The 113,589-nt window shown below is 43.0% G+C and overlaps 3 protein-coding genes and 1 pseudogene across 4 annotated transcripts; 2 read left to right on the top strand and 2 right to left on the bottom strand.

Annotated features, from left to right (window-relative positions):
- The first annotated feature begins 1,760 nt into the window (after positions 1–1,760).
- Positions 1,761–62,663, top strand: HERC5 (HECT and RLD domain containing E3 ubiquitin protein ligase 5). 2 transcript variants are annotated; one of them, XM_051819569.2, is made up of 23 exons: positions 1,763–2,174; positions 4,193–4,313; positions 5,305–5,381; positions 7,347–7,568; positions 9,357–9,448; positions 9,668–9,798; positions 12,212–12,357; positions 16,963–17,039; positions 19,513–19,616; positions 20,411–20,470; positions 21,533–21,626; positions 25,554–25,743; positions 28,229–28,383; positions 36,014–36,127; positions 37,165–37,275; positions 39,436–39,606; positions 44,474–44,617; positions 45,200–45,366; positions 53,032–53,098; positions 54,134–54,204; positions 59,423–59,606; positions 59,694–59,796; positions 62,389–62,663. In XM_051819569.2, the coding sequence occupies exons 1-23, from the start codon at positions 1,880–1,882 to the stop codon at positions 62,592–62,594; spliced, it is 3,102 nt and encodes a 1,033-aa protein (XP_051675529.2). In that variant the 5' UTR covers positions 1,763–1,879; the 3' UTR covers positions 62,595–62,663. The 2 variants fall into 2 exon arrangements, 1 of the variants encoding a protein (XP_051675529.2); XR_011378349.1 differs by lacking the exon at positions 54,134–54,204 and having other exon boundaries at positions 1,761–2,174.
- On the top strand, positions 42,092–43,183 carry LOC100340082 (biorientation of chromosomes in cell division protein 1 pseudogene; annotated as a pseudogene).
- Positions 62,664–76,259: 13,596 nt separating the features above from the next.
- On the bottom strand, positions 76,260–77,039 carry PIGY (phosphatidylinositol glycan anchor biosynthesis class Y). The gene has a single exon (XM_008267613.4). It carries the CDS (start codon positions 77,037–77,039, stop codon positions 76,824–76,826), a length of 216 nt encoding a protein of 71 aa, XP_008265835.1. The 3' UTR covers positions 76,260–76,823.
- On the bottom strand, positions 76,260–79,143 carry PYURF (PIGY upstream open reading frame). The gene is made up of 2 exons (XM_002717003.5): positions 78,815–79,143; positions 76,260–77,270 (listed from the first exon to the last, which is right to left on the bottom strand). The coding sequence occupies exons 1-2, from the start codon at positions 79,000–79,002 to the stop codon at positions 77,129–77,131; spliced, it is 330 nt and encodes a 109-aa protein (XP_002717049.1). The 5' UTR covers positions 79,003–79,143; the 3' UTR covers positions 76,260–77,128.
- Between the last annotated feature and the right edge of the window lie 34,446 nt (positions 79,144–113,589).

Genomic DNA, 113,589 nt, shown 5'->3' with positions numbered 1-113,589 from the left:
ATATTATATCTTTCTTTTGGGGACTGGCTTCAAATAAATCAATAAAAAAAATAAAGACACCCATATCCCATACAAGAGTCCCTAGGTTTCAATTCTCTCTCTCCCTCTTTGTATGTATGTATGTATCTGCCTTGCAATTAAGTAAAACAAAATAAATAAAAAAACACAAAGATCTAAAACCATAAAACTTCCGGAACAAACAAGAACATCTAACTTTGTGTTCAAGAAAGATTTAAATAGACCCAAAAAATAAAGGCAAGAACTACACAAAAGAGAAAAATGGATCAACTACATCAAAACTAAAAAGTTTCAGTTCTCCAAAAGGTAATTAATAAAATGAAAAGGCAAGCCACAGAGTGGTAGTAAAACATTTCAGTTACGTATTTAGGGACCAGCATTGTGGCACAGCAGGAAAAGCTGCCGCCTGGGACGCCTGCATCTCATATGGTCACTGGTTCCTGTCCTGGCTGCTCCACTTCAATCCAGCTCCCTGCTAACATACCTGGGAAAGCAGCTCAAAATGGCCTAAGCGCTTGTGCCCCTGCACCTAAGTGGGAGCCCCGGACAAAGCTCCTGGCTCCTGGCTTCAGCCTGGTCCAGCACTGGCTGTTGTGGCCATTTGGGGGGTAATCAGAGGATGGAAGATTCTCTCTCCACCTCCCTACCCCAACTCTGATTTAAATAAATAAATATTTTTAAAAAATCTAATAAAGGACATGGTGTAAAACAACACGTAAAGAATGCTTAGACGATGTCAAGCCATCAAATTCATAAATGGGCAGAAGACGTCACACACTTCACCCAAGAGGAGATATGGCAAATTAGCACATGAGAAAAGATGCTGAACAGCATTCGTCATTAAGCGAATGCAAATTAAAATCAAAAGGACACTACTACAACTGCTAAAACGAAAAAAGCCTGGCAATAGCCACCATGGGCAAAAATACAGTGAGGGACAGATACTCTCCCGACTTCCTGGAGAGAAGGTAACCGGGCACAGCGCTTTGGAAAAGTCTGGCGATACATTTCACTTCCCACACGACCCAGCAATTCCACTTTTGGGCATGCGCCCCCACCCTCACCCCCGCAAAAACTAAAAGGAAAAAAAAAGAAAAGAAAAAAAACAAAAAACACTTGTCTATCCGGAGATATGTGCATCAATATTCACAGCGGCTCCGCTCTTTGCGGCCAAAAGCCGGAAGGGAATGGATGAATACGCTGTGGTTCACGCACACAATGGAACCCCACGCAGCAGTCACGAGCAGGGGCCTGCAGACGAAACGGGAGGGGGGAGCGCAAAAAACCACGGAGGCATGCTTCGATTTGCATGGAATTCCGGAAAAAGGCCAAACTCTGGAAAGCGCTGTTTCCCAGGCACCCAAATGCGCCGAGGGACCCCGGGCGTCATTTCGCCGCTTTCTGCGCGGCGCGACGCTCAGCCTACTTCAGAGTCCAAGTTCCCAGCCCGGCGCCGGATTCCCCAGAAATCCCGCCAAGTCGGCCTGCGTGCGGGCGCCCCCCAGCGGAGGCGCGGGGATTCCCGAAAGCCACCGGCGCCGGGGGCCGCCGTCGCCGTCCTGACGGCTCGCCAGATCAGCTGGCAGCCACCTGTTTTCCTGGGCCGCCTCCAAGGCCGCCCTCGCTTCATTTGAGTTTCCCTTTCCTTTTCCGAGACGATTCGACGCTCTTCAAAAAAAAAAAAATTCTGTTTCGTTTTCCTTTCGGCCCTGCCGGCCCCGCCCCCAAACGGCACGCGGCGGGCAGGGGCGGAGTAGCGCAGGCTGCGGTTCCTCGACGCCACGGCGCTCGGCGCGCTGCGGTCCCGCGGCGCAACGCTTGAGGGCTTCGGACGGCTTGTCGTCGTCTGCGCACCGCGGCGATGGAGCGCAAGCCTCCGAGGGGGTCGCGGGGCCGCGCGCGCCCACCGCCCCGGGCGACCCCGGGGACCCGGCCCGTGCCGGCCCGACCCGCCGCGTCCCGCTCCAAAGAGCAGTCGGGCACGCCGCTCTGGCTCTTCCCCGGCGCTGCGGGGCTCCGCAGCGCGCTGCTCCGGAGGTTCGAGGCGACGCGCCAGATCTGCTGCACGGAGGGGCGCCTGGCGGTGCTGGAGCGCGGCGGGGCCGGCGTCGAGGTCCACCCGCTGCCGGCCAAGAGCGACGGCGCCAGGAAGCCCAGTGAGTGGGGCCGGGGCAGCGCCGCTCGCCGTCCCGCCGCGGGCTGGGCGGCCGGGGGATGCGTCTCTGCGCGGGGGCCCGAGCGGTGGTCCACGCGGGAAGGGGGACGGTGCGGGGGCCGCAGACGCGCGCCGGGCTCTGGGGCTTTCCCGCGGCCGCGGTGCCGCGGGGTGCCGGCGCCTGACAGGACCGTCCGGTCTGCGAGCCGAGCGGCAGCCTCCTCCGCACCGCGGCCCCGACACTCGGCCTCTGCTCCCGGGGGTGGTCCCCCGATTCTTTGTGGGGCGTCCCTTCCCCGCCGCGGTGAGCCGAACCTCCGGAGTCGGGCAGGTTCTGGGGCGCGGCTTCTCCAGAGCGGGGAAGGGGTGCGGGGCCCGCCCTCACGACTTTAAAATGTGCGGTGAGGAAAACGGCCTTTCACTGTTTGGCTTGAACTTGAGCGAAGTCAGCGATCCTTGCACTTTCCTGGTGGTTATTTAGACTTTTTTTTTGGGGGGGTCTCAGTGTGTGGAAAACTGCCTGTTTTCTTTGCGTGGCTTCGTAAAAAACAAACAGACAAACAACTCAATCTTTGTTTGAAAGAGGTGTTTCAGTATTGAAGAATTGCTCTTGCCTGTCGTGTATGTTGTAGTATTTTTCTCAACTTGGCCTTTCGTGGGTGTAATTTTTTGCTGTGCCCAATTTAAACATTTTTAGAGGCTATCAAATTTGTATTTTAAAGAGTCTTGGTGTTTTTTTTTTTTTTTTTTGGCTTACTTTCAAAAACTATCCACACTCCACGATTTTTTAAAAATGCACTTATCTTTATAGTAAACTTTTAAGTTTTAGCGTCTTTTTTTTTTTTTTTTTTAAGATTGATTTGAAAGGCAGAATTAGAGGAGAGGCAGAGAGAGATCTTCCCTCCTGTAGTAACTTTAAGGTTTTATTTTTGAAGTTAAAATTTTGGGCATATTTGGAACTTATTTTGATTTATGAAGAGGAGTGAATTTAGAATTGTTTTCCCAAATGCTAGGTGTCCCAGCATCATTTCTTGACTGCCCCTCTTTTCCACTGGTATGAAATGCTGTTTCAACAAACATTAGTTTGTGTGGCCATTCATCATTACCAAGCTGTTCTGGTTCCACTTCTCAGCTTGTAGAAAGGGTTAAAAGGCACTGATGCCAACAAAAATTCTTGCAGCAGCATTCTCTTCATTTATTTATTTTTAAGATTTTATTTGAAAGGCAGAGTTACAGAGAGAGAGAGAGAGGTCTTTCCTCTGCTGTTTCACTCTCCAGATGACCACAAGGGCCGGAGCTGGGTGGATCTGAAGCTGGGAGCCAGGAGCTTCTTTTGGGTCTCCCATTGCCGGTGCAGGGGCCCAAGCTCTTGAGCCATCCTCCGGTGCTTTCCCAGGCCATAGCAGAGAGCTGCACTGGAAGAGGAGCAGCTGGGATGCCGGTGACAAAGGCAGAGGCTTAGCCTACTATGCCACAGTGCCAGCCTCAGCAGCATCTCCTTTAAAAGTAGTGCCCCAAACACAGTCTTTCCTGTTAGGAATTTAGCCTTTGGCTTCTTAGGAAGCAGTTGGAAAGTATTTATTATTGTTTTGCTTTTGGAGAGAATTTGCTTTTGGAGAGAATTCTCAGATACATGCAGTATATTTTGAAATGAACTGTGTTGTCTTAAAGTCTTACTGACCTTTTAAGGTCTTACAGTCTCTCAAATTTAGTTTCTCTGTCTCAGCTTACAAAACGGAAATCAAAAAGCAAGTGTTTATTTGGTCATTTCAAGAGACTGTTCCATTTAAATCAAAGTGTGAATCAGTGCCTTCCCAAATTAAAAAAAAAATCTATTGGCAAGACAATTGTCATTCCCAATTTGTTTCATGTACTTGAATTTCTTAAAAGTTCATGTTAAGTTAAAGGTTGTGTGCTTGAAGTTCTTATCTAGTGTTTCAAATGTATTATAACAAAACGAGAAATGAAAGCAGATGATAATTAAAGTAATAATGGTTCCTGGTTTGATTTGCTCCACAGAGTGCATTAAGTTAGGAAAAAAAATGAAGATCCATTCCATGGCCCAAGGCGCGGAGCACGTGCTGGTTCTATCCTCAGATGGAAAACCATTTGAGTACAACTATAGCATAGAACATGCAAAGTAAGGGATCGTTTTTTCTCATTAAAAATGGCTTTGATTCACTCAAAGAGCAGTAGTGATTTTTGTAGGAAAACAGTGCTATATGTGATTCTTGTCGCCTGCTTTATATAGTACAATTAACATCTTTGGTAAATGCTGAATTCTCAACTGACTGGTGAAGTCCATCAGTATGCCTCAAATCATAATGTCTCCTAGGGCACGTATCTTGTGTGTTATTTTGGCATTTAAAAGATGATTGATTGGTCCTCCTAGCCACAAATTAGACTTGAACATTCATTAACTTGTTTGATCCTCACAGTGATCCTAAAGGCTATATTTCCAAAAATAAAAATGTTCAGCCTAGAAAAAAATGTATTATCATAGAATGATTTGTATAACTTTTTTCCTTGTATATTTTATTTAAAGATTTATTTTATTTATTTGAAAGAGTTACAGAGATAAGTAGAGACAGAGAGGTCTACCATCTGCTGGTTCACTCCCCAAATGGCCACAATGGCTAGAGCTGAGCAGATCCGAAACCAGGAGCCTCTTCAGGTCTCCCACATGGGTGTAGGGGCCCAAGGACTTGGGCCATCCTCTGCTGCTTTCCCAGGCACATTAGCAGGGAGCTGGATAGGAAATGGAGCAACCAGGACTCGAACTGATGCCCACATGGGATGCCGCCGCCGCCGGCCAGGACTTTAACTCTCTGTGCCACAGTGCTGGACCCTAGAACTTATTTTAATGTTTTATTTATTCCTGCATCATAAAATTATTTGCGTAAGAGTATTTCAGAGACATTTTATTGCAATTATATAATGCTCATTATTTTCCAAAACTGCTAATTAAAACATATGGTATTTTTTATAATTTTAGATGTACTGAATATTAAGCAATATGTTTGAAGCTTTCTTTTGAGCTTCTCTCCTACTTGAATGCAGTTAATAATTCTAACACCCATGTTGTAACTTTCACTACAGTGATTGAGATAAAATATATTTTCTTTTATCAGGTTTCAAAGCATTTTGCAAGAAAAAACTATAATTCAGATCACATGTGGAGATTACCATTCTCTTGCACTGTCAAAAGGTACTTTGGTGGTATATTAACTGTCTTATAGAAGAAGTAAACATTTGAACATGTGGAACAGTAGAAATGTATGTACTTTACTTGGTAACCAGACAGAAATACTGTGTTGAATCTGGTATGGTCAGAGTACTATTCTTATAGGTGTTCTTATACTATTCTTATAGGTGTTCTTATACTATTCTTATAGGTATAGTCTGGTCCAGGCCTACACCAATCCTTTCCCAGCACCTTCTTCCCTTGTCCTAGCATTCATTCCTCTAGCTCCAGTGGCAGTAGCTCAGGATCCCCCGATTCTCCTGGAGTGGCTGGGTTGCAGAATTCAATCTAGATCCTCCATGGGGTGGAGCCATCACTGCTGCCTCCCAGGGTGTGCATTTAGCAGGAAGCTGGAGTTAGAGGCACAGTTAGGGCTCAAACCCAGGCTCTCCAATATGGGATGCAAGCATCCCAAGCAGCATGTTAAGGGCATCTGAGCTGCTGTGCCTAATGCATGGCCTGTGTTTAACCATTTTAATTCCAGGATTTTCCTCCTCAGCCCTTCATTATTTCCTGTCTCCTGTCACGCATCACAATCGTAGGAACTGTAAGCAGTGAATATGGATTATTTTCTACAGGAATAAGTGAGGCGTGGAAATAATAGAGGGAAATGCAGGGTCAAATGTGTTTTAAAAAATACATAGGACAGATGTAGACATGGCTGCAAACCGAATGGAGGCTGACATTTAAGGAAAGTAAATAAGCAGGTATTTGACCTGCACTGAAAGCTCTGTTGAAGTTTAAGAGTATGAACTTGTACTGAAAAAAAAAAAAAAAGGTCAATTGGTTTTGTCCATTTGTGAATAGTTCCTTCACGTTGAGGGGCAAGTTCCGGTTATGAAGATGAAACAGATGCATCTCACCTTCAGGCAGCCTGGAGTGTCGTGTTATGTGTGTGCGCGTGTGTGCACACCCGGAGTAGGGGTGTCCAGGGTTCATCACCAGTGGAGCACGGCCCAGGAAAGAATGAGGTGGAGCTGGTCATGTTCACCGTCAGCTTCCTCATCGCTGGTAGCGCATGCTCATTCTGTTGCAAGGACAGCCGCTGCCTGCCATTAGATCCTGCCGTCTCTTGCAACGAGGGGCTCAGTGAGAGCTATCTCCCTGATGTTTTCCAGAGTCCATGAAACACTGTCAACTCCAGTAAATAAAAAATATGCTCATATATATAATTAAATAAACAGCTGACTCTTCCAAGATGCTGCGCTATAATTTCAAGTGAATGTTTTTGAATGCTTATGTTCATATTCTTGAAAGGTAGAGAGAGTGAGAGAGAGAGAGATCTGTCTGCTGTTTATTGCACAAATGGCAATAAAAATACAATACAATCCAAGGCTAGATCAGGCCAAAGCCAGGAGGGTGGAACTCTAACCAGGTCTCCTACGTGGGAAGAAGGAGCCCAGGTACTTGAGCCATCAGCTGTTGCTCCCCTGGTACATTAGCAGGAAGCTGGATCCGAAATGGAGCAGCCAGGACTCCAGCTCACACTCAAAGTATGGGATGTAGGTGTCCCACGCAGCGGCTTAATCTGCTGTACCACAACAGCTGTCACTTAAGGTGTTTGAACATTTGGAATCTTCAGGTACATGAAAGGGAGAGAAGAAAACAGTAGTTCTAGGTTTTGTTTTCTCAGAGGTTTGTTTTTCATAGCCCCATACAGTGGGTTTTATAAAGTAAGAATTTCTTGACTCTGAAATGTTCAAGTAGCTTCATTCTATATTTTGAGGTAAAAGATTAGAAAATTTAACTATTATTGCTATAGCACAGATTCTTGTAGTTTTTTCTGAGTCAGACAAATGGGATCTGAGAATCCTGTCAACATGAGTGTAAGAGATTGGTATTATACTTTGTAGAGCATACTTCAAGCCTGGGGTAATGTCTGCTGCCTTCTACATTGAATAAGACAGCATTCTCTTTGTTTTTGTCAAGGTGGCGAGCTTTTTGCCTGGGGACAGAACTCGCATGGCCAGCTCGGAATTGGAGTGATGTGTCCCTCCGTCCCCACACCACAGATTGTGGAGCACCTCGCAGGAGTCCCCCTGGTTCAGATCTCTGCAGGAGAAGCCCACAGCATGACCTTATCCATGTCTGGAAACGTTTACTCCTGGGGAAAAAACGATTTGGGACAACTAGGCCTGGGCCACACCGAGAGTATGGAACATGTTTTCAAGTTTGATTTATCAGCAGATATACTGATGCACACACATGCACACACACATATATGTACTGATGGCACTGTTCTTCTGTGTCCTGAGGGCAGAGTTGGTCCGGGAGACATGGGCAATATGGACGTTGTTAGTGTGAGGTAGACCTGTTTCAAGGCTGTGTGGGAGGTGGGAAAACATTTTGCCTGAGGGTCACAGTGCCTGGGTTCTTGATACTTTCTTTTTTCTTTTTCTTTCTTTTCTTTTTTTTTTTTTTTGTAAGATTTATTTATTTGAAAAAGTAACTGGGGGGTGGGGAGGGAGAGAGATAGAGCGAGAGCGATCGAAGGCTTCCATCTGCTGGTTCACTCCCCAGCCAGGTCTGGGCCAGGCTAAAGCCAGGAGCAAGGAACTCCATCTGGGTTTCCCAGCAGGGGCCCAAGCACTGGACTTTTATACACTGTGTTCTTGGGCACACTAGCAGGGAGCTGGATCTGAAGTGGATCTGTTACTTGAACCAGGGCTCTGACGTGGGATGCCAGAGTCACAAGGAGCAGCTTAACCTGGCCCCTGTTTCCCACTTTGCAGTTTAGTAACTGCAGACCCTTGCTAGTTTCTTAACTTTTCTCAATACCTTAGTTTGTTTTTCTGTGACATGGTTAAGTTTGAATGAGATGACCTCCAAAGTGCCTTTGCACTTAAAGCATATTAATGTAATTCTACTATTACAAAAGGATATAAAAACCTTTCTTATTTAGAAAGCTTCCATATCCTGATCCCATTCTATAAGGTGTTTATTTATTTATTTATATATTCGAAGGGCAGAGTTAGGAGCAGAGACACAGAAGGACATCTTCCATCCTCTGGTTCACTCCTTAAATGGCCACAGCAGCTGGGGTTGGGACAGGGCCAGGCAGAAGCCAGGAACTTCTTTTGGGTCTTCCACTCCGGTGCAGGGTCCCAAGGACTTGGGCTGTCTGTTGCTGCTTTCCCAGGTGTGTTAGCAGGGAGCTGGATTGGAAGTAGAGCAGCCAGATCTTGAACCAGTGCCCATATGGGATGCTAGTGCCATAGGCAGAAGCTTAACCTGCTACACCACAGTGCCGGCCCCCATTAGGTCTTAGTTATATCTTTAACATACACACAAAAGACGGGTGGTTCCCATTATTGAACTCTACCTCCTCAGAGCAGATGGTAAGGTTTCTCATGGCCCCAGACAGTATCCTGGGGTTCACAAGTGCAGTGCACTCTGCTGCTTTCCCCAGCTGTGGGAGCTCATTCTGTGTCCCTCTGGGTCATTGGTCCAACTCCACGTGCCTCCTTGACACAGACCCATACTAACTATACAGTGACTCCATGCTAGAAAAATACTCAGGGGAGAAAAAAAAAAAGGAAAGGGCTTCGACTGGAAAACTGTAAAGGAAAAAAGAGGTACAAGGCAAGGATACCATGGAAGAAGATTTTAAAGGAAAGGAACGCCGTGTTTATGAGTAGCCACTCCATATGGAATTAAAAATAGCCATAATTCAGGCTGGGATAGACAGAAGACAGGGCACTGAGATACAGCTTGGCCTTTTCACAGGGGGTGCCCCTCATGACACCCTTTTGGTCTCTGCCCCAACCTCACCTTTCGGCCTAGCACCTGGGCCTGAATAAGCCCACGCTGGGCTTTTTCTCTCTGAATGAGATGGAACTGTCGCTGCTGCAGTCACTTAGCGGAAGCAGGTGCAGTAGCTCCAGGCAGGGTGGATTCAGCGTTTCTCTGGTCACTGCAGCTGTTCTTTCCCTTGTGTAGATAAAGACTCTCCTTGCCTTATTGAAGCACTGGACAATCAGAAGGTTGAGTTTGTGGCTTGCGGTGGCTCCCACACTGCCTTGCTCACACAGGTGGGTGTGCCCTGGTCTCTTCGTGACCCTACTTGTTCCAGAACACTCGGTATGGGCAGTTAGTACTTCCCAGGGAAGTCAGCCATCACTTCCCACCCACAGGGCTGTTCCCGGTAACTTGGGAGCTTCCCTTTGACGCTGCTTGGATTGATTCTTCGCTCATGCCAAGCATCAGTATTGTACTTCTCTAGCATCTGATACGAAGTTCCCTTTCCTTAGGACGGGCAGCTGTTTACTTTTGGTGCTGGAAAATATGGGCAACTTGGTCACAAATCAAAGCGGAATGAGCTAAAGCCCCGTTTGGTCACTGCGCTTGTAGCGAATAGAGTGACCCAGATAGCATGCGGAAGGTAAGTTGTCAAGGACTAAGGGAAATGCATAAAATCACTGCAACATACTTAGTTAATTTAATTGTTTCCTCAGATACTTTTCTCAGATAAAAGTATCAAACCTGTTCAAATAGGTGAAAATGCTGAATTTATATTACTAGATAATCATAATAAATCTTGTATATACATTGTTTTCTTTGATTTTTTTAGAAAACTTTTATTAAATAAATATAAATTTCGAAAGTACAACTTTCGGATTATAGCGGTTTTCCCTCCCATAACCACCCTCCCACCCACAAACCATCCCATTTCTTTGATTTTTAAGAAAATATATTTAAATTTTTAAATTTTTTATTTAAAGGTAGAGAAAGAAATAGAGAGAGAGCATCCATCTGTTGTTTTACTTTATTCCCCAAATGCCCACAATGCTGGGACTGGGCCAGAGCTGAACTCAGGAGCTGGGAACACAGTCCAGGTCTAACACTTGGGCGGCTGGAGCCAGGTATCCAACGCAGGTTCTCTAATATGGCTGTGGCTCCTGATTTCAGCTTCCTGCTAATGCAGAGCCTGCAAGGCAGTGGTCGTAGCTCAAGTGATTGGGTTCCTGCTGACTGAAGTCCTCTGGTTTAGGTTGCCTGTATCTTAACTAGTGTCATAACCACTAGGGTAAATACCCACCCCTGAGTTTTTTGTTTTTGTTTTATGTAATCAAATGCAGTTGACTTTCTGTTGCATGTGCATTGAAATACCTGTGTTAACAATTCAGATGCACATACATCTTTAAGGAAAAATGAAAGACTATTGTTTTTGAGGGAAGAATAAGCACTGATCACAAAGACTTACTTATGTAATCACCCTCTGTCAGGGCTGCTTGAGGCCAGCATACTTTCTAGTTGCCATAATTATTTCAGAGTGGTCTGCTCTGGTCACAGTGACGTATAAGACAATCAGTGGTGGTTTAAGTAGAAGAGTTCTGAGGAGTTTGAGTTTCCACATATTTTTTTTTTTTTTTTAATGAAGGCAAAAATTCTTGCTCAGATTTCTTGGTCTGATAGTTTTCATTGGTCTCAGATCCATCAGTCCCATTCTTGCCTTTGGATATTGGGACTTGGTGAAGTTTTTTTTCCCTTGGTAAACATAAGCAAATTCTGACTTTATCTGAATATTAGGTTCATTTGTAAGTTTCTTGAAACTTTACTCCAAAAAATAGTGTACATATTTTTGGTTTATAGACATTTCTTTATAATCTTGGCGTCAAATTGTATAAATGGTTGATATTAAGATAGATCAAATTACTAGAATATGATTCTCTTAACCAAAGAATATTGTCTCTTCAATATTGAGACCTCATTTGATATCTCACAGCTGGAGAGATGTTCTCACCACTGTGGAGTCTTCATGGCATACGTTCCTCTGAGTGGCATGTTTTCCAGGCGAAGGAGCTGAGGTGGAGATACTTAGTGTATACCAGGGTAGTGCCCTGCTAGCATCAGAGAGCTCACTGGGAAGACTCACAGAACCTTCTGAAAGCTGTTGCACTCACAGTCAAACTTACTGCAGGAAAAGCATATAAATTAGTGCCAAAGGAGGAAATATGTAAGACAGGGATCAGGAAAGGTTGAAACTGAGTTTCCTGTTGTCAGCTCCCTTTGGAGCAGCTGGATGGCATTAGCATCTTCTGTCCTGATATATGGCAATACTCACAGTATTGCCAGCCAGCAACACTCACCCAAGTCTACAGTTTCTACTGGGGTTTCTTTGTGTAAGCACGACTGATTGAATCATTGCTCATGTAATCACGCTGCGTCTGTCCTCTCCCCCCTATAGTGGGACTTACACCATAAGCCCAAGGAGCTCTCTGTGAGTCACAACCAGGTGTGCTCTCAGGGTCCCATCATGAAAAACAAGGACTCCTCTGCCACTTGGGAAATTCTGGAGGTTTAGAGTTTACCTTTCAGTTCCTGGGGTCAAAGACCAGCTTCTGTTTGGGCAAGGCCACTTTCCTTGCTGCACACCAGTGTAAGGGGAGAGAGGAAGTGAGTGCAGTGAAGGGCTTCAGGAAATAGAAGGGGAGTTCAGAGGAGGTCAGTGGCTAATTCAGTCTTCAAGGTTGGGGGAGAGGGGTAGGGGCTCAGGAATGGTTGCTAAGAGGAGGTGACTCAAGCCAAGGAGTAGGAGGCGAGGGGAAGTGTTTGTTCTCTGTAGATGGGATAGCATTTGCTAAGGTGTGACACTGGGGACTGCAGTAGACTCGGGGTGGCTCTAAAGTCTTCTCAGCCACATAGTAGTTTCTTGGTTTTCCAGATGGTGGTGAGCCTGTGGGTGAGAGTTGGGTAACAAGCTTCATTCTTATTGGGCAATCTGACCTATATTGCTAAATATTCTCACTGCGGAAGATAATTAGTAATTGACTATATGTGCTTGTATTTCATAGGTGGCACACACTCGCCTACATCCTTGGCTTGGGAAAGGTCTTTTCCTTTGGCTGTGGAAAAGAAGGACAACTAGGGAGCCATGGGACACAGAACCAGCTGGCACCACTCCCCGTGAGGTTGTCATCAAAGGAGGAACTCAAATTTGGTAAATTGCATAGGCACACAGGATTTAGCATATAATACCTTGTTAGAGAAAGTGTGTGTGACTGTGAAGGGAGTTTCTCTAAACACTGGTTTCATTTTTTTTTTATCTGTAAACAATTTAAAAGATTCAAGATAATCTATCAAGCCAAAATAAACATTACTTTTCCATTACTCCTCCAGAATAGGATTATTGTGAATTTGAATGGTAACAAAAAAATAGATTCTGTGCATTCAGAAGTGTATGCAGCTTTGATGCCATTTTGCAAGGCACTTATTAATTTCATGGTGGTTGGTTTTCTGTGTGGTTAAGTTGACCCACAGTTGTGTAAAACTCACAAGAGCAGCTGTCTCATACCAGCTACTGTGGCTAGCTGCTCAGCACTTACCGTGTTTTCTTAATCCTTGTTAACGGTTCTGGGAGATGTGGTCTGTCACTCCCATTTTACTGGAGGATACAGAGACCTGGGGAGACAAAGAGGTGGGGATGTGGTTCGGCATAATTTTTTTTAAAGATTTATTTATTTATTTGAAAGGCACAGTTAAAGAGAGAGAAGGAGAGGCAGAGAGAAAAAGATCTTGGCGCTCAGCCCTCTGCCTCTATGCTGAGTCGCCCGCCTGGTCTGGCCAGGTGTCATCTCTCCACCCAACCATGTAACCTCGTTCCCCCCCCGCCCCAGTCCGAACGACTGGGCACCCTCCCAGGTCCTGTCTGGAGAGGTGCCCATCCATCCTTATGGATGTCCCTTCCCTAATAAACCTTGTTATTTTACCTCCCACAAAAAAAAAAAAAAAAAAAAAAAAAAAAAAAAAAAAAAAAAGGAAAAGAAAAAGAAAAAGGTCTTCCATCTGCTGTTCAATGCCCAAATGGCTGCAATGGCTAGGGCTGGGCCAGACTAAAGCCAGGAGCTAGGAACTACTTTTGCGTCTCATTTGTGTGCAGGGGCCCAAGCATTTGAGACATCTCCTGCTACTTTCCCAGGCACATTAGCAGAGAGCTGGATCAGAAGTGGAGCAGCCGGGACTGGAACCGGTGTCCATATGGGATACCAGCATTGCAGGTGGCAGTTTAACCAGCAGTGCCACAGTGCCTGGCCTTTGGCTGGAATTTGAACTATGCTCTGTGTGACCTCAGCCTGGGTGCTCTCAAACACTACTATAAAAGTGCTGTGGAGTATTTTTGCTACTTGTTTCTGAAAGCCTAGTGGTGACCTGAAATAATAGAATCCTCTCATTTCTGGGGAAAGGAGCTATAATTCTTTTGAAGAGTTACATGGGTTTGAGGCACTTGTTTATGTTCTTCACAGCCAGCAATCATGGGGGCAATCTTGATATCGTGGTTTTTAGTAATGGAGGCTGACTTAAACTAGACAACAGTTAATTCATTAAATATTTGTGCTTTCTGTGCAGACATTGATATCATGTATATAAATTAAACTGATGATGCATGTCAACTTTATCAATCACCTGCATTTGCCAATTAGACTTTACATTGAAGTATTTATAGTTCTATTTAATTGATGGGAAATTTGCTGAATATTTTTGTACTAACAAAGATAAAGAGACAATGTTTAAGAGGAACCTGAAATTTAAACAGAATGTGAATGCTTGTGCCAAACGACTTTTTTTCTTGAACTTTTTTTTTCAATTGACAAATTTTTTCTTTGAATCTGAATTTGTGTGTTCTTTCTAGATTCTAAAAGTAACACAGTTTTTTTTTGATAAAACTTAGGAAATGTAGATATATGCATAGGCTACAAAAGTGAACATTATCTCATTGATTATAAAAATCAATTTAATATTTTATTAAAAATTTATATTTCTTTGAAAACTGATTTGAACAAAATTGCATTTTTATGGTGCACATTGTTTTTATTTTCTTTTTTGTGATTACAAGATAATATTTAAGTTCATTTAGACTTTAAGCCATTTTCTCTCAGCAGTTTGTGCACAGGAATAATTTTATGCAGATTGCAATGCAAATAATTATACATTACATTTTTTGTACTCCATTAGTTACCACAGATCAGGGAAAACATATTGTCTTTTTGTGACTGGCTTTTTTCACTAAATATAATGGTTTCCAGCTGCATCTATTTTGTTGGAAAAGACAAGATTTCATTCTTTTTTTACGGCTCAGTATTATTCCATAGTTTATATATACCACATTTTATTTATCCAGCTATTGGTTGATGGGCATATGGATTGATTTCATATCTTAGCTATTGTGAATTGAGCTGCAATAAACATGGGGTACAGAGAACTCTTTAATAATGCTGATTTCATTTAGTTTGGGTAAATTCCCTGGAGTGAGATTGCTAGGTCATGTGGTAGATTTATTTTCTGCTTTCTGAGGTATCTCCATAGTTTCTGCCCTAGTCACTATATTGGTTTCCATCCCCACCAGGAGGTGGATTAGGGAACTTTTTTCCCCACATCCTCACCAGTATTTATTTATTTATTTTAGATTTCTGTATGAAAACCATTCTAACTGGGATGAGATGAAACCTCATTGTGATTTTGATTTTGATTTTCCTAATGGCTAGTGATCCTGAGAATTTTTTCATGTGTCTGTTGGAGATTTAAATTTCCTATTTTGAAAAATGCCTGTTGAAGTCCTTTGCCCATTTCTTTGCTGTATTGTTTGCTTTGCTGTTGTTGAGTTTCTTGAGCTCTTTATAGATTCTCAATATTAATCCTTTATCAGTTTCATAGTTTGCAAATATTTTCTCTCATTCTGTCTGTTGCCTCTTCACTTTTCTGTGTTTTTTTTTCTGCAGTGCAGAAGCTTCTTAGCTTGATGTAATCTCATTACCTATGTTTGCTTCAATTGCCTGTGCTTCTGGAGTCTTTTCCAAGAAGTCTTTGCTTATGCCAATGTCTTACAGAGTTTCCCCAGTGTTATCTAGTAATTTGATGGTATCGGGTCATATATTTAGGTCTTTGATCCATTTTGATTTGATTTTTGTATAAGATGTAAGGCAGGGGTCTTGTTTCATACTTCTACATGCAGAGATCCAGTTTTTCCAGCAGAGTTTGTTGAAGAGACTGTTCTTTCTCCATGGACTGATTTTAGCTCCTTTGTCAAAGATTATTTGGTTGTATATGTGTGAATTGATTTCTGGGGGTTCTGTTCCATTGGTCTACATGTCTATTTCTGTGCCAGTACCAGGCTATTTTGTTTGTAATTGCCCTATAGAATGTCTTGACGTCTGGTATTGTGATGCCTCCAGTTTTCTTTTTGTTACATAAGGTTGCTTTAGCTATTTGGTGTCTCTTGTGTTTCTTATGAATTTTTGTATCTTTTTTTTCTAGATTTGAGAAGAATGTCATTGGTACTTTGATTGGGATATCTTTAATCTTTAAATTGCTTTCGGTAGCATGGACATTTTATGATATTAATTCTTCTAATCCACAAACATGGAGGATTTTTCCATGTTTTGTGTCTTCTGTTGGGCACCGGTTCTAGTCCCGGCTGCTCCTCTTCCTATCCAGCTCTTTGCTGTGGCCTGGGAAAGCAGTAGAAGATGGTCCAAGTCCTTGGGCCCCTGCACCTGTGTGGGACACCAGGGGATATTCCTGGCTCCTGGCTTCGGATTGGCGTAGCTCCGGCCACTGCGGCCATTGGGGAGTGAACCAGTGGACAGAATACCTTTCTTTCTTTCTTTTTTTTTTCTTTCTTTTTTTTTTCTTTCTTTTTTTTTGACAGGCAGAGTTAGACAGTGAGAGAGAGACAGAGAGAGAGAGATCTTCCTTCCGTTGGTTCACCCCCCAAATGGCTGCCACGGCCATTTGTATAAAGTGCTGAGTGCTGCACCGATCCAGAGCTAGGAGCCAGGCGCTTCCTCCTGGTCTCCCATGCAGGTACAGGGCCCAAGCACTTTGGCCATCCCCTGCTGCCTTTCTGGGCCACAGCAGAGAGCTGGACTGGAAGAAGAGCAACCGGGACAGAACCAGTGCCCCGACCAGGACTAGAACCTAGGGTGCTGGCGCTGCAGGCGGAGGATTAGCCTAGTGAGCCATGGTGCCGGCTGGAAGACCTTTTCTCTGTCTCTTCCTCTCACTGTCCGTAACTCTGTCTCTCAAATAAATAAATAAAAATCTTTAAAAAAATTTATTCCAAGATATTTAAGTTTTTTTGTAGCTATTGTGAATGGAACTGATCTTACAAATTCTTTCTCAGCCACAGCATTGTCTGTGTATAAAGGTTATTGATTTTTGTTTGTTGATTTTATTTCCTGCAACTTTACCAAACTCTCTTTTGAGTTCCAGTAGTGTCTTAGTAGAGTCTTTCAGTTCTTCTATATATAGAATCATGTTATCTGCAAACAGGGATAATTTGACTTCTTCCTTCCCAATTTGTATCCTTTTGATTTCTTTTTCTTGCCTAGTGTCTCTGACTAAAACTTGCAGGACTATATTGAATAGTGATGTTGAAAGTGGGCATCCATGCCTGGTTTTGGATCTTAGTGGAAATGCTTCCAACTTTTCCCCATTCAGTATGATGCTGGCTGTGGATTTGTCATATATTGCCTTGATTGTGTTGAGCAGTGTTCCTTCTATACCTAATTGTCAAGTGACTTTCTATACTCTTAATTTTCCCTTTCAGAAAGCAGAACCTCAGAAAAGGAGTTAATAATGATTGCTGGAGGGAATCAAAGCATTTTGCTCTGGATGGACAAAAAGGTAAAAACAGATCTCTAGATGTTCTGTAAAGTGTTACTTTTGTATTTGAGAGAGAGCTCTCATGTGCTGGTTTACTTTCCAAGTGCCTGCAAGGATTAGGGTTGTGTTGTCTGAAAACTGGGAGTAAGGAACTCAGTCAGGTCTCCTACACGGGTGGCTGGAGCCCAGTGACTTGAGACATCACAGCTGCCTGCCGGGTCTGCATCAACAGGCAGCAGTGGGCAGGAGCTGGAGGACAGCAAACCCAGCCATTCTGTTATGAGACACAGATAGATAACCCAGCATTCGAAGTGCTAGCCAAACACCCACCCCTGGCTTTGTATTTTAAGCAAAATAAGGGATTCTAGCATCAAGATTTGCTGAATTCCAAAATCATCAGATTACCAAGATGACTTTTTTCGGAATAGCCAGCCATTTTTAACCCTTTGTTATCTAAGCTATGTATTTTCCCACAGAATCAGTAGACTTGTCCCTGGTGAATGTAGGGTCAGTCTGGTTTCTTTAAGATTCCACTTACCTTTTGGGGGTCTCCTTGCCAGTGGCACTTGGTCAATGTCCTAGCATGCTGACAGGTTGATAGATTTTAAAAATGACTTTGCCAACAAGTGCAGTACTAATAAAGACTTACAAATGCTCAATCTGTAAATCCCCTGCCCTGTTCCACCAAGGGGAATCAAGCTCTTCCCACCTGGGCACAGCCGTGGGAGGATCATGCCCTCGGGCCTCTCTGATGTTCAGTGTAATCTGCTCGTGCTTGTATAAAGTGCCGAGTGCTGGGGCATTCAGAGCAAGGTGCTTTGAGACCAAGCCTCCTTGATTAAGAAATTGGAAACCAGGCAAAATGATTGGCTGCTCCTTGGGAGAGGCTTATTTTATGATTGACCCAGAGCTGTATTATACATATTTAAAAATTAGTATTACCCGCTGTTCTTAGAATAAACCTAAAAGCTGGATTACCATGTTTTAAAAAATTTGTAGCTGATAAATAAAATATGAACATACTTACAGGATACCATGTGCTGTGTTGATACAGGTGTTCACTTCGGGGTAAATGTTGAGTATTTCTTCAAATGTTTATCATTTTTTTTTTAGTTAAAGATTTCAGAATCCTCTCTTCCAGCTTTATATTTTATACATACACACAGAGTACATAATTGTATCACCCTATTGTGCGATAGGACACCAGAACTTCTTAACCCTGTCTTATTACAACTTTACCCATTAATCAGCATTTCCCCTCCCCTCACTTTCCCCTGCTCTCCCCAGCCTCTGGTAACCACCACTCTTGTATGAGAATAACTTTTTCAGATTATGTATGTGAGTAAGATCATGTAGTATTTATCTTTTTGGCCTTGGGCTTAGTTCATGTAACGTGGCCTCCATGTTGTTGCAGATGACAAGATTTCCCCTTTTTATGGCTGCATAGTGTTCCCATCATATATATGGACCATATTTTCTCTTTCTATTCATCACTTGATGAACTCCCAGGTTGTTTTATTTCTTGCTGTTTAATGAACGTGGAAGTTAAAATGTCTCTGACAGACTGACTTCATTTTCTTTAGCTATGTACCGAGTAATGGGATCACTGAATCATGTGGTACTTTGATGTTTAATTTCTGGGGGGAACTTCCATACTATTTTCCACGATGACTATCCTAATTTACATTCCCTCAAGCAGTGTACCAGGATTCTTTTTTTTCTGTGTCCTCACTAGCATCTATTGTCTTTTGGGTTTTTGATAATAGATTAACTAGAGTGAGATAGTGCTTCATCACTTCCCTGATGATGAGTGACTTTGAGCATCTTTTCATGTACCTGTTGGTCTATTCAGATCTGTTGCCTGTATGTTAATTGGATTCTTTGCTCCTGTGCTAGTGAGTTGAATTCTTCTAATAGCCTGATTATTAACCATTTGCGCGTTGCATAGTTCACAAGTATTTTCCCCCACTTTCTGGGTTGTCCACTCCATTTTCTTTCTGAAGTCTCACATGCCAGTTTATAAAATTCTTGTCCAATCCATTGTCTTGAAGTGCTGCCTCTGTGTTTTCTAATAGGTTCTTGTCACATATTTTGATCTTTAATCTATTTTGAATTGCTTTTTGTATGTGATGAAAGATAGGGGCCTAGTCTGATTATTTTACATGTGGATATCAAATTTTTCCACCACCATTTATTGAAGAGACTGTCATTTCTCCAGTGTGCATTCTTAGCACCTTTGTTAGACTTCAGTTGGCCATCAATGTGAATTTACTTCAGTGAGTTCCCTGCCTTCTGATATTTTCTTTTTACTTGTCAGCACCTCTTCAGTTTGAGGAACACTCCAGCGTATCTTCTAGGACATGTCTGGAGGTGATAAATTCTCTCAGCTTTTGTTTGGGAGTGTCTGTCTCTCCTCGTCTGAAGGTTAACTTCTGACCAGGCACCCATTTCTGTACTTCTAGATTACTGTTTTTTACTTTATCCTTGTTCACAGAATTCCTATGTTAATCTGAGAAGGAAAATTCCTACATTGAATGAAAGCACCATTAAGAGATGGATTGCTGATGTGGGGACCAAGCAATGGCAGAACACAAAAAGGTATGTGCGTCCTGCATGTCTGACTGTGCTTAGGTATTTGCAGACAGGAACTGCTGAAACTGCTTCTACACAGATTGGAGGTGGGGAGGTTCTGTGGCCCACCAGTGTGCTTGCTAAGATTGTGAGAAGCAGAACCAGCAGGAGTTGGGTATTTCTGTCTGCTGATCGGCTGATAGATCTGTCGATAGAGAGATTAATTTACTTTAATGAGTGGGATCCTTTGATGTGAGGGCTGGACCCCAGTGTTTGTGTGTTTCCTATTCACAGATGAACAGTTGGAGCAGTCTGCTTCAAGCCTTGCAGTTTTCTACCCTGTGTAAAGATCATGCTTACTCTTACAAACATCATCTTTCAGAAAAATTTTCATATAGGGCCTCTAATGTTGGAAAAATTGTTGTACAAAACAGTTGCACGAATAATTTTCAGAGCATAAAACTACATATACCCCCTTCATTTAATTTCTGATCATTTATTTTGTTTCCACTTCAGTGGAACAGAAATAAATAGGGCTTGCACTGTTGGGTGGCATGAGAGTTATTTTGTTTGTCCAAGAAAATAGTGACCCTAAACCAAGTTTTTTCCTATTTCACCGAGGCTTTTCTAAGTATATATCTTTTTATTTTCCATGTTTGCCACTGAGATTTTGTTATATCACAGAAGAACTTGCAAGAAAATAATGGAAACAAATAGAAGACAAGTTTGAGGACAAGTTTAAGATGTTTATTTATCATGTCTCATGCGGTAAGGAGACATACTGAGGATTTGGTTTAACCACTGTATTTTTCCTAATGTAGGGAAATTCGAGAGATATTTACGTCTTCTGCTTGCCTGACTGGAAGTTTTTTAAGACAAAGGTAAAATATATAATAAAATCATCTTACACATATATGGAAGAATATATAAGATGATTAAAGGGTAAAGTAATTATCTCTTTTTAAGATTACTTTTTAAACAAAAGCATAGATTTATTTGCTGTACAAAATGTCAAAACTACAGACACAAACAAAAAGAAAATGAAATTTACCCATAATCTACCACTTACGAGTGAATATCCTTTTTCTATGCAAACATACTCTTTTACAAAAGAGGGATCATACTGGGTTTTCCACACCTTAATTGATTTACTCAGTTGTTTAATGCTAGATACTGAAGATTCTTAAAAATTTTTGAGTATTAGAAAAAGCAACTTTGTACTTCTTTTCCTAAATATTTGTGTATTTCTTTAAGACAATTTCTTCATGTTTTTAGATGCTATTATTTTATAGACTGTATGTATATTTAGACAGTGAATGCACTAAATTCAGCATAAATGTAAATCAAGGGTTAAGCTATTTATCTGTTCCAGTGATCATTTTCTGTTGGAAAGCTAAGAATTTATGGTGCTGAAGCCTTTCTTTGGTCCTCACCTTTCAGTTCATGTGACTGGAAGAAATAGTCATATTATTTCAGAAACAATAAAAACTTCTGTCATTTTTCTGTGTCTGTTTTTTACACTGGAAAATAAATACTTAGTGATTATCTATTTAATATTCGACAATACTTGAGTTAAAATCTTATAGTATTATAGTTGATACAGCCTTGATAGTTTCTGCCATCTTAGAAATAATTGTATGTTTGCTGTTGCATTTTCAATTGTACCTGTACTCAGACAAACTATTATAGTTATTTTTTATTTATTTGAAAGGTGGAGAAACAGAGACAGCTAGCCAGAGTTCTTCTGTCTGCTGGCTCACTTCCCAAATGCCTGCAACAGCTAGGGCTGGGCCAGGCTTAGGAAGTTGAGGAAAAAGTCCTTTTATTGAAATGTGATTATAGAAGAGATATTGCCTCTAGGTAGATAATCCAATGGAGTGCTTCCTCTTGAAGTGTCCTTTTCAGTTTACTTATCCATTTATGTGTTTCTCTTCATTTTACAGAAAGGCTGCAGAGCCCAAGTCTGTTCACGTGGACTTAAATATAGCAAGAAATGCCTTTAAGGAGTTGACCCAGAAGGACTGGATCACTAACACGGTGGTATCCCTCAGATTGCTACTTGAGGAATAAAATATACTGGACTGTCTCTTAAAAGAACCCAAAATTGGCCGGCGCCACGGCTCACTAGGCTAATCCTCCGCCTAGCGGCGCCGGCACACCGGGTTCAAGTCCCGGTTGGGGCACCAGATTCTGTCCCGGTTGCCCCTCTTCCAGGCCAGCCCTCTGCTGTGGCCAGGGAGTGCAGTGGAGGATGGCCCAGGTGCTTGGGCGCTGCACCCCATGGGAGACCAGGAAAAGCACCTGGCTCCTGGCTCCTGCCATCGGATCAGCGTGGTACGCCGGCCGCAGCGCGGCGGCCATTGGAGGGTGAACCAATGGCAAAGGAAGACCTTTCTCTCTGTCTCTCTCTCTCACTGTCCACTCTGCCTGTCAAAAAAAAAAAAAAAAAAAAAAAAACCAAAATTTCAGAAGAAATATCATGTTTAAAATATTTGGAGGCACTGTCGGGTATCTGGATTAAGTTAAACTTAGCATTCAGGGGTGCACCCATTTAGGGTGAATGAGTTGGTATAGTGGTCAGTCAGGTTACAAATTGTGTAAATGTTGCATCTGTACAAACACACACACTAACATGCCCATACATTCCTGGGAAGGTATCTTTTCAACTCAGGACTTAGGAAGATGGTTAAGAATTTGTTGAGATTGTCATATTAGAATAAGAACATTTTATACGCGGTTCTTTTAAGTATACAGAAATGAGAATGTGAACATCTCCCTCACTAAGGACGATTTTGCATCCTTTTCCTCTATGCTTTGTTGTATCACACATCTTCCTTTTCTGTAGGTTCTAGAATCTTCTTTGTGGAACTGTTGCTTCCTGTTTCAATAGCGTTATTACTCTCTTTAGTGTTTTCTACACTTGTAGATACCCCAAATGTGCCTTCTCTGTGACTTTAGTCTTCTTGATGCAGCCTCTCTAATTTATTTCTTCTTCTTCTTCCTCTTCCTCTTCCCCTTCTTCCCCTTCTTCCCCTTCTTCCCCTTCCCCCCCTTCCCCCCCTTCCCCTCCTCCTCCTCCTCCTCCTCCTCCTCATTCTTCTTGTTTGTTCTTCTTGTTCTTGTTCTTCTTCTTTTTTGGCAGGCAGAGTTAATGAGAGAGAGACAGAGAGAAAGGTCCTCCTTCCATTGGTTCACCCTCCAAATGGCCACTATGGCCAGGGCGCTAGTGGAGGGCAGTGAAGGACTAGCCTTAGGATGTCTTCTATTTGTTTGCATTATTTTCTTGCCTTCTTGCCAGTTCTTCTGTGATATAACAAAATCTCAGTGGCAAACATGGGAAATAAAAAGCTCTTAAAAAGCCAGGAGCCAGGTGCTTCTTCCTGGTCTCCCATGTGCGTGCAGGGGCCCAAGGACTGGGCCATCCTCCACTGCCTTCCTGGGCCACAGCAGAGAGCTGGACAGGAAGAGGAGCAACCAGGACTAGAACCTGGCGCCCATGTGGGATGCTGGCACCACAAGGGGGAGGATTAACCTAGTGAGCCACAGCGCTGGCCCCTGCTCCTTCCTTCTTGTCCCTGCACAACACCCACACTCCTCAGTCTGTCCCTCTGTTTCTCTGTCATTTTCTTATATCTTCTTCCCGGCTTCCCTGCCTACAGTGTTGGTTTGTCTACCATAGTCAGCATTCTCTATTTGAGCTCGTATTTTTTCTTTCACATGCCTTTTCTCTTAGATGGCAATGGAAAGTAGAATTCTGCTGCTTCTGATAGAATTGTGGCCTGGTGAGGGATTTCAGACAAATGGATCCCTTATTATGTGCTCCTGTCAGGACCTGGGAGCACTCAGCAGTGCTATGACACTGAGCAAAGATGGGTCATGTGGACTCTTTATCAGTGTTTGTTGCTGCTCACTTTTATTTAAAATCTTGCCCTTGAGGAGCTTAGCTCTGTGTAAGAGTCTGAGCCTTGCCACTGTGAATGCAGCCATCAGGTGGTCACCAGAAATGTGCAGCCATTTCCACCTCTTAAGGGAAGGGTTAGGACCAGTTCATCACTACAGGCCCTCTTGCTTACTGATTATGTATCAATTGGGCCAGAGAAATAACCTGTAGTGTACAAGTGTTAGTATCATGGGGCATTCTTCCCCTCCATTGCTTCAGTGGGAAATGAGATCAGATCTGTGATGTTTCTATCTGAGTCCACATGTGGACTCACGGGCTTTCAGCACTTGTTCACTTACTCGGCAAGCATTTCAGCAGTGCCCCATGCTAGGCCCTGGAGTGATGACTGGTGATGACAGACGTGCCCCCTGTCCTTCTGAAGCTTGTCGTGTAGTTGGGGGGCGCAGACACAGACATGCTGGTGTCACAAGACCCGTGTGTCTCACACCCCGTTGTCTTTCCTAATGCTGAGCTTAGCATGTGTGCAGTGAGTGCGTAATTGCATAATTGTTGCTGTGGAGGGCAGTGAAGGACTAGCCTTAGGATGCCAAGCACAAGCTGCCCAGAGTTTCCTGGCTGTCCACAGGGAAAGGGCATTCCACGGAGCCAGGAAATTGTCATCAAGGCATGCAGGGTGAAACACCAGAACTGGCTTGGGTGGATTGCTGTCATGCTGAAGGGTTTGGAGTAGGTGGCGTGTGGTTCCAGGCTGAGGTTCATGGTGAGACAGGAGGTGGGAAGAGTGCCACTGGATGTTGACTGAGGAGAAGTGTCAGGAGTTGTGTGTGACTTCATGAACTGAGCCTCATAGGACGAGGCCAGGATCACAGTTTAACATAAAAGTAGTAATTATGAGAGTTTGTTTATTTAGAGATAGAGTAACAGCACATCCAGAGGAGATTCCCCTTTAGCTGTGTGACCTTGAGCAATTGCTTAATTTCTCTGAGGCTCAAATTTCTCATCTATAAAATGAGATTGTTAAGAATATTTATAATATCTGTAAACCATTTAGCACAGTGTTTGGCAAATGCCAAGTACTCCATAAATATTACCTGATCTTGATAGTGGATTTTTAAGCAAATTGGTTACTGCAATCTGAGCAGGCATTATGAAAATTCAGAATTCAGTCTGAACTTTTCCTAAACAGTTGATTCTGAATTAAGGAAACTACAAGGAGATTAGAAGGCCTAGAAATAAGAATTTGTGATGGACACAGGTATTTCTGAGAGGGTATTAGGAAATCATGTTGGGTTTTGTTGTTGAGGTTGTTGCTTTTTGTTGGGTTTTTGGTTTTTATTCCATTTGGCTTTTCTGGGGTTATTATCTTCCTATTAAAAAAAATGAGGTGGGATAGTTTAACCCAGAGGGTACAATATAGTGCTTACTTAGTGGAGAGAGCTGCCTGTTTATTCTAAATCCATTGTTCATCCAGTGTGAGTCTTTCTTTCTTTCTTTTTTTTTTTTTTAAGATGTAGTTTATTTATTTGAAAGATGCAATTACGCAGAGAGAGCTTCCTTCTGCTGGTTCACTCCCCAAATGACTGTAATGGCCAGGGCTGTGCCAGACTGAAGCCAGGAGCCAGGAGCTGCTTCTGGGTCTCCCACATGGGTGCAGGGGCCCAAGCGCTTGGGTCATTCTCTGCTGCTTTCCCAGGTTGCACTAGCAGGGAGCTGGATCAGAAGTGGAGTAGGCAGGACTTGAACCAGCACCTGTATGGAATGTCGGCATTGTAGGTGGTGGTTTTATGTGCCGTGCCACAATGCTGGCCTCCAGTGTGAGTCTTATATGTGGGATTTCTTCTGGCTCTCCTTCCTGCCCCTCAGAGTTGAGTTGAATTATCACATGAGTATGCCTCTGGTACTTTGGAGGCCAGGTGAGATGTCAACATAGGTTTTAGAAAAATGGGTTATTCTTATTTCATAGTGGAATGAAACTCTGGCTTCTGTGCCTTGCTTCAGTACAATAAGTGGAACCGGTTCTTGCTGAGTTTTGAATGCCTTTCCCTAATCCTTCCTGACCACAGATAACCACTTGTCTCCGTGATAATTTGCTCAAGAACCTTCCAGTTCATTCTCCACACCAAGAAGCCTTAGAAGTTTTCTTCCTTCTCCCAGAATGTCCTGTGATGCATGCTTGTAACAACTGGGAGAGCCTGGTGCTTCCATTTGCAGATGCTATTTATAGATTGAGCGACCAGTCTTCAATGGTTCTGGGTAAGCTTGATGATTTACTTTTGTAAAGACTGTGCCCATCTAATCAGTGGGAAATAACATCTAGCAAAGTTATAGTAAAGCTGAGGTAATTATAAATGTTTTCTTTTGGGGGAGGTCTATAATTTTAGACTCCTCTAAAGATTATATAATGTAATAATTATATATAATATAATAATTACTGTGGTGATAGAAAATAAATTATTCTAGTACCTTCTTAGAGTTCTTGGAATGATGCACCTGCATTGTTTGGCCATGAGGTCCTGTGTCCCCAGCTTTCCATTATGAAAAATTTAACAAATAAAAGTTGAAAGAATAGTGCAAGAATTACCTGTGTGCTCTCTTCCCTAGAGTCAGCATCAGTAGACTATCAGACTTTGTCTCTTTATGTATGGATTGTATTTCATTTTGATTGAACTATTTGAAAGTAAGTTATGGACCCAATATTTCACCATTCACCTTAGAATATGGAATATTCTATTACCATGACATCATTCTCATATCTAATGAGATTAGCCAGAAATTGTAATAGTCTAATACTGAAACCATATTCAGATTTCTCCAGCTTTCCTAAAAAATTGTATAGATTAAAAGAATTATTTATGATTTAAGAGGCATAGGACAGCAGAGCTCCTGTGTATTGGTGTACCCGCAAATGCCCACAGTGGCCAGTCCAGATCTCTCACATGGGTCGCAGGAATCTAGCTATTTGAGTCATTACTGCTACTTCTCAAGGTCTACATTAGTGGGAAACTAGAGTCATAAGCTAGACCCAGAAATCAAACCCAGTCTGGTTTGGGATGCAGGCATTGGCCACCAGGATAAATGGCCCCCCTTTTTTTTTTTTTTTTGGTAAGAATTCAGGTAAATTATATTAGATTCCCACATCCAGACTGTCTGGTTATTTCTTCCTCTGTATTTCCAGTTCACTAGAAATTAAGTCTAGGGGACAGTATAGATTCTGGTGGGGATTTTAATATTTGTAGTGTGCTTAACTTAAGGAAGTCCATTCTTTGTTTTATTAAATCTGGATAACTTTGTTAAAGCGTATAAAGCTACTATGGAGTTTTATAAGTATTGTTTATTTGAGAGACAGAGAAAGCTCCCAGCCTCTAGTGTACTCCCAAAATAGCTGGGGCTGACAAGGGGGCAGAGCCAGGAGCTGGGATAGCAATCTAGGCCTGCCATGTAGGTGGCAGAAGCCCAATTACATGAGCCATCACTGATACCTCCCACCATCTGCATTTGTAGAAACTTGGAGTCATGAGCTGGATTCTGGGATCAAACCCAGGCACTCTGATGTGGGCACCTTTCCTGCTAGGTTTAACATTCACACGCAATTGGTTTGTTTTTCAAAATGCTGAAAGATTTTTTTTTAATAGTTAAAAACTTGGGGGCCGGCGCTGCGGCTCAATAGGCTAATCCTCCGCCTTGTGGCACCGGCACACCGGGGCCTAGTCCCAGTCAGGGCACCGGATTCTGTCCCGGTTGCCCCTCTTCCAGGCCAGCTCTCTGCTGTGGCCAGGGAGTGCAGTGGAGGATGGCCCAAGTCCTTGGGCCCTGCACTCCATGGGAGACCAGGAGAAGCACCTGGCTCCTGCCATCGGATCAGCGTGGTATGCCAGCCGCAGCGCGGCGGCCATTGGAGGGTAAACCAACAGCAAAGGAAGACCTTTCTCTCTGTCTCTCTCTCTCACTGTCCACTCTGCCTGTCAAAAAAAAAAAAAAAACAAAAAAAAAACAAAAAAAAAAACAAAACCACAAAACACAAAACAAAACAAAAAAAACTTGAGGTCAGCAGGTTAAGCTGCTGTCCGCAACATCAGAATTCCATGAGTGCCGGTTCAAGTCCTAGCTGCTCTACTTTCCCATCTAGCACCCTGCTAATGTACCTGGGAAAACAGTGGAAAATGGCTCAAGTGCTTGGACCACCACTACCCATGTGGGAGACACAGATGAAGTTTCAGGCTTCTGGCTTGGACCTGGCCCAGCCCCAGCCATTGTGGCCATTTGGGGAGTGAACTAGTGGATAGAAGATCAGTCTGTCTGTTTTTCGTCTCCTCCTCCTCCTCCTTTTCCCTCTCCCCCTCTGTCTGTCTCCCTCTATCACTCTGCCTTGCAAATAAATAAATAGAACTTTAAAAATAGTAGTTAAAAACTCAGTTTATATAACCAATTATTAATCTAGTTTTTAATATATTATGCTACTTCATGTAGGGAAAGAACATGATCAATTTGATTTTGTGTGTGTTTTTCCACTGATTAATTAGATCTGTTTCTATGTTCTGTCAAGGAATTTTCCCAGGGGATTAAAATCTTAACTTTCAATGGGAGCTGTATTTATTCACTGAAAATGTATGGTTTTGTAATTGTAATACATAGTAAACTGTGTTATGGAGTGTACAGTGAAATATTGACCACTTTTAACCTTTAAGATTCCAAGACTAAAAATGCAGACAGTCATATTTACCTTTTTGATCTTCCTCAGAGGAGTACTGGGCAACTCTGGAAGAATCTGCTTTCAGGCGAATAGTCCAGATGGCCAAAAGCAGCATTGTCTCTCAGCTGCGTTACTGGTCCGAGAGTACTGAGAATAACTATCACATTAAAGTTCTCCTGGAAATGATGAAAAAGCTACACAGGGTAAGGGCTCCTCTAGCTACCTCTGCATCTTGGTATTTGGCAATAAACATTCTCTTGCTTTGAGTTGGCCTGAATCTTAAGCAGACTGATAGAAAACAAAGTTTATATTGCTATTTTATATTTATTTGAAAGACATAGTTACAGAAAGAGAGAAGGAGAGACAGAGAGAGATCTTGTGTCTGTTGGTTCACTCCCCATATGGCCAGGAATAGACCAGGCTGAAACCAGGAACCCAGAACTTCATCCAGGTCTGCCACATGGCTTGGGCCGTCTTCTGCTGATTTCCCAGGCCATTAGCAGGGAGCTGGATCAGAAGTAGAGCAACTGGGACACAAACAGGTGTGCCACTGGCTCAGGCAGCGGCTTTACCCATTATGCTATAACACCAGCCCCTATATTACTGTTTTTTAAATGTTGTTTTTTGTGAGTTGTATGATACATGTAAATGAATACATACATAATATTTATGTACAGTTTGAATAAAAATAATATTAGTGTACCTACCATCCATGTTATAAACAAAACATTTCCAGTGTTTAAGAAGTGCCTGTGAATCTCTCACTGATTATGCCATACCTCTACCTCCCAGAGGTAGCTGTAATCCTGGATTTGGGGGTAATCATGCTCTTATTATTTTATGATTGTATGCCTGGACACTCTGTTGTTCTGTTATTCTATTTTTGAAGTTTATTTGAATGTAATGTATGTGTACTCAGCAGTTTTATAGGTTTATCTAGTTTAACCATGTGCCCATCTTCCTTTCCACTCTGCATCACAGACCATTGTATGAATGTGCCATAATTGATTTGCCTGTGCCAGTATTCATGCACATGTTTGTTGTTTGTAGTCCGTGGTTGGTTTGGTTTGGGAGTTAGGACATTCCTCTCTGGAAAAAAAGCATGCTCCTGAAACACTCTGGTAGCATTTCTTCTGGTCTTCCTGTGTTAGGAATGGGGTTTTGGTTTTCTTTTTTTTTTTTTTCCTGGAATATTTATTTATTTTATTGATTTAAAAGGCAGAGTAACAGAGAGAGAGAGAGAGAGAGAGAGAGAAAGAGAGAGAGAGAGGAACAGACAGACATCTTCCATATGCTGGTTCACTCCCTAAGTGGCTACAACAGCAAGATCTGAGCCAAGCCAAAGCCAAGAGCCTGGAACTCCACCTAGGTTTCTCATTTGGGTGGCAGCATCTGAGCCATCTTCACTACCTATCCAGGAACTGGAGCAGGGAGTTGGATTGGAAGCAGACAGAACTCAGATTGTCACTCTGATGTTTGATGCAGGTGTGCAAGGTGACTTAACCCACTGTGCCATAATGCTGGTCCCCTGGATTTGGTTTTCATATCTGATTCTGGGATTGATAAATTGAGGCTGGGTGTGTGTTCCTTATGGTGTGCCAGTCCCTCTTCTGAAATGGCTGGGCCAGGTTCAGTTCCCTCCTGGAGATGATGAGAATTTCTGCTGCTCTGCATCTGATTTGAAAATTCCAAAAGTATTTTCAGTATGAAATGGTGCTGAATTATGGCTTCGTTGTATTTCCCTGTTCTAATGCCCCAGAGCATCTTGCATGTATATAATTGTAGCATTTGTTTCCTCTTCTATGAAGTGCCTATCCTTGACTATTGTTCACTTTACTTAGATGTTTGACTCGTTTTAGTGACTGTAGTTCTTTTCATAGCTTGTTTTTCACTCTTTGGTGTTTTCTGATGAAATCATATTTTTTTACCCAAAGATTTACTTTATTTATTTGAAAGAGTTACAGAGAGAGGTAGAGATAGAAAGAGAGAGATATCTTCCATCCACTGGTTCACTCCCCAAATGCTGCAACAGTTGGAGCTGAGCCGATCCGAAGCCAGCAGCCAGGAGCTTCTTTCGGGTCTCCCACGTGGGTACAGGGGCCCAAACATGTGGGCCATCCTCTTCTGCTTTCCCAGGTAGCATTAGCAGGGAATCAGATCAGAAGTGGAGCAGCTAGAACTCGAACTGGTGCCCATATGGGATACCAGCGCTGCAGGCCAGGGTTTAACCCACTGCACCACAGTGCTGGCCCCTGAAATCATATTTTTAATTTTAATGTACATAAATTTATCAGTCTGTCCATTTATTTTTTTTACTCCTGTGTTCCAGTTACAAACTTTTTTCACATCAGGGTTTTTAATGATTACTGCATGTTAGGGATCAGCAGTTTTTTCTGAAAAGAACCAGATCATAACTGCTTTCTACTTTGTGAGGTGTATGCTTTCTGTCTGTGTTCCAGTAAGACTTTGAAAAATAGCTGAGAGCTGGATTTGGTCCCTAAAACTACCCTTGGTAGTCTTCTAGGAGGATGGCCAGAGAAAGAAAACAGAGGCCCATGTAGCACGTTAGAATCTGTAATAGATTAGATATAGAAAGCTAGCTAACAAACCGCTCAGGAAGATAAAGTATACTGTGTCCCCCTGCCTTGACAAATGCACCTGCATGGTGATGGGCAAGGCTAGGGTCGAGTTCAGAAGTCTCAGGCTCCTTAAAGTTCTGCGCTGACAGGCAGCAGCTCCAATGGAGCCCTTCCCAGTCCTCTGCTCTTCATTTCCTACCTTGATCTTGCCTGCCCAGCAAGGGGTGTCATGTGCACGTATGTGGACACTTCTGTCCCACATGCAAGTTCATTCCACTTGCCACTGTGGGCACAGTGTAGCCAGCCTGGGACCTGGGAGGGTGCTAGTCTGTGACTCAGTCCCCTCTCAGAGACCAGGCCCGGGAAGGAGCCTGTGCAGGTCGTGGAAGCTGGGGCCATTTGATGAGGAAGTTCCGAGTCCTGGCTATCCAGAGGCCAGGCTGGCAGGGGATGTGTGGGCTGCAGTGAGCAGAGAGCGTTGGCACTGTGGGAAGGGGCTTGGCTGGAGGAGGGCTGCAGCAGGGACAATGAGATCACAGTCCTTGGTTGAGAATTTCAGCTTTGCTTTCACAATTTGGTATTTAATCCAATTGGAAATTTATTTTTCATATGCTAAACAGTGACACCTCACCATCTACCGACATGTTGCACTTTCCTCATTACAGGCAGTATAAATCTGTCCTAAGACAAATGCCTGTGGGTGGGGCACGTTGCTAGGTGGTCTTCTGCACATTGGTTATGTGTGCAGTCCCACGTTAATTTCGTGTGTCTGGGAAGTGAAGTACTCATCTGATTTTTAAAGTATGTCCTGGCTTTTTTGGGCATTTGGTTCTTCCCAATAAATTTTAGGATGTTAAGTTGCACACACATGTGCATGCACACACACACATATACACAGGAAGTTTGATTGGAGTTATACTGAAACTATTTCACTTTGGGGGAAACTGACATCTTCATTATTGTGAATTTAACAGTGTCTGTTTCTCCATTTATTGGGGTTTCATAAGGTTTTCTTACTTACTGTGAAAGTCTTAGATACATTAGTTATACATATCCCAAGATATTTCAGTTTTGTAGGTTATCGTAAAAGGTATTTTAAAAATCTTATCTGTTACTGGTTTATAGACATTCACTGGATTTTGGATATTGAGTCTTATATTCAGCAATTTTGCTAAATTCTTAGGCTATAGCTAGTAACTTACTTTTTGAATTTTCTATGTTTTCTTTCTTTTTTTTCAGACTTATTATATTTATTTGAAAGAGTTACAGATAGAGAGGCAGAGAGAAAGAGAGGTCTTCCATCTGCTGGTTCACTCCCTAAATGGCCACAATGGCTGGAGCTGTGCCATTCCAAAGCCAGGAGCCGCTGCAGCCGGCGCACCACGCTGAGCCAATCAGAAGCCAGGAGCCAGGAGCTTCTTTCAGGTCTCCCATGTGGGTTCAGGGGCCCGAGGACTTGGGCTATCTTCCACTGCTTTCCCCAGTGCATTAGCAGGGAGCTAGATTAGAAGTAGAGCAGCCAGGACTAGAATTGGCACCCATATGGGATGTTGGCACTGTAGGCCAGGGCTTTAACCTGCTGCACCACAGCGCCAGCCCTTATAATTTTTTTTTAACCAATCAAAACGTGGGAAAAAAAGTTCATGGAGGAACTGATGCTGTGGCATAGCAGGTTAAGCTACCATCTGCAACGCCAGCATCCCATATGGGTGGTTGGAGAACTGGCTGCTCCGCTTCTGATCCAGCTCCTTGCTTATCCACCTGGGAAAGCAGTGGACAGTGCCCGAGGGCTTGGTCCACTGCACCCACATGGGAGACCCAGATGAAACTCCTGGCTCTTGGCTTTGGCCTAGCCAAGCCCTGGCCATTGCAGCCATTTGGGGAGTGAATCAGTGGATGGAAGATCTCTGTCACTCTCTTTCACTCTTTTTGTAATTCTGACTTTCAAATAAATGAGTAAATTTTTTAAAAAAAAAAAGGTCATGGAAAATGAAATTTAAGATGAGCTTAATTTGGTGAAATACACTTTTAAATTCATGCATGGGGGTATTAAAAATTCATGGAATACATGGAGGGAGGAAGATATGAGGAGAAGTATTATATTCTTAGAATGGTATCTATGAACCACATGGAATTTTTTTCATTGCTTTAATAAAAATAAGTACATAAAAACTATGCTATGAAAAACCAATGCATGAATTTGAAAACAGCAGCCCTGCAACACAGCATTGGTTTACCAACATGAAAAATAGAAGAAAGACTTGGCAAATGAATATTGCCATTGGTCAAACAGTCATTAAGTATTACTGGATCTGTCCGATATGTAGTATTGCCAAATAAGAAGCCTCATTCCTGATTAAGTGGAGCTGATAGCCATTATGATTTATTTTTCTGAAACTCACTTCTTTGAAGAGCTGGAGGCAAACCTGGGATCAAAAAGCCACTGTCTGGATTGGCCATTTGCCTCATGCACATCAGCCGATTACACAGTTACTTAGATTCCTTGACCATCAAACTCATATATAGAAGTAAGTTTTTTTTTTAAGATTTATTTATTTATTTGAAAGTCAGAGTTACACAGAGGGAGAAGGAGAGGGAGAGGGAAAAGGAGAGGAGGAGGAGGAGGAGGAGGAGGAGAGAGAGAGAGGTCTTCCATCTGCTGGTTCACTCCCCAGTTGGCCGCAATGGCTGGAGCTGAACCGATCTGAAGCCAAGAGCCAGTAGCTTCTTCCGGGTCTTCCACATGGGTGCAGGGTCCCAAGGACTTGGGTCATCTTCTGCTGCTTTCCCAGGCCATAGCAGAGAGCTGGATAGGAACTGGAGCAGCTGGGTCTCAAACCGGTACCCATATAGGATGCCGGCACTGCAGGTGGTGGCTTTACCCACTATACCACAATGCCGGCCCCTGGGTCTCATGTTGATGGGGGTAGGTGTACCTGTTATTTCTCTAATTTGAACAGTCTGGACATTGTCTCTTTTTCCGCTGAAAAATTGAAGTTCAAGTTCACTAGGTTTGGCAGATGCTCTTCAGTAAAGCCACCTTCATTCAGTTAGTGTTTGACCTGATGATCCCATGTCTACTTAGAAAATTGGCAGTTTCTTAAGTATGCCAGTGATAGCTTTCCTGTATTCTAGTAGTTCTTAGTGTAATGTGACACCTAATTTATCACACAACTGAAGAAAAAAATCTACCATACTATTGAAAAGCAATGGTTATGCTTGACTGTTATTGAAGGTTTTGTATAAAAGAGAAGGAAGAATAAAAAAAATTTGTTTTGAAAAATTGAGAAATTTATGGAAGAGCTCAAGAAGAGTAGATTCCAGTGAGCTTTTGCCACTTTGAGAGTTGGGAGAAATGCTGATGCAGCCACAAAGAGCTCTTCAGGGGATCCTGCTCTGTCCTTTGACCCTAACAGAATATTTGATATTTATCAAAGCCCATACCTCAGAAGGGGGCCACAAGAGAACATGAGGACGAAGCACCCACTGCACTCACCATTTCGTGATTTTGGGGACTCTGAGCCTAATGGCAGTGCAAGGCCAGGGTCAGCAGGACCCTTGCCACAGGGGTGAAACAGCCTCACCATAATTGGTAGTTCCACTGGAAGGCAGGGATCATTTGGAGTTGCAGAGCCACTGGGAATATCACAAACTGTTGGTCTTATTGTACACAGGGAAGAAAAGTTTATAGAAAACCTTCTGAGAATTAGAATGGCAGGCAGGTGTATCCATATCCAGCTCAAATCCTGGTAGTCACTTGATGTCCCAAGTCTAGTTTCATGAATACTCAGGACCTTTACTGACTGATGCCAGGGTATTCATGTGTCACAGCAAATCCATCCATCTCATGAGACGGAGGGCTGAAAAGCTCCCACAGTTCATTGAAGGAATGTTCCGTGAGTAACTAAGCAGAGAGGACGTCTATAAGTGGTAGTTTGTTAAGCTCTGAAGAACAAACCATAAAGAATTAGGCCCTATGGAAAGCCAAGACACTGTGGCAAAAAAAATGACCTAAATCAAAGATCTCTGTGAGTGAGATCCCAGTGGAAAAAACGGGCCATCAAAGAAGGAGGTACCTTTCTCTGAAGGGAGGAAATTTCTTCCACTATGATTATGGTCTTGTATAAATAAGGTCGGAGTTTGTGAACTCGAGGCTTCCATAGCCTTGGCAGCTCATGACAAGAGCCTCGGGTGATTACTGACATTATAAATAAGAGTGTCAATTATGGCCAGCGCCACGGCTCGCTAGGCTAATCCTTCACCTGTGGCGCCGGCACCCCTGGTTCTAGTCCCGGTTGGGGCGCTGGATTCTGTCCCAGTTACTCCTCTTCCAGTCCAGCTTTCTGCTGTGGCCTGGGAAGGTAGTGGAGGATGGCCCAAGTGCTTGGGCCCTGCACCCGCATGGGAGACCAGGAGGAAGCACCTGGCTCCTGGCTTTGGATCAGCGCAGTGCTCCAGCCGTAGTGGCCATTTGTGGGGTGAACTAATGGAAGGAAGACCTTTCTCTCTGTCTCTCTCTCTCTGTCTCTCGCTTTGTCTCTCTCTCTCTCTCACTGTCTAACTCTGCCTGGAAAAAAAAAAAAAGAGTGTCAATTGTTAAATTAACAACAGGAGTCACTGTGCACTTACTCCCCATGTAGGATCTCTCTCCTTAGTGTGTTGTACTTTGTGAATTAACGGTAAAACTAGTATTCAATACTTTATATTTTGTGTGTCTGTGTGGGTGCAATCTGTTGAAATCTTTACTTAGTAAATACTAAGTTGATCTTCTATATATAAAGATAATTAAAAATGAATATTAATGAAGAATGGGATGGGAGAGGAAGTAGGGGATGGGATGGTTTGCGGGTGGGAGGGAGGTTATGGGGGGAAAAGCCACTATAATCCAAAAGTTGTACTTTCAAAATTTATATTTAATAAATAAAAGTAAAAAAAAAAGAATTAGGCCCTGAGGTACTTTGGATTCATATTATGTTGATTTTTGTCCCTTGGACTTAAAATTCTCTGAAGTTTTCATATGAATTGAGAGTATCTAGAAGTTTATCATTTTATCATTAGTCTCCCTTATTGAATCTTAGGTATTCTTTAATATCCATGGAAATTTGGGGTTTTGGCAGTGGAGGAGGTGTTGAACAGAATTTTATTCTGGTCACTAAAAGTGTTTAATTTACTGTTTTCCTCTGATAACCTAATATTCTTTGAGAAAAATTGTCATTAAATATGAAACTTTCTCATAAGTCACATTTTATTTCAGGTAAATCAGACTAAGTGTCTTGTGCCTGAAGAAGTGTTCGTAGTGGATGAACTCTTAGACTGGCTCAACTTTTATGGAGAAGCATACGGAAGGTGCTCTGGGAAAACGAACTTGGTAAGCATTGCATTTACAGGGGGATATTGATAATCCAGAAGTTAAAATGGGCCTTTCTGCTGTAACTTTCAACATGAGTTTCTTAAAATCCTTGCATTCTGCAGAATTACACAATAGAGGCCATAGGGCATAAGGGAAAAGCAAGAATCCTCAAAACCTGTGTGATTTTATAGCCAGAGTCCTGGCAGAAAAGTGTCTGATACCCAGGGATCGACCAGGCAGTCAGCTCATAGCGCTACGAGCATGTGAAAATGCATGAAAGGAAGACTGGTAACACTGAGACAGCCCAGATGGATGTGAGCTCTGATGGACTCCAGGTCACCACGGGAGGCAGTGTGACTCCCCCGGAGCTAAGAGCCAGCAAGGGAGGGCTGCTGCTCTGGGAAGGGTGGCCTGGGGGTGGCAGTGCTGTTTCATTTTCTTTTCTTTTTATTTACTTATTTTGTTTGCATACATTTCATAAATACACCTTTAGGAATATAGTAATTCTTCCCATCGTACTCACATTCCCACCCTTCCTTCTCTTCCCTCTCCTTTTCCCAATCTTGTTTACTACCAAGGGCTATTTTTCATTTTCTAAAATATAGTTCAAGGGCTCCTCTTGCCAGTGCAGCAGCTGACTGAGGAGTTTTTCCTTTCTCCAAAGACTATAACTCTTTCTCCATCTAGCACATCAGCCCCTGCCCAGCAACAACCCTGTGTGAGCTCACCAGCTATCCACATTTTATCAGCCTCCCTCTTACCAGGCGCAGGTGAGCTCATTCCCACTGCAGAAGCTCAGGTGGCAGCAGAACTCTTTTGGAAGGTGTCCAGAATTTATTATTGCTAAGTTAAATAGGCACTGAAAACACGAGGTTTATATACCTTTCATTGATACTTACTAAACACACTTTCTTCTACTAGTACTACTGACCAGCATTTTGGATTGCTTTGTCTGGAGTTCTGAGTCCTTAAACTGTCAGGGATTTAAGACTACAAGGTAAGATCTAAGATTTCTCTGTCCTGTAATTTATAATAGTTGTCATTTCCATTTTTAGGAAACTTCAGCAGAGGAACAGCGTTGTGTTTCATTCAGTGACTTTTCATTTGTCTTTAATACTCTGACAAAAATTAAACTGCTATATGCAGACTCACTTTTAAAAATTCAGGTATGTATACATATTTGCCTTCATTAACATAAACCCCATGATAAATACCTTTGTAAGCATGCTGCACTTGGGGAGTGATAAGGGAGCTGCCCACTGTGAGACCAGTGATTGTGGCATTTAGGAGCTCAGACTCTAATGCAGGCAGGGCGGATGGTCATCATTTGGGCTGGCTCAGCCTTGAGATGTATCAGGGCCTCAGTTGTGCAGGCTGGAGCTGGGCCAGCAGGCCCTGTGCTAGAGTTTGTGCTTGAAGTTGGCATCTGCATCCTCCCATCTTCTGAGTAGGACTAGAGAGGGATAATAAAGTTGGGCTTGGTTAGGACAAGGCCATTACTTGCAGAGATGCAGTCAAATGAAAAAAACATCAGGGAGAGAGGGTTCTTGAAGGTAGGACCACTATAAATGACTGGTGCTCTGTGATGGTGCCATAATAAAGGTTTGTAAAATGTTCCCCTCTTCGTGTACTACTGTTGCAGGACAATGAGGGTGATCTCAGTTCTTGTCTCAGATCAAAGAATTTCTACTCAGACAGGGACACTGAGCAAAGTGAAGTTTATTGAAAATGAGAAACCCGTCCCAATAGTCAGGAGGCTGACTCCAAAGGAGGAGTTGCCAGAGAAGGTTACAAGTGCTGACTCTTTTATATACAAAATGGCTCTCTCTGATTGGCCACTTTCTGAGAAGTGAGTATAGATTTAACCAATCAGAGGAGGGGCAGAAGAACAACCAATCGGAACTGAAAGTGTATGCTAGTGAGGCATGCTACATGAACCAGTCAGGGAACTGACTTTGGAGTAGCCTGTTTTGCTCAGAAGTGTACAAAATGCTTATTCACTTCTGTTCCACAGACTCAGCTACATCTGAAGGTTACTCCTCACATGATGTATTTTTTCTTTCTTTTCCAGGGACCCTTGGAGTCCCTATCACTACTGTGTCCAGCTGAGGGGGTTCTTTTTGTCAGTGTGTACAACAGGTGGTTTTTAACTTAAAATGGAACAATTGAAAATGCCTAGGAAGATATATCTGATGATCCCTACCTCACTGATTTTTTTATGAGGTTTAAATGTGTTGATGTTGGTGAAGCATTTGAAGTGGTACATAGTACAAAGTACCTAAAAGTGTTCTCTGTACTTACCACTTTTACATACAGAAAAAAAAGATACAATAACTTTTTTTTTTTTTTTTGACAGGCAGAGTTAGACAGTGAGAGAGAGACAGAGAGAAAGCTCCTCCTTCCGTTGGTTCACCCTCCAAATGGCCGCTATGGCTGGTGCACTAGGGCCGGCATTGCACTGATCCGAAGCCAGGAACCAGGTGCTTCCTCCTGGTCTCCTATGCGGGTGCAGGACCCAAGCACTTGGGTCATCCTCCACTGCCCTCCCGGGCCACAGAGAGAGCTGGACTGGAGGAGGAGCAACTGGGACAGCGCCCCAACCAGGACTAGAACCTGGAGTACCGGCGCCCGCAGGCAGAGGATTAGCCAAGTGAGCCGCAGTGCTGGCCAATAACTTTGTTTTGCTTTAACTCTTGAAACCTTTTAAAACAGGCTTCTGGTGATAATTTTACAAAACTGCTGTTTGAATGCTCTTTGTTCTGCTGAGAGGTCAGCCTTTCATGGCCTCAGATTATCATGAACATTCTGTGTGTGTCTGTCTCCTCTCTCCATCCCTTGTATATGCGCTCTGTAGATGAAACGGCCCATTCAATCCCTTGTCTAGACTTTCTCCTCAGATGGGATCTCTTTGGAGAGGCCTCTCCCTCCTGGATTCTTCCTGCAATCTGCTTCCTTTCTAAGACCTGAGCTTCTGACTGAGAATTTCAGTTCCGTGCCCTGTTCCTATAGATTTCCGTCACTCTCTTAGGCTGCTATGATCAGTGACTTTGGTCACTGAAGCACAGTTGCGTTTCCAAGAAAAAGTGGCCCAGGGGAACCCATAGTTGGGCCTTTGCTGCCCATCCAGGTGGCTGCACACAGTATTATGTTCTGCAGGTCCCGCGTCTCCTGTGCTTCACGAGAGAAAATACCGATGGGTCAGCCACCCCCAGGCATCTGCCCCGAATGTGACGTGTGCTTTCAAATGGAGCTGGTTACTCTGATATACCAGGTTTCTACTGATAGGGCAAATGGCAAGAACAAAGTGACACATTTCTGTATTCTAGGAGAAGAGAATCCGAGCGCATATAAGATTGGCAAGATTTGTTGAAGGGGAGGAGTTAGAGCCGGCTTTTCTGCCCACCTTTAACCTAAGAGTCCGGAGGAGCCACTTGATCGAGGATGTTTTGAATCAGCTCAGTCGGTTTGAGAATGAAGACCTGAGGAAGGAGTTGTGGGTAAAGTATATTTCTCACTCTCGATTTTGCTGCTGAAGGTTCTCATGGAGAGGAAATAATCTCCCTTTGCTACAGAGGGGTCTGCTTGGGGGTCTAATTCCCTAGTTAGTCTTTTTTTTTTTAAGAAAAAAATGTGTGGGGGGGGCAGCATTGTGACAGAGCAGATGTATCTACCACCTGTGTCACTAGCATCCCATATGGGTGCTGATTCATGTCCTCAGTGCTCCAATTCTGATCCAGCTCCCTGCTAATGTCCTGGGAAAGCAGCTGAGGATGGGCCAAGTCCTTTTCCCTGCCACCCACCTAGGAGACACAGATGAAGCTCCAGGCTTTGGCCTGGCCCAAACTTGGCTGTTGTGGCCATCTGGGGAGGGAGCCAACAGATAGAAATTTCTCTCTCTCTCTCTCTCTTTCTCTGTGTGTGTGTGTGTGTGTGTGTGTGAGAGAGAGAGAGAGAGAGAGAGAGAGAGAGATTTTCAAAGAAAATAAAATCTTTGAAGAAAAAATTTTAATTTCTTTGAGAGATACAGAGAGCTCCCATGTATGGGTTCATTCCCCAGGTGGCCAGGGCTAGGCAGGAGGCTGAGTCTGGAGCTAGGAATGCAATCTAGGTCCTTCAGTTGGGTGACAAGAGCCCAATACTTCAGCCATCACCACTGCCTCCCAGAGTCTGCTTGGCAGGAAACTGGAATCAGGATATGGAACCAGAAATTGTACCAGGCACTGATGTGGAACACAGGCAAGGCCCTGGTGCCTCCCTAGTTACCTTAAATTTGGCATGGTAGCTATGGACACCCAGTATGTTTGGGCTAAGAAGCAGCAGGCTCAAGGGTGGTTCTCCTCCCACCCTGGTCTGGGAGGAGGTCCAGTCCCATCTGAGGTCTTCCTTAGCCTGGCTAGTCACCACCTTGCAAGAGTTCAGAGAGATGGGCTTGATTCCAAGGAGTAGTAAAGCCTACTTCTGCTCTCGAGCAGAACCCAAGGTGTTTTGTAGAAGAGGAGGCATCCCCTTTCTTAACTGCACAGTTGTTCTGGTATTTAATGCAGATGGAACTGTGTTCTGAACATTTCTAGATGGTTTTTTATATAATTACCATATGACTTGTCTTACTAAGATATTTGTTATAGAATTATAATGATTAGTAGATTTATTGACTGCTTTCTTTGTACTTAGAAATGTTGTCTTACACTTGTCTAACTCTTTCAACACTATATGGTAGGTTTTGTTTTTCCCTCCTGTTAACATGTAGAGAAACTGAGGCACAGAACAATGAGGTAACTTATCCCAAGAACACACAGCCACGAAATATCACAGCTAGAATTTGGGCCCAGTCATCAGGCACTAGATTTTCTACTTAAGACAAATACAGATTGCTCTGATAATATTGATTTGAGTAGTTTTGATGGGAGATTTTAGTTTATCACTAATTCTACTCAGATTAAAGGAAGATTGACTTTACTAAAGCTCAGAATACTGTTTGAAAAGTATGGTTGTATTAGTAGTTTGCTATTAGAGTTAGCCTTTCCACGTGTTTGCACAGAAATGATGTTATAACTAATGAATGCAACATGTGCTCGTTAAGCCATCCACTCAGTTATTTTAGCTCCACTTTGATTCATTCTTTTTTAAAATTCAGGTCGCATTCATTGAACATTTCTAATTTTCTAGATTCTTCATGAGGCCTTTTGCATGTGTTATCCCATTTAATCTTTCTGTTAATTTTGTGGGGGAAAGCTGATGCTTTTGTAAGATCAGGCAACTTATCCAGAGGAAAGAGAAGCATATGGATTTGATAGTTGGTCCTAAGAGAAAGACTGGAAATATTTCACTTAGTTTTGAAACTTGCTTCTCTGGGGAATGAAGGAGGCACCCCTCCAAAGAAAGAAGCTAGCAAGAAGAGCTCCAGGGAGTGTTAGAGGCAGCCAGATGGAAGTGTAGGCTAGGCTATGAAATGAGCACCTGTCAATCAGGAGGGAGAATAGAATGGGTGGGAAGGCTAAATGTTTACAAGGAATGGAGCAAACAGGGAAAGAGCAGGGAGCAGGGACATCTTAGAATGTCAGGATGAGATGCAACAAAAAGTAGAGACAGAAGTAGAAGCCTGAATCATGTTTTGTAAGAGAAAGCATAGGAGAAGAGTGCCAGAAAAAGGAAGCGGTCAGGAGTGTGGAGTGAGTTAGAGAAAATCGGGAAGATGCAATGAGAAAAAGTACCTGGGACTGTGGATTCACAACTTCTTGGTCCTCTTGGAGGACCCACCGCTGGAGGAGTGGGCAGGCGTGCATTCTCTGAAGTTTGGCTCCCACAGTGAAAGGAGCCAGTGCTGTCTGTGTTGGAGACAGGGTGTTGCGATTTTCTTTTCTTCTAAGGATAAGGGAGATCTTAACACATCTGTGAATTGAAGTGAAAGATTCCAAGGAGAGGGATGATGGAGCAGGAAACTGAAGGAGAAAGGAGGGGTATGTTTTCAGCAGAGAGTGAACAGCCACAGCAACAAATACCATATGTATACCCTGCTTTTTCAGATTTTTGGGAAATTCTAATCTTTTTATTTCCTTCAGTTTATTTTCATTATATTTAATGAAACTAGTAAGTATGAAAGTAATGCGACCTGCCCCACAATGCAATGGGAAAGGTGACGCCATCGGGAGCGCGCCGGGACCGCCGTGGGCGGTTTCTGCAGTCTCCACAGCTTGGGAACCTGCCTGCTCTGCCGTTGCCCTCGCCACCGACGCCGCCACCATTATTGCCACCACTATTACCATCCCCGCTGCTGCCTCCTTGGCGCCGCCCTCCTCCGCGTCTGCCTCCAATCCCACACACTTCACGCTCTCTGTCGCGTGTTTGGCATCCTCCACGGGCCTTGGGCGCAGGCATGGCGGACAGCGGCGGCGGCGGCGGGGGAACGTGCGCGGTGGGCGGCCGAGGAGCAGGCCACGCCTCTACCGGGCCGTGACGGGTGCGGCTGGGGCCGGCGGGAGCGGCGGCCCCATCTACCCGGCCTCGTTGCCTCGCAGCTCATCGCCCTCATTGTGGAGCAGCTCAAGAGCCGAGGTCTCTTTGACAGCTTCCGCCGGGACTGCCTGGCGGGACTTGCCTGGACACCAAGTCAGCCTACCAAAACCTGAGGCAGAAAGTGGATAATTTCGTGTCCATGCATCTGGATAAGCAAGAGTGGAATCCTACAGTGAACAAGAACCAGTTGCGGAATGGCCTGAGGCAGAGTGTGGTTCAGTCAGGGATGTTGGAAGCTGGGGTAGACAGATTATCTCAGGTGGTGGATCCAAAATTAAACCACTTCAGACCCCAGATTGAACGAGCAATACATGAGTTCTTGGCATCCCAGAAGAAAGAAGTGGTGCCGGCGCCCCCTCTAGAGCCTGAGAGCCAGGAGCCTCCAGCTCCAAACCGAGACGCCTCCTGAGAATGTGCCTGACACCGTTTGAAAGCTCCATTTAATTCTGGTGAAGGAGTGGATTCAGTTACATAAAAGAACAACTTCCAAAAGGAGATGGGCCACACTCACCAGTGATCTCCTGATTTCTGCCTTGACTGGGGCAGCGTCCGGATGAAAGAGGGAGCTGTCGGCAGTCAGGGAGTTGACTGTGTGCCCCTGCATTGCGCTGCCATTGGCCCAGCTGTACACGATTCTGACACACAGGAGGCGCTACAGAGATGTAAAGAAACACTACAGCAACCTCGGTTGCCCTGAAGCAAACTTGCACACTTGAACACGGAGACTTGTGCGTGGGTTTTAGGGTTTGCACTCTGGGATAAACAAAAGCTGCAGTGAGTGAGCATGACCAGTCCCAAAGATAACGTCAAAGGATAATGGCAGGCCGGCGCTGCGGCTCACTAGGCTAATCCTCCGCCTTGCGGCGCCGGCACACCGGGTTCTAGTCCCGGTCGGGGCGCCGGATTCTGTCCCGGTTGCCCCTCTTCCAGTCCAGCTCTCTGCTATGGCCAGGGAGTGCAGTGGAGGATGGCCCAAGTGCTTGGGCCCTGCACCCCATGGGAGACCAGGATAAGTACCTGGCTCCTGCCATCGGATCAGCGCGGTGCACCCGGCCGCAGTGCACTGGCTGCGGCAGCCATTGGAGGGTGACCAACAGCAAAAGGAAGACCTTTCTCTCTGTCTCTCTCTCTCACTGTCCACTCTGCCTGTCCAAAAAAAAAAAAAAAAAAAAAAAAAAGAGAAAAAAGAAAAAAAAAAAAAGATAATGGCAGTGCAGGTTACCTGGGAGCAGGTATTTGGTGGTGCTTTACTTGGTGTCTTTGAGTCTCTGAGTTGCAAACTAGAATGTACAAAGCATTAGCACCAAATAGCTTTAAAGTTATTGTGACTTGTATGTCAGTCCTCTAGCCAGTTTCCTTTGCCTTGTACAAGATGACAACATGGAATCCTAGAATGTGTGTAGAAGTTCAGACGGGGTGGGGGAAACGGTTGCAGGCTCTCCACCCAGGGCATCTTCCTGTCCTACAGGGCCTGGTGAGTCTTGGGTGTTCATCTTATTCTCCCGGTTGTTTTTTAGAAAACTGAATGATCAATAAGTGGTATAAGTTTTATAATAAAATAATTTGCTACTAAAAAAAAAAGAAAGTAATGCCAGTTGAGGTCAATTCAGTTAGATTCCTGGCAGAAATCCATGTAGTCACACCACCTTGCTGTTGTATAAATGGGAAAGTTGTTTAAATTCTGGAAGTTTCGCTGCTCTCACAGAGTTAGTGGAATGGTGATACAGGAAGATGCTTACCACAGTGCTTACGAAATACTTGGGTCCCTGGTTAGTGCCCACTGTTGCTGATATCAAGGGACTCATAATGTGGAGCCCTGGAAGTGAGACCATGTTTGCTGTGTTTGCTCAGGTTTCATTCACTGGAGAGATTGGGTACGGCTTTAGAGGAGTCATGACAGAGTTCTTCTACTGTCTGTTTGAAGAGATGACCCGGCCAGAATATGGGATGTTCATGTACCCTGAAGAGGCTTCCTTCATGTGGTTTCCTGCCAAGGTAAGTCCTTTGTTTTTTGCTTGTGCTGTTTCGTGAAGACAAAATGATTGGATATCATGGAAAATTAGGTTTAGACCATTTCACATTAGGAGCGGAGTTGTTGACGTAATTGTAGAGTTAATCTTCAAATTTGACACATTTATTGTTAGATGGACTCCTTGTCTCCTTGTTGCTTGGGTTCCCATGTCTGCCCTCACAGGAGAACCCAATAAATGTACAAACAATGTGCAAGGTTCAAAAATGAACCCTTCCTTTCTCAGGTACACATTCTTTGTTTCAGGTTCTGTTTTTCTTGATGAACTTAAAAAGGCAGAGGCCTTTTTAAAAAAACTTGCAAAACAAGTTTTTAAGGATTGTTGAGCCTTGTACATCACTATTCCTATTATGCTTTTAGTAACGAAACCTATAGCAGGGATTTAAATTGGCCTCATGGCCAAGTATAAAGTCTAAATACTCTTATCTTGGGTTTTCCTGGTATTAATTTAGATTTGATTTTGTGAAAAGGGAGAAAGGTGTTACTAACATTCCATTGTTCTGATAAAAAAAATCATGATATTTTAAGATTTGTTTTCCCCTTTTCAGCCTAAGTTTGAGGAGAAGAGGTACTTCTTCTTTGGGATCCTCTGTGGACTCTCCCTGTTCAATTGCAATGTTGCCAACCTCTCTTTCCCACTGGCGCTATTTAAGAAACTTTTGGACCAGAAGCCATCATTGGAAGACTTGAAGGAACTCAGTCCTGTTTTGGGAAAGTAAGTAACATAGTTCCATTTTTAGAATTCTAAGATATATTTTGTTAAAATATTAAAAACAAATGCTTCAATAATACATTCATGTTCAATAGTAATATTTTAAGTACTTTAAACCAATTTCAACTTTGGCAAAAATTGTTGGATAATATTTCATTTTCTAAAATTAAGAAGAGTGGATTGTTCCCATGATTAGTGCTGAGTGCTTATGTTAAGCTTTGAACTTTTTCTGTGTAGAAGCCGTCATAGATAGAGCATAGGTATACAAAGTACTTCAGAAAATGGGAAAATGATATTACTAGGTAAATTTATTTTAGGACTGGTGCTGTGGCACAGCAAATTAAGCTGCTGCCTGCATTGTGGGCATCGCATATGAGCCCAGTTCGAGTCCTGGCTGCTCATCTTCCTAGCTCCCTGATAATGTACCTGTGAAGGAAAGTCCTAGTGCTTGGGCTCCTGCCACCCACATGGGAGACCCAGATGGAGTTCCTGGCCCCTGACTTCAGCCTGGCCCATCTTTGGCCATTGCAGGCATTTGGGGAGTGAACCAGCAGATCAAAGATCTCTGTCTTGCCTCTCTCTCTGAATCTCCCTTTCAAATAAATAAGTAAGTGAATCTTTAAAAATAAGTTGTATTTTGGTGTAAAAATTTTTGAAATTCATAATTTTCATAATATGCATTTGTCATTAACTTTTTGAGGACCCCCTTATATGTATGTATTTCAAAAACTTTTTGCAGCAAGATAACTAAGCTTTTAATTCCATTTTCCATGGAATTTTCTGAGTACCTTCATATGTTGGTGCAAAATATGCTAGTGATGTTTACATTGAATTTTGTTTCATACCGTCTGTTGTTGCATGTCACCTTTAAGGTAGAAACTTATTTCTAAGTTAACACACAAACCAATACTTCCTAAAAAAATGAGCAACGTATATTATAGAAAGGATTACTAACCCTGCTATGCAAAGCATTCCTGTACATCCATAAGAAAAACTGATAAAGTATCCAAGAAGGCAACCCACAAAAGAAGCAGTAGCAATTGTGCTTAAATAAAAAGATGCTCCAACTCACCAGTGCTCATGCAGTGCATGAGCCGCTGATTGATCCTTCATTGTGTCACTGCTTTGAAGAATAAATGCTACCAGGTGTTAGCAAGGATTTGAGAAAAGGCTCATCCTAATTTCTTTTTTTTTTAAGATTTATTTTTTTATTTGAAAGTCAGAGTTAAACAGAGAGAGGAGAGGCAGAGAGAGAGAGGTCTTCCATCTGCTGGTTCACTCCCCAATTGGCCACAATGGCTGGAGATGCACCAATCCGAAGCCAGGAGCCAGGAGCTTCTGAGTCTTCCAGGACTTGGGCCATCTTCTACTGCTTTCCCAGGCCATAGCAGAGAGCTGGATCTGAAGAGAAACAGCCGGGACTCAAACCGGTGCCCATATGGGATGCTGGCACTGCAGGCGGCAGCTTTAGCTGCTACACCACAGCTCTGGCCCCTTATCCTAATTTCAAGTGTTGCAGTAGAAGTGTGAATTGACCTTTTCAGAGAACAATATAGCAGTATGTGTCAAAATAAAAAAATATGGGAACAAGCATTTGGCTCAGTGGTTAAGAAGCTTGCATCCCTTATTGGAGTGCCTGGGTTCAAGTCCCAGCTCTGCTCTGATTTCAGCTGCCTAATGTATGCCCTGGGAGACAGCAAGTGAGCAGTAAACAGGTAGGCAGATCCTGCCACTCATTTAGGAGAGTCAGCTTGAGTTCCAGGCTCTTGACTTCAGCCTCTCCCAGTCACAGCTGTTGTGGACATTTGGGGAATAAATCAGTGGATGGAAGTTCTGTCTGTCTTTGTCTCTGTGTCTCTCTGTCCTTTCCTCTTTCTTTCCTTCTCTTTCTCTACTTCTCAAACAAAAGGTAAATAAGCAAAAAAGAAATCTTACTAATTAAAAATATGTTTGCCAAATCATGGAAATCATCTGAGTAGGTGACCAATACAAGGAATTACATGATCATTTAGATTAAAGGTTACAAAGAATTTAATAAAATTCAGCATCAAGAGATTAAAAAATCAACTATTAAAAGATAATTAAAAACAGTGATTTGCTTATTTAGATCAAGATTGTCTAAAAGGAATGTACAACAAACTACTTACTACAGTATCACTGAAGATGTTTTCCCTGTAACTCCACCAAGACAAAGATACCTCTAGCCCTCTTTGACGTTATACTGGGGCTGTATTCAGGGAAATAAAATAATAAATATAAGACAAAAAATCAATATTCTGTGAAAATAAGAAATGATGTGAACCCCTTTAAAGCAAGACTATTGAAGAGACTTTGAAATTCCTGTTGTTTTGAGAGGATGCACTTGCAAATCTTTGGGGTCTGGCCTTAATTTCATTTGTTAAATGAGCACTGGATGAGAGAATTCACTGGGTCTGTACAAGTTTGTCTTGTATCCTATGTGTATACTGTTTGTTATATCTGAGTGAAATTTCAGAGTCTTCCCAACTCCTATAAGAGGAGTTTTCAGAAAATTCATTGAGTGTGCATGTTATTTTTAATTCAATTTCCTACAAACTTTTTGAAATATTGTGTAGAGTGAGCCAGGGAGTCCCTGACCATCACTGGCTTTTAAAGAATAAAATATGAGGCCGGCGCTGCGGCTCACTAGGCTAATCCTCCGCCTAGCGGCGCCGGCACACCGGGTTCTAGTCCCGGTCGGGGCGCTGGATTCTGTCCCGGTTGCCCCTCTTCCAGGCCAGCCCTCTGCTGTGGCCAGGGAGTGCAGTGGAGGATGGCCCAGGTGCTTGGGCCCTGCACCCCATGGGAGACCAGGAAAAAGCACCTGGCTCCTGGCTCCTGCCATTGGATCAGCGCAGTGCGCCAGCCGCAGCGCGCCGGCCGCGGCGGCCATTGGAGGGTGAACCAACGGCTAAAGGAAGACCTTTCTCTCTGTCTCTCTCTCTCACTGTCCACTCTGCCTGTCCAAAAAAAAAAAAAAAAAAAAAAGAATAAAATATGCATCAAATTTTCCCAGAAACAAACAAAAATATGTTTGCCCTCTTTTGACCCAGCTGGTCTACTTCTATACATGTCACATTCCGAAATTTCAGTCCTGCAAGCATTTAAGTATGCTAATGTATATTATATTATGATTCATAATAAATAAAGAATACATTAATGTTCCTTAATTAGAGAATCATACATTTTTGGTATATACCAGTGGAGCACTATAGAGATATTTTTTAAAGAATGAAAACAGTAATATAATCTTATTATCCCAATTTTCCAGATGAAGAAACTGAAACAGGTTAGGTAACTTGCCCAAGGCACCATAGTGGCAGAAACATGATTTTAACACAGCCTGACTTCAGAGTCCAGTGTTTTGTTTCATTTTTAAAATGTATTTATTAATTTATTTATCTGTCTATATATATGTCTGTCAGAAAGGCAGAGTTACAGAGAGTTCTTCCATCTGCTGGTTTACTCTCCAAATGGCCTCAATGACTAGGATTGGGCCAGGCCAAAGACAAGAGCTTCTTCTGAGTCTCCCATGTGTGTGGCAGGGACCCAAGCACTTGGGCCATCCCTGGTTTCCCATTAGCAGTGAGTTGGATTAGAAGTGTACTAGCAGGACACAAACTGGCACCCATATGGGATGCCAGCATTGCAGCAGTGGCTTAACTCACTACTCCACAGCACCAGCCCCCAGAATCCAATTGTTATTCATTATGCTAATTTTACTAGTCAGACAAGGAGAAAAGCATCAAAACCACAAGATTTGGAAAAGGAGATAATTTTTTTTATTGAAAATATTGAAGGTGAATCAAATAGTCCTTGTACCTAAGATGGCTTTATGAACTTAACACACACAAACTGAGTAAACAAAAATATATTTAAATCTCTGAGTGTGTATCACTATTTCTGAAACTTTACAGGTCTTGAGATTCTCTTAAAATGATTGAAGACTACAAAGAGTTTTACTTGTGTATTGGTTACACCTGTCAATATTTACAGTATTTGAAATTTAAGGTGAAATTGTTTAAACATAGGAATATATAAACACTCATTTTGTTAGCTATCAGAATGTTCCACAATATCATATAGCCTCTGGAAAATTCTGTGTGTTTGTGACAAAATGCAAAAAAAAAAAGTCCAGTAACATCTGAGTAAGGTAAAAATAGTTTTGATCTCATGAGCCCCTGGAAGAGCTCTCAGGATTCCTAGGAGTTGCTGGCCTGGACTATACACACTAAGAATCACCTAACTTTGTAGTTAGAAAAACTCTGGTTTTAATCTCAGCAGGCTGTGTATTAAACTTGACAAGCTGGTTCTAAAATTTATGTGAATGAGTAAAGAGCCTAGAATAGCTAGAAATAGTTCTTAAGGCAAATAAGGATGGAGAGTTTGGCCTACTAGGCATGAAGAATTACTAGAAGGCTGTATTGATAGGACTGTTTTCCAGAGTCACAAAAGAGCTCAGAACTTGACGTGTATTGTTAGAGGTGGCATATTAAATGGAGCCGGAAAGAAAATCATCCACTTAAAAAAAAAAAGTAAATCATTGCTTTATGCAACACACAAAGATCAACTCCACATGGATGAAGGCCTTAAATATGAAATGTGTGTTGATAAACATGGGGACGAATAGCTTTCTCACTTCTGGAATTTCTCAAGTGAAGATGGATGAATTTAACTGCTCTAAGATTAAGGAACTCTGTCAGAAGACACTGTTCAGACTTTGAGGATGGTAGAGGAAGGGGAGAGGGGAGGTGCTGTGGGTGGATCCCAGTGCTCATTATTAAGAGGTGGGCCTGTAGGAAGGATTAGGTCATGAGGAGACTCCACGAATGGATTAAGGCCCTCATGAGAGAAGCCTGGGGGAGCTGGTTCCTCCCTCTGTCACATGAGGGCACAGAGAGGGCACCAGCTGTAAGGAATGGGCCCTCATGGGACCTTGAACCCATCGGCTCTTGATCTTGGACTTTCTAGCCTCCATACTGTACGCAATAAACTTCTGTTGTTTTTAAATTGCTTACCAGCAGCCCGAAGATATACAAACAGAAATTGGTACTGGGAGGTAAGGTGTTGCTGTAGCAAATACCTGACGGTGTAGAAGCAGCTTTGGAACCGGGTAATGGATAGGGGCTACGTGAGTTTTGAAGTGCATGTGAGGAAAAACAGGCTTACAAATGGACTGAAAAGGGCAGCTCTCAGAAGAGGCTCAGAAGAGGAGAGCTGTAGAGAGACCTCAGTCGTCTTAGAAATTACACAGGTAGTCATGACCAGGGAAAGCCGGCAGGAATGTGCGCTGTAAAGGCCGTTCCCATGAGGTCTGAGTGCAAGTGAGATGTTACAGGAAACTGGAGGAAGGGCAACCCCTGTTGTACAGTGGCAAGAAACTTGGTAAACTATACGTCCTAGTGTTTGAAAGTTAGAACTGGTGAGTGATGGACTAGGACTTATGGTGGACGAAATCTAAGCAGAGTCTTGAAGGAGGGACATGGCTTTCTCAAAGAAGAAAAGTAATTTGAAGATGAAACTTACCATCAAGACAGATGCAGAAGTTAGATTTGGACAGTTCTCAGCCTGGCCCTGGTGGAAAGAACGGAATAGTGTTCATGCAAGGACAAGAGTGTAGCCAAGCAGTCTTTGAAAGAGACATCAGTAAGGCAGGTGGAGCCTGGTGCAGTCCATCAATACGATGCAAGGACAACCTCAGAAGCATTTCAGAGATTGTGGGGCTGCCAGTGCTGTCACAAGTCCACAGTGCCAAGGCCTGGGGGATAGAATTATGTCAAAAGGGCCTTGTGCCCTGTGAAACCTTAGTGCTGATGCGTGGCACTGCTTTAACTCTGCTTCCCACTTTCTGTTGCCGTGCTCCTTGGCCAGCCTGGGGGTGGATCTGGTGGCCACCCCTCTGGAGTAAAAAGGGGGGCCTAGGGGGACTCAGGTAGTGCCATCTCTGCTGGTGTGCAGAGCATATGAGCTGCTTTCTCCTCGATTTCAAAGGATGCCCTGTAGAGCCTTTGGGGCCCAGGCAGAAAGCTGCCAAGGGAGAGAGCCTCCCCTAAGACCCCAGAACAGTAGAGCCACCAGTGTGCAGCTGCAGTCTTATCCATGGGCACACAACTCCAACCAGTGAGAGCTGGGGTGTGGGTTGGGCCTAGCAAAGCCATGCTCGCAGGGCTGCCCAGGGTTGGGTCTCCAGCCCCAGCCCTCGTGTGTCTGGACAGGGTGGGACGCTGAGTTGCAGAAGATAATTCTCAAACCTTAGGATTTAAATGTTTGTCTTTTTGGTTTTGTTTTTGTTTTTGTTTTTTTGTTTTTTTGTTTTTTTTTTTTTTTACTTACTTGGGACCCTCCTTTCTTACTTCTTACCTTTCAAATAGGAATGTCTTTTATAGCCCTGTTCTGAAAGCATTTTGTTTATTTCCTCCCAAGAAAAATAATGAATAAACATCACTGATTATATCACAGTATAGCAGTAAAAGTCCATTAAGAAAAAGTCCACTTGAATTTCATCCTCTCCCAAAGACCTTTGCCAGAGACTTATATCGCTGTGCAGAGTTAACCAAGTCCTTACAAACTGTACCTCTATCACTTGCATAGTTTTCAGGCTGTACATATCTCACTGTAGTTGTAGGTAAAACTTGGATCAGTGTATCTCACCTACGGTCTCAGGGGTTATCGTCAGTAATGTCTTAGTTTCAACCTCATATATCCCCTATGCCGACAACATTAGGGGCCGCTTGTATGTTTGTTGAATGAAGGAACAAGTGAAGGATCAAACAGTACAGTATGAGACATACTACTTTAAAGTGAGTATAAAGCACCATAGGACAACAGGAGGGAAGTAAAGAGTGGCTGCAGTCCATTTGATAAAGCTTCTGTTCTCACAGATATCTTCAACAAGGTAGTTACATTTCAGATCTGTCTTGAGCATGTTGGTATGGATTGGGACAAGAGTTACAGAAAAGGTCCAGTGACCCAAGCAATCCTCAGATTTCCCATGGGATACCTCATACTTAATGACACCTATTTGTTTAATAAATAAAGTTAAGAAGCTTCAATAAACCCAGCACTGTGTCAGTAAATATGCTGTCACTCCTTTTTTATTGTTCAAAATTTGTTTTGGAGGCAGAGAGCTCCCATCTGTTGGTTCTCTCTGCAAATCCCTGCAACAGCCCACTGCTGGCATTAAAGCTGGATTCTAGAACTCAGTCCAGGTCTCCCACATGGGTGGCAGAAACCAAGTTGCCTGAGCCATCACCACTGCATGCCAGGGTCTGCATGAGCAGGAAGCTGGAATCAAGCTGGAACCAGGAATCAAATCCAAGTATTCTATTGTGAGGTGTGGACATCTTAACACATAAGTGAAGTACGAGGCTAAAGGCCTGCCCCATTCATTTTCTGACACAAACCTGGGTAACTCACTGAGTTAGGAAGTTAGAGTCTAAGGAAGAGAGCTGTGGAATTGGAAGTAAGTATCCTAAACCATACACTGGAGTGTGGACCTGTATAGGCTGTCAGTACACAGAAATAGACTGTGAACTGTGCCTGACTTCTTGTCTTCAGAATAGCTATCTGTGCACTTGACATTTATTTTAGATGGTGTATCTACTAAGCACGATTATTGCCCTTTTAAAAACAAAATTATTTGTCGTTTAGGAGTTTAGAAGTACTTCTGGATAATGAAAGCAGTGACTTTGAAGAACTATTTTACATCCATTTTAATGTGAGTAACATAAACCAGGTAACAGGTGCATTTTGGTCTGACCAACCCTCTGTACTCGCCTAAACATGTCACCTTTGACTTAAAGCAAAACAAAAACACTTCTGAATTAGGCTAGTGGAAAAGGTTTATTTCTCCATTTTTTAATGAGCTGATTTAGACGGGGTAGGGAGCACCCAGCCTACAAGCCGTATAAGGCCTATGAAATCATTTGGTCTGGCCCTGCCAAGGCAACTGGAGATGGGACTTGAAATTTAATGAATGTATAGCAGGCTAATTTTTTGAAAAAAGATTTATTTATTTATTTGAAAGAGTTACACAGAGAGAGAAGGAGAGGCAGAGGGGGTGGGGGTGGTCTTCCATCCGCTGGTCCATTCCCCAATTGGCTGCAATGGCCGGAGCTGTGCTTATCTAAAGCTATGAGCCAGGAGCTTCTTCTGGGTCTCCCATGCAGGTACAGGGACCCAAGGACTTGGGCCATCTTCCACTGCTATCCCAGGCCATAGCAGAGAGCTAGATCGGAAGTGGAGCAGCTGGGTCTCAAACTGGCACTCATATGGGATGCTGGCACTGGAGGCAGTGGCTTTACCCACTACGCCACAGTGTCAGAGCTGCAGGCAAATTTTTGATAATCTTGTATGGCCCATGAATGATGTTAGGAATATCCAGATGGCCCTTGGTAGGAAAAATGGTTCCCCACCTGAATAGGATTTTACTGTGTAACAACCAACTCCCAAATGTAGTGGCTTAGAAAAACAAACACAGTTGTATAGTTTTCTGGGCCACATGGTCTACAGTGGCTTCACCTGCATAACTGGTGGTTGGAGGGCTGGTTGGTTTATAGGGTGTCAGCTGGAGCTCTGACCCCCTCCTGAAGGCCAGCGGTGGCTTCTTCATAGTAATTTTTATACATTTCTTGCAAGATTTTAATGACAGAAATGTCGGGTTTTCTAAGTTCTTTAGGAAAAGTGTTTTTGTTGATAAAAGATTGTTCTGAGTTATTTTGCAGATATAACCTGAGTTCATTTGTGGTTACAGATACATTGGGACAGAGACGATATAGACTTGATTCCTAATGGAAGTTGCATAATTGTCAACCAGACTAACAAGTAGGTACAGAATGAAGTATTTCGTTTGTATATACACTATGTTTCACTGGGCTGCAGACTCTTTAGGGGAATTCCGTTTTTCAATAAGGCAGAGAGGGGCCAGCATTGTGGCACAGGGTTAAACTACCATCTGCGGTGCCGGCATCCCATATGGGCACTGGTTCTAGTCCTGGCTGCTCCACTTCCAATCCAGCTCTCTAATGTGGCCTGGTAAATCAGTGGAAGATTGCCCAAGTCCTTGGGCCCATGCATCTGCAGGGGAGACCCAGAAGAAGTTCCTGGCTCCTGGCTTCGGATTGGCTCAGCTCTGGCCATTATGGCCATTTGGGGAATGAACCAGCAGAATGAAAACCTCTCTCTTTCTCTCTCTATGCATTTGCCTCTGCCTCTGCCTTTCTGTAACTCTTTCAAATAAAATAAAGAAATCTTAAAAAAAAAAATAAGGCAGAGCAATTGGTGTGTGTGGTGTACATGTATGGAGACATATACATCATGGAGTTTATACTGTGATAATCAATGGAAATAGCTTCTTAGAGAGGCCTTCCCTTTTCCTCCTGTCTAAATTGTCCACCCTCTTTCCACTTTTTTAATAAGATTTATTTATTTATTTGAAAGAGTTACACAGAGAGAGAAGGAGAGGCAGAGAGAGAGAGAGATGTCCTCCATCTGCTGGTTCACTCCCCAATTGGTCGCAATGGCTGGAGCTGTGCTGATCAGGAGCCAGGAGCTTCCTCCAGGTCTCCCATGCAGGTGCAGGGGCCCAAAGACTTGGGCCATCCTCTGCTGCTTTTCTAGGCCATAGCAGAGAACTGGATCAGAAGAGGAGCAGCCAGGACTCGAACTGGCACCCATATGGGGTGCCGGCACTGTAGGCGGCAGTTTCACCTGCTATGCCGCAGTGCCAGCCTTCCACTTACTCTTTTACTTTTCCTTTTCATATCAAGCATTATCTACCTTTAGGATTTACAAAGGGAATGGAAAAATGGAATTAAAAAATAAGGTCATTTTGTTGCCTAAAGATTTGAAATCCGTGCACAATAATACAAGTTATTTGAACTCTGTGAAGAGAGCTGGCCCATTTTTCAGTATTTCTGTCCTGTAATGAAAGCTGTGAGGACTAGGACTGTGTTCTTCACCCCTGTGTCTCCTATGCTAGAGCCCTCTACAGCAGTGCTTGGTGCATAGCAGGCACTTTGTATTTGTTGAAGAACTTCCTGTGTTACTTCATCTTCCCAGCACCTAAGGGATGTCATTTAAAACCATAGAGTTTGGGATTCTAGGATGGTCCCTTGATGTTGGTCAAAGCAGAAAAGAGATCTTCAAAAATCTGGCCTATAACAGATCTTTTTCTTGGATAATTTAATCTTGGGGTTTCTCCCCTAAAATTACTTTTATATTGAAGTATTTTATACACATACATACACACACACACACAGATACACACACACAGAAAATTGCACATATCCTAAGGGTACAGCCCAATGAATTTAACAAAGTGAACATACCTATGTAGTTACCAACCAGATCAAAGATGGAACCTTCTAGCTGATTGGTTGTATACTTTTTATCACAGTTTATTTATTCATAATTTTATTGGAAGACAAGATGTGTTTCAAGTCTTGAGCTATCATGAATGGTGCTCCCATGAACATTCTCACGCTTTTGTTGCTGTTAATGTGCATGCATTTCTGTTGCTGTATTTTTGAGAGAATTGCTGGTTGTCTTGTGGTTGCTTCATTCATGGCAAAATCAAAATTTTCACTCAAAATTAGTTTGCATATTGATGCTGACGCTGCCACATGTATACCAGAGAGTATGAAAATATTTATTACTCACATTAAAGGAGGCTTACGGGGAAAGCCAGGCAGGCACCCAGCTGGTCTGTTTGAAGCAGGTGGCTCTGGCTTTCAGGGTGGCTCAGGCTTGGCCCCAGTATGAAGGTTCCCATGCAGTCCAAAACTTGCCCTATTTAAACTTCCCTACTGCTTCCATGGGGGAGAGCACCTGGGCGTTTTATCCGGGTTGTGTGTAGCTGTGGGGATGAAGGGAGGAGCGGGATCTGGAAGCCGTCTGTAAACACATCGGAACTGGAGGCAGACATGGCATCAGCAGGGAATGAGGTCCTAATTGCTCTGTGTCCTAATACTTAGTTTTAGTCTTTAAAAATCAGCTGTTCTGACACTTGTACAGGAGCAGTTTGTTGTTTTAATTAAACCTCTCTGATGACCAACATTGAGCAACTTGTAGGCTTATTGGCCATTGTTCTGCAGATATCTTCTCCCATACTGTAGCTTGCCTTTTTTGTTCCTTTAATGTCTTCTGATGAATTAAAATTTCTAATGGTGACATAGTCCACTTTATCAGTGTTTTAAGTAATTGTCACGTTTCTTTTGTCCTGCTTTAAAGATCCTTCTGTATCCCAAAGTTGTGAATGTATTCCCCTGTGTTTTTTTATAGAAGTTTACTATTTCACTTCTCACATTTAGATCTAAAATCTACCTTTAATTTATTTTTAGTAAGAGGAAAGGTAAGATCAAAGTTCATGTGATTTCTCATGTGTGGGTTGTTCCAGTATCATTTATTGAAGAGGCTCACCATTTTTTTCTATTTTGCACGCCATTTTTTTCTTTTTTAAAATGATAATTACTTGCTTGTAATGCTCTTTTTTTCCCCATAAACCTTTTATTTAAGGAATATACACTTCATTTCATAAATACAACTTTTGGATCATAGTGATTCTTCCCACCGTATCTGCTCTCCCCCCCAAACTCCCACCCCTCTTCCTCCTGCCTCTCTTATTCCCATTCATATTTTTTTTTTACTAAGATCTATTTTCAGTTAACTTTATACACATATGCTTAACTCTGTGTTAAATAAAGAGTTCAAATAGTAGGAGAAAAAAATTGTTCCTCAACAGTTGAGACAAAGTCATTGCATTTCAAAGTGTCAATTTCAGTTCTATAGATTACCTTTTAGGTGCTCTGTTAGTTATCACAGATCAGGGAGAACATATAGTGTTTGTCCTTTTGGGACTGGCTTATTGCACTAAGTATGATGTTTTCCAGTTTCATCCACTTTGTTGCAAATGACAGGATTTCATTTCTTTTTACCGCTGTGTAGTATTCCATGAAGTATATATCCCATGATTTCTTTCTTTAGTCTTCAGTTGACAGACATTTGGGTTGATTCCATGTCTTAGCTATTGTGAATTGAGCTGCAATAAACATAGGGGTACAGATAACTTTTTCACAAGCTGATTTCATTTCCCTTGGGTAAATTCCCAAGAGTGGGAAGGCTGGGTCATATGGTAGGTCTTTATTCAGGTATCTGAGGTATCTCCATACTGTCTTCCATAGTGGCTTTACCAGTTTACATTCCCACCAATAGTGGATTAAGATACTTTTTTTCCCCACATCCTCACCAGCATTTATTGTTTGTTTATTTCTGTATGAAAGCCATTCTAACAGGGAGTGAGGTGAAACCTCACTGTGTTCTGATTTGCATTTCCCTGACGGCTGGCTAGTGATCCTGAGCATTTTTTCTTGGGTCTGTTGGCCATTTGGATTTCCTCTTTTGAAAAATGCCTGTTTAAGTCTTTTGCCCATTTTTTAACTGGATTGTTTGTTTTATTGTTGTTGAGTTTCTTGATCTCTTTATATATTCTGGTTATTAATCCTTTATCAGTTTCATAGTTTGTAAATAATTTCTTCCACTTATAATGCTCTTTTCTGTTCTTTCTGTGCCAGTACCACAATGTGAAATTACTGATCATTTTGAAATCTGATTATTAAGTCTTCCAGCCTTGTTCTTTTAGATTGTCTTGACTGTCCTTGGTTCTTTCATTTCCATATATTTTACTATCAGTTTCCCAGTTCCCACAACAACCAAAAAACCTACTGGGATTTTGAATTGTGGTTGAACTGAATCTATAAATCAATTTGAGGATAGTTGATATCTTAAAATACTAAGTTTTGGGGCCAGCATTTTGGTGTAGCAGATTGAGTTGCCACTTGTGAATTAGCATATCATGTCAGCATGCCAGTTTGAATCCCAGCAGCTCTGCATCTGATCCAGCTCCATGCCATTGTGCCTGGGAAGCAGTGGAAGTTGGCCCAAGTACTTGGACCCTTGCCATACATGTGGGAGACCCAGATAGATTTCCTGCCTCTTGACTGTAGTCTGGCCCAGACTGGGCTTTTGCAGCCATTTGGGAAGTGAATCAGCAGATGGAAGATTTCTCTTCTCTGTCTGTTTCTCTCTCTGTTTCTCTGCCTTTCAAATAAATTAATAAATACTTTTAAAAAAAGAATTGAAAGTCTACAAGGTAAGTGAAATACTGGGCTTAGGTCAGTGAGCTTCCATTCTCTACATAGTTGGCCTCTTGAGTATTTGGGATGCTTGAGCCAGATGTGTTTTTGTGTTTCACTTAGCTTTATACTGCTGCTCAGTGGGAGCATTTTTCAGCTATAAGCTACAGAAGCAGAAATCTCCTTTGTGTTTTGTGTATAGCTACAAATATTAGTTGTGCACGGTGGTAAATTCAGAAAATTCACGAGTATAAAATAAAAAAATGAAATTTGCACCATCTCCAAAGCCCATTCTCCAGAGATTAATCATTGTAACATCATAAGTTTTATTCCAAACTTTTGCTATTCTCAGTGTTGATTTTCCTGAGTCTAGTCTTAAGCAATCACTTAACTTCACTGTCTCTGTTTTATAGTATGAAGTCTTGGGAGGGGTGTTGTGGTGCAGCAGGCTAAGCTGGGACACCTAGATCCCATATTGGAGTGTGTGGTTCAAGTCGCCAGCTGCTCTGTGCTTCTGATCCAGCATCCTGCTGATGCACCTAAGAGGCAGAGGATGTTGGCCCAAGTCCTTGGGTTCCCACCGCCCTCGTGGGAGATGCAGATGGAGTTCCTGGGTCCTAGCTTTTCCTGACCTAACCTTGGCTGTTGTGGGGATTTGTGGGGAGTGAACGAATGTATGGAAGATCTGTCTGTCTCTCTCTCTGCCTTTTAAATGAAAAAATAAATCTCTCGAAAAACAGTCTTCCTCAGAGAATCATTATAAAAATTAGATAATACATAAAAAGTAATAGTTACAGCCATGGCACGCAGTAAGCACTCTATATATAACTGTTATGTTAGCTTTTATTTTTTATCCATCAGTTTTGCTAAGTTCTTGCAGCAAATGGCAATAATTTTCTGTTTCATTGAAGGAGAGACTATGTTTCTAAGTGCGTTGAACACATCTTCAACATCTCTGTAAAGGCAATATATGACGAATTTCAGAGGGGATTTTATAAAGTATGCAACAAGCAAATTATTGAATGTTTTCGTCCTGGAGAACTGAAGGATGCGATTGTTGGAAATACAGACTTTGACTGGGAAACATTTGAAAAGGTACATCATAAAGGCCAAGCTGATTGAATTCAGTTTCCCTTCCTGTTCCACAAGTGACTTTTCTTTTCTTTTCTTTTTTTTCTGTAGAATGCACATTATGAACAAGGATACAACAGTTCACATCCCACCATCGTGATGTTTTGGGAAGCTTTACACAAATTGTCTCTGGAAGAAAAGAAGAAATTCCTTGGTAAGTCTTAACAAGGAGTAAATCTTTAAATGTGTGTGTTTTTCACAGAATAAAAATCTGTGAAAGGTGGCATGGGTAACAAACCATCCTGTTGGAACCACTCATAGTCCATCTGCTTGTCCTCTCACAGATGTTCATAAAGAGGATCTTGCCCCTGTGATTTCGTCCTTGCTTATGCCTTTTAATATTTTCTTCTGGAGGCCAGTGTTGTGGTGTGGCAGCCACCCCTTGAGATACCCTCATCCCATAACAGTGTCAGTTCAGGTCCCTGCAGCCCTACTTCCAATCTTACTTCCTGCAAATATGCCTGAGAGGCTGCAGGTAATGGCCCAAGCTGTGTTCCTTAGGCCAACCACACAAGAAACCTGGATGGATTCCTGGTTCCTGGCTTTGGCCTGGCCTAGTCCTGGCTGTTGCAAGCATTTGTAGAATAAATGATCAGATGGAAGATCTCTTTCTTTCCCTCTCCCTCTGCATTTCACATCAGTAAATAATCTTTCAACATCGTTTTTCTTCATTTCTTCATCCACACTAAAGTGTAAACTTCTTTCTGTAGTCTGCATCATCATTAAATTATCTGGCTCTTATTGGATTAGCTAGGATTATTTATTTATTTGAGAGGCAGGAAGACACCTGCATACACACACAGAGCAACTCAATCCAGGTCTTCTACACGGGTAGCATGCACCCAATTACTTGAACCATCCCCACCATCTCCCAGGGCCCGCATTAGCAGGAAGTTGAAATCTAGAACTTGGGATTGAACCCAAGTACTCTAATGTGGGACCTAGGCATCCTAACTAGCATCGTGACACCTAGGCCAAATACCTGTGTCAAAGATATTTTATTTGGCTAGTTTTTACTATTGCTGTATTATTATTATCACTCTATTATTGTTTTACACAGCTATTTTACTTGTGTTTCTAGTTCTGTTTTACCTTTCTTCACAGTTTTCAACCTCAGTTTTATGCTTACGTGGTGGTTTCCTAGGACAGTCTTAATGAACTTTCTCCCTCATTTTTGTACTCAATTTCCTCACTTGTTTTTGAGAACCATTTATCTTCTTGTTCTCATTGTTGTGGATTACCTTTGTTAGGAGAGACTCAGACTTACACTGAAACCCAGCCTGCCTTTCCAGCCTTCATGCTGGAGGATCTCTGTCATCACAGTTCAATGGTGTGTGCACCCCTGAGCCCCCCTTGCAGCTCCCCTGTTCCCCCTTTCTCTGCAGCTTCTTCTCCTGCCTTCACTTCCCTCCTCCCTGGAGCCTCCCTATCCTTTCCCTTCTTAAAAGTCTGGCACAGTCCTGACCCCAAGGACATTTCCCCAGTCTTCCCTCCCAGTGCTCGTCCCTACTTCAGAAAGCAGCATTTACCCTGGGGAGGCTGGACCTCCGTGGTGCTACCGTTGGCTGTCATACCTTAGATACAACAGGATCTTGTTGTGTGTCTTTTTCTGCATCAAGAATCCAGTACAGTGGTTATCTGTGCTTTCATTTCCTTTGATTTCCCTTGGTCTATATGTGTTAAAAGGGAAAATTCCAGAAATAAACAGTTCATCAGTTTCAATTCACACATCATTCTGAGTAGTGAGGTATCAGTCACACTGGCCTGCGCCCCCTTTGTTCTGCGTGTCCAGGCTGCATTTTCTACACACCCATTAGTTACTTAGTGGCTGTCTGGGTTGTCACATTGACTGTGATGGTATTGCATTATTCAAGTAATCCCTATTTTACTTAGTAATGTGCAATTAGGGGCTGGTGTTGTGGTGTGGTGGGTTAAGCCACCACTTGTGACTCCAGTATCCCGTCTCAGAATGCCAGTTCCAATCCCTTCTACACCACTTCTGACCCAGCTTCCTGCTAATGCACATGAGAGGGCAGCAGATGGTGGCACCAGTGCTTGGGGCCCTGCCACCCACATGGAAGACCAAGATGGGGTTCCTAGCTCCTGGCTTCCACCTGGTGCAGACCTGGCTGTTGTGGCTATTTGGGGAATGAACCAGAAGGTGGGAGATACCTCTCTTTCTCTTTCTCTTTCTCTCTCTCTCTCTCTCTCTCTCTCTCTCTCTCTCCTTCTCTCCCTCTCTCCCTCTCTCCCTCTCTCCCTCTCTCCCTCTCTCCCCCTCCATTCATCTGCCTTTCAAATAAATAAATAAATATTTTCATAAATAATGTGCAAGGGGAGCAATGCTGGCAATTCTAATATGCTGAAGAGAAGCCGTAAGATACTTCCTTTAAGTGAAAAGGTAAAAGTATATCATGGATGTGTATATATAAGAAAACAACATATTATATATAGAAAAAAACAAGTATGTATAGGGTTTGGTCCCTTTCCAGAACTTTTGTCATCCTGTGGAGGTCCTGGCATGTGTTCCCCCATAGATTCGGGGGATCCATTACATTCCCATGCAGACTAAGCTGCCGAAGACAATGACTGTGTGTCAGATGTTGTCCTAATACAGTCTCCAGTGTGCTAATGTAGAACTCTATACGTACATGCTCAGAAAAGATTTTTGGATAAACAGATTTTTGTCTTTAAGAAGAGATTTCAGTCTCTGAAAAAGATCACCCAATTTTCTTCTTCTTTTTAGTGTTTCTTACAGGAACTGACAGAACACAAATAAAAAATTTAAAGAACATGAAAATAACATTCTGCTGTCCTGACAATTTGAGTGAGAAAGACCCCATGCGAGCACAGACGTGTTTCTGTCTTCTCTACCTCCCTAAGTATTCCACCATGGAGAGGGTGGAGGAAGCCTTTCAGGTCGCCATCAACAACAGCCGAGGGTTTGGCTGAAGCTGCACCAGAGTCTTTACCTCTTTGGGGAAATATTGTCAAAAATAAAGTTCAAAATGCAAAATCTAACAGTTGCTTGTTCGCTATTTAGTGTGTTGGCCTATTTTAAACTTGCTGGCATTGCATGCAAGACATAGTAGGATGTGGACTGGGCTCTTCTGTGACACATACTTGCATGATCTGGCCTGAGGGAGAGTGTTTAGCTTGGTTGTATTTTTTAAAGGCTGCCTAATATCTGTTTTCCCTTCTTTAGGTACAGATACCCTAAATGGTGGGAGTGACATTGTGCCCCATTTACAAAACACAACATATTTTTCAGCCTCCCCTGATGGTAGGGGTGGGTGGTAATGGTTGCAAAAGTCTCTGGAGGAAGCTTCTGAAAGGGAGACTTTTGCCACTGGCAGGAACTGTTTGGCTCTCTCTTCATTTCTCCCTTCCTGGAACAGAGGCTTGACAGCTGGAGCTTCAGCTGTGTCTTCAGACCATTAGGGAGAGTCAGAGGAGACAAACACCTTTTCTCTACCATTCTTAAGCTTCATTGTCAGATACTGGCTACATCTGAACATCTTGTGCATGTTGTGTTTAGCAAAGGTGTAGTAAGGTCTGCTATAGTCAAGCACATTCCTTACTGATACAATGAATTAAAAATGGAAATATAATGGGCAAAGACATTAAAGAAAGACAAAAGGTGACAGAAAGCCAAAAGCCGATGGTACTGAGAACAAAGCCACTAGGGAAAAGGACATGAAGCCACCTTAAAGGTCAAGGGTAGGTTTTGTGAAGGATCTGCACTGAGATAGCTTCTGTAGGGCAGGAGCAAATAGTGTTGTATGAAAATTCGTACTGAGTCTTTAAGTATAGCTGATGTATCTTTTTCTGGCACATACTCAATTCAGACACAGTTTGATATGTTTATAAAGTAGACCATTGATCTTTGTACATCAGTATTATTTTAGGTAGAGAAAGGGGTACAGTGAAACTTGTCCCAAAATCATATCTTTGTTTGAGCTAGATTTTTGGATGGACAATTTCAACCTCTATTTTACCTTCCTATTTAGAGATTAGAGAGGAAAGCTATGTCTCCCTTGACCTTTATGTGAATTAGATTCCTTCAACAGGATACATTCATTGTGTTTGCAAAAGATTTGGAGTGTGACAGAAGATGGCTGTCTGTGGAGATGGGCTAAGGGCAGCAGAAGAGGAGGCATCAGATGTTAGTGCAGGCAGCAGCTGTGTCCCCACCAGCTTTGTGGGTGTGTGGTGGCTGTGGCTGGTGGCATTGGTATCAGTGGCAACAGCAGCTTCTGGCCTTTGAGGTAATACTGAACCTAAATCCTGTGATAGCCTGCCTACTTCCATATACACAGCCCTTCCAAAGGTTGTGTAAGCATCTGTTTCCCTGAATTAGATCTTCCTGCTGGGTTGTCTGGAGGGATCGTTTCTTACACTGAACTGTGCTAGGGGTTACCACAGTGATAATCTCTGAGACTCACATGCATACACACAGGAAGAAAGGTTTATCTCGGTTCATGGGTTTGGAGATTCACAGTCTGAGATTGGGCAGTCCCCCTGGTTGGGCAGTTGGCTGGTGAGGCTGATAGATAGCAGTGGTGGATCGATTGTGGAGGAAGAATCACAGGGCAAGCCAGGAAGACAAAGAAGACTATATACATGGGGGACTTAAAGAGTTCACCAAAAATGGAATTAAAAGTAAAAAACATGAACTTTATTTCTCTCTCTTTTTTTTTTCTTAAAGATTCATTTTATTTATTTGACAGGCAGAGTTACAGAGAGAGGTAGAGACAGAGAGAGAGGTCTTCCATCCACTGGTTCACTCCCTAGATGGCCGCAGTGCCAGAGCTGAGCCAATCTGAAGCCAGGAGCCAGGAGCCTCCTCCAGGTCCCCCATGCGGGCGCAGGGTCCCAAGGACTCAGGCCATCCTCCACCACCTTCCCTGGCCACAGCAGAGAGCCAGATCAGAAGAGGAGCAGCCGGGATTAGAACCGGCGCCCACATGGGATGCCGGTGCCCAGGCCAGGGTGTCAACCCACTGAGCCACGGCGCCGGCCCCATGAACATTATTTCTCAATATAACCACCAAACAAGCTCAAGACACTTTTGTAAGTGATGACACCAGTTTGTCTGTCCCTGAAGAGCTGTGGGTCCTAGGAATTTAACTAGGTCAGTGTGGTCTTTTTTTTTTTCTCTTCCATTATTAACTGAAGAAAAATGGGTGCCGTTTAAGGACTTAGGAAGCAAAATGAAGTTCTGAGGAGGCAAGCCAGGACTGTCAGGTGGATACTGAGTGACTTCCCATTGAAACTCACTACACTGACCTTGTTTGAGAGAAACAGGAGTGGGAGCCTGGGTGTGCTGAGTAAGGACTCTGGTGACGCTTTCCCAGGTGTTTTTCTGCTAAACTTCGGCTCACTTCCCCAAAACACTGTCCTAATAAGCAGATGTTATTCCTTGGCCTTCCAGAAAGTCATCAAAGTAAATGCCTCGAGTATCCCAAAAATTTCTTGCCATTATCCTTGTTCCTGGCCAGGCCTGCTCTGGCTTTGACTGGACCACTTCCCACTCTTGGCAGCCAGTGCTTTGACTGTGCTTTGTCTTCAGGATCGTGCTGATGAAAGCACTTCTCATCTCCTATTAAGATTCCTTCAAGAATGTTTCAGGATCTTGATCCTATTTGTTGAAAGTTTCTATTGAAAACTCTTCACTTGTCAGGAGCTGATGTGGGCACAGTAGTTTTAGGACTCACTGAGCAGAAATTCTGTTCCAGTTTAATTTTTCAGTCAGGATTCTGTAGGCTGAACTAGCAGAATTCCATGCTGTTGGCTATTGTTTCTTCTGTTAATCGTAGGTCTTTAATTAGGACGTGAATAGGATTAATTTTTTTCCTCACAATGTAATGTTGATGGTCTTCCACTAAGGGATTCACCTTCAACATTGTCTTGTCTCTTCTAAAAATGAGTTCTCCATTTGTAAACTGCTAGTTTGTTTGGGACATTGTCCCCATAAATTTTCTGTTTCAGCATTCTACTCAAGGTTTAGAATAAACTGGATGTTCCTGCTTCGGTTTTTGCAGAATTCATGTTGCTCTGATAGAGTTCTCTTCAAACTGATGTCTCATCCTTCCTGATGCCCCAAAGCAGCTCCTGTTCAGATATGTTAGAGCAAGTTGGTGTGGTTTATTCTGATGCACGTGAATTAGAAATCCATGCCTACTGTTTTCAAAGTAGTCACTGAACGTTTTGAATACTCTTCATTCTGTGTAATTATATAAAATTTAGAAAATGCAAGCTCAAGTAGAGTGACATGAAGCAGATCAGTGATTGCCTAGGGACAGAGATGGGGTAGAGAGGGGCAGGAGAGGAGGATTACAAAAGGGAAGGAGAAAACTTGTGGATGATGCATATGTATGTTATCAACACTTAGTTGATGTTTCTTGTGTCAGGAGTGTGATTTTTAGGGGGACCTAATTTATGTGGACAACTTTGAGTTGGCAGTTGATTTGCCTCAGGCCTCAAATCCCAAAGATGATTAATTCAGGCATTCCCTTGGCTCTAGGTTTTACAAGAGACATTTGTAATGTAGAAGAGAAAGAGCGAGGTTTTGAAATTGCATTAGGAGACAGTAGTTTGCTAAGAGAGTACATGAGTCCAATATTGAAATGATGCAAAGTCATTCAACAGCATTGAGCACATACTCTCCTCTACTTGGTAGTGGTTCTTATAGTCTCAGGCAGAGAGAAAAATGGGATGAAATCAATCTACTTTATTTCAGATACTTAAATTTTGAAATTTATTTTCATTTTATTTGAAAGGTAGAAGGACAGACATAGAAAGAGATCTTCTATCCACTGGTTCATTCCCAAAATGCTCACAGACAGGCAGATCTGAGCCAAGCTGAAGCCAGGTCTCCCACATAGCTGGCAGAAACTCAAGTACTTGAGCCATCACCTGTTGCCTACCAACGTGCATATTAGCATGAAGCTGGATCCAAAGTGGAGTAGCAGGGACTCAGACTTGGCACTCCGATATGAGAGATGACATCCAAAATGGCAACTTAACCACTGTATTTTTAAAATGTGTTCAGAATCATGATTATGACAGCAACGAGAGCTATAAACTTCCTGGGTATGGCCGGTATAGTGACGTAGTGGGTAAAGCCTCTGCCTGCGACGCTGGCATCCCATATGGGCTCCGGTTAAAGTTCAGCTGCTCTGCTTCTGATCCAGCTCCCTGCTAATGCACCTGAGAAAGCAGTGGAAGATGGCTCGAATGCTTGGGCTCCCGTACCTACCTGGGAGACCTGGAAGAAGCTTCTGGTTCCTGGCTTCCACCTGGCCCAACCGCAGCCATTGTGGCCACATGGAGAGTGAACCAGCAGATGGAAAATCTCTCTGTCCATCTCTCTGTAACTTTGACTTTGAAATAAATAAATCTTAAACATCCTGAACGTGGTATGTGATGTCCACCAGGTTTATCTTAGTGGGGTCCCCCTCTGGAATTTCCTGTGTGCAACCACCTACAAACCCAAGTCTGCCACTCTTTGTTTCTTGGTCCCTGTGTCAGAGCTGTCTTGTGCTCCACTTAGCTCATATCCCATCCTGCCTCCCCTGGGTCTTCTCCATCATTTTCCAGTGTTTCCTGTGTCTTCTCATCTCCCATGGCTTCACCACAGGCTCTTCCAAAACCGGCACTTCTGCCATTGAGGTAATGAAATATTTATCTGCTCTCTACATATATTAAAATCTTACATTGTATTCCATAAATAGGTATAATTGTTGTTAATCAAAAAATACTATTTAAATGTTTAAAAAATAGAGTATATGAAAAATATTCAAAAGTTCAAAGGATACTAAATTTTAAAAAAATTTAAAAAAACCCTTCACTATATGAGGTACTTCAAAAAGTTCATGAAAGTCCGGCATCCCATATGGGCGCCGGTTCAGGTCCTGGCTGCTCCATTTCCAATCCAGCTCTCTGCTATGGCCTGGGAAAGCAATGCCTGGGGAAGCAGTAGAAGATGGCCCAAGTCCTTGGGCCCCTGCACCTGCGTGGGAGACCCAGAAGAAGCTCCTGGCTCCTGGCTTTGGATCAGCTCAGCTCTGGCTATTGCAGTCATTTGGGGAGTGAACCAGTGGAGGGAAACCTTTCACTCTCTCTTTTTCTCTGGCTCTACCTCTCTCTGTAACTCTGTCTTTCAAATAAATAAATCTTTTTTTAAAAAAGGTGAGTGTTAGTTTTGATGCAAAAAGATTTTTTTTTAAGATTTACTTATTTATTTGAAAGAGTTACTGAGACTTCCATCTGCTGATTCATTCCCCAAATGACCACAACGGCCAGGTCTGTGCCAGGCAAATGCCAGGAGTCAGGAGCTCCCTCCAGGTTTTCTATGTGGGTTTCAGGAGCCAAAGCTCTTGGGCCATCTTCTGCTGCTTTCCCAGGCACAACAGCAGGAAGCTATATTGGAAAAAGGGCAGCTGGGACTCCAGCCAACACACATACAGGATGTCGGTGTTACAGGTGGCGGCTTTAACTCTCTATGCTACAATGCCAACCCCTTTGCAAAAGAACTTTTTAAATTGATGTAGTTTCTTTATAATATACATTTTCCTGTAATTTTCTGAAGACCCCTTGTATATTTTCTTTGATTTTCTTCCTGTTTTTCCATAAACATCTACAGTTGCTGTCCCTGCCTCCTACTTTGTCCTCTCCTTAGCCCTGTGGTCTGCCCTCCAGCCTCTCACCTTTCCCACTCTACTGCTCTGGGAAAAGCCACTGATGATTCTCTTGCAAATTTCATTGGAAACTTGCCCATTTCCATCTTAAGTAGTCTCTACTGTGTTCTCAGCTGTTGACTGCTTCCCCTTCCAGTTGTTGTGAACTGCTAGAATGGTCACTCCTTTTCCATTTCCTCGGCATCCTTTTCTTATACTCCCCTGTGTCTACACGTCTTTCTTGATAACCACGGGACTTCAGTTAACCACACCATGCAGATGGGACTCAGGTATATAATACAAATCACAGCAACTGGTATACTTACCTGTAGCACAGCCAATTTTCTGTGGAGTCTGTCTCCACTCCTTACTCTCAATGTGTTCACGATTGAAGTTATCATTTTCCATTTCCCCAGATGTTTTTTCCTGTACTTCACTGGGAGTAGTACCATGGATAACTCCAGGCAGAGCCATCATCCATTCTTCCCTCTTCTTCAGCTCTCTGTTCTTTATAGATCAGTCAACTCTTGATGAGTCTAGTTCTAAATCTCTCTGCATCCCACTACCCATGCCCTAGTTTAAGCTTTTATCTCCTCTTCTGTTGCAGTAGCCTTGCAACCGGTCTCCTTACCTATAGACCAACACAGTCCAATAGAACTTTATGAGGGCTGGAATCCCAGGCACCATCTGAAAACGTGGACCCATTCTGTGGATGAGACTCCAGCGGTTTTTTTTTTTTTTTAATTTTAAAGTTTTTTTGACAGAGTTAGTGAGATAGAGTTATAGACAGTGAGAGAGAGAGAGAAAGGTCTTCCTTTTCCATTGGTTCACCCCCCTAATGGCCGCTACGGCCGGTGCACAGTGCCAATCCGAAGCCAGGAGCCAGGTGCTTCCTCCTGGTCTCCCATGCGGGTGCAGGGCCCAAGCACTTGGGCCGTTCTTCACTGCCTTCCCGGGCCACAGCAGAGAGCTGGACTGGAAGAGGAGCAACTGGGACAGAACCGGCACCCCAACCGGGACTAGAACCCCAGGTGCTGGCGCCACAGGCAGAGGATGAGGATTAGCCTAGTGAGCCACGGCGCCGGCCTCCAGCGTTCTTTGGAGAATTTTGAAGAGAGATGTTTTCATTGGCAGTAGTGAGCAAAACAGTCCATCTAGAGCTGTGCTGTGCAATGTGTGGCTTTTTTTAGAAATTTAAACTCAGTTCCTCATTCACACTAGGCACACTTCAAGGGCTCTGTATCTGCACATCACGAATGGCTACTGGGTTAGTGCAAATACGAGCACTTAACCACAGGGATACAGTAGTTTTGTAATCTTGTACATACTTTTGGGTTTTTCTGTTTTTTTTTTTTTCTTTTTTCTTTTTCTGGGCAGAAGAGCCAAGCAACAAAATCTGATGTGATGTGCCCTGTGTACAGCTGCAGCCTCGCCTCCCACCACCCCTGTTACCAGTGTTCGTGAGGATTCTGTCTCCTGAATGGGGCCACTTTCACTTCTGGCAGGAGCTCTCTTCCGGTCCCACTCTCCTCGCTCCCTTTCCTCACTTCCTCTCTTCAGGTCTGCCTCCCCTGCTGTCTGGGTTATTCCCACCCATCTTTTGCCATTCTCTTGGCTGTCATTGCATTCTAGTAGAAGCTAAACAGACGTCTGGGACGCAGCTACCTCACTCCGCATTCCACAAGGGCAGTCCTCTTTCTGGTTCCTTTTGAGCACTTGATTGCCAGTGTCCCATATGTTAGTGAAAAGCGCCATCTAGTGGCATAGAGGGAAGACAACCATCTCCTACGAACGGAGCATTGCCTGAAACCAGCACAAGGTGAGGGGCAGGCCTTTCTCACTGTACATGGCTCTTGGCTGTGCCAGGTAATTTCGTATTTTCTACATCAGTTAAACTCTCACTTGGACAGCGACACTCTGTGGTGTGTTTGGAAACAGAAGGGTCTCCATGCTACACAGGGATTAGCAGTGGACACCCAGAAGAATGTCCAGCCCCCACAGCAGCAGCCAATGATACAGGTGCGTGCAGAATGTTGCACAGAAAATGAAATAAAGTCCAGGGATCCAATCAGTAGGGATAATGTAGATCCAGAAGAGTGTGCAAGAAAAGGACTGAGAGATGGGTGGGTTTTAACACAGTTAAACGTGCAAGTTCAGAGGACTATCTTCATTTGCACTTGGATTTGCTGTTAGTGTTTCTCACGGTTGTATAGCTTTTGGTTTCGCATACTCATCTTTATGAATACAACTGTATACATAGGATTTAATTTTTAAAACAATATTTAGGTATCTGTTCGTATAAAATCTTTATGCATAACTTATGAAAGGAGCCAAGAGCCACCATAAAAAAATGGGGCTCCTGAGACAAACCGTTCCAGAGACGGCCTTGGGAAATGGGGAGTAAACCGGTTCACAGAGAAAGCAGTCAGCTACTAACCAGAGATACACAGAACACCTGCCTTGTAGATAAGCCCCTTCCCTACGCTTGCTCAAGGTTAACAAAGAAAGCTTCAAGGCACGTAGCAACCTATTCCTCTCTCCTAGAGACCCCCTCCCCTAATGTATCCCTTTGACCTAGTACTTTTCCACCGACATTACCACTTTAGACTGCCATACAAGGCCTGCTACTGAAAATCATCCAATGAACTTACGCCAGCCTATAATATGTTAATTTTGTGGTTTTGCCCTTTAAAAGCTGTGTGAGATAGCTGCTCGGGGCTCCTCTCGCTTGCTTGCTGCTTGCAGCAGTAGAGGGCCCATTTGTACAAATGAAATAAAATTACCTCCTGTTCTATTGCATCGTCTGGTCCGGAGTCTGTGTTTCTGGGGTCGTCACAAGAGGACACCGCTTTTGGGGTCCTACACTTATAATTTAATTTTGTTGTTTATGTACTCTGACACACAATGAAGGTTAAAACTGCTTCCTCAAACTATACTTTTCATAAGCTAGAATCCTCTGCAGTTCCTGTTAAAATGAAGTCAGAAAGTCTGATTAAATAAATTCTTTGGAAACCACAGCAACCAAAAAACAAAAAGCCTCCCACCTGCTCTAGAAGTGCGCATCGTTTCTTCCATCTCACAGACGCAGTCCGAGGTTCGGAGGAGTCTCCCGCAAAAGCCTTCTCTTTTCAGGACCGGAAGTGAGTGGAGAGGGAGTGGACGTCATACCAGATCCCTTTATTTTGCCCCCTCAGAGTGGGAGCCTCATCTAGAGCTAATGGGAAAGATCTCACTAATGAGCTGGTTGAAGGCGATCCCTGTCAGCGATGCCGCTGAGGGCGCTTAGGAAGATCCTCCTTTAAGCGGCTCTAGGGAAGCAAGTGGTCTGCTATGCTGGTGAAGGAATTACCGAGGCGTGGGCAGTAGTTCCAGACTGGCGAGGAGAACGTGTTCATCAGCCTGCGACAGCTGGAGGAGCTGGGGTCGGTGTGGTGGGGTGTGGCATGAGCTGTGTTAAGAGGAAGCTGGCAAAGAAGAATCCCCATTAACAGGAAGTCAGGCTGCTTTCCAGAGAGAAATCTGAGAGAGAAATGCTGGAAACCTGCTGGAAGAATTCCCAAGAAAATGTGGCCTGAGAGGATCGCTAGAAGTAGCGCCTTGTGGTAGATAAAATGTAGAAGGCTTAAGACCTGCCTTCCACTTTTGGCTGGCTTCTAGTCAGCAAATGACTTGAACTTGGGCTGCACATTTGGATATTGCTTTTGTTTTGGTTCGGTTAGGTCTTGGTAGCAGCTTTATTGAGCTGTACTTCACGTGCACACATGGCGGCCTCCCTCCATCCTTGGTTTCACTTTCTGCTGTTTCAGTTACTCACGGTCAACTCAGTGCAAAAATATGAGTATTTGTCTTGACTGTTTCAAGAGAGAGTTCACATTCACATAACTTTCATTATAATATAGTTACCTATTTTATTATTGTTTATCTCCTTGCTTAAGTAATAAACTATATCATGGGTTATGTACGTATAAGAGAAAATGTAGTATGTAGAAAGTTTGCTACTGTCTTAGTTTTCTGTTGCTATACCCAAATACTGGGAAACGTATAAAGGAAAGAGGCTTCTTTAGCTCCCAGTTTTGGAGGTTCTAGGACATTGCATCAAAGTTGGTTCCGCTCAGATAACATCACAAGATCAAGGGTGGTGAAGGAGCGGGAGATCACGATGCCGGACAGGGAGCCAGAGTGGGAAGGGTCAGGCTTGCTCTCTTAGAACAACCTTCTCATGAAATCTAACCAGGCTGCCATGAGAACCACCTTAAATTCTTCCAAGGACAGCGCCCCCAGTGACTTTCCAGTAGGACCCATCTCTTCATAGCTTTACCACCCTCACGTGGTCACCCTGGGAACCAAGCTGCTGACATCTGAACCTTAATAGGACAGTCAGACCACATCCACACCATAGCAGGTCCTCTCTGTGGTTCAGGTATCCACTGGAGGTTTCAGATGTGTGCCCCACAGACTAGGGGGGATTACTCTCATTCAGCCATGTACAATATGCAACTGAATGAGTGTTAGTATATGCACAGAAGTGTACAACCAGCACCACAATCAATTTTAGACTGTTTTCATTACCCAAAGAGAAAACCTGTGCCTTGTAGCCATATCTCCATCTCCAGCCCTGGGTACCCACTAATCTGCTATCCATCCCCATAAATTAACCTATTAGGGACATTTCATGTAAAAGAGATCAAACGATTTGTGATCTTTGAAAACCAGCTTCTTAACTTAGCATAACATTTTCAAATTTCATCTATGTTGCTGCATAGATCAGTACTCAATCCTTTTTTATTTCCAAATTTCATGGTGTTCATACCACATTTTATCTAACGTGCATCAAGTGACAAACATTTGTGTTGTTTCTACCTTTCATTAAAAATTTTTTTTACTATTATGGATTATGCTTCTGTGAACATTTGCTTCTAAAAATGTTTGTGTGGACATAAGTTTTCATTTCTCTTGGGTGAATGGTATATGCCTAGGAGTGGAATTGTGGGGTCACATAGTAACTCCATGTTTAATCTTTTAGGGGTTATCAACTGTTTTACAAAGAAGTGTCAGCATTTTATAGTCTCACCAGGAGCTAAAAGATCTTTTAACACTGCACATTTGTTCACAAGTGTGACAGTAAGGCAGTGAAACACTACTATTATATATCCGTATTCCCTTTCACCTCTTTTATGTGCTATTATTGCCATGCATATTACCTCTATTACAAACCCAGCAATATGTAATTTGATGTCTGTGAAAGAAACTGAAAGAAGAAAAGGGAACAAGTACTGTATATATCATTAGCTATATTAACTTCATTATTTATCTTTACATGTGTTCCTGTAAATTCAAGTTACCATCTAGTATCATTTCTCTATTCTAAATACAGCTCTGCTTAATCCATGTCCTATGTACTGTTACAATAAATATGTTCTATATGAGGGTACTTCAAAACACTCATGGAAGATAGAATTAAAATATATGCTTATTCTGGTGCAAAAAAATTGGCATCGTAAGTAGTTTTTATAATACACATTTCCCATGAACTTTTTGAAGACTCCCTTACACATTATAGGCCCCCAAATACAATTGTTGTTATTCTGTTTTCTATAATTGTGCTGCCAGTTAAGAAAGGGGAAGAAATTGCATTTATAGTTTTATATCACATAATTGCATTTACTATTCCAGGAGCTACACATACCAGGAAATACCACCTCACCCAGAGGCTGGGGGGAAAAGCAAGCCTTCTGTTGGTGGCTACACCCTTGTGGAGTGGCCACCACTGTGAGCTGAGTGTGGAAAGTGGCTGGTTGGGGGTTCAAGAGCCACAAACTCACCCTTTTTACGTAGATTTTCTGGACTGTTTTGATTGCTGTATGCCCTCAGGACAATTTCTGGAGATTTAAAAAGGTTGTTTTACAATTTTCTCCTGGTGGGTTTGTCTCACTAGGGAAAAGGTCTGTAGAGCTCCTGATTGGCCAGCACACTGCCATCAGTTTCACTTGGTTCTTTACCAAGGAATTTCACCTATCAAACTTAGTTTCATCCTCCAGTTTTATAAAAGAAGCAGGGGAAGGATTTCTAGCCCTAACGGTGAGGTGTGGAGAGGTGAAGTGGCTTGGGGGAGCCATGTGCTCACTCAGGAAGCAGGTGCCAGCTCTGGGCTAAGCTAAGCCTCAGGTGAATTCAGCAAATGGTGGTGAAGTCAGTGGGGCACCTAATCCTGTCTTGCCTAGGTAGAACCTACACATTTTAACTCCTGCTCCTGTTCTTCTTGTAAACAGAAAGGAAGAGTTTGCTCAAAATGAAGGAGCAGGTTACAGTGGTTAGAGAAGCAGACCGAAGCTAGGTGACCAGATGGTTTACATTTCAATCATTACCGACTGTTACCGTGGTCAGTCATCCATCTCTGCCTGTTTCCTCCTCTGTCACCATGATCAGTCACTTCATCTCTGCTTGTTTCCTCATCTGTAAAATGGTGTCAGCATCACCTGGCCCTTAGGCCATGGGAGTAAAGATGAGTATATGAATATGCTTAGAACTGTACCTGGTGTAGCGTGAACTGTACAAGTGATGGCTGGATATATTCTACAAGGGAGAGAATGGAGTGAAATACTGAACCCCCTCAGGGACATGTTTGTCAGTTTTCCGTAAGTTAAAATGCTAAGACACTTAACTCCAAAAGCGGAAATTAGCTTCTCAGAATACAGAGCTTGCTTCTTGTTAATTTCATTTAATTTTATTTGAAAGAGATCTCCCGTTCACTGGTTCACTCCTCCAAATGCCCACAACAGCCTGGGTTGGGCCATGCTAAAGGCGGGAGCCTGGAACTCTAATCTGAATCTCCCACAGTGGGCAGCAGAGATCCAACAACTTGAGCCATCACTTATTGCCTTCTGGGGTACACATGAGCAGGAAGCTGGAATTAGCAGAGCCAGGACTCAAACCCAGGCACTTCAATATGAGATGGCAGTGTTGCTAAGTGGTATCTTAACTCTGTTGCACCAGACATGTACCCCACAGTGCTTATTTTATCAGAAAAAGTTTTTCAGGGGCCGGCACTGTGGTACACACTGGCCTGAAGCACCCGCATCCGGTATGGGCGCTGGTTCGATACCTGGCTGCTCCACTTTCGATCCAGCTCTCTGCTATGGCCTGGGAAAGCAGCAGAGGATGTCCCAAGTCCTTGGGCCCCTGCACCCACATGGGAGACCCGGAGGAGGCTCCTGGCTCCTGGCTTCGGATCAGCGCAGCTCTGGCCTTTGCAGCCAATTGGGGAGTGAACCATCAGATGGAAGACCTCTCTCTCCCTGTCTCTCCTCTGTGTAACTCTTTCAAATAATAAATAAATAATATTTCATTTAAACCAACCAGAGTTCCTAGTTGGTTAAAAATGTACGAGATTTAGGGTTGTTTTTAAAATGATTTGTACTATAGCATACACTGAATTAATGCAAAAAGAAAATATATCACTATCATGTTTTAATTTCCTTTTAATAGATCAGTATCACTGTCCAAAACATCTCCTAAATGACTCTAAGATTCTAACAGGAATCAATTAATATTCGTTTTTAGGTTACTTTAGGGTAACTACTGAAATATTTATGCTATACTCCTGAAATACTATACTGAGTTCAATCATCTTGGAAATTCTGGAAAATCAGGATCTGTTAATGTCAAATGCCTATGGCCTTAGGAATGCTAAACAGACCTCCAAAGGCAGGAAAAAAAATTTAAATGTGGCTCAAAACATGGCTCTACGCTCAACAGGACACAATCAGCTATTTGAAGTCCTCCTACTCCATCCCTACCCACCAGAGGGCCCCACTGTCCCAGAAAATGACTACTTCGTGTGTTAAGTGCCTCTGTAAACAGCATACATTCAGAGCATCTTCAATTTCCCTCCCTTAATAACATATTCTTTTGACAAAGCAAAAATTCCTGCAAACTGTTTTTTGTGGGAAAGTATTTTATTAGTTATAAGCATTTGAACCAAAGAAATGCAGGTGATTTTACAAACTAAGGATTTTTAAGTAAATGAAATTTCCAGTTTATTATACAGTTTTATGTCACACCAGTTTAAATGCATTTCTCTATAACTACATCAACACAGGTCCTTTGAGATTATTTCTGTCATCCCTACCATGTCACTTTACCAACAAGCTTGAAGCTAAACAAACAGAATTACAAATGGCTAACTTTTAGATGAATGGGGTAAGAAGTGGTCACCAGATGTGCATTAGGGTTGTTACCTTCCAACAAGACACTCTGTTACAAGGTTCCTTCTACACAGCAGTTATGTCAGGACCTTCGAAACACAAGGGCTGTCAGAATTAGAGTACAATAAAAGACACTTCTGCAGCTTAAGTCTCTCGTAGGCCCAATCCTGAGAAGCGAGGCAAAGCATCCTTCCTGCAAACGCAGTGTGTCTCCAGCATTTCCACCTAGTTGAGCTTGCGGAGGTGGATGCCCTAGACATATCACGAATCTATATACCACCTTGGCTCTGGCTCCCTTAGTTATGCCTGAAGAGTTTAATCCCCATCCAAGTCCAGAGGTGGAAGAACACATACACTGGTATGGTAATGGGCAGGAGCAAGCTGTAGAAGCATAAGCTGGTGGAGCTGGTGCAGCCCTGTGGGAAGTTTTCTTCCACAGAGGCCGCGTAGAAAAGACCTGCGAGAGAAATTAGTGGGATAAGGACGGTCAGTGTAGGAAGAGACAGAAACATTCTCCTCTCCCACTTAACCCCTGCCACCTTGTTTTAAAACGGATATGGTATTGAGAACAGTTAGTGTTGTGGTTTTTAAAAATAATGGTCTAGTGCTGCTCCGTTTCTTCTTGCTTCTTATCTTGATGGGTCATCCTTGCTGCCTGTGGTATCATATTAGGAATTCCATCAATGATTGGATAGGCTATTCCCAGCTCTTCATTAATTAATTCATTTGTTGATGCTTCATATCTGAGAGGGGGAAAAAGGATAAAGTGAGCTGTGGAAAACAAAATGCCTGGGAGAGCCTGACGCTCAATAAGTAACCTCACTCCCCATTCTCGACACAGTATTAATCCCAGAGTAATCTCTAGCAACAGCCAATTCAATTATTTCCCTTAGAAAATTCTTAGACCCTATAACTGTCTCCTTTCTAGTCAATTTCTCTCTGATGCTCTTGTTCACTTTATTCTCCAGTTATAACTTAACTTTTACTATCAGTAACAAAAGCTCTCCTTTTACCCAAATATTTCCCCATTACTTTGGTGAACTCCAAAACCAGTCTACTTAACTACTGGAACAGAAAGTAGAGAAAAACTCAACTTTCTCAATTTCAGAATCCTAAAGAAAGAAACTTAACTGATCTATTAGAAAGGAATCACTGAAAAAATAAAAATATGCAAAATAAAAATTGAGAAAGAGGAGAAGGCAGAAACAAACTGGAAACCAGTGAGTGTGCAGGGAGCTATCAGTGAGCTGAAAGGCAGATCAAATGGGAATTTCAAGGGTTAAAATGGACTGTGCACTACAGAGAAACAGACTAGAAAATACGAAAGTAAAACTTGCTAGCAATGTACCACCCAAAGATAACCAGAGAGAACATTTTCTTAAAATTTGTTTTTATTTATTTGAAAGGCAGATGGGGGGGCGGGGTACAGGGAGCGCCATCTTCATTCACTTGCTCACTCCCTGATCAGCCTCAGCAGCCAGGACTAGGCCAGGCTAAGCCGGACCTCGATCCCGGTCTCCCTCATGGGTGGCAGAGGCCCAGGTGCACATTGGCAGGAAGCTGGAATCCGGGGGAGACAGGACTTGACCCAGGCACTCAGACAGGAACTCCGATTCAGGATGTGGTGTCCCAAGCTGGCGGTGGGCGCTGCACCAAACGCCACCACCACTGGCAACACTTCAGTGTTTAGTTTATGTCGTAGGAAATACTAGTTTTGTCCATATTCAGTTTTAATAGCCTGGAACTGTAGCGCTGTGTCCCCAAGAACTGGGTCTAGGCTTAAAGCGGCTTTTGCAGAAACCAGCTAGCCCGCAACTGAGCGAGCCTCTAGGCAGCACACGCGGCTCAAGCGCAAGAGTGTCAGGCGTCAGCAGGGCAGGGCAGGGCGCGGCGCCGTCGTCTTGGCTTAGAAACCTGAATGCCTTGGACTTGTCAGACTCTTACTCCTCCAATCGCCGCGGGACCTTTCTCCAGGCCTCGCCGCACGCCTGGGGCTGGGCCGGGGTGGTGGGGGGCGTCCCGGAATCCGCCCGCTGAGCGCATCGCGCCGGTGCCAGTGGCGGACCCCCAAAAAGGCTCCGACCCCGGCCTGCGGCCGGCGATTCGATGTGGCAGGTGTGGGACTCGGCCCCGCTCCGGCCTCCGGAAAATGGCAGCGGAGACTACTTGGGCTGACCCGAACGCCGCCCCCCCCGCGCCGCAGCGGCTTTGGGAGGCCGCACGCTCCCCCTGCCCTCTCCCCGCCACAGCAGGCGGCGGAGGGAAGCCCGACGCCGGGCACTCTCACCTGAGCGGCTTCTTGGACAGGGGGCACACCAGGAACTCTAGCAGCGCCGGGTCGAAGGCGCTGGGCGGCTGCCCCGCCCGCTCGCTCCGATCTGCCGAGGGCCGCGACCCAGTCGCGTGCAGGCACCTACGGCCGACCCCCGACGCCCGCAGCGCTGAGGCGAGCCTGCCGCGTGCTCCACTAAGCATCGTCAGGTTGCCGGCGACCCCCGCTCGGCGCGCCCTGCGCCAGCCGCGCGGCGTCCCGGCCGCTCAAGCCCCGCAGGCCAGACCTTACCCTCCGGTGCGCGGGGAAACGCTGCCCGGGCGCCGGCGGAGGCTGGCGCTTTGGTTCCGGGGCCGCTCAGGGCCGCCGCCTGGACCCAGAGGCCTCGAGCGACCGCTGCGCTGAGGTCACGTGACTTAAGTGGGGTCCACAGTATTAAGCTTGGAGTTACGTGTTATCTCCACCTGAGAGTGCAAAGACACTCAGATTGGATGTATTGACAGTTAATTGGTTTGATGTAAATCCTTACTTTCTAGTTTCTGTAACCTGTTTGGCTTTCTCTTTTTTATCATAAAATAAAAAAGTTTAAGAGGCTGGCATTTGGCACTTGGGACTCCTGCATCTCATATTTTTATTATCATTATTTTAAAGATTTATTTACTTATTTGAAAGTCAGAGGTACACAGAGAGAGGAGAGGCAAGAGAGAGAGGTCTTCCATCTGATGGTTCACTCCCCAGATGGCTGCAATGGCCGGAGCTGCGCCGATCCGAAGCCAGGAGCCAGGAGCCAGGAGCCTCTTCCAGGTCTTCCACGTGGGTGCAGGGGCCCAAGGACTTGAGCCATCTTCCACTGCTTTCCCAGGCCATAGCAGAAAGCTGAGTTGGAAGAGGAGCAGCCGGGACTAGAACCAGCGCTCATATGGGATGCTAGCGGTTCAGGCCAGGGTGTTAACCCACTGCACCACAGCGCCGGCCCCTCCTGCATCCCATATTTAAGGGCCTGCGTTCAAGTCCCACCTCAGTTTCCAGTTCTAGCCTCCTGCTAATGCACATTAACAGGTAGCAGATGATGGGTCCCTGCCACCCACATGGGAGAGTCAGATGGAGTTCCAGCCTATTGCCTTCAACCTGGCCCAATTCTGGTTGTTGGCATTTAGGAATTGAAACAAAGGATGGAAGATCTGTCTCTCTGCCTTTCAAATAAAATGAAAATTAATTAATAAATTAATTTAAAAAGCAACACTTAACCTGAAAGGAAGGGCTTAGGACTCTTGCAGTGGGACCAGCTGTTACCTAACCCAAAGTGGGTTCACTTCCTGATGAGTGGGAATCAGAAGCTGCACTGGGAGGAGTCATGCAGAGTAATCTCTGTGTGCAGCAAAAGAGACCACGGGGAATCATTTCAAAAGCTGTGGCTCCCTACGCAAGGAAAGCAGGTACCTCTGATTTGGGGTGGGGAATGACTATTCAAGAGGAAATGTTTTGTGGTTACACACGGTGGGGTATAAGCCTGCGCTTGCACCGTTTGGAAGCATGCTCTTACGTACATTGCTTGTTACGGCATGAGCCTTAAGCTCCTCCTGGGGTGGAGGTCTTAGCACTAAAAGGAAGCAAACAATGACCTTTGAACCCTTCTTGGGCAATCCCTGTGTAGATGTCATTTTTGCGGTAGGGTTTGGCCAGTTCAGGGTGACCAGTGATTGCATCTCTTGCCTGGAATGTGATGGAAAACAACTTTGAAAGACACCAGGTGCTTTGGAAACTTTAGGGCTTTGTAGTAGAAATGCGTCAGGGTAAAGGCTTCAGCTGCTGCAGGTAATGGCAGGTGACACATTGTTGTGAACTCAATTTCTTTCTTTTTTAACAGAGAGAAATATTTTCAAAGTATTTTCCTTACTCTTTGGGTTAAGATTTATTTATTTATTTGAAAGTCAGAATTACAGAAAAAGAGAGAGAGAGAAAGAGATCTTCTATCTGCGGGTTCACTCCCCAAACAGCCACAAGAGCCAGGGGTGGACCAGGCCAAATCCAGGAAGCCAGGAACTTCATCCGGGTCTCCCATGTGGGTGCAGGGGCCCAAGCACTTGGGCTGTCTTCTGCTGCTTTCCAGGCCATAGCAGAGAGCTGGATCAGAAGTGGAGTGGAGCAGCTAGGTCTTGAACTGGCGACCATATGGGAAGCCCGTGCTGTAAATGGTAGCTTAACCCACTATGCCACAGTGCCATCCCCTGAACTCAATTTCTTAATAATATAAAACTTCCTTCTGGGGCTGGCGCTGTGCCTACATCCCCATATGGGTGCCAGTTCAAGTCCCAGCTGCTCCACTTCCGATCCAGCTCTCTTCTATGGCCTGGGAAAGCATTAGAAGATGGCTCAAGTCATTGGGCCCCTGCACTCACGTGGGAGACCCAGAAGTTCCTGGCTCCTGGATTCGGATCAGCACAGCTGCAGCTGTTACAGCCACCTGGGGAATGAACCAGCGAATGGAAGACCCCTCTCTCTGCCTCTGCCTTTCTGTAACTCTGCCTTTCAAATAAATTAATTAATTTAAAAAAACCAAACCTTACTTCTATAGATGAGCTTGATGGTCAAGGAATCTCAGTAACTGTGTAATCGGCTGATGTGCATGAGACAAATGGCCAGTCCAGGCAGTGGCTTTTTGAATCCAGGTTTGCCTCCAGCTCTCCAAAGAAGTGAGGCATGTTTGGTGTCTTTCTTATAGTGTATTAGGTGAGAACTTTGGCTCTTGGCACCCCACAGTTTGGCTCTATGTCCACAGTTTACTAGCTGGATAATTCCAGCAAATGACTTAACAACACTTCCTTGCATATGCAGGAAGATTAATAATTATAACTATTTTGTGAATTCCTCTCAAGGTAGGAGTTAAATGTGATAGCGTATGCAGTCACCATCTTAAAAAGTGTGCAAATTCATGTTATCTATTGTTATTTTTGTTTTATCTATTCTTCCTAGTTCTACATACTCAAAGATTCATTGTCAGACATAGGTTTTTTTCCCCTTTGTTTTGCTGATTATTGGCTGGCTTTATCATTTCATACCTTGAGTTCCTGGGAGAGAGTGTGGGATATACAGGTACAAATACAAATTTGTGTTTTCGATTTTCTCCTCTACTCAACAATGTAATAGTCACTGGGGAAGTGTTTATGTTATTTGTTCATCCTATTTAAAAGAACCCAGAATATCATTTGATGCTCATAAGATTTCTTAAGGCTTGGGTACTGAATAGAGTACTGAAAAGGAAACTTCTCTGGGCAGGTGGATGCTTAAGAGATAATGAAAGCCAGTGGTAGCCAGCCCTCCCTCCTGACAGAGAATCTTTGACATTCAGAGCTTTTCATTATTAGCGTTGCTAATGGACTAGAGAATGGAACAGTTGTTAGGGTTGTTCCTGTGTTACCTGCATGCTGTTTCCTACTAAAGAAGTAGCAGGAATTAATTTTTTAGTTGAAGTTAGCTGATCCTTTGGCCCCGAGGGAGAAGGTGAACACTAGGGTATGTTTCAGGTAGAGGGAAGTAGATCTTTTTGACTTCAGCCAGCACTGAATGGACCCAGCTGTTGACCCTGGTGGGGCAGGGTCAGGCACCCATACTTCAAGTGAATTTTCTTAGCTTCAGCCTGACTGACTGATCCCTATCAGCTGGGTTTTCTAACAACTGATAAATAAATTAGTGTCCGTTTGCCTCCACATAGAAGGTTTCAGGCAGATTGGTTTACTTTGCCTTGTATTTGGGGGAAGAACAGAGAGTAACAGAAAAGTATTGAAAACATCCTTGTGTTTATAACACCAAAAAATCAACAACTAATATTTAAGTAGTATCTGAATGTGTGACTGAAATAGTTCATACTATGTGCGTATTAGGTTGCCAAGTATCATAGCAAAATGTCCCTAAGCAGCCCTCCTTAGCGAAGGAAGAGGACTCGGTTTGCTGTACTTAACTAAATAGAGGTGACAGCGTCGCCTGCAGGACTGGACTTGTTGCTTCAGATGTCAGTCCCTTTTCACTGTTCACATGACTATGACCTTTCCTGTCACCTAGGCCTGGGCACACATAATCACTTGTTAGGTTCCAGGCTCAATTACAGTATGAACTGTGCGACCTTGGGGGAAGTTAGCTAACGCTCCCCCTCAATCTCCTCACGTGTAAAAGAGGATAAGAAGAGCCATGGACCTTTTAGTTTTGAGCAAACGGAACAAAACAACACAGATGAAGCCGTTAGTACGGGAGCTGACACAGACTACACATTTGAAGAATGCTATCAGCAACAAACTTAGCGAACTTTGTGTAAATTCTGATAAAAATGGCAAACAGTGTATCTCGGGTTGCTAAATTGACAATTAGCTGAAATTTTGATAGTTTCCAATAGGGATACCATCAAAACACAATTCTTGGCCTGTCATACACACAAAGCAAGTCACCAGTCTCCAGGCAGAAGAGGAGCTAGACAGCGTATTTTGACAAAATTCCATAAACACCAATTGGGGGTACTGAAATTTGGGAACATTTAATCTGCTTATATAAGTCAAAGTAAGTTTTCCCACTAGATGGCATCATCTACTATTGGAACAAACAATGATCTCTTCCTGTTCTTGTCTCATTACAAATCATTTTGCTAACTGTTTTCTTTAATTTGATGACATCTATTTTAGGAACAAAAATCACAAAAATGCTGCTATTAAACTGCAATTACAATGATTTCTTTAAAATCAAGGTTCCAATAGATCAGTGGACAAAATATTTGATAAGAAAGTCACAAGAGAAAATAGTTAAAGAAAATGTAACTATTTTCAGTAGCAAAGTAATGCAAGCTTCAAATATCAAAGATGTTTTCATTCCTTACCTATTAAAACAGTAAATATTTTATTTATTCTTAGTATTTGTCAATCGTTCATTAATTTTTTAAATGCTCACTATGTGGCAGGCATGCACCATTATGTAGCTTTAAAAATAAAAACGCAACAACTCAGAAAATGATTATAAGAAAGCAGAATACATGGCTGTATGTACAATGATTAACATTCGTTTTTAAACCAAAATCCTAGGTATAGGGAAAAAAAACGACTAAAAAACAAAACAAAATTTTCTTCAGCTGGTTGAAATACTGTTGAATTGTTCTTTTAAATGTTTCTCTTTTTAAATTTTTTTCTGATAAAGTAGTTTTAAAATATAAATATTAGTTCTTAAGTGATATAGGCAAACTTTATTTTGAAAGTATTGATTCAGTTTAATGAATAATTATTGATCACTTCTTATATTTTCAGTGTTATGAGGCTACTTAAAAAACCTCATGTAAAATGTGTCATAAAAGAACTGTGCATGGATTTAATAATTTTTTGCACCAAAATACATTTATCTTTTAATCTCATTTTCACACAAACCTTTGGAACTCCCCTTGCAGATCAGAGGATAAAAAGGAGGGGTATAAAGGCTTGTAAGAAACTCTCCCTATTTTAAAGAAATGTATAGGCTTATGGAGAATAAACAGCATAGAATAAAGTTGAATAAAAATTTAGGTTTATATATAATGCATTCTTTTGTGTATTATATTTAAGGTTTACTTATACACATATGTATAAGGTAGGCACACAAAGAATTGGGGTAATGTTTGCGCTAAGGAAGGGTTGGAGGAGGGTCCGTATGGGTCATGTAGTGTAGTGGAATTATTTAGTAAAACCCCAGAAGAAACCCATTTTCTCTTCTTTCAATTTTGTTTTTCAAAGTGATAAAACTTTATTGGGGATAGGGCATCTGTCAGAACGGAAGGGACAGAGAGTGCTCAGTCACTCAGACTGGGGGAGAACAAAGTTACATGGTTGAGTGGAGAGAATACACCTGGGCAGCCCAGGTGGGTGGCTAAGCAGAGAGCAGAGGGCTGAGAGCTCAATTTTATTTTTAATCCATGCAATTAAAATATTAATTTTTTAAGTTGAACATAAAAGTTTGCTAGGCAGAGATGATTGTAATGAATTGTCAACACTATACAGCAGCTTAGAGTAGAATGAATAACAGACTTGAGTGAATATTGTAGAGCTGCACACTAATACTAATGCATTTCAAAAAGGTCATGGACAAAGCCGGCGCCGCCGCTCAATAGGGTAATCCTCCGCCTCGTGGCGCCGGCACACCGGGTTCTAGTCCCGGTTGGGGCGCCGGATTCTGTCCCGGTTGCCCCTCTTCCAGGCCAGCTCTCTGCTGTGGCCCGGGAGTGCAGTGGAGGATGGCCCAAGTGCTTGGGCCCTGCACCCCATGGGAGACCAGGAGAAGCACCTGGCTCCTGCCTTCGGATCAGCGCGGTGTGCTGGCAGCAGCGCGCCAGCCGCGGCGGCCATTGGAGGGTGAACCAACAGCAAAAGGAAGACCTTTCTCTCTGTCTCTCTCTCTCTCACTGTCCACTCTGTCTGTAAAAAAAAAAAAAAAAAAAAAGTTCATGGACAATGAAATTAAAAATTTAAAAATCAATTTTCTTTTTCAACAGAACCTTCAACAGGTTCAGAACACTTATTTAAGTAATGATACCAACCAATCTGCCCATCTTTAAAGAACTGAAGGCCCTAGGAATTTAATCATAACAATGTAGTCTCTTTTTTTGCATTATTAACTTTAGAAAAATGAGTGCCATTTAAAGACTTTCTTTTTTTTTTTTTAAAGATTTTTTTATTTATTTAAAAGTCGGAGTTACATAGAGAGAGGAGAGGCAGAGAGAGAGAGAGAGGGAGAGAGAGGTCTTCCATCTGCTGGTTCACTCCCCAAATGGCCGCAATGGCTGGAGCTGCGCCAATCTGAAGCCAGGAGCCAGGAGCTTCTTCTGGGTCTCCCACGTGGGTACAGGGGCCCAAGGACTTGGGTCATCTTCTACTGCTTTCCCAGGCCATAGCAGAGAACTGGATGGGAAGTGGAGCAGCTGGGACTGGAACCAGCACTCATGGGATGCCGGTGCTTCAGGTCAGGGCATTAACCCACTGTGCCACAGTGCCGGCCCCAAGACTTTCTAAGATTAATGAAGTTAGGAGGAACCAAATCAGAACTGTAAGATGGAAACCAAATGGTCTCCCATTGAAATTCTCATAAAATTGCCTTTTTAAAAAAAGATTTATTTATTTATTTGAAAGTCAGAGTTACACAGAGCGAGAAGGAGAGGGAGAGGGAAAAGGAGAGGAGGAGAGAGAGAGAGAGTCTTCCATCCGATGGTTCACTCCCCAATTGGCCACAATGGCCAGAGCTGCACCGATCTGAAGCCAGGAGCCAGGAGCTTCTTCCGGGTCTCCCACGTGGGTGCAGGGGTCCAAAGACTTGGACCATCTTCTACTGCTTTCCCAGGCCATAGCAGAGAGCTGGATCAGAAGTGGAGCAGCCAGGTCTCAAACCAGTGCCCATATGGGATGCCGGCGCTTTAGGCCAGGGCGTTAACCTGCTGCGCCATGGCGCCGGCCCCCAAATTGCCTTTGTTTGATCAGAGGAAAAGGCAGAAGCCTGGTCATGCTGAGGCAGGACTCCCTGGTGTGGGTTTCCCAGGTAGTTTTCTGCTAAAGCTTTATCTCACTTTCCCAAAATGCTTCCCTAAAAAGCAGGTGTTATGATTCTTTGGCCCTCCAAAATGTCAATAAGCAAAATGCATTGAGTATACCCTAAAACAGATGCATACCCTTCACTCCTGACCAGTCTGCCTTTGCTTTGACTGGGCCACTTTCAACTCTCGATAGCCACTTCTTTGATTGTGCTTTGTCTTCAGACTCATACTGGTTAAAGTCATGTTTCATCTCCTGTTCCAAGTATCCCAAGAAATGCTTCAGGATCTTCCATTGAAAACTCTGCTTTTGTCTGTGACTGATCTGCGTGCAATAGTTTTGGCACTCTTCAAGAAGAAAGTTTGCCGTTTTTAAATGTTTCAGTCAGAATTGGGCTAAACCAACTGACAACATCTACAGTGTTGGCTGTTGTTTCTGCTTTTTACCACTGGTCCTTTTCAATCAGGACGTAAGCAAGAATAACCTTTTTTCCTTGAAAATTGATGTGGATGGCCTGCTGCTGTAGGCATCATCTTCAACACTATATTGTCCCTTGTTAAAATAGGTTTCCATTTGTAAACCACTGAGTTCTTTGGGCCATTGTCTCCATAAACTTTTCAGAAAGCATCAATGGGGCCAGCGCCATGGCGCAGTAGGTTAATCCTCCACCTGCAGTGCCGGCATCCCATATGGGCACTGGTCTAGTCCCAGCTGCCCCTCTTCCAATCCAGCTCTCTGCTATGGCCTGGTAAAGCAGTAGAAGATGGCCCAAGTGCTTAGGCCCCTGCACCCACATGCGAGAGCTGGAAGAAGCACCTGGCTCCTGGCTTCAGATCGGCACAGCTCCGGCTGTCGCTACCATCTGGGGAGGAACCAACCGAAGGAAGACCTCTCTCTCTGTCTCTACTTCTTACTGTCTGTAACTCTACCTCTCAAGTAAATAAATAAAATCTTTAAAAAAAAAAAGCACCAATGATTTAATCAAATTTGTCAAAAATTTCACAAGAGGAAAAATTATACATACTTCATTTTAAGTTTTGTGTGTCTTCAACTTTAACCAGTTTTATCTCTTTTACTTCCTTTTCCATCTTTTCAACTCCCATACTTCTTTCTTCCCCATTATTCTTCTGCTAATGGATAAATGGATCCATCTTAGGACAATGGTTTCCCAACTTGAATGTGCATATGAATCACTTGGAATCTTGTTAAAATGTAAATTGTGATTCAGTGTGACTGGGTTCTTGAAATTCTTATTTCTTCAAAGGTTTTGTGTGATTCTGTTGCTTTGCAGACTGCACTTTTAGTAACAAGACTGTAGAATAGTAGTCTTCAAAGTAAGATGATTTTGGCCTCTGGCATGTTTGGCAAGGTGTTGAGACATTTTTTAAAATAGATTTGTTTATTTATTTGAAAGAGTTATATATATAGAAAGGGAGAGATACAGTGAGAGATCTTCCATCTGCTGGTTCACTCTGCAAATGGCTGCAATGGCCAGAGCTGGGCAAGGCCCAAGCCAGGAGCCAGGAGTTTCTTCTGGGTCTCCCACGAGCTCTTGGCCCATCTTCCACCACTTTCCCAGGGGCATTAGCAGGGAGCTGGGTCAGAAATGGAACATCTGGGACTCGAACTGGCAACCATGTGGGATGCCAGCATTGCAGGCATTGGCTTTACCTGCTATGTCAGGCTGGCTCCTGGAGACATTTTTGATTGTTACAATGGGGTGGTGCTCCTGGGTAGAGACCAGGGATGCTAGCAGCTAAGCATCTTACCAGACCCAGGATAGGCACTCATGACAAAGAATTATCTGGCTCAAAACGTTAATAATGCCAACGAGGAGAAACCCTGATCTAGAATGATCTTGGATGTTATAAATACCCAGAGGGGTCTTCTATTAGTGTAAGAGTCTTTTTTTCCTGGAAAAATACTTCCAGTCCTCTTTCTACTTCTTTGCTAGTTCCTGTGACTGAAAGGATTTCTCTATTGTAGCAGTATGACTTTTTTTCATTCAAAAGTCTACCAGCCATTAGTCATATCCTTTTCCAATTAATTAAATGAAAATTATGAATGGAATTTTCCATGGTATTAACATGATCCTTGTACTCCTGGAAATGGGTAAAAATTAAGGCAGCAAGTTGACAGCCTTGAAATGTGTGATCCTCTATAATTGTATATGCATGTTTAGGCTAGTACATGGAAAACAACTGAGGTGATTCTCAAAATGATCATCTAAAGGTGCTTTACCCTGTGTGTGTTTTCAATGGCCTGTCAGATCTTATCAGGGAAATAGTCACTAGTGAAAAAGGAAAGGAACAAAGGAGTCTTTCCCTATATGGGGTCTTCAAAGAGTTCATGGCAAATGCTTTATGAGGAGTGTTTGGCACAGTGCTAAGATGCAGTGTGGGGCATGGATTCAAGTCCTGGCTCAGCTTCTGGTTCCAGCTTCCTGTTAATGTGGATCCAGGGAGGCAGCAGTGATGACTCAAGTACTTGGGTCCCTGCCTTCTCCACATGGGAGACCTGGATTGAGTTCTTGGCTCCTGGCTTTAGCCTGATCCAGCCATGGCTCTTGTGGGCATTTGGGGAGTGAACCAACAGATGGAAGATATCCTCCTCTCTCTCTCCCTTCCAAATAAATAAAAATAAAAGAGAAAGGAAGAAAATATATATGAAAAAACTGTGCATTTATTTCATTTTTTCGTTAAAAATGTTAATTAAAATTTTTTAAATTAAAACAAACATTTTGATTCCATTTTCCATAAACTTTTTATTTTATTTTTTATTTATTTATTTTTATTTTATTTATTTATTTTTTTGACAGGCAGAGTGGACAATGAGAGAGAGAGACAGAGAGAAAGGTCTTCCTTTGCCGTTGGTTCACCCTCCAATGGCCGCCGCGGCCGGCGCGCTGCGGCCGGCGCACCGCGCTGATCCGATGGCAGAAGCCAGGAGTCAGGTGCTTTTCCTGGTCTCCCATGGGGTGCAGGGCCCAAGCACTTGGGCCATCCTCCACTGCACTCCCTGGCCACAGCAGAGGGCTGGCCTGGAAGAGGGGCAACCGGGACAGAATCCGGCGCCCCAACCAGGACTAGAACTCGGTGTGCCGGCGCCGCTAGGTGGAGGATTAGCCTAGTGAGCTGCGGCGCCAGCCCATTTTCCATAAACTTTTGAAAAACCCTCCTAAGAAGATGGGGACTGTCCTAATTCTACAGCCACAGAGATTCTGGAATTTGAGAACTGTCAATCGATTTGGCTCTGCAGGCAGGTTGCTTGCACAAAGGAGTTATTGCATATGAAAGATAGGATGAATTTTCATCAGCATCATGATTAGATGAAACTAAACTGAGGCCTGAGTATTTTTGTAAAACACAGCCACAAGTCCAGGTTTTTGAGTCTGCTTTTCCTGACTTGTGAAGCCTGTCAGGTGTCTTTGGCTGACTCTCAGCCCAGCGTGGGAGGTAGCATCGGGCCTGCTAGCGTCCGCTGCTCAGCCCTGTGATCTGCTCTGCCCTGGTTTCTTCTTGATCACAGCACAGGAGAAAATCATACTGATTCTCTGAGTGCTTTGAGTTAGGTGAATTGACGAGGAATATTTTCTTATGTAAGGACCTAATGGAAAAGTGGTTTATTCACCAACTTGTAGAATTCATAAACTGAAAAATGTTACGTAAGGTGATCAAATCTGACAGAATGAGCCTTTTAAACTGATTGTCTAATCCCTTCCCACCCCCGAACTCTCCTCTTTTTTTTTTTTTTTTTTTTTTTTTTTTTTTTTAATAAGAGATTTATTTGAAAGGCAGAGTTATAGAGACAGAGAGAGAGGTCTTCCATCCACTGGTGCACTCCCCAAATGGCCACCACAGCCACGGCTGGGCCAGGTGAAAGCCAGGACCCAGGAGCTTCCTCCAAGTCTCCCGTGTGGGTACAGGGGCCCCAACACTTGGGCTCTCTCCCATTGCTTTCCCAGACCATTAAGCAGGCACTGGATGAGAACTGGAGTGGCCGGGACACAAATTGGCGCCCATATGGGAAGCTGGTTCTGTAGGCAGTGGCTTAACCCAACCTGCTGCACCACAATGCCAACCCCTGATAGGCTTTATTAAAAAAAAAAAAAAAACAGTTTTAGATTCACAGAAAAATTAAGGAGAAAGTACAGAAGTACAGAGTTCCCATAAACTACCTCTTCCTATACACTCACATCTCACCCACCATCAACATCCCAATTCAGTGTGATTCATTTGTTACAAGTGATGAACCAACACTGACACATCATTATCAAACTAAGTGCTTAGTTCACACTAGTTTTTGCTGTGGTGTTGTGCATTCTATGTATTTTTTTTTTTTTTTTGACAGGCAGAGTTAGACAGTGAAAGAGAGAGACAGAGAGAAAGGTCTTCCTTTCCATTGGTTCACCCCCCAAATGGCCGCTATGGCCGGCGCGATGTAGCCAGCGCACACTGCGCTGATCCGAAGCCAGGTGCCGGCACACCAGGTTCTAGTCCCGGTCAGGGCGCCAGATTCTGTCCCAGTTGCCCCTCTTCCAGTCCAGCTCTCTGCTATGGCCCAGGAGTGCAGTGGAGGATGGCCCAAGTGCTTGGGCCCTGCACCTGCATGGGAGACCAGGAGGGAGCACCTGGCTCCTGGCTTTGGATCAATGCGGTACACAGGCCGCAGTGCACCGGCCACAGTGGCCATTGGAGGGTGAACCAACGGAAAAGGATGACCTTTCTCTCTGTCTCTCTCTCTCACTGTCTACTCTGCCTGTCAAAAAAAAAAAAAAAAAAAAAAAAAAAGCCAGTTCCAAAAAGACAAATATCATGTTTTCCTTGATCTGAGGCTACTAACAAAGTACAAATTAAAGTTATTGCATTGCAATCTGCATTTAATAATGCCTGTGCATCAACTGTTGGCAGTAAGTAGCCTTTTACGACTGGCTTCTTTCACATGGCAGTATGCTTTCAAGTTTCCTCCATGTCTTTTCATGACTCAATGGCTCATTTCTTTTCACTGTGGAACAACATTCTGTATTCATTTACCTATCGAAGGACATCTTTTTTTTTTTTTTAAAGATTTGTTTACTTATTTGAAAGGCAGAGTTACAGAGAGGAAGAGGTAGAGGCAGAGAGAGAGAGAGAAGTCTTCTATCTGCTGCTTCACTCCCTAAATGGCCTAAATGGCCAGGACTGGGCCAGACCAAAGCAGGAGCCTGGAGCTTTTCCTGAGCCATATTATGTTGCCTTCGTAGGCGCTTTAGCAGAGAGCTAGATTGGAAGTGGAGCAGCTGGGACTTGAACCAGTGGCCATAAAGGATGCCCACACTACTGGCAGCTTAACCTGCTATGCCACAGTGCCAGCCCCTTGAAGGACATCTTGAGGACAAATTGCTTCCAAGTTTTAGCAATTATGAATAAAGCCACTGTAAACACTTGTGTGGGTTTTATGTGGACGTAAGTTTTCAACTCATTAAGTAAACATTAAGAAGTATGATTGTTGGATGTTGTGATAAGAACATGCTTAGTTTTATAAGAAACTGTCAAACTGTCTTCCAAAGTGGCTGTACCAGTTTTAAATCCCACCAGCAATGAATAAGGGTTCCTGTTATTCCACATCCTTGCCAGCATTTGGTGCTGTCAGTGTTTTGGACTTTGACCATTCTAATAGATAGGTAGTGGTATCTCATTGTTTTCTTTTTTAAGATTTATTTATTTATTTGAAAGTCAGAGTTACAGAGAGAGAGTGATTGGCAGAGAGATAGAGAGGGGAGGGGCCAGCACTGTGGCATAGTGGGTAAAGCCTCTGCCTGCAGTGCTGGCATCCCATATGGGGGCAGGTTTGAGTCCTAGCTGTTCCACCTCTGATCCAGCTCTCTGTTATGGCCTGGGAAAGCAGTAGAAGATGGCCCAGGTCCTTGGGCCCTTGCACCCACATGGAAACCTGGAGGAGGCTCCTGGTTCCTGGCTTCAGATTGGCGCAGCTCCAGCCATTGTGGCCATCTGGGGAGTGAAACAGCAGATAGAAGACCTCTCTCTCCCTCTGCCTCTCCTTCTCTCTTTGTGTAACTCTGACTTTCAAATAAATAAATCATTTTTTTTAAAAAAAGAGCTTTCAGTTAAAAAAAAAAGAGAGAGAGGGGAGACAGAGAGAGAGGGGATCTTCAATCCACTGGTTCATTCCCCAGATGGCTGCAATGCCCAGGGCTGGGCTAGGCTGAAGCCAGGAGCTTCATCTGGGGTCTCCCATGTGGTGCCAGCGGCCCAAACACTAGAGCCATCTTCCAATGCTTTTCCTGGGCCATTAGCAGGGAGCTGGTTTGGAAGTGGAGGAGCCGTGACACGAACCAGCACCTATATGTGATGCCAACATCGCAGGCAGTGGCTTTATTCACTGTACCACAATGCTGGCCCCCTGGTTGTTTTCATTGCAATTCCCTAATTATGTATGATGCAGAGCGTCTTTTCACATGCTTGTTTCTCTTCTGCACAGCATCTTTGTGAGGTGTCTATTCAGATCTTTTGCCCACTTGTTAACTGGGTTGCTTTTTTTCTTATTGTTGAACTTTAAGACTTTTTTTTGAGTATTTTGGTATTTTGGATAGAGGCCCTTTTTAAAAGATATATTTATTTGAAAGAGTTACAGAGAGACAGAGAATAAAGAGAAACAGAGAGAGTATGCTTCTGTCTGCTGGTTTACTCTCCAAATGGCTATGACGGCCGGGGCCAGGATGATGCCAGGAGCCTGTAGTTCAATTCAGGTCTCCCACATGGGTGGCAGGGGCTCAGACACTTGGGCCATCTACCGCAGCCCCTTCCTAAGCACATTGGCAGGGAGCTGGATTGGACATGGAACAGCCGGGACTTGAATTGGCATTCATATGGGATGCTAGCATTGCAGGTGTGCCACAGTGTCAGTGTGCGCCAGATAACAGTCCTTGATCAAATATTTTTCGCACAGCCTGTGGTTTATCTTCTCATTTATTTTTTTATAATAGTCTCTTCTTTACTACTGCCCACATTTACATTTTTTTTTTTAAGATTTGTTTTGGGGCTGGCGTTGTGGCACCCAGGTAAAGCTGCCATCTACGATGCCAGCATCCTATATGGGTGCTGGTTTGAGTCCTGGCTGCTCCACTTCCAATCCTACTCCCTGTTCATGTGTCTGGGAAAGTAGCAGAGGATGGCCCAAGTGCTTGGGCTCCTGTACCCATGTTGGAGGCCCAGAGGAAGCTCCTGGCTCCTGGCTTCAGCCTGGCCCAACCCCAGCCATTGCAGCCATTTGCGGGGTGGATAGGTGGGTGGAAGACCTCTCCCTTTCTGTTCCTTTCTCTCTGTAACTCTGCCTTTCAAATGTATAAAATAAGTCATTTAAAAATAAAAAAAGATTTATAATTATTTTATTTGAAATTCAGAGTTACAGAGAAAGAGGGAGAGACAGAGAGTGAGATCTTCCATCTGCTGATTCACTCCCCAAATTGCTGCAATGGCCCACCCTGGGCTGGACCAGGCCAAAGGCAGGAGCCAGGAGCTTCTTCTAGGTCTCCCACATGGGTGGCAAGTGCCCAAGCACTTGGGACATCTGCTGCTGCTTTTCTCAGGTCATTAGCAGAGAACTGGATTGGAAGTAGAGGGGCTGGGACATAAATCTGTGCCCATTTGGGATGCTGGCATTGCAAGAGGTGGCTTTACCCACTTCACCACAATGCTAGCCCCAGGAGTACATTCTAAGATCTTGCAGAGGATGCCTGAAATCTCAGGTAGTACTGAATTCTATACATGAGGATACTAGTTTTCTTTTTTTAGACATGCATACTTATGATAACATTTAATTTATAAATTGAGCATAGTAAGAGATTAATAACAATAAATAATAAAACAATAATGGTATGCCACAACAAAAGCTTTTTAAAACTTTGCATTATTTATTTATATAATTTTTCATTTAATATTTTCAGGTCAGATTGACTGAGGGTAAGTGAAACCATGGGAGTGAAACCTTGGATGCGGTAAGGGGAGGGCCCCCAATGGATTGTCCATAAGTCAGTAAATAAAGATTCAGAGACGTGAGACAGCTAGGAATCAGAAAGATGTTTCCTCATTTTTTAAAAAGATTTACTTCTATTTATTTGAAAGACAGAGTTACAGAGAGAGGGAGAGACATCAAGAGGGGTTTTTCATCCACTTGTTCACTCCTAAAATGGCTGCAATGGCTGGAGCTGAACGGATCCGAAGTCAGGCGCCAGGAGCTTCTTCCAGGTCTCACACAAGGGTACAGGGTTCAAGGACCTGGGCCATCTTCTACTGCTTTCCCAGGCCACAGCAGAGAGCTGGATTGGAAAACAAGCAGCCAGGACTAGAACCAGTTCCCGTATGGGATGCTGGTGCTTCAGGCCAATGCTTTAACCCACTGCGCCACAGTGCCGCTGGCCCCAAGATGTTTCCTCGATTTTTACTCAAGATAATCTTAAGTAATCAATGTCTGTGTCCTAAACTTGTGACTCAGCCTTCCGATGGTAAGATTTCTGTCCTTCATTCCCATCCTTTTGTAGACCTGAGCAGAGATCTTTGATCCTTTGTCCCCTTGGTGTATGAGAGGCAAACAAAACAAGAGGCATACCCGTGATCAAGCACTGTGCTCCTAACTGGGCCACTGCTTCTCTGCCTGGAATGAGCACGAGATGATTAGCAGCAAGGACATTCCGTGACAACTCGAACTTCTCGTTTGGCACAGTAAGAGCCAAACCCCCTCCAATCTCTGTAGAGCCCTTCAAAAGTAGAAAAAATGCAAATATTTTTATGTCATTATTTGAGGTATAAAGATGTGAGAACATCTCACTCTCCGTTCCGTTCCCTTATTATGATCAACACAGGTCATGTCATGGGATTGGAATGGCCTACTGCCATATACGTTGCTTTGCCTGTGATGGCTCAACAAGTTAGTTATTCACAGACGCAGATAAATGGCTTCAAACCGTTTCTGTGAGATTGTGCAGAGGTTGCTGGCACAAAGGCTTAGGAGGCCTTCAAGGAATTGGCCCCAGTCTTTCTCTCCACCATCCCCTCTCACTGTGGCCACTTCCCATCCTGAATTCATCCATACTGTATTTGCTGTCCCCGGATACTGTAGATTGTTTCATAGCTCTATGTCCTTAGCTTAAGTCATTTCACTTACCTAGAATCCTACCTCCTCTCTCTGTCCATCCAAACCACTACTCAAAAAAAAAAAAAAAAAAAAAAAAAAAAAAAAAAAGATTTGTTTAATTGGAAGGCAAAGTGACAGAGAAAGACAAACAGAGATCTGCTGATTTACTCCCCAGATAGCTTCAATAGCCAGGGCTGGGCTAAGCCAAAGCCAGGAGCCATCTGCATCTCCTGCATAGGTGTAAAGGACCTAATACTTGAATCAGGAAATATCTGCTGCTTTGGGGAGGATTAGAACTGGCATTCTGATATTGGATGTGGGTGTTCCAAACAGAATCTTTATTCTCTGTGCCATAGTGTCCAACCCACTACTCATATTTTTCAAATCCAGTTCAATTAGCTCAATCTCTCATGAGGATCTTTCTAACTGCTCTCTGGGAATTGACCATCCATCTCTTATGTACAATGGTCGGCTACACACAAATACACAGACACATGCAATTACTATAACACCTATATTCATTATAATTATTCACTTTATTCATTTTTATGTCTGTCTCCCCTTTTAATCTGTCAGATCCTTTAGGTCACACACCATATGTACTTTATTTCTGTATTTCTTTTTTTTTTTTTTTTTTTTTGACAGGCAGAGTGGACAGTGAGAGAGAGAGAGACAGAGAGAAAAGTCTTCCTTTTGCCGTTGGTTCACCCTCCAATGGCCGCCGCGGCCAGCGCGCTGCGGCCGGCGCACCGCGCTGATCCGATGGCAGGAGCCAGGAGCCAGGTGCTTTTCCTGGTCTCCCATGGGGTGCAGGGCCCAAGCACCTGGGCCATCCTCCACTGCACTCCCGGGCCACAGCAGAGAGCTGGCCTGGAAGAGGGGCAACCGGGACAGAATCCGGTGCCCCGACCGGGACTAGAACCCGGTGTGCCAGCGCTGCTAGGCGGAGGATTAGCCTAGTGAGCCGCGGGGCCGGCTATTTCTGTATTTCTAAATCTAGCATAGTGATTGGGACATGATAGGTGTTTACTAAATGTTTGTAAAAGAAATGTAATGTCCAGCCTCAAGTGTTACATGTTCTTAGCTTATCAACAGAAAAAAATAACACACAGCCATAGAACATGTTGAGAACGTAGCTACAGTGAAAAGAGCAGCACACTGAACTTTTTCCATTTAGAGAAATTCAAAATATATAAGCTCTTCTCAAATTGATTATAATTTCCAGCCTCGTATGTTAGAGTGGAGGTACTAGAATGAGCACTGTATCAGATCTGTCTTCTGAATCCTCTTTTGTTTGAGCGGACCCATGTTAGCCCCAGTGGTTAAGCTGCTGCTTGAGATTCCCACATCCCATACTGGAGTGCTGAAGTTTCCGTCCTGGCTCCACTCTCCATCTTGTGAAGAAGCAGCAGATAACAGCTCAAGTGGTTGAGTCCCTTCTACCAACATGGGAGATCTGGATTGAATTCCCTGCTCCTGGCTTTGACCTGACCCAGCCCTGACTGTTGCAGACATTAGAGAAATGAAACCAGAGATGTAAGGTCTCTTTCTGTCTCTTTGCCTTTCAAATAAAATAGATAAATACATTTTAAAATTCCTGTTTTCCTGACATTATATAATTTTAAATATATACATTGTATTACATTAAAGTTATAAAATACAACAAAGAATTCTTTTTCACTGTTTTCTAGACTCCCTAAACTAACAGCTTTCTAAAGACTGAGTAAGGCCCATTTACACTGAAATGCTTCAAAACCAAACCAAACCAAAAGAAATTCTCTTATAGCAGCAATACAATTATTAGAATCAAAGCATTAATATGGATATACTATTACTTTATAATTTATAGACTTAATTTCATCATTTGATTCACTGGTGTCTTTTTAAAGCAAAATCAAAAACATTTCTGGCCCAGGACCCAGCAGCGGATGAAACATTATCCTGTGTCTTTCACCCCTTTTAATCTGAGATAGTTTATTAGGCATTTTTGGTCTTTCACAACCTTGACATTTTGAAGCAAATAGGAAGTCCATCCACAGCCTGCTCATTTGGCGTTTGTATCTGATATTTCTTCCCGATTAGATTCAGGTTATACCTTGTTTTAAAGAAAGTCTTTACAGTTTATTAATCTTCTCAGGAAAAGATTTGCATAGTCGTTGCCGATGGTCTGCTGGATTTGTCCTCCTGCTGTATCCAGCCCCCTGCTCCCTTTCTGCCAGGGAAGCCTTGGCCTTTGCAGCCCCTCTGTCTTTTTAAGTTCTGATTGTGCATTCCTTTTGCTATTTCCTTGAAGTCTTTTTCTTCTCAAACAGGCCTGGCCCTATAAATCTGTGTTGGAGTTCATTTTTCTTTGCATAATCCAAGCAATCATAAATCATCTCAAAGCCAGTCGTCTTGCCGCCACCAAAATGGGTTCTGAGATGATATCCAGTGTGGTCTTGCACATGTCCTACTGAATTTCTTAGGATGCTGTTCGTTCACTGGGTGAAGGACATTGTGACAATTTGTTTCCTCTGTTGTAGTCTGGTGGTCCTGAAGTTCTTGGTCTCCTCTGCAAAGACAACTGAGTTTCAGGCCATGTTAGACAATTTGCCAGGAATACACAGAAATGACATTGCATCCTTCTTAGTGCAACATACCGAAGTCATTCCTTGTTATGCTGCCTCTGACCATTGTATTAATGGGGTGTCTACATGTTGTCTCCACTGTAAATACTGCTTTCCTCCTAGCCAATTCGTAAGTTTCGACTGGGAATGAGATTATGTTTCAGGCTAAGCAAAAGAGAGAGCAAATTCTTATGTTATCTAATTGTTTATAGCTTTGTTATTTGACCTTCCTGAAGATTACACATAAAAATTAAAAGATTGCTGAAAGTGGTGATCTTCTGACATTTTTAGTGCTTCAGCTGCAAAGCTATTTACAAAAACAAGATGTGGCTCTGAATTCCATAGAGATGAATATTCAAGGCTTGAGTAAATGGGAGTTCTGCAGCCAGCAGCTCCTCCGGGAGCCTGAATAGTGGCAGAATTGTTTCTTTGATGTTCTGTGTGCTGTCGGATCTCTCTTTAAAAGTCTCTGACAGGAAGATAATGCCCTGTGTTATTAGTCCTACTTTACAGTCAAGAGAACAGGCTTATGTTGTTGTTAAAACTAAGAGTACTGACTTCCACCCTCTTTGTTCTACCCACATATTCTTTCCGGGGGAAATATATTGAAATTGTACAGGTGAGTCGGTGCATGTTTACTCATTCTCTGGAGTTGCAGATCTAGCACACTGAGTAGGATGCTCCTAAACTCTTCTTCCAAGTGGTTCTACTTCAAAGGAATCATGCACTCCAGGGGACCACATGTGTCTTTCCCTCTGGAGACCTTCTCCCATTGGGATGCCCTTGGGGCTGACACCACACGACATGGAGAAGGCTTCCTGGACCAGTTTGCTAGGGCAGCCCCAACAAAGTGCCACAGTCTAGTGGCTTAAACAACAGACGTTTGTTTTCTCCCAATTCTTTGGAAGTCTGAGATCAGGGTGTCAATGGGGTTGATTTCTTCGAAGGCCTTTTTGGCTTGCAGTTAGTCATCTTCTTCCACTTTCTTCATGTGGTCTTTGCTGTGTGTGTCTTTTGTGTATTCTAATCTCCTCTTGTAAAGACATCATTTTTTATTGAATGAAGTTCTGCCCATGTAACCTCATTTTACTTTGTTTCTTTAAAAGCCCCATCTCTAAATTTGAGGGCACTTTGTGGAAAATGGGAATCAAAAGATAAGTTTTATTTTAGTGCAAAACATTTTTGAAATCCATATGAGGAATCTTCAAAAGGTTTATTAAAAATGTGGGGTTAAGACTTCAGCATCTGAATTTTAGTGGGAGACACAATTCAGTTCACAACTCTGTTTTTTTTTTTTTTTAATAGTTAAGAGATTTTATTTCTAATAGCTATAATTACAGTGCTTGTCGAAATGAAAACTGAAAACAAGTATACAAAACAGTTGATCACTAATCGTGTATTGAAAGCAGTAAGAGGTTCCACGACACCAAATAAAACAGTTCTGAGGTTTTCCCCAAGATAAATTTAACAGCTCCAGCTTCTTCAGTGTTTATCAAAATACAAAAGAAAAAAAGTAGAGGTCTTTTTCGATGGCAAATCGGACCCTTGCAGGCTGAGGGAGAGAAAGCTACTTCACACATGGAGGTGGGGGTGCTTCCGGGGGCTGTGGCTGTAGAACGGGCCAACCCTCTCAGCTTGCACGCGCTCCTGCTGGTGAGACCCCACACATCCCGCCAACGTGTCTGAGCAAGTGCGTGAGCGAGTGGGTGCCAGGAACTGGTCGCGTGCTTCACCAAGGGGGGCCTGAGGGAAAAGTTAGATGCCCTGGCCTCCCAGCCCCCTCCCCCAGGTGACCATGTGAGCAGGAGCACAAGCACAACGCTATGGAATGCAGGGTGACCCAGAGACAGCCATGCAGAGTGCATCATGGGGTGGTTTTGTCCCCAAAGGGGGAGCAGACGATCCAATGGACCAGCACTCGGGCTGTTACTGCAAACCCCACACTAGGCAGTCTCCCTGCTGTGTGTTCAAGTGTTCTCATCTTGTATTTTAAACTGTTTTTAAAAATGCACTGAGTTCGGATTAAAACCAACCACTAAATGGATCTCAGCAGATCTAACACCCAGAGGTACATCTAGCTCTTAACACAGCCACGGACTCCTGGAGGGCAGGTGTCAATGTGCCCAAATCCCTTCTCAGTACTAAACAGTGAGTTGATTTTTTTTTTACAATAAAAAAAAAAAAAAAAAAAAGCTGAGTAATATTGCATAGGAGTACCAGAAACTGCCTCAGTGGAAACAGAAACTATTTACATTAAATAAGAACCTGGCTGCAGGCTGCGTCTGCACAGGGACAGCAGGGTGCGATGCACACTGTGACCCACCCATGGAGACAGCTTCTGGCACTCAGGACCACAGAGTCGCACGTTTGCCACATGAGAGGAAAGCACCTCCTCCTCTCCACAACTCTGTTTTTCTAGTTGCTCTGGCTTCATATAAGAAGTTCTTAGTTATTCTACCAACTCTACAGGATTTAAAGGAGGGTATCACACATTCTATAGTCTCTTAGTAGACATTACCATTCATATTTAAATGTATTTAATTATTTAAAGGAAGTAAGTCATTTGGAGAATTCTTAATGACTGGGGAATTATGTATGAGAAACATTCATTTTTAAAGTAATTATGGCTCCAAGGAAAATATCTATTTTCTCTTTTCATGTGCTTGAAATGAACTTGGACTAAAAAGAAATTTTATAGTTTGAACTAAAAAGAAAATTTTGTTCAGGAAAATTCTAAACTAAAACACAAAGTAAAGTTCTAATACAAAGATATAATCATTTAAGCGTCCTTCATATCTCTTCCTTCCTTAAGAGTGACATAAATGTGAATCCTGACCAAATAGCCCAGAAGGGACTTCCTTGCCCTTTGGGAAAGGATTAATTAGGATAGATGAGGTATATTATTTAATAGAAACAACTGCCAAATCTCATTGGTTCAAAATAACAAGTTTATGTGTTCATGCTGTTAAGTTCCAGTGTTTGACAATTTTTGAACTAGAAATATAAGTTTATATGGATCAATGCAATCGGTGGAGTCACAGGCTGGTTGTGATCTCTACTCCAGGTTGTCTTTCCTGAGGAGCACAGTCTAACAGAATCCAACTGCTAAGATGTTGCCAGTTACCTTAGCAGAAGGAAAATAATCTAAGAAAGTATGTACCTGTCAATCAGCACTCAAATTCTACCAGTCAAAAAGTGATAAAGCTGTGTCTAATTTCAACAGGGCCAGGCAAAAGAATATGAAATATTATTAACTACCAAATTTAGTAATATTTTTGTCAATGCTACTCAGTAATTCTTTTAATGCTTTTCTAGGCCTTTCATGGATTATGTAAAGTGTTTTAAAGAAATTGCATGGCTCAATTATGCAGATATCATTTGTATTTTTATTTTTGTTTTTGTTGACTCTATACCTTGCTAGATAAGTCTGTTGTTATTTAAATAGGCTTCATCAGAGTCTCAAAAATAGGTTTTGAATCTTGCTTTTGTTAAAATAGTAGGCTTCCTGAGTAATTCTTCCATAATGGGCCATGTTTCTCTAAAACATGTAATATGGTTCCTATGCTAGAGCTGTCTATCTTTTCAACTGTTTCTGAAAAAAAAAGCACATTTCTTTTTCTTTTCATAGTTGTCTTTAAAACATTTTTTTTTTTAACTTTCATTTTATTTGAAAGAGAGAGAGAGAGAGACAGACCTTTGATCCATCAGTTCACTCCCTTAATGCTTGCAACAGCTAGGACTGGACAAGCCTGAAGCCAATTCAGTCAGTGTCTCCGCATGGGTGGGAAGGAATGGAGTGCTAGAGCCCTCATCTGCTGCCTTTGAGGGTGTGTGCTGGTGAGAAGCTGGAATTCGGAGCAGGGCCAGGACCTGAATGCAGGTCCCCGATGTGGGATGCCGGCATTCCAAGCGGTGTCCTAACCCCTGTGACTCTTGCCCGCCTCACAAGCACCTTCCAGTACTTCCTGGTTTCTGTCTTCCATCTGAAAGCATAATGTAATCTCCTATGAAATGTTCATATAATATTCATGTTTAATAGTGAAGTGACAGACATCTTTATGAAACTAGTTAGTTTTATTAGTCAATAAGAAATTACTAGTTTAGTGAAGATCCAATTCTTTACTGGAGTAATTGTATGAGAATTGTCTTATAATTTTTATTTATAAAGTATAGCAAGTATCTAGTCACTCAATTATGTTAACAAACTCAAAGGAATGTATACTTATACTTTTTAGTAGCAGCTTTATTGGGACAAATTCATATACCACACAATTCCACAATTTAAAATGTATGATTTAATAGTTATTAGAATATTCACAGAATTATACAATCATCACCAAGGCCAGTTTCAGAACATTTTTATCATCTCAAAAAGAAATCGCAGGTACTTCCATTTCCCCATCTCCCTGGCCCTAGGTAACTACTCCTCCACTTTCTGACTCTATAGATCTGCCTGTTGTCAATATTTTCCATAAACGGCATCATGCAGTATTTACTGTTTTGTGACTGTCATATTTTTAATTTTTTTTTAAAAAAAGATTTATTTATTTATTTGAAAGCAGAGTTACAGAGAGGCAGAGGTAGAGAGAGACAGAGAGAAGTCTTCCATCAGCTGCTTCACTCCCCAGATGGCCACAACAGCCAGAGCTGGGCTGATCTGATCTGAAGCCAGGAGCCAGGAGCTTCCTCCATGTGGGTGCAGGGGCCCAAGGACTTAGGCCATCTTCTACTGCTTTCCCAGGCCCTAGGAGAGAGCTGGATCAGAAATAGAGCACCCAGAACTAGAACCAGTGCCCATATCGGATGCCAGCACTGCAGGTGGTGGCTTTACCCGCTACTCCACAGTGCCTGCCCCTGTGACTTATTTTATTTAGCATAATTTTTCATTGTTCATCCATGCTTTGCATGCATCAATATTTCATTCCTTTCTATTGCCAAATAATATTCCATTATGCAGATATCCCACATTTTATTTATCCACTCATCAGTTGATAGACATTTGGGTTATTTACAACTTTTGACTATTATGAATAATGTTGTTCTGAACATTTGTCTTTATGCACGTATATGTGTGTTTTTATCTCACTGAGGCTTATGCCTGGGGTTAGAATTAGTGAGTCAAGTGGTAGCTATGTTTGATGTTTTGAGGAACTTCCTGGTTATCTTCCAAAGTACCTGCATCATTTTACCATCCTACCAGCAATGTGTGAGGGCTTCAATTTTCCACATTTTTTCCTGAACTTGTTATTACCTGTCTCTGATTATAGTCATCTTAGTGCATGTGATATGGTATCTCCATGTAGTTTTGATCTGTATTTTCCTGATAGTTACTGTTTTGAGAATTTTTTTTATGTGTTCATTGGTCATTTGTTTATCTTCTTTCAAGAAGTGTCTGTTCAGATCCTTGGAACATTCTGTAACCTAATTTTTGAGATATGAGAGTAGTACATACATTTTGAAGGCAAGTCTCTTATGAGATATACAACTTGTAAATACTTTCTCTCATTCTGGAGGTTACTTGTTTACCTTCTTGATGGTGTCCTTCAAAGTGCAAAGTAATATTTTTTTCTTCAATTGCTTACACTTTTTGTGTCATTGCTAAGAACCTCTAATCCAAAGGCTTATGCCTCTGTTTTCTTCTAAGAATTTCATAGTTGTAATTCTTACATTTAAGTCTTAGAACAATTTTCAGTGAAATTTTTTATATGGTAAAAAATTCCTACAAGGTATGAATCCAACTTTATTCCTTTGCAAAATGTGAATGTAAGTTGTACCAGCACTATTTTTTGAAAAGACTTTCTTTACTAGTTGGAAATCAGTTGACTATAAATGTGAGGGCAGCTTTATACGCTAGTCTTCTGATCCATGGACATGGAATGTCTTCCCATTTGTTTAGATCTTTCTAAGATTCTTTAACAATGGTTTATAGTTTTCAGTGTGTGAATTTTTAACTTTCTGTTAAATTTATCCCTCAATATTTCGTTCTCTTTGATACTATTACAACTGGCTTTTTAAAAAAGTTTCATTTTCAATGTGTTCATTGCAAATATGATTGACTTTGCAAATGAATTTTGAATCCTGAAGCCTCACAGAACATGTTTATTATGTTCTGATTTTTTTTTTTTTTGACAGGCAGAGTGGACAATGAGAGAGAGAGACAGAGAGAAAGGTCTTTCTTTGCCATTGGTTCACCCTCCATTGGCCACCACGGCCAGCGCACTGTGGCCAGCGCACCACGCTGATCCGAAGGCAGGAGCCAGGTACTTATCCTGGTCTCCCATGCGGGTGCAGGGCCCAAGCACTTGGGCCATCCTCCACTGCACTCCCTGGCCACAGCAGAGAGCTGGCCTGGAAGAGGGGCAACCGGGACAGAATCTGGTGCCCCGACCAGGACTAGAACCCGGTGTGCCAGCGCCGCAGGCGGAGGATTAGCCTAGTGAGCCGTGGCGCCGGCCTATGTTCTGATTTTTTAAAAATATGCTGGATTACTTAGGGTTTTCTACATATAAAACCACATGATCTGCAATAGAGGTAGTTTTATGTCTTCATTTCCCAATCTGAATGTCTTTTATCCAGTTTTCTTTCCTATTTGCCCTCTCTAGAACCCCCAGAACAATGTTGCATAGAAATGGCAAGAAAAGACATCCTTGTCTTATGCCTGATCTTTAGAGAGAAACATTTACTCTTTCACCACTAAGTGTGATTCAGGTATGGGTCCTTTATAGATGTGTAAATAATCTTTTAAAAAATTTTGAAAAGAGTTTAGGCTTATTATATATTTCTCTTATTCAATTTATTACTTCTATATGGTAGATTAATAAAATTTGATAAAATTGAGATAAGCATTAGGCGAGTCTCAGGTTATATTTTATTGTCTCATCTATAGCTATTAGACACTTTCATCTTTAAGGAAACTGACCAATGGACCCTGTTGTCTCAGGAGTCATAACTACTATCATGGTGGTATCTGTCCTATTTCCTCACCCTCTAACCCCATTCATTAGATGAGATCAATCAACTGACCCATGATACCTCCTCAAGTGAGGGAGTAATCTTCACATTCTAAGGCCAGATGCAAAAATTCTAATTTGACCAAATGAATTATCTTTCTCATAAATTGGATCAAAAGAACAAAAAAAGTTGGGGGGGCTGGTACTATAGCGTAGTGGGTAAAGCCACCGCTTGCAATGCTGGCATCCTGTATGGGCACCGATTTGTGTCCTGGCTGCTCCACTTCCAATTCAGCTCTCTGCTAATAGGGTGTGAAAAAGCAGTGGAAGATGGCCAAGTTCTTTGGCCCCTGCCACCCATGTGGCTTTGGCCTGGCCTAGCTCTGGCCATTGTGGCCATCTGGGGAGTGAGCAAGCAGATGGAAAAAGATCTGTCTCTCCCTCATTGTCTGTAACTCTGACTTTTAACTAAATAAATAAATAATTCTTTAAAAAACAAAAACAAAAGAATTTTCCTATTCTTGGTGGAAGTTTTAGCTGAAAATTTATGAGACAGAATTGGCTTGGGAGCCTATAATGGACCATGAATAAAATTGTGGAGAGGTAGAAATTATAAACAAGCAGAAGCAGCTCATTAGAACAGGATAGATAGAAGTAGATTCATAGAATAGAGCTGAGTAACACTTAACAACAGTCCTTGGGGAGAGATTCTTGAACTATCTGTAGCCCCGGTTCTTGAACCTCCATGAGATCCTAGTCTCTTCATTCCTCCACATGATCTAACTTGAGAGGCTCTCATTGCTTGTAAGTAAATGAAATAACTAAAAACACTCAGCATAAATACTTCACAAGTGATTTTTTCTAATTTTCTGAACTCTAAAAGACATGAGTAAAGAGGATGAAAATTATTTTAGAAATGTTTAAGGGTAAAATTCACAAAAATAGTGATGAAAAAAACCAGAATGTTAAGGTCCTTATCTTTAAGGAATCTATGATGTTAGAAGTGTGATTTGTGTTGATTAAATCCTATTTAGAAGAAATAGTTGATAATGTGCTAATAATGAAATTCTTTAAATGGCAATGTTGTGCTGGATAAATTTCCAAGAATAAGGCAGTTGGGAAGAAACCTTGTTAATGATAACATTCTCCTATGGATTTAAAGTGGGATGGTGGTAATATCATGTATAGATGATGCCAGTGGCTGCAGGTACATGATTTGCAGTGAAGAGAAGAAAGAGAAAAAGAGAAAGAACTCCCATCCCCTGGTTCACTCTCCAAATGCCTGCAACAAGCCAGGGTTATTCCAGGCTGAATCCAGGAGCCTGGAACTCAATCTGGGTCTTCTGAGTGGGTGACAGAGACCCAAGCAGCGTTAGAAGGAAGCTGGATTGGTCAAGGAGCTGGGACTTGAACCAACCACTTTGATATGGGATGCAAGTGTCCCAGGAGGTGTCTTAACCACTGCACCAAACATCCACCACAGGCTATAATTTTTCTTTGTTGAATTCGATTAAGTCCTCTCAGCTGCCAAATAAAGTTGAGACTTTGCTCATGGAAGACAGGCATAACTGATGGACCTATGTAGTTGAGGGCAAAATTGGGGCCTATTTTGGACATGTTAGAGGAGTTTATGAAGAAGTAAATGCATTTGATTGAGAAATAGATAAAGCCTAGCTCCTATAAGTCCTAGAATAAGAATTATCATGACTGAGATGTGGGCTTATATTTCATTTGCTGGACCAGTAATCAGTCCCTATTAATTATAACACACATACTAAAATATGCTGCTACTTTTTTTGATTTTAGATGGTGATTCTTAGCCAGCTGTTAATTCCAGCTAATGTTTATGGAGAACTAAGCATAGGATTCTTTTTAGAATTAAACTAAGTAAAACAATTATCTCACAGGTGAACTTTAGTACAGAGATAATACAGCATCAAGCAATATTTTTAGAATGTCAATTCAACAGTTTAATTAACTGACTTCACTTCAATGTAGTAGAGTGTGAGAACATGCAAGTTCTGCATTGTCTTATTCAGGTCTGAGTCCTAAAATTTTTCCATCAAAATAACTCAACATTCATATTTATGATTGCATAAAGTAATGCACAAGTAATTATGCACAAGTAATGCACAAGTAACATGCACAATTAATTATGATGCAAATTTGAGATGTGTTAAAAATTTTGATTTGTTTCAGGTGCAGAAATTTTATTCGCAAGCGGCCACTGGCTTTGCTGCAGGTAGGGATTTGATTGAACTCATGGAATTCAGGCGTATGTTTTTATTTGGATAATTACTGTTAATTGTGATAGGATTTGATATAATTGGCTCTTGAAAAAAATATTTTTGTATGTTTATTAAATGTTGCCATATTATATTACTAAAACATTAAGCAGATGTGAAGAATTTTTTATATAGACTGAAATAAATTTAAATTTATTTACTGCTCAGAAATGATGGTGGTCGTTTAAGGGAAAACACAGTTAAGTCCTGTGATAACCAGAGACTGAGCAGGGATTTTCTGTTTCTTAGTTAAGCTTGTTCTGATAAGGATAGTGAGAGGAGAAATACAGAGAATGTCATTCTACAGGAAATTGGTGGATCATGAAGCTCCTGTAGGAAGTCTCACTGTTTGGTAAGATTATGTGGATAAGAGAATAGACTGACAAATTATAGGTAGTGGATATGCATAGTAATCTCTAATCTGTAGGCATAATTGGGTCAGGTTTGGGGTGGGGGAGTTCAGAACGAGCTGAAAGCTTCGACTGGGTGCTAGGAGGTTTGACATATGTGGTGTTGGAAGTTGCAAAAATAGGGCAAAGAAGCTGTGGATATTCTTCCTCTGTTGACATGAGCTTTCCAGGCTACAACTTCTTGGCATAATCCATAACATCTTTGCAGCCTTCTGAAACTTCTTGCCAGTCTCCAATATCTTTTAATGAAAATAAGCAATTGCGATAGAGCAACTGTATTCCTTAGGAGGTACACGGGAGCCTCTAAGTGGCAAGTGTCATTGTGAAAAGCCATCTTTTTTTAATATTAGCACCTCTTCAGCTGTCCAAAAGCTTTGTGCAAGCATTTCCAGTACTGGATTAAAACATGAATACAACGATAGTAGACTCTAATAGTTCTACAACCATACTCTTGAAGCATTAACTGAAACAAACACTCTTATTTTGGAAGAATTATTCAGTGGAGACAACCCCATTCAAAGGGAGAAAAGCAACCTAATTACATTCTACCAGCATCCGTAAGTGGCTGTTATGTGAAAATAATCACTGTGGTAAGAGCTGTAGGAGAGGCATTCTTCAACTACTTTCTTTTCGCAAACCTGCCCCCCAGGCCAATCACAAGCCCTGTAAATTCCACCTCTTTATGCTGCCTTGGTTTAGACATTCAACCCGCACTGGATCCAGCCTCATCACTGATCTTGCTTGCTCATCTCTGCGTTCCATCTTCCATCCAGCCACCACAGCTATCTTCTTCCAACCCCAAACAGGTCATGCTGCCTGCCTGCCAGAATTCATCAGTGCCCTGAAGGCTTCAGAATGAATTATTTTTCTTTTTCAAGATTTATTTATTTGAGAGGCAGAGAGAGAGAGAGAGAGAGAGAGAGAGAGAGAATGAGAATGAATCTTCCATCTGCTGGTTCACTCCCAGATGGCAGCAAAGCCAGGAGCATCTTCAGGTCTCCCATGTGGGCAACAGGGGCTCAAGCACTTGGGCCATCCTCCGCTGCCCTTCCCAGGCACATTAGCAGGGAGCTGGATTGGAAGTGAAGCGGCAGGACATGAACCAGTGCCCACATGGGATGCTATTGTTGCAGGTGGCAGCTTTCCCTGCTACTCCACAGTGGTGGTACCCAGAATGAATGTCAAACTCCTCTGCTTGGAACAAAGCCCTTCTTGTTCTTATCCTGGTTTCTTCAGTCTTGTTTCTCACCACATGCTCTCATGTACCTGTGCTCACACGTGGCAAGTTATTTGCGGTTCTGGGAAATGATTGTATCTTTCCCTGTTCCCTCTATGCATCCCCTCCAGATCCATTTCATCTGGCAAACACCAGCCACCTCTCATCCCTCCCCACTTACTCTTCAGCTCCTTTCCAATTCTTTCCCCAATCTGAGTTCATCAACCATAGCATCCAGTTATGCCCATTTCATGATGATGTTTCTATTTACTTAGCGTTGGTTTACTGTCTGCATCCATAAATGAGTTAACAGTTACTTAAAGATAAGAGCTACTTTCTATTCTATATCCTTAGTAGTTAGCACAATGCCTTGCTCATCACATAGATACAATAAACAAGTAGTCATATATGCAGTCAAATCTGCTTCCTAAATATCATTTAGATGCATCTCCTCATTTTCATCCCTGCTGTTATAATGTTAGCTCAGATTCTCATGGCTCATCTGTATTGCTAAAACAACCTCTGTCAACAATTGGTTTGCATTATTTCCAGTGGCAATTCATTCTTCACATGTCATCACCGGTACATATTTTGAATACATAGATATAATCATTTGATTGAATGACTGGAAACCCATTTTGGGTCTCCTCACTATATTAAGAATAAAGTACAACTCTTTAACAAACTGCGCAAGGGCTTTTGGGATAGGAGTCCTCCCTTTCTGGTCTTGTCACCCACTGTGACTCATCCTCATTGCAACCACATGCTGTACTCTGAAAGTGCCTTGTTCTCTAAGGTTATATCTGCTAGGACTTTATTCCCTCTACACCACCACTGACAAATCCAAATCATCCTTTAAAAGCTGCAACCTGAGTGTGGTGTTGTGGTGCAGTGGGTTAACTCACCACCTGCAATGCCAGCTTTCCTTATGGGTACCATTCAAGTTCTGGCTGCTCCACTTCCTATCCAGCTCCCAGCTAATGTGCCTGAGAAAGCAGTGGAAGGTGGTTCAAGTACTTGGTAAGCTCCTGGCTTTGGCCTGACCCAGCCCTAGCCCTTGCAGCCATTTGGGAAATGAACCAACAGATGAAAGACCTCCCTATCTGTCTCTTCCTCCTCCCCGCCCCGTAACTCTGTCTTTCAAATAAATAACCTAAATAAATAAAGATGCATCCTCTCAGAAACGTTTCATGCCATACTCTGTCACCCCTCGTTTCTATATCCACTATATTATAATGGTTGCCTTTCTAATATTTCTCCAATATAGATCTTTAATGAAAAAATCTTGTCTTGTCCATTTCTCCAGTTGCTGATCAATCAATAAACATTTGTTTATCAAGTAAATGAGGTACATATTTAATATCATCAGATATATTAATGAGGCCAGCACTGTGGGGCAGTAGGTTAATCTTCCGCCTGTGGGGCGGGCATCCCATATGGGCACCAGTTTTAGTCCTGGATGCTCCCCTTCTTCCAGTCCAGCTCTCTGCCTCTTCCAATCCAGCCTGGGAAAGCAGTGGAGGATGGCCCACTGCTTGGACCCCTGCACCCACATGGGAGATGGAGAAGAAGCTCCTGGCTTCTGGCTTTGGATTGGCACAGCTCCAGCTGTCACAGCCATTTGGGGAGTGAACCAGCAGAGGGAAGACCTTTCTCTCTATCTCTTCCTCTCACTGTCTGTAACTCTATCTCTCAAATAAATAAAAAAAATCTTTAAAAAATAGATACATTAAGCTGGAATCATTTATTTCTTTGTTTCCAATGATACACATATTCACTATATAAAAAGTTTTGGTTGATCTAAGAACCTTCAGTAGGTTTCAAACTCTCAGTTGAATAGCAGGATTGAAACCCAAGTGTCATATTCATTTATTATTTCGTAGAAACAGTTTTGAATACTATGTTCCAGCTAATAAATGGTAAAACTATTGCTGGGCTTGCTTTTCTTTTTCTCAGCTGTCCAGTGATGAAATTGTTACTATTAGAAGTATCAGCAATATGGAGAAATAGGACATGCTTGCAGAAACATCAGTTTGAAGAACTATTTGTGCATAAAAATACCTATACAAGAACTAAGGAAACCAGGTGAGAGAGTGTATAGCACCTGGCTATACCAGAAAAATAAGAAAAGACACATTGAAGAGAGTGAGAAAGATAGTTTCGGGGCCAGTGCTGTGGCATAGTAGGTTAAGCCTCCACCTGTGGTGTAGGCAGACATCCCATATGGGTACCAGTTCCAGTCCTGGCTGCTCCATTTCTGCCTGGGAAAGCAGTAGAAGATGGCCCAAGTGTTTGGGCCCCTGCACCCATGTGGGAAACTTGGAAGAAGCTCCTGGCTTCGGGTTGGCCCAGCTCTGGCCATTGCAGCCATTTGGGAAGTGAACCAGCAGATGAAAGACCTCTCTCTCTGTCTCTCTCTCTCTGTCTGTAACTCTTCTTCTCAAATGAATAAATAAATCTTAAAAAAAGAAAGATAATTTCATATTACCCAAGTCACTTTGTCCCCAACCACAAACTGCACAGCATGAAGTGAGGACCCTTGTAAGTGGGGAAGAAGAAAGAAATGAGAACTGGGATTTGCCTGGGATCCCCAAACCCAGATTGCCCCAGTAAAACCCAGTACCAGGCCAGCCCCCACAGCCCCAGACTACAGGCCAGTACCCGCAGACCAGCCTCTAGGCCTTCTCCAATTCCAAACAAGCCCCCAGAGCCCCAGACTTCCGACCTGTTCCAGGGCCAGGCCAGCCCTGTAGACTGAGTCTCCAGGCCCACCCTACTACTGGGCAGGCCCCAATAGTCCCAGGCTCTGGATTACCCCACCAGTACAAGCCCCCAGCTTTAGACCCATTTCAGTGCCAGGTCAACCCACAAAGTCTGGTTATCAGACTGGCACCCACAGATCCAAGCCCACTTCCATGCCAGGGGACTTTTTTCATGGCTTGGCCATGAGAATCTGTGGATTCCACCTCTAGGCTGGTCCCTGAAGGTATAGGCCCCTGGTCTGTCCAATGCCAGGTTGGCCCCTGCAATCCCAGGCTAGCACTCATGACCTCATGCTCTAGCAGACGTAGGGTACAGGCCCACCCAGGGTGCTAGACTCCAGGACCTCCCCTGGAGACCCAAGGTCCAGGCTGATCTCCATGGCCCTAGTCTGAAACACAGGATGCAAAAAAGCAGCTCTGAGAGGGGAAATTGATACCAATAAATGCGTACATCAAAAAAGATCTCAAGTTAACATGTACCTTAAAGAATTAGAAAAGGAAGAATAAATTAAGCCTAAAGTAAGCAGAAGGAAGGAAATAATAAAGATCAGAGCAGGAATCAATGAAATAGAAAGTAGAAAAACAGTAAAAAGATCAATGAAATCAGAAGTTTCTTAGTATTTGTGTGTGTGTGTGAGTGTGTGTTTTAAAATTTATTTATTTATCTGAAAGAGTTACATAGAGAGAGAAGGAGAGGCATAAAGAGAGAGAGTCTGCCATCCACTGGTTCACTCTCCAGCTGCGCCGATCCGAAGCCAGCAGCCAGGAGTTTCTTCCAGGTCTCCCACATGGGTTCGGGCCCAAGCACTTGGGCCATCTTCTACTGCTTTCCCAGGCCATAGCAGAGAGCTGGATCAGAAGTGGAGCAGCTGGAACTTGAACCGGCGCTCATATTGGATGCCAGCACTGCAGGCAGTGGCTAGGAGTCAGGAATTGAATCCAGGTCTGATGTGGTGGCACATGAGACTATTTGAGCTACCACTGCTGCCTCCTAGGGTTTGCATTAGCAGGAAGCTGGAGTCAGTAGCCAGAACTGGGTCCCAAACTCAGATACTCCAATATGAGATGCTGGTATCATAACAGCTAGGCTAAACATCTACCTGTCTTGATTTGTTTTGGCACCAAATCTGTCTTTAATACTAAATCAGACATTCAGAAAGATGTAAAATTCACAGTAAAATTCACTACCCTGCAACCCTACCATAGCAGCATATGATGTTTTGCTTAGTGAATTTGTGGGTACATTTGTACAACTTTCTGACTAAGGTAGCAAGTTTACATGGAGGTTAGAGGGAGCACATTAGTCAGATTCTTGCAAAGACTATAGCAAGTTATCCTATGTTGAACTGACCTGACTTATTTAATTGCATATGGCTAATCTTTATAAAGATATCTATATAGATACAGAACACTTTCTTTTCAATGAATTTAATTATGAATTATTACCTACTTTCATTCTTTATGCCTTTCTCTTTTCATATCAGTGAGATTTCTCAGTGAAAATAGTCCAAGTTCTCTCCATTTAGTGTTGGTTTTATTGAAACATCTACTTATTTACTGAATAGGGAGATTTTGCCTATGTTATCTCATAGAACTCTTATAATGACCTTGTCAACAACTATCATTATCTCCAACTTGTAAATGGGAGAAAGTGAGTTTCACAGAAGTTAAATGTTATGTCCAAGATCATACATGACCTGGAAACAAATCCCTGTCTCTCTGCTCTATTCTCTTTGCATTCTGATTTACTGCCTGTAAGATAAACATTGAGTTGTGCACAGTAATGCTTCAGAACCTGACCAAGCTTTTTTTTTCATTTTCAATTATCTTTATATACAAAAGATCAATTTAGTATATATTAAGTAAAGATTTCAACAGTTTGCACCCACACAGAAGCACTAAG

Source organism: Oryctolagus cuniculus, chromosome 8 (genome assembly GCF_964237555.1).
Source record: "Oryctolagus cuniculus chromosome 8, mOryCun1.1, whole genome shotgun sequence".
NCBI classification, from domain to species: domain Eukaryota; kingdom Metazoa; phylum Chordata; class Mammalia; order Lagomorpha; family Leporidae; genus Oryctolagus; species Oryctolagus cuniculus.
The sequence above is the reverse complement of the archived record's forward strand: the minus strand, read 5'-3'. Positions and strand labels throughout refer to the sequence as shown.

Bases quoted from the DNA above. Each gene is read 5' to 3' on its own strand.
- HERC5 (XM_051819569.2), top strand. From the start codon at position 1,880: ATGGAGCGCAAGCCTCCGAGGGGGTCGCGGGGCCGCGCGCGCCCACCG. The intron at 19,617-20,410 runs GTATGTGCGTCC...TTCCTAATGTAG, and splicing joins CAATGGCAGAACACAAAAAG to GGAAATTCGAGAGATATTTA. The intron at 36,128-37,164 runs GTAAGCATTGCA...TTCCATTTTTAG, and splicing joins GCTCTGGGAAAACGAACTTG to GAAACTTCAGCAGAGGAACA.
- PIGY (XM_008267613.4), bottom strand. From the start codon at position 77,039: ATGTTTCTGTCTCTTCCTACACTGACCGTCCTTATCCCACTAATTTCT.
- PYURF (XM_002717003.5), bottom strand. From the start codon at position 79,002: ATGCTTAGTGGAGCACGCGGCAGGCTCGCCTCAGCGCTGCGGGCGTCG. The intron at 77,271-78,814 runs GTGAGAGTGCCC...TCCCCCTCTCAG, and splicing joins CTGTCCAAGAAGCCGCTCAG to ATATGAAGCATCAACAAATG.